This window comes from Mustela nigripes, chromosome 4 (genome assembly GCF_022355385.1).
Source record: "Mustela nigripes isolate SB6536 chromosome 4, MUSNIG.SB6536, whole genome shotgun sequence".
NCBI classification, from domain to species: Eukaryota; Metazoa; Chordata; class Mammalia; order Carnivora; family Mustelidae; genus Mustela; species Mustela nigripes.
The window spans coordinates 11758031-11902209 of record NC_081560.1 but is presented as its reverse complement, the minus strand read 5'-3'; the positions used below and the strand labels follow the sequence as shown (position 1 = coordinate 11902209).

Here is a 144179-nt window from a genome sequence, read left to right as displayed (position 1 = left end):
TAGAATTCCTTTTTCCCCTGAAATTGGTTAAACACAGAGAAAACACTTTTTGTTCAGCTGACTGAGAAGTCCCCTGACTGAAACCAGTTGTTTTTGTCAACTACAAAACTCCCCACTATAAACATGTTTATTTCTCCCTCTAGAAGTCTTAAGGCAAAACCATCCTGCTGAGACACTCTGATCTTTGGATCTGGGGTGTTCTTACTGCAATAGTCTGAATAAAATCATTCTTCTTTCTTGTTCAGTTTTTATCTTTGACATTTATTACTCTCCAATGTGCTACACTCCGGTTTTAAGTTAGCCTTATATGGGAACTTAACTACCTTCCACCCCTGCAGAGATATGAGACAAATAGTGGGTTCCATCAGAGACAGTTTTCTGTCTCTGATGCGTCCTTCCTTCTCTGGCTTTGGTATCAGACTCATGTTGGCTTCTTAAAATGAGTTTGGAAGTGTTCCCTCCTCTTCAACTTTTTGGAAGAGTCTGAGAAGGATGGGTGTTAATTTCTCTTTAAATGTTCACTGGAATTTGCCAGTGAGGGTTTTCTCTGTTGGGAGATTTTTGATTACTGAGTCAATCCCTACTCCTCACTGATCTGTTCAGATTTTCTAATTATAAAGTATTTACAACAGTGAGTTCTAATGGGAAATAAGAAATGCTATGTAATGCTTATTAAATGAAATGACTATGACTTTAGTATCTCCACATTTTCCAGGCTTCTGGGGATGCCTTTCTTTCCCAATGTCCAAATATTTCTGTGAAGTCCTATATAGTGGTGAAGAGCATGGACTCTGGGGTCTAGCTTCTAGGATTTGATTCCTGGCAGCAAGACTCATGGCTGTCTTACTTTGAAGAAAACTGTTGACCTCCTAAGCTTCATGTAAGGAGGAATATTCATGCCTATTTCTTGGATAGTTGTGAGGTTTGAATATTACTTGAAAGTATGTAGACATATTGAAAAAACTTAATAAGTACTGGTCGTGATGATATTGATGATTGTATTTTTCACCTCTGCCACAAGGAGGAATGAATCCTGAATACTAAGAAGGACTAAACATTCAGTATGTCTCTGGTTCACAGAATTGGGATTTTGACTCAGCCCTATCCTGGGCATGCTGCTCCTAAAGTCAGAGATTTGAGGCTGTTGAGCACCATGAGGGCATCTGGAGCACAGGTGTCCACAGTCTACTATAGCTCTCTCCCCCAAAATAAATTACTTTGCCCTCTCATTGTAACTGTGTTTGGCTCGTGACACACGGTGACGAATGTGAGACTCTGAACAGATGTGGGAGGATGAGGGTGGAGCCGGTCCATAATCCCAGCCTGTCCTGCACTGCACTCATTCTCAACTGGCTTCCTTCTCAGACATGAATGTGGGTGATGGGACTTTTGTAAGGTGGTAAGGGCTACGACTAAGTTTTGTGAAGTAAACAGCCTGGGAATTTCACTGAAAACAAACAATATATCTGTTCTGTAAAATCTATTATATGTTTATTGATAAAAATATAGGGGAAAAAACAGCAGAAATATGAAACAACAATAAAAACTCACTAATTATAACTCCACTTAGCGTTGTCCACTGTTAGCACAGCCAGCATTGCAATACTTTTGGCTCGACCCATTCTCTATAATTTTCACTCAACAAAAAATTGTCAATAATTTTTGACTTTTTAAAAAAAGAGCAAACAGTTTAAGGTTATCAGCACTATTGAGAGGAGGGTACAGAGATTTCCCATATACCCTGTAGCCTTCCCCATTTACCAACATCCCCACCAGAGTGGTACTCTTGTTACAAAGGATGAGGCTACACTGACACATTATTACCCATCAAAGTCCATAGTTTAGTATGACTTGTGTCATTAGAGTAGCATATAGAGTATTTTCACTCCCCTAAAAGTCCTCTAGGCTCTGCCTGTTTATGCTTTGCCTGACTTCTGACCCTTGGAAACTGCTATTCTTTTTATTGACATCATGATTGTGCCTTTCCCAAAATGTCTTATTGTTAGAATCATACAATATGTAACTCTTTCAGTTTGCTTCTGTCCCTTAGTGATATGTACTTAAGTTTCCTCCATGTCTTTTTGTTGCTTCATAGCTCATTTCTTTTTAGCATTGAATCATATTCCATTGGCTGGATGTCCCAGAGTTTATTTATCAATTCACCTACAGAAGAGCATCTTGGTTGCTTCCAAGTTTTGCCAATTACAAATAAATTTTCTATAAACATCCATATGTAGCTTTGTGTGTAGAGACAAGATTTTATCTCGATTGTTGGATCATATGATAAGACTATGGTTAGGCAGAGTCCATAGCTGAGATGGGGTACAGATAAATGATGATTAGACTGAGCTACTCAGAATACATGACTATCTCCAAGATTAAGTAAAGACTTGTATTTCTCTCTGTTAAATGAGACAGAACTTCTTAAGTGACCTTTAAAAGTACAACTAGAATAATACCAAGATAGTAAGAAAATACCTTTATTTTTTAAAGGCCTTTGAAAAGTTGGGGCTCCTGATGGCTCTGTTGGTAAAGCATCGGCCTTCAGCTCGGGTCATGATCCCAGGAACCTGGGACTGAACCCCAGGTCAGGCTCTTTGCTCAGTGGGGAGTTGCTTCTCCCTCTCCCTCTGCCTTCTTGTGCTCTCTCTGTCAAATACATAAACAAATACATACATATATACATAAATGAAATCTTTAAAAGTATAACTAAAGGCTTTTAAAGTTTTAGTTTGATACCAAAATCACTTGCTATAAAAGATGAGTGACGATAATAGTTTACCTTTAAATAATGAATTAAATAAGATTTCTAGGGTTAAAAAGGCTTCTATCTGTCTTATTAAAGCAAATTTTCTCCAATGAATTCATCTTGAGCATGTGCTGAAGTTCTTTGCTTGTTAATGGAAAAACCAACAAGTGGCTTATGGTGTGTACCAATACGAAGTAAAATTCCACAAGCCTATCTATCCTATATGGGAAAAAATATTTATGGAACGCTATCTATCCTATATGGAAAAAAAAAAATACTCAAGGAGCTGCACTTCTATGTGCAGATATTGCTTTATTTTACATAGCTACAAAAGGTCATAACCATGAGGCTGACAGTTGAAAGCCATCTCAGAGTTCTCAGGAGAAAGTGATAGGTAACTGAACTTGTCTGTACTATGATTAGACATAGCAAGGAAAAAAAACACTTTTGACTTTAGGTAGTTGTTTCTAATATCAGATTGTTACCTCTTTATATATTTCCTTAGTTTTGCCCCAAAGATACCATGTCTTTCCTGGATCTTATGGAATTATGAATTAAGGATTTATTTGTAGTAAATATATGTTGGTTAGAGATATCTCTTCTGACTCTGTAAAGTGGCTTATTTCAAATTACAGTATGTTTTCATAAGTCTTTAAAAAAACAAGATCTAGTTATTTATTTTAGAGCAAGAGAGACAGAGCATGAGATGGGGCAGAGACAGAATTAAAGGGAAAGGGACAATCCTCAAAAAGATGCCCCACTAAGCCAGATGCGGGGCTCGATCCCAGGACCCTGAGTTCATGACCTAAGCCAAAAAAACAAGTCAGCTGCTTTTCCACCCGAGCCACCTGGGAGCCCGTGTTTTCATAGGTCTTTTTATGTGTTTCTCTGATTACAATGTTCACCCTTAAACAACATGAGCTTGAACTGCATGGGTTCACTTATTTGTGGACTTGTTACAGTACAGAACTGCAAGTAAATTTTCTCTTCCTTATGATTTTCCTTAAAAAACAAAAAAGCTTTATTTATTCACTTGACAGAGAAAGGGTAAGAGAGTACAAGCAGAGGAGAAGCAGTGGAGAGGGAGGTGCAGACTCCCTGCCTAGCAGGGAACCCCAACGTGGGACTCGATTGCAGGACCTACGGATCATGACCTGAGCCAAAAGCAGACGCTGAAATGACTGAGCAACCCAGGAGTCCCTCCTTATGATTTTCTTAAAATACTTTATCTCAAATTTACTGTAAGAGTATAGTATATACTCCATATAACATACCAAATATGTGTTAATCAAACGCTTATGTTATCAGTAAGGCTTCTGGCCAACAGTAGGCTATTAGTAGAAAAGCTTTGCAGAAGTCATAAGTTACACAAGAATTTCTGACTATGCAGGATGTTGATGCCCCAACCCTCATACTGTTCAAACATCCACTGGAATTTAGAAGCAGGTCTGTGCCTTCCAGTCAGCCTCCCCTTTATCCAGTTTCTCTTCCTGCAGCATTTGCATGGAACAGCAATCTATTCAGTCTTATTTATTTGTTTTCTGTTTACCCAATGAGAATACATACACTGTGAAGGTATTTTCTCCTGTTGTATCTTTAGTGCATTTTTAAAAGTGTTGGCCCATGGTAGGTTTTCAGTAAGTATTTGTTAAGTGGTTGAATAAATCAACAGAATAGTTACATTGTTTCTACTGAGGGATGTGCCAGGTTTATTTACTCAGACCTTTGTTAAATGGATATTTGAGTTGTTTCTGGGTTTTCAGGATTTCACAGACGATATATCGACAAGTACCCTAGATTACTCTCGTGGAGATTGTGGTCTCCTCCTTTCCATCCACTCCCTCTCCTCCTGGTGACTAGTACTACAACTACTCAGTTAACCAAACACACACCATGTAGGCCTAGATTCTTGCAGCATGAAAAGCCCACCCCTTGCTCTGATGCCATGCCAGGTCACTTCCTTGTGAATTAATTAGCATAATCCCATTTGATTATTGGCTCAGGGTTGTGCAAATGACCAGATTCAGATAAAGACATACAATATGATGATCTGGGAAAGACGGTTTCTAGATCTGGTGGGAGCAATTTTGTTTATCTCTTTCCCTGAATACAGAGAAGGGAGATTAGGGCCCTGAGGGCTTTTTGATCACAAGGCTTAATCCCTAGGATAAAGTGACAGAAATGGCAGTAAATGAGAGTAGTGCACAGGGCAGAGCCGGGAGTAAATTGGGTGCTTGACATTTTCGCACTGCTGAATCACAACATCGCTGAAGCCTTCCTCATTTCTAAGAGTCCATTAATGCAAGACCTAATGAGCTGGATATTCTAGTCCTTGCAACCCAATGACTTCTAAATGCTACCCTCCCATGTATGCTTTGTTTTGTTTTTACATGCATGTTTTATTAGGATAGAGTTCTAGAAGTGAAGCTTCTGGGTCAGAGAGTGCACAGATTTTACAGTTTGATGTAAATATACAAATTACAGAGGGTTAGATTTTAAAAAGAGACAGAAAGTGACAAGAGAAGCTAAAAAGGGACTACAGAATGGTATTAAGAAGTGGGATTTTTTTTTTTTTTTTTCCGTACTTCTCTTCAGGCCTGCCCTGATCTCTCACCGTTTATCTCTCTCACTTAGCCGGCCAGGTCTCTGAATCTGCCCTCTACTTGGGCAGAGGTGGGTAGGCCTATACTGATGGTGGCGATGGAGTGGAATAGAAAGCATTTCAGAGGAAACAGGAGAAACGTTCAGCTCATTTGTTTCTGCACAGAGGCCTTGGGTGTTTAGCTAAGGTAGATCTATAGCTACCTATTTTAACAAAGAGGAGTCATGTATGAAATTAATTTAGACTCTATGCAAACATAAAAGCAATTCAATGAGAACTATGGAAATAAGACAGGACAGCTTAGTTATGATCAAAGAAGACTTTAATGTAAAAAAAAAAAAAAAAAAAAAGGAATTTGGGCTCCATCCTGATGGCACTGACCAGGCAATATTAAGGGCTCAGGACTGCTCCCTATGAACACGCCATCCAGAGTTACAGAGGAATAGAGATTTGGTAGTGAGGTGTGTACCTTACCATACTCTCCTCTTCCAAGATACCCAGTATGGACTGCATGACTGTGTCCCTCCACCAAATGTATGTGCTCAAACCCTAATCCACAGTGGGATGGTATTAGGGGGCAGGGCCTTTGCAAGCTTTAGATGAGATCATAAAGGTGGAGCCCCTGTGATGGGATTAGTGTCCTCATAAGGAGAAACTAGAGCCCTCTCTCTGCCCTGTGAGGACCCAGTGAGAAGGCCACTGTCTACATGCCAGAAGTGGGCCCCCACTATTTCAATGGCACCTTGATCTTGGACTTCCCAGCCTCCAGAACCATGAGAAATTAGTTGTGGTTTAAGCCACTTCATCTATGGCATTTTTGTTGTAACAGTCTAACCTGACTAAGATAAGATCCCTCCTTCACCTTATCAAGGAGGCTTGGAACACTTCTCCCTTTCAAACCTCCTCCACCTGCTCCAGTGTTTCCATGCTCAGATCCCATGATATCTTTTTCCTGGATCCATACTGCATGTGCACAAGAATCCTGTGCTATGACTTGTACTCCAAGCCAACTCTGTAGCCAAATCTTCTATGAACTTGGTGTAATAGATCTATTTCCTGCAAATATACGTGCATTTGCACTTCCTTTTTCTTAGAGTTCAAAATACTACATTATTTGGCCTGAGATTTGGGAGGCTGGTGGTGGAAGAGGGGCACAGATTGCCTGCACACATCATGGCTATTATAGCAATAAAACCCCATTGGGAAAACAAGAAAGATCTTAGAGAACTGGAACACATAGGTCAGTAAAACCTAGGAGAATGCAGGAAATCAGTAATCTATAAAAATTTCTCCACCTGGTGGTTTCCCTCATCTAGTCTCATAGAATTTCAGATAGATTAGAGCACAAAAGAAGACTGTGGTGTCATAGCGTGGCAATGCATCAGCAATCAGAACAACTGGACCTAGTCTCCACCTGGCTATGAGTTTGCAGAAGGACTTGGGCAGTTGAATTTCACTTTCTGCACCTTGGTGTCATCCTCTGTTCAAAAATGTGATGGTAACAGTGACCTCTAAGCTTATCCATGCTTATACCTAGCAGATAGTAGGTGATTACTAAATTCATTCTGAGCAGGCATAATGAATCACGCTATAACCTCTCCAATTCATTCCTTGTGTAATTGTTCAATTCCATGTCCACCCTCTTAAGCAGCAGAGAGTTTGGAGAGAAAGTTCATAAATACAAAGCAAGGACAGTTCTTGGGCACATGTGATGTGGAATATACATTTTTATTTTAGATACAGTTTCAGGCATCGTTGGAAGTGAAATTGTCCAAGAGAATGGTGCATAGAGCAGTACACGTGCTTACATGCTTAGTTGGCAGCAATGGTCTCCTGAATCCAGCTCACGTAGTTGCAGACCTTGGTGTAGACACCAGGTTTGCCTTTTAGAGCACAGCCAATGCCCCAGGAGACAATGCCCTGGAGCTCTCCGTTGCAGACCACAGGGCCACCAGAGTCACCCTGTGCAAGAAGGAAGAGGCAGTAAGAACTCCCAACTATGCCAAAATGGGAAAAAGGCAAAATGCAATTTCTCCATTACCCTGGTTCTCTTTTCCCAGGTTGCTAATTCTCTAGGAAGCACCTTCCCTTCCCTTGGAAATCCAATTCTCAATCTCTGTCTGCATGCCTCTCCTTTCTTCTCCCTCCTCCTAGTTCTGCTCTTTTCTTAGTTGCAGGCATGCAGGACCAAGAAGAGGTGAGGACTGATGAATGCAATGCTGCCCAGCTACTTGTGCCTTTTTTCAGAAAGCTTCCTTCTACAATATTGCTCCTCAGCAGGGCTCCTAGATGTCCTGTTTGTACATCATCTTCTGTGTATCTTTTGACTCTTGGTCCTAGCCATTAATGTCTCAAAAAGAAAATTAATCTTGATCCCAAATCTGTCCAAGGTCCCTTATAAGCCATCCCTAACACAGCTTTTCAATCTGTGTTTTGGGGAGGGAAACTTTGTGGAATGGCATGATGTTTGACTGGAAGGTATGCAAAGAAACTGACCTGGCAAGCATCCTTTCTACCCTGCATGTAGCCCAGACAGATCATGTTGCTGCTGATCCTCCCAGGGAAGGCATCGCGGCAAGTGCTGTCAGAGAGGATGGGAGCTTGAAGACACTGCAGGTCATCAGGAAAATTTTCTGATGGGCATGAGAGCAAAAATGGAAAAGTATTTCCCACAGGAATTCTGGAAATTTTCTTTCAATCTCCCCCCCCCCCCCCCCCCCCCGTCCCTCCCCACCCTCGCTACTCTCTCAGATTGCCAGTATCTTCTATTTTGAAAGAACAACTGTTATCTGGAATGACTTCCAAACAGTTTTAATCAACAAGTTGTTCTCTCTGACGTTAGCATCAGTGACTACAGATCTTAAATCTAGAGACTCTTTCTCAAGCAGTTCTCTGCTTTAGGCTGTACCAAATCCCTTTGTTCTGCTTACCTCCTCAGTTTCTACTTCTTTGCAAATCACTAATCACACTTCAATTGAATATCTGCCATCTTTATCATGGCTCATTTTTGTTGTGTTTCCAGAAAAAGCATCTTCCTAAGATTCCATATATCTACAAACCATCCTCTGGGAAACTTGCCTTGAGTGACAATTTAGGCTAACTGAACCTCTATATGTCTTTCACTTCTAGGATTTCCAGACTTGGTGCTTTTGTTTCAGGTGACACTTACCCCCAAAACTCCAGGTATTCCCCCAGCCAGAGATGAGGCACTGGGTATCAACATCCGCACAGGATTTTGGCAGAGAGATAGTAGACACACGGGAGTTGAGGGTGGCAGGTGAGCTCAGTTTAATCAGCATGATGTCATTATCAAAGTTTTGTTCATTGTATCTGGGGTGGCGGATGACCTTGGCTGAATTGATGAATTGCTCATCACCCTCAACAATTGCGATGTTGTGGTCTCCCAGATGCACCTGGATTTGGCTGGATTAAAGGACATAAAGTTCTTTAAGGACAACTTGAGCTTTTCCCCTTTCCCAGTTCACTCCAGTCATGAACATCAGCATGAACACTATACTCTGCAAGCATTTCCACACATAGAAAATTGTGCATTAAGGCAGCTCTACCCGACATGGTGCAGGTGACGGTAACTCTTACATGGGTGTCCCGACCACTACAGACTCACAGGCCCACCCTCTTGTTAGAAAGTTAAATATGTTTAGTTCCCAAGACTAAGTGATGCCAATAATATGATGGCAGGTGGAACAGGAATTTGGAGGTGACTCCTCAGCACCTGCTACTCCTCCTCTGGTTGAGATTACATATATTATATATTGAGATTACGTATTATTCTGGGAAGATGCACCAGGAATCAGAGATATGACAAAAATTTAAGGGGGCAGAATGAACTGTTTTTATTTTTAATCTTATACCGGAAGCTTCATGTGGATTATTTCCTCCATATGCCTTTTTACCCCCCTGGTTGAGCTGTAATGATTAAGAATATTTATGGATTCATGTTCTTAAGCTAGTTCTAAGTATTCCTCATCACTCACTAGTTCCCCCCACCCCATGTCTTCAGTACCATCACTTGGAAGGACATCAGGGAACTCTAAGTTTACCTTTCCATGTAAAATTCCCTCCATGCATTTTTCAGTACCTGGGAGGAATGATTAGCCTCCTAGATCTGAATGCCTGACCCTCAAGCATAACTGTGTAGTTTGCCCTGAGTGTTCTTTGGCAGTGCTTGGGCATGAGTTGATCTGAAAGAACAGGGAGGTGAAGACTGGTTACTTACGGCCTGTAGCAGTGAGCTGCAGACACCACCCACTGGGGATTGATGAGGGAGCCACCACAGAAGAGGTAGCCCAAGTTCAGGAACACCTGGTAGGGAACAGAATTCTTCTGACAGGTGTAGCCCCCAACGATCTTGTCATCATCCTCAATGGGGACAGCAACTGACAAGGAAAAGTGGAAACTTTTAAAATCAGTTAAACAGATCAGATCTATCTTGTAGTTTCCACTTACCGCTAAGTTTTTGCAGATGAGCCAGAAAAGAGAAGATGTTTTCCGTCACACATAATCAGGAAATGGTGATAGCATAATTGTTACATTTTATTTTTTCAAAATCTCATTATTCTATTTTTATTTTTTTTTATTTTTTATTTTTTTAAACATTTTTTTAAAGATTTTATTTATTTATTTGACACAGAGAGATCACAAGTAGGCAGAGAGAGAGAGAGGAGGAAACAGGCTCCCTGCTGAGCAGAGAGCCCGATGCGGGACTCGATCCCAGGACCCTGAGATCATGACCTGAGCCGAAGGCAGCGGCTCACCCCACTGAGCCACCCAGGCGCCCTCATTATTCTATTTTTAAAACATACCCAACATATACTATTATAAGTATCTAATTTTTAAATTTATGCTTTAAATTTGATAAACATACTTTTTTTAAAAAATGTATACACTACACCCTCACACACACAAAAACACACCTGGATCAGAGACTCTTGATGTAATAAATGCCCTGAACATTACTAAGGGTATAAAGAATACTTTTCAAACAAAACTTTGCTCAGCAGCCACACAAATAGATTCAATAAATTTTGCAGTAACCACGCTTAAGTTTATTTATGATAGTTTGTATAGAGTAGATAACCCCATGACATAGCACAAAGGAACCTTTTAGAAGCCATCTAAGAATGTTCCAGCCTAGAAGGAATTGGGAGTTTTGTACTCTTGTTCCCCCAGTTTTTCTTTTGGTTCTTGCCTCAAATTTTCATGACATGATTTAACAGAATATTATATTGTTTCCTTTCCAACATTTCCCCTTATCTCCATTTTCTTTCTAACATTTTAAAATTTATCCAGCATTCTAAAGTCTGCCCACTGAATTATTAAGATTTGTATGGCTCCCAAAGTCAATGCTTGTATTATACATACCCTATTGTTGAAGTATTTTAAAGTAATTTTGGGGAAGATATTTCCATATGTATAGACTAATGCATTGAATTTATACTCATCCAATTCAGGAAAGTTTCACTGTAAGATTTGTATAAAATTCAGTAGTATGAAAAGCCAGAAATAGACATTTTTCTTTCTTCTGATGATTAAATGATATGTTATTTTTCACCAGAGAGATTTCATTAGTGAGGAAATTGTAAAACCCAGCCCCTAGCTTTCATTCATGAGAAATGAAGTAGCTTCACTTGTCAAGATCCCTGTGAAGATGTCTGTTGGTGTAGAGGAGACTCTGGCTTTGACTTTCATAGCCTCTTCAGTGAGCCCAAGACTAGTCACTAGTCCCAATTTTATCTCCCAGTGATTAACTTCAAATGCTTAGAAAGGTCAAACCAACATCTCCTTAATGTTAACTATCCTTTCCTCTTCTCTCTTTCTCCATAGATTTTACCTTGAAATTCAGGGCAATTTCTGTCTCTTTATACTTTCTGCACTAAGTACTCTTGCTCACTATCATCTTTCCCCCACAAGGGAGATTGAATTATGTATAAACTTTTGTAGAACTGTAGTCCCTCCCCTTATGCTGGTGTTGGTTATTCTTGGTTAACCAGAGTCAGGAAGCAGATGATCCATTTTCTGATGTATCTTCTGAAGGTCATTACTCACCTAAAACCACATCACAATTCCTGTAACATTTACCCCACTTCATCAGGATAGGTAGGCATTTTATCATCTCACATGAGATGAGAAAGATGAGTACTAATGATGTACTGTGTGGTCACTAACATAACACAATAATTTAAAAAAAGGTGAATACAGTACAATAAGATATTTGAGAGAGACAGAAAAACATTGTCATATATCTTTTATTATAGTACATTGTTATAATTGTTCTAAGCTATTATTAGTTTTGTTGTTAATTCCTTCCTGTGCCCAGTTTGTAAATTAACTTTTAACATCGGTATGTATATGTGGTGAAAAAAACATAGTATATATAGAGTTCAGTACTATCTGTGGCTTAAGGCACCTACTGGGAGTGGAGGTCGGGACCACAGAATATAAGGGACTACTATATACACTGTCATTTCAATATTTTAAGCTTCTTGAGTACAAGAGTTTCTATTCCACATTCATTGTTGTCGTTCAGAGTACAAACTGCAAACAAAAATATCAGGGACACACACAGAATTACTTCTTATTATAGACTCACCAGCGGCTCCCAGCAGGGCAAGGAAGATGAAGGTCTTCATGGCTGCTCCCTAGAACTGGACTGGGGAGTGTGACGAACATCTCTCATCCATAGCTATTTATACCTCCTGGTCTGACATCAACACCCATGGCCATGGGTGCCAGAAAACTGATTTTGTTGGAAACTCACTGATCCAAGTTTAGAATTGAATTCTGTGAAAAACTGAAGATAATTCAGTATCAGATTTAAACATTAGCTTTTGTCTACTTTTCCAGAAGGTTATGGGAATGGAAGTTATAAACCCACCTGGTATGATTTGTTCCCCATAACAGAGAAATAAGTTGGAGTAAGTTCACAGAAGGGGGCTACGGGTGTCCTGTATACCAGACAAAATTCTTAGATACTTGGTTGTCTCAATTGTGAACTTTTATCTTGAGGACCAACTTGAACACTATTCTCTCAATGTTTAATTAATATTGGCTCTTTAACAATTATATAATTTTTCTGTGGTATCTCTGGTCTTGGATATCCATGTTACCTTTTCATTATTAATAGGGACACCTTGTTTCCTTGAGAAAAAAAATTATTCTGAATTGAAGCTATGATTGGTCTAGACAGAAGAGTGAAAGAATCACTTACATTTATTAGAACTTATTGTATATTTTACATATATAAAACATTGCATATATTAATTTAGTAATTCTTATTACAGCCCTAGAAGATACCTATTACTATCCCCACTTTACATGTGGAAAAACTGAGGCATACAAAATTGCAAGGACTTGACCAAAACCACATAGCAAGTATACAGTGGGGTCAGGATTCCAACCCAGGAAATCTAGCTTCAGAATCTCTTTTTAACTGCTGTACAGCACTTCTTTATTAAGTTTGCCACTTTCATCTGGACAGCATGATAATGCAGAAATCTTGTCCAATGATAATGGAATTCAAATTTATGGAGTACTTCTTATGTGTCAGGCATTGTGAATCGGATTTATATACATCATTTCTTTCAATCCGTAATAAATGTTCTAATTTTTACCATTTTATAGATGGGGAGGATGAAGCGTAGAGAAATTACATGTTTTGCTCAAAGTTTTATATACTTTAGTGATCAACACAACATTCAAACTAAAGCAGCCTCATTTCTGAGGCCATGGCCTTCTGCGTGATTGATGCCATAATCATATTTAAGGAGAACAATCGGAACTTGATCAAATTAAAGGATGCCTCTAGTGAGCAGATAGAATTCTTAGAAAAATCTAAGAAATGTGTTCCTGGAGCAGGAGTTGTCCTAATTAATGAGGCATGGCAGAAACTTCCAGAATAAGTGAATCTCAGGAAGAACTAACCTCTAGCTGCATAGAACCAGATTCTCCTCCTACATATCATAATGACCTACCAGGATGTTATGTCTGTTTTATCAAATCCTCCCTCCTGAGTAGATTGTTTCTTTTACATTTGAAATGTTGCTGATAAAAAGATGACTAACTAGAAGGCAGGACTGCATTTGGGACCAGGTAATTCTATGTTGTGGGGAACTGCCCTGCACTCTATAGGATATTTATCAGCATCTCTTGCCTTAATTACAAGTACCACTAGCCCTTCCTCCCAGTTGTGATAACCAAAATATCTCCAGACACTGGTAAATGTTCCCTCAGGGTCAAAATCATCCCCAGCTGGAAACAACTGATCTAAGGAGAAAAGATGGGCAAAGCAACTCCTAAGGCCATAGTCATGGGAATGTGCCTCAAATGTTAGGACAAGGTAGGCTCTCATTAACTACTAAATGAATGGCACATAAGGCAGGGAGTCACCCTTTTCTTATCCCAAATATCTCAGAAATCCTGATGTATCTGCTGACATTTTCCTCCCCTCTCTGTGACATGGCCTTTCTTTGTTGTCCCATCCTCCCTCTGTGACTATGCCCCCCAGACATCACTTGCCAATCTCCCTGCTTCTATATTTTTAAATTTAATTTAATTTTTTCATTTTTCCAAGATTCATTGTTTGTGCATCACACCCAGTGCTCCATGCAATACGGGCCCTCCTTGATACCCACTACCAGACTCACCCAACCCTCACCCTCCTCCCCTCCAAAACCCTCAGTGTGTTTCTCAGAGTCCACAGTTTCTCATGGTTTGTCTCCCCTCTGATTTCCCCCAACTCACTTCTCCTCTATAACTCCCAATATCTTCTGTATTATTCTTTATGCTCCACAAGTAAGTGAAACCATATGATAATTGACTCTCTCTGCTTGACTTATTTCACTCAGCATAATCTCTTCCAGTTCCATCCATGTTCATACAGAGGTTGGGGATTCATCTTTTCTGATGGAGACATAATATTCCATTGTATATATAGACACTATCTTCTTTATCCATTCATCTGTTGAAGGACATCTTGGTTCTTTCCACAGTTTGGTGACTGCGGCCATTGCTGCTATGAACATTGGGGTACAGATGGCCCTTCTTTTCACTACATCTGTATCTTTGGGGTAAATATCCAGAAGTGCAATTGCAGGGTCATAGGGTAGCTATATTTTTAATTTCTCAAGGAATCGCCATACTGTTTTCCAAAGTGGCTGCACCAACTTGCATTCCCACAAACAGTGAAGGGGGTTCCCCTTTCTCCACATCCTCTCCAACACATGTTGTTTACTGTCTTCTTAATTTTGGGCATTCTAACTGGTGTAAGGTAGTATCTTAATGAGGTTTTGATTTGAATCTCCCTGATGGCTAATGATGATGAACATTTATTTATGTGTCTGTTAGCCAGTTGTATGTCTTCTTTGGAGAAGTGTTTGTTCATATCTTCTGCCCATTTTTTGACATGATTATCTGTTTTGTGTGTGTTGAGTTTGAGAAGTTCTTTATAGATCTTGGATATCAGCCCTTTGTCTGTAGTGTCATTTGTGACTATCTTCTCCCATTCTGTGGGTTGCCTCTTTGTTTTGTTGACTGTTTCCTTTGCTGTGCAGAAGCATTTGATCTTCATGAGGTCTCAAAAGTTCATTTGCACTTTTTTTCCTTTGCCTTTGGAGAAATTTGATTGTTGTTGTTGTTTTGGAGACATGTTTTGAAAGAAGTTGCTGTGGCCGGTGTCCAAGAGGTTACTGCCTATGCTCTCCTCTAGGATTTTGATACCTGGGAATAAACCTAACCAAAGAAGTAAGGGATTTGTACTCGAGGAACTACAGAACACTCATGAAAGAAACTGAAGAAGACAAAAAAAGATGGGAAAGCATCCCATGCTCATGGATTGAAAGAAAAAAACATTGTCAAAATATCTATACTGCCTAGAGCAATCTATCATTTCAATGCCATCCCAATCAAAATTCCACGGCATTTTTCAAAGAGCTGGAACAAACAATACTAAAATTTGTATGGAGCCAGAAGAGAGCATGAATTGCTAAGGAAATGCTGAAGAAAAAAAACTAAGTGGGGGGCATCATGTTGTCTAATTTCAAGCTTACTACAAAGCCATGATCACCAAGACAGCATGGTACTGGCACAAAAACAGACACATAGAGCAGTGGAACAGAGTAGAGAGCCCAGCAATGGACCCCCAACTTGTGGTCAACTAGTCTTCCACAAAGCAGGAAAAAATATCCAGCGGAAATTTCAGTAAATGGTGCTGGGAAAATTGGACAGCTATATGTAAAAGAATGAAACTCAACCATTCTCCTTCCACCATACACAAAGATAAACCTGAAATGGATAAAAGACCTCAATGTGCGGCAGGGATCTATTTTAAACTTATTAAGGAATCTCCACACTGTTTTCCAAAGTGGCTGCACCAACTTGCATTCCCACCAACATTGTAAGAGTGTTCCCCTTTCTCCAAATCCTCTCCAACAAACATTGTTTCCTGTCCTATTCATTTTGGCCATTCTAACTGGTGTAAGGTGGTATCTCAATGAGATTTTGATTTGAATTTCCCTGATGGCTAATGATGATGAACACTTTTTCATGTTTCTATTAGCCATTTGTATGTCTTCTTTGGAGAAGTGTCTGTTCATATCTTCTGCCCATTTTTTGACATGATTATCTGTTTTTTGGGTGTTGAGTCTGAGGAGTTCTTTATATATCCTGGTTATCAGCCTTTTGTCTGTAGTGTCATTTGTGAATATCTTCTCCCATTCCATGGGTTGCCGCTTTGTTTTGTTGACTGTTTCCATTGCTGTGCAGAAGGTTTTGATCTTGATGAAGTCCCAAAAATTCATTTTTGCTTTTGTTTCCTTTGTCTTTGGAGACATGTCCTGGAAGAAGTTGCTGTAGCCAATGTCAAAGAGGTTACCGCTTATGTTTTTCTCTAGGATTTTGATTCTAAAGTGTCCCTCTGACATTCTTAGAGACTCACCAAACATCCAGATATGAAATGAATTTAATAAATCATCCCTTGCTCCCCATGTTCATGATGAGGAAGCTGTGATCCTCATAGAAGTTTCTGGCAAAGTCAGGACTCAGATTGAATCTCTGGATTTCCTCTGACATGTTGAACTTGATCTGAGCCCTGTGCTCCCATAAACAGTGACTGTTAAAAATACTCAGAATTTTGGGTTTGGGGAAATGGCTTACCACAAAGAACTACCCTTCCACACAGGAGTTACTAGAGACTTTGCCACTCTTTCTTGTGACTCCCATAAAACTCAGGATGACTCTCTTATTTACCTGTGACAAAACTAAACACAGATCTTTCCCTGCTTTACTTGAACCTGCTGAAGTGGCCAGAACTGACCCTCCCAACTCCCCATTCTTTGTCTCATGAGTGATTAGCTAAGCTTACAATTCCCTTTTCCCCTGAAACAGGTTAAACACAGAGAAAACAATTTTTGTTCAGCTGACTGAGAAGTCCTCTGACTGAAAACAACTATTTTTCTCAACGACAAATCTCCCCACCTGTAACACATTTATTTCTCCCTCTAGAAGTCTTAAGGCAAAACCATCCTGCTGAGACACTCTGATCTTTAGATCTGGGTGTTCTTACTGCAATAGTCTGAATAAAATCAATCCTCTTACTGTTCAGTTTTTGTCTTTGACATTTATGACTCTTCAGTGCCCTACACTCTTGTTTTAAGTTAGCCTTATAAGAGAACTTCTTAACTAAACCCCCTCTACAAAAATATGAAACAAATAGTGGGTTCTGTCAGGGATATTGGTCTACAATTTTCTTGTAATGTCCTACCTTCTCTGGCTTTGCTATTAGACTCACACTGGCTTCTTACAATGAGTTTGGAAGTGTTCCCTCCTCTTCAACTTTTTGGAAGAGTCTGAGAAGGATGGTATTAATTTCTCTTTAAATGTTCACTAGAATTTGCCAGTGAAAATGTCTGGTCCTGGGATTTTCTGTAGTGGGAGGTTTTTGATTACTGAGTCACTTTCTACTCCTCACCGATCTGTTCAGATTTTCTAATAATAAAGTGCTTACAACAGGGAGTTCTAATGGGAAATAGGAAATGTTACATAAATGCTTATTAAATGAAATGACTGTGACTTTAGTATCTCCATATTTTCCAGGCTTCTGGGGATGCCTTTCTTCCCCAATGTCCAAATATTTTTGTGAAGTCCTATATAGTGGTGAAGAGCAAGGACTCTGGGGTCTAGCTTCTAGGATTTGATTCCTGGCAGCAGGAATTACTAGCTGTCTTACATTGGAAAAATACAATTGACCTCCTAAGCTTCATGTAAGGAGGAATATTAATGCCTGTTTCATAATATAGTTGTGAGGCTTGAATATTACTTGAAAGTATGTAAGAAAGGTGTGACATGTTGAAAAAACTTAATAAGTACTGGTTGTGATGATATTGATGATGATTGTGTTTTTCACCCTGAATACTAAGAAGGAATAAACCTTCTGTGTATCTCTGGTTCACAGAATTGTGCATTTTGGCTCAGCCCTATCCTGGGGCATGCTGCTCCTAAAGTCAGCGATTCGAGGCTATTGAGCACCATCGGGACATCTGGAGCACCAGATGTCTGCAGCCTAATAATATAGCTCTCCCCGGAAATAAATTACTCTGCCCTCTCTTTGTAACTGTGTTTCATTTGTAACACACAGTGATGAATGTGAGACTCTGAACAGATGTGGGAGGATGAGGGTGGAGCTGATCCGTAATCCCAGCCTGCCCTGCACTGCACTCATTCTCAGCTGGCTTCCTTCCCAGACATGAATGTGGGTGATGGACTTTTGTAAGGTGGTAAGGGCTACGACTAAGTTTTGTGAAGTAAACAGCCTGGGAATTTTACTAAAAATGAACAATATATCTGCTCTGCAAAATGTACTACATTCTTTTTTTTTTTTCTAGTGTTCCAAGATTCATTGTTTATGCACCACACCCAGTGCTCCATGCAGTACATGCCCTCCTTAATACTCACCACCAGGCTCACCCATTCCCCCAACACCCTTTCCCTCTAAAACCCTCAGTTTGTTTCTCAGAGTTCACAGTCTCTCATGGTTCATGTAAATCTATTACATGTTTATTGAGAAAAATATAGGGAAAAAAACCAGCAGAAATATGTAACAACAATAAAAACCTCACTAATTATAACTCCACTTAATATTGCCCCCTATAGCACAATCAGCATTGCAATACTTCTGGCTCTGCCCATTCTCTATAATTTTCACTCAACAAAAAAAAGAGTTAATATTTTTTTTAAGAGCAAGCATTTAAGGCTATCAACAATATTGAGAGGAGGGTACAGAGATTTCCCATATACCCCATGGCCTCACCAGTGCATACCCTGTCCCATTTCCAACATCCCCACCAGAATGGTCCACTTACTACAAAGGATGAGCCTACACTGACACATTATTACCACTCAAAGTCCATAGTTTACCACAGTATTCACTCTTCTTGCTGTTGTATAGTCTATGGGTTTGAACAGATTTATAATGAATGAGATGTGTCCTTAGAGTAGCATACAGAGTATTTTCACTGCCCTAAAAGTCCTCTGACTTCTGACACTTGGAAACTGCTATTCTTTTTATTGACATCATGACTGTGCCTTTTCCAAAATGTCTTATTGTTAGAATCATACAATATGTAGCTCTTTCAGTTTGCTTCTGTCCCTTAGTGATATGTACTTAAGTTTCCTCCATGTCTTTTTGTTGCTTCATAGCTCATTTCTTTTTAGCATTGAATCATATTCCATTGGCTGGATGTCCCAGAGTTTATTTATCAATACACCTACAGAAGAGCATCTTGGTTGTTTCCAAGTTTTGCCAATTACAAATAAATTTTCTATAAATATCCATATGTAGCTTTGTGTGTAGAGACAAGATTTTATCTCAATTGTTGGATCATATGATAAGACTATGGTTAGGCAGAGTCCATAGCTGAGATGGGGTACAGATAAACAATGATCAGACTGAACTACTCAGAATGCATGACTATCTCCAAGATTAAGTAAAGACTTGTATTTCTCTCCATTAAATGAGACAGAACTTCTTAATTGACTTTTAAAGTACAACCAAAATAATACTAAATTAGTAAGTAAATGTTATTATTTTTAAAGGCCTTTGAACATTTTATTTCAATACCAAAATCACTTGCCATAAAAATTGAATGATGAGAATACTGACATTAAATAATGAATTAAATATTTTGGGGGGGGTAAAAGAAGCTTCTATTCATCTTATTAAACCAACTTTCCTCAGATGAATTCATCATGAGCATATGCTGAAATTTTTTGGTTATTAGTGGAAAAACTAACAAGTGGATTATGGTGTGTACCAGTCTGAAATAAACTTCCACATCTATCTCCAATATCTATACTATGTGAGAAAAAGATAGAAGCCTAGCTCCTTACACAAGGAGCTAGGCTTCCATGTGCAGGTATTGCTTTATTTTACATTGCTGTGAGAGCTCATAACCATGAGGATGACAGCGGAGAGCCATCTTAGAGTTTTCAGAACAAGTAGTAAGTAAAGTACTATGATTAGACACAGCAAGACAAAACCACTTTTGACTTTAGGAAGTTGTTCCTAATCTCAGATTATTACCTCTTTATATATTTCCTTATTTTTGCCCCAAAGATCCCATGTCTTCCTGGATCTTAATGAATTCTGAACTAGATGTTTATTTGAAGTAAATACATATTGTTGAGAGATACCTCTTCCAGCTCTACAAAGTGGCTTCCTTACTTGTTAATTTTAGCCATTCTGACTAGTGTGAGGTGGTATCCCACTGTGGTTTTGATTTGTATTTCCCTGATGCCGAGTGATGTTGAGCACTTTTTCATGTGTCTATTGACCATTTGGATGTCTTCTTTGCAGAAATGTCTGTTCATGTCTTCTGCCCATTTCTGGATTGGATTCTTTATTCTTTGGGTGTTGAGTTTGATAAGTTCTTTATAGATTTTAGATACTAGTCCTTTATCTGATATGTCATTTGCAAATATCTTCTCCCATTCTGTCAGTAGTCTTTTGGTTTTGTTAACTGTTTCCCTTGTTGTACAAAAGCTTTTTATCTTGATGAAGTCCCAGTAGTTCATTTTTGCCCTTGCTTCCCTTGCCTTTGGCGATGTTTCTAGGAAGAAGTTGCTGTGACTGAGGTCGAAGAGGTTGCTGCCTGTGTTTTCCTCCAAGATTTTGATGAATTCCTGTCTCACATTGAAGTCATTTCAACCATTTTGAGTCTATTTTTGTGTGTGGTGTAAAGAAATGGTCCAGTTTCATTCCTCTGCATGTGGCTGTCCAATTTTCTCAACACCACTTGTTGAAGAGACTGCCTTTTTTCCATTGGCCATTCCTTCCTGCTTTGCCAAAGATTAGTTGACCATAGATTTGAGGCTCCATTTCTGGGGTCTGTATTCTGTTCCATTGATCAATGTGTCTGTTTTTGTGCCAGTACCATACTCTCTTGATGATGACAGCTTAGTAATAGAGCCTGAAGTCTGGAATTGTGATGGCACTAGCTTAGGTTTTCTTTTTTTAACATTCCTCTGGCTATTTGGAGTCTTTTCTGGTGCTATATAAATTTTAGGATTATTTGTTACATTTCTTTGAAAAAAGTTGGTGGTATTTTGATAGGGATTGCATTAAATACATAGATTGCTCTAGGTAGCATAGACATTTTCACAATATTCATTGTTCCAATCCATGGGCATGAAACATTTTTCCATTTCTTTGTGTATTCCTCCATTTCTTTCATGAATATTCTATAGTTTTCTGAGTACAGATTGTTTGCCTCTTTGGTTAGGTTTATTCCTAGATATCTTATGGTTTGGGGTGCAATTTTAAATGGAATCAACTCCTTAATTTCTTTTTCGTTTGTCTTGTTGTTGGTTTAATAGAAATGCAACTGACTTCTGTGCATTGATTTTATATCCTGACACTTTACTGAATTCCTGTATGAGTTCTAGCAGATTTGGAGTGTAGTCTTTTGGGTTTTCCACATAAAGTATCATACCATCTTCAGAGTGATAGTTTGACTTCTTCTTTGCTGGTTCAGATGCCTTTAATTTCTTTTTGTGGTCTGATTGCTGAGGCTAGGACTTCTAGTACTATGTTGAATAGCAGTGGTGATAATGGACATCCCTACTGTGTTCCTGACCTTAGCAGAAAAGCTCTCGGTTTTTCTCCATTGAGAATGATATTCACTGTGGAATTTTCATAGATGGCTTTGATGATATTAAGGTATGTAATCTCTATCTCTACACTTTGAAGAGTTTTGATCAAGAAAGGATGCTGTACTTTGTCAAATGCTTTTTCAGCATCTCTTGAGAGTATCATGTGGCTTGTGTTCTTTCTTTTATTAATGTATTTTATTACATTGATTGATTTGTGGATGTTGAACCAACCTTGCAGTCCTGCGATGAATCCTACTTGGTCATGGTGGATAATCCTTTTAATGTACTGTTGGATCCTATTGGCTAGTATTTTGGTGAGAATTTTCACATCTATGTTCATCAAGGATATTGGTCTATGATTCTCTCTCTCTCTTTTTTTTTTAGAAGATTTTATTTATTTATTTGACAGAGATCACAGTAGGTAGAGAGGCAGGCAGAGAGAGAGAAGGAAACTGGATCCTCACTGAGCAGAGAGCCCAATGCAGGGTTCCATCCCAGGACCCTGAGATCATGACCTGAGCCAAAGACTGAGGCTTAAACCCACTGAGCCACCCAGGTGCCCCTGTAATTCTCTTTTTGATGGGGTCTTTGTCTGGTTTGGGGATTAAGGTAATGCTGCCTCATAAAATGAGTTTGAAAGATTTCCTTCAATTTCTATTTTTTGGAACAGTTTCAGGAGAATAGGAATTAATTATTCTTTAAATGTTTGGTAGAATTCCCCTGGGAAGCCATCTGGACCTGGGCTCTTATTTTTGGGAGATTTTTGATGACTGCTTCAATCTCCTTACTGGTTATGGGTCTGTTCGGGTTTTCTATTTCTTCCTGGTTCAGTTGTGGTAGTTTATATGTCTCTAGAAATGCATCCATTTCTTCCAGATTGTCAAATTTGCTGGCATAGAGTTGCTCATAATATTTTCTTATAATTGTTTGTATTTCTTTGGTTTTGGTTGTGATCTCTCCTCTTTCATTCATGATTTTATTTATTTGGGTCATTTCTCTTTTCTTTTTGATAAATCTGGCCAGGGGTTTATCAATATTATTAATTCTTTCAAAGAACCAGCTCCTAGTTTTGTTGATTTGTTCTACTCTTTTTGTTTGTTTGTTTCTATTTCATTTATTTCTGCTCTGATCTTTATTATTTCTCTTCTCCTGCTGGATTTAGGAGAAGAAGAGCTGTTCTTTCTCTAGCTCCTTTAGATGTAGGGTTAGGTTGTGTATTTGAGAACTTTCTTGTTTCTTGAGAAAGGCTTGTATCACTATATACTTTCCTCTCAAGACCACCTTTGCTGCATCCCAAAGATTTTGAACAGTTGTGTTTTCAATTTCATTTGTTTCCATGAATTTTTTCAACTCTTTTTTAATTTCCTGGTTGACCCATTCATTCTTTAGTAGGATGCTCTTTAGCCTCCATGTATTTGAGTTCTTTCTAACTTTCCTCTTGTGGTTGAGTTCTAGTTTCAAAGCATTGTGGTCTGAATATATTCAGGGCATGTTCCCAATCTTTTGGTAGCAGCTGAGACCTGATTTGTGACCCAGGATGTGATCTGTTCTGGGGAATGTTCCATGTGCACTAGAGAAGACTGTGTATGTCCCAACATGTTGCTTTGGGATGGAATGTTCTGAATATATCTGTGATGTCCATCTGGTCTCGTGTGTCATTTAAAGTATTTATTTTCTTGTTGATCTTTTTCTTAGATAGATAGATATCTATTTCAGTGAGGGGGGATGTTAAAGTCCCCTACTCTTACTGTATTACTGTCAATGTGTTTCCTTGATTTTGTTATTAATTGGTTTATGTAGTTGGCTGCTCCCATGTTAGGGGCATAGATATTTAAAATTGTTAGATCTTCTTGTTGGACAGACCCTTTAAGTATGATATAGTGTCTTTTCTCATCTCTTATTATAGTGTTTGGCTTAAAATATATTTTTTCTTATATAAGGATTGCCACACAGCTTTCTTTTGATGCCATTAGAATGGTAAATTGTTTTCCATCCCCTCACTTTAAATCTGGAGGTGTGTTTGGGTCTAAAATTAGTTTATGTATCAATGGGTCTTGTTTTGTTTTTTAAATCCATTCTGATGCCCTGTGTCTTTTGAGTGGGGGCATTTATCCCATTTACATTCAGGGTAACTGTTGAAAGATAGGAATTTAGTGCCATTGTATTGCCTGTAGGTGACTATGGTCACATATATATATATATATGTGTGTGTGTGTGTGTGTCTGTGTGTGTGTCTGTGTGTGTGTGTGTGTGTTTCTGTCCTTAAAATTTGGGGAGGCAGTTTCTTCTAATAGACCAAAACACACCAAAATTCTGGTGTGTGGTTCTGTTCTATTCACCAGCCTGATTATATATTTTTTTCCTTTCTTTTTCTCCTGGCTTTCGGTCTCTTCTGATTTGTTTAGTGTATATTTTTCTAGTGTCATTGTTACTCTTTAAGCATTTTTGTTCTCTCATTCATCTATTCTTTGGATAAAATGACAAGGAGGAAAAACTCACTTCAGAAAAAAGAACAGGAGGCAGTACTGACATTTAGGGACCTAATCAATATGGACATTAGTAAGATGTTGGAACTAGAGTTCAGAATGATGTTTATAAAGATACTAGCTGGTCTTGAAAAAAGCATATAAGATACTAGAGAATCCCTTTCTGGAGAAGTAAAAGAACTAAAAGCTAACCAAGTTGAAATTTTAAAAAGTTATTAATGAGGTGCAATTAAAAATGGAGCCTCTTACTGCTAGGATAAATGAGGCAGAAGAGAGAATTAGTGATCTAGAACATCAAATTATGGAGAATAAAGAATTTGACAAAAATAGAGATAAACAACTACTGGATTATGAGGGGAGAATTCCAGAGATAAGTAATACCCTAAGATGAAACAATATTAGAGTAATTGGGATCCCAGAAGAAGAAAGAGAGAGAGGGGCAGAAGGTATATTGGAGCAAATTATAGCAGAGAACTTCCCGAATTTTGGGAAAGGAAAGAGGCATCAAAATCCAGGAGGTCCAGAGAATCCCCCTCAAAATCAATAAAAATAAGTCAACACCCTATCATCTAATAGTAATACTGGCAAGTCTCAGAGACAAAGAGAAAATCCTGAAAGCATCTTGGAACAAGGAGTTTATAAACTACAAAGGTAGAAATATTATATTGTGATGAGACCTATCCATAGAGATCTGGCAGTCCAGAAAGGACTGGCATGATGCAGTCAGAACACTAAATGAGAAAAGTATGTAGCCAAGAATAGTAAATCCAGCTAGGCTGTCATTGAAAATAGAAGGATAAATAAAAAGCTTCCAGGACAAACAAAAACTGAAAGAATTTGCAAACACCAAACCAGCCTTACAGAAAATATTGAAAGGGGTTCTCTCAGCAAAGAGAGATGGTACATACACAATGAATCTAGGAACACTGAAAAAACAAAATCAAATAAATAAATAAATAAATAAATAAATAAATAAATAGGTATGGATAAGATAAAATGTTGGTTAAAATAGAAAAAAGGAAAAATTTTTAAAAAATGGAAAAAGAAAAAAAGAAAATTTTTTAAATTTAACTTTGAAAGACTCAAGAATCATGGGAAAAAGCCATTGATTCTATGTGCTGTATTCCCCTAGTGCTGTTGTCTTGCAGTTCTCCTTGACTGGTTCACTTGGTCTTGGATGAATGTTCTTTTTAATCTTCTGGGTGCGGGGCCTGTTGCAGCAAATGTCTTTGCCCAAGGCATAATTGCAGCACCCTTGCTAGGGGCCAGGCGAAGTAATCTGCTTGGGTTTGTTCTCAGTAACTTTTGTTTCTTGAAAGTTTCCCATACAGTTTTGGAATATGAGAATGAAAATGGCGGCCTCCCAATCTCTGGCCCTGGAGGAGCTTTATTCATAGAATTGCTGCTATTCTTTTCTTTGATCTCCTGTTGAGTTTGTAGGTGTTTGTAATGGTTTGATAACTATCTAGCTGAACTCCTGGGACCTGATGATATTGGTTCCTTTCCTGTAGGTCTTTTTTTAAAGAAAAAATGACTTATTTATTTATTTTAGAGTGAGAGAGAGCATGATGGGGAAGATTAAAGGGAGAGAGAATCCTCTAACAGATTCCCCACTAAGCCAGATGCAGGGCTCCATCCCAGCACCCTGAGATCATGACCTGAGCCAAAATCAAGTCAGCCACTTAACCAACTGAGCCATCTGGGGGTCCTCATTTTCATAGGTCTTCTTATGTGTTTCTGATTACACAGTTGACCCTTAAACAATATGGAGTTTGAACTGCATGGGTCCACTGATTTGTGACTTCTTACAGTACAACTGTAAGTGAATTTTCTCTTCCTTATGATTTTCTTAATAGCATTTTTTCTCTACTTTATTGTAAGAATATAGTTTGTAGGACATATATGAAACATGTTAATCAACTGTTTATGTTATCAGTAAGGCTTCTGGCCAATAGTAGGCTATTAGTAGTTAAGTTTGGGGGAAGTCATAGGTTACAGAAGGATTTTTTACTATGCAGGGTGTAGGTTCCCCAACCCTCACATTTCAAATATCCACTATACTTCTTGGCAGGTCTATACATTCCAGTCAGCTACACCTTTATCCAGTTTGATTTCCCTGTAGCATTTGCATGGATCAGCACTACATTCTTTTCATTTGTTTTCTATTTATCGAGTGAGAATACATATATCATGAAGGCAGGGTTTTGACTGTTTTCTTCTGCTGTACCTTAAGTTCATAAAACAGGACCGGTATATTGTAGTTGTTCAATAAATATTTTGGGTAAGTGCTTGAATAAATGAGTAGAATAGTTACATTGTCTCCACTGAGGGACATGTCAGGTTTATTTAAACAATATTCTATTAAATGAATATTTGAGATGTTCCTGGGTTTTCAGTATTTCATAGACAATATATTGATAAGCACCCTAGATTATTCTGGTGGAGACTGTGTCCTCTTCCTTTATATCCACTCCTCCTTCTCTTGGTGACTAGCCTTATAACTACTCAGTTAACCAAGCATATACCATGTAAGCCATATTTCTCACAGAATGTAAAGTCCACCCTTTGCTCTGATGCCACGCCGTATCGCTTTATTGTAAATTAATCAGCATAATCCCATTTAATTATTGGCTCAGCGTTGTACAAATGACTGAATTTAGTGAGACACACAATATGATGACTGCCAGGGGCATCTGGGAAAAAAAGCTCTCCAAAAATGTTGGGAGCAACTTTGTTTAACTCTTTCCCTGGATACAGACAAGGGAGAGTAGGCCCCTGAGGGCTTTTTGATCACAAGGCTTTATCCCTAGGATAAAGTGACAGAAATGACAGTAGTGCACAGGACAGAGCCGGGAGTAAATTGGGTCCTTGACATTTTTGCACTGCTGAATCACAGCATCCCTGAAGCCTTCCCCATTTCTAAGCTTCCATAAATGCAAGACCTAATGAGCTGGATATTCTATTCCTTGCAAACAAATGACTTCTAAATGCTACCCTCTCATGTATACTTTGTTTTGTTTTTATATGCATGTTTTAACAGGATAGAGTTTGAGAATTGAATTTTCTGGGTCAAAGAGTGTACAGATTTAACATTTTAATATACATTTGCAAATTACAAAGGGTTAGATTTTAAAAAGACAAGAGACAGAAAGTGACAAGAGAAGCTGAAAAGAGACTATAGAATGGTATCAAGAAATGGGATTTGTTTATTTGGGCTGGCCCTGATCTCTCACCTTTTATCTATCTCACTTAGCCTGCCAGGGTCTCTGAATCTGCCCTCTACTTGGGCTGAAGTTGGTAGGCGTATATTGATGGTGGGGATGGAGTGGACTTATAGAAAGCATTGAAATGGAAATAAGACAGGACAGCTTAGTTATGATCAAATAGTTAGCCTCAAATACAATGAAAAGGAATTTGGGCTCCACCCTGGTGACATTGACAAGGCAATATTAAGGGCTCAGGACTGCTCCCTATGAACACGCCATCCAGAGTTACAGAGGAATAGAGATTTGGTAGTGAGGTGTGTACCTTCCCATACTTTCCTCTTCCAAGATACCCAGTATGGACTGCATGACTGTGTCCCTCCACCAAATGTATGTGCTCAAACCCTAATCCACAGTGGGATGGTATTAGGGGGCAGGGCCTTTGCAAGCTTTAGATGAGATCATAAAGGTGGAGCCCCTGGAATGGGATTAGTGTCCTTATAAGGAGAGACTAGAGCCCTCTCTCTGCCCTGTGAGGACCCAGTGAGAAGGCCACTGTCTACATGCCAGAAGTGGGCCCCCACTATTTCAATGGCACCTTGATCTTGGACTTCCCAGCCTCCAGAACCATGAGAAATTAGTTTGTGGTTTAAGCCACCTAGTCTATGGCATTTTTGCTGTAACTGTCTAAACTGACTAAGATAATATCCCTCCTTCACCTTATCAAGGAGGCTTGGAACATTTCTCCCTTTCAAACCTCCTCCACCTGCTCCAGTGTTTCCATACTCAGATCCCATGATATCTTTTTCCTGGATCCATACTGCAAATGCACAAGAATCCTGTGCTACGACTTGTACTCCAAGCCAACTCTGTAGCCAAATCTTCTATGAACTTGGCGTAATAGATCTATTTCCTACAAACGTACATGCATTTGCACTTCCTTTTTCTTAGAGTTCAAAATACTACATTATTTGGCCTGAGATTTAGGGGACTGGTGGTGGAGAAGGGGCGCAGATTGCTTGCTAACGTCATGGCTGCTATAACAATAAAACCCCATTAGGAAACAAGAAAGATCTTAGAGAACTGGAACTCATAGGTTAGTAGAACCTTGCAGAATTCAGGAAATTGGTGATTTGTAAAAATTTCTCCACCTAGTGGTTTCCCTCATCTAGTCTCACAGAGTTTCAGATGGATTAGAGCACAGAAGGAGACCATGGTGTCACGGCAATGGCAATGCATTAGCAATCAGGATAGCTGGAGCTTGGTCTCTGCCTGACTACTATGAGCTTACCAAAGGACTTTGGGCCATTGAATTTCACTTTCTGCACCTTGGTGTCATTCTCTGTTCAAAATGTGACAATAACAATGACCTCTAGGCTTAGGGGACCACACAAAGCCTAGCAGATAGTAGGTGATTAATAAATTCATTTTGAGCAGGCAGAATGAATCACAATGTATCCCTTCCAATTCATTCCTCCTATAATTGTTCAGTTCTATGCCCACCTACTTACACAGCAGTAAGTTTGAAGAGAAAGTTAATAAATCAAAGTAAGGACAGTTCATGGACACACAGGATGTGGAGCAAAATGTTTTTATTTAGATACTGTTTTCAGGCATAGTTGGAAGTTGAAATTGACCAAGAGGATAGTACATAGAGTATGACACATGCTTACATGCTTAGTTGGCAGCAATGGTCTCCTGAATCCAGCTCACGTAGTTGCAGACCTTGGTGTAGACACCAGGTTTGCCTTTTTGAGCACAGCCAATACCCCAGGAGACAATGCCCTGGAGCTCTCCGTTGCAGACCACAGGGCCACCAGAGTCATCCTGTGCAAGAGGGAAGAGACAGTAAGAACTCCCAACTATGCCAAGATGGGAGCAAGATTCAGCGTTGTTTCTCCATGACCCTGGGTCTGTTTTCCCACGTTGCTGATTCTCTAGGAAGCATCTTCCCTTTCCCTGGATATCCAATTCTTAATCTCTGATGGTATACCTCTCCTTTCTCCTCCCTCCTTCTAGCTCCTGCTCTTTTCTTAGTTGCAGGCACACAGGGCCAAAAGAGGAAGGACTTATGAGTGCAATGCTACTCAAGTAACCCTATTTTTTTTTTTTTTTCAGAAAGATTTCTTCTACAATATCACTCCTAAATAGGGCACCTGGATGTCCTCTTTCCACGCCATCTTCTGTGTATCTTTTTACCCTTATCCCTAGCTCTTTATATATCAAAAAGAAAATTTATTACTGATCACAAATCTATCCATGGTCCCTTATAATCCATCACAGAGATAGCTTTTCAGCCTGTGTTTTGGGAAAGGGAATTATTGTGGAAGTGCATGTAGAAAAAGAAACTAACCTGACAAGAATCCTTTCCACCCTGCAGGTAACCCAGACAGATCATATTGCTGGTGATTTTGCCAGGGTAGGCATTGTGGCAAGTGCTGTCAGAGAGGATGGGAGCTTGAAGACACTGCAGGACATCAGGAAACTTTTCTGTGGGGCAGGAGAGTAAAAATGGAAGAATATTACCTATAGGATTCCTGGAGATTTCTTTGCCTATCTCCCTTTACCTTCCCTACTGTTTCAGATTGCCAGTATCTTCTGTTTTGGAAGAACAGTTATCTGGAATGACTTCTAAACAGTTTTCATCAACAAGTTGTTCTCTCTGACATTAGCATCAGTGACTACAGATCTCAAATCTAGAGACTCTTTCTCAAGCAGGTCTCTACTTTAGACTGTACCAAATCTCTCTGTTGTGCTTACCTCCTCAGTTTCTATTTCTTTGCAAATCACTAATCACACTTCAATTAAATATCTGCCATCTTTATCATGGCTCATTTTTGCTGTGTTTCCCAGCAAAAGCATCTTCCTAAGATTCCATTTATCTACAAACGATCCTCTGGGAAACTTGCCTTGAGTGACAATTCAGACTAACTGAGCCTCTGCATGTCCTTCACTTCTAGGATTTCCAGACCTGGTGCTTTTGCTCCAGGTGACACTTACGCCCAGTACTCAGGGTGTTCCCCCAGCCAGAGATGAGGCACTGGGTACCAGCAGCTGCACAGGATTTTGGCAGAGAGATAGAAGACACTCGAGAGTTGAGGGTGGCGGGAGAGCTCAGTTTAATCAGCATGATGTCATTATCTATAGTGTTTTGGTTGTATCTGGGGTGGCGGATGACCTTGGCTGAATTGATGAATTGCTCACCACCCTCAGAGACTGCGATGTTGTGTTCTCCCAGACGCACCTGGATTCGGCTGGATCAAAGAATGCAAAGCTTTTAAGGACCAAGTTGAGCTTTTCCCTTTTCCCAGTTCACCTGTCATGAGCATTGGCACGAACACCATCCCCCATAAGCATTTCCACACACAGAAAATTGTGCATTAAGATAGCCCTATCAGACATGGTGCAGGGGACCATGACTTTAAGGTGGGTGTCCCTACCAGTACAGACTCACAGCCCACCATCTTGTTAGAAGGTTAGTTCCCATGACTAGTGATGCCAATAAAACGATGTTAGGTGAAGCAGGAATTGGTGATGACTTCTCAGCACCTGCCACTTCTCCTCTGGTTCAGATTATGTATTATTCTGGGGAGATGTGGCAGGAATCAGAAACATGACAGAAATTTAAGGAGGCAGAATGAACTATGTTCATTTTCAATATTGTACTGCAGGCTTCATGTGGATTATTTCCTCCATATTGAGCTATAATGATTAAGAATATTTATTGATTCATGCTCTTGAGCTAGTTCAGAGTATTCTTCATCACTCACTAGTTCCCCTCTCCCCATGTCTTTGGTACCATCACTTGGAAGGACATCAGGGAACTCTAAGTTTACCTTTCCATGTAAAATTCCCTCCATATATCATTGAGTGCCTGGGGGGAAAGATTAGCCTCCTAGAAATGAACGCTCCCCCCCCTCAAGCATAACTGTGTAGTTTGCCCTGAGTGTTCTTTGGCTTTGCTGGGGCATGAGTGTTCTGAGAGAACAGGGAGGTGAGGACTGGTTACTTACGACTTGTAGCAGTGAGCTGCAGACACCACCCACTGGGGATTGATGAGGGAGCCACCACAGAAGTGATAGCCCGAGTTCAGGGACACCTGGTAGGGAATGGAATTCTTCTGACAGGTGTAGCCGCCAACGATCTTGTCATCATCATCAATGGGGAAAGCAGGTGGCCAGGAAAAGTTGGAAACAATCTGTTAAACAGATCCATCTTGGAATTTCTACCTACCGCCAAGTTTTGGGGCATTAATTATAAAAGAGAAGATCATTTTTTCCTGTTCACACATAATCAGGAAATGGCGATATCATAATTTTTTCATGATTTTTCCAAATCTTATTATTCAATACTTTTAATACCTACTGTACCTATTAGAAATATATAATTTTTTAATTTATGCTTTAAATTTGATAAATATATTGTTTTTTTTAATTTTTATTAACATATAATGTATTATTAGCCCCAGGGGTCCAGGTCTGTCAATCACCAGGTTTATGCACTTCACAGCACTCACCATAGCACATACCCTCCCCAATGTCTGTAACCCAACCCCCCTCTCCCTCCCCTCCTCCCCCCAGCAATCCTCAGTTTATTTTGTGAGATTAAGAATCACTTATGGTTTGTCTCCCTCCTGATCCCATCTTGTTTCATTTTTATCCTTCCCTACTCCCCAAGTCCCCCTCATTGCCTCTCAAATTCTTCATATCAGAGAGATCATATGATAATTGTCTTTCTCTGATTGACTTATTTCACTCAGCATAATACCCTCTAGTTCCATCCACATCGATGCAAAAGGCAGTATATTGTTTTTTAATGCATGTCTTTTAATACACATACACACACATATACCCATCTGTCAGAGACTCCTTATGTAATAAATGTCCTGAACATTACTCTCTATGGGTATAAAGAATACATTTTATATAAAACTTTGCTCAGCAGACCTGCAAAGGTTTCAATAAAGCTTTTCAGTAACCACACTTATGTTTACTTATGGTAGTTGGTAGTTGGAAGCTTTTAGAAGCCCATAAGAATGTTCCAGCCTTGAAGGAATAGAGAGTTTTGTACTCTTGTTCCCACAGTTTCTCTTTTGGTTCTTGCCTCAAATTTTCATGACATAATTTAACAGAATATGATATGGTTTTCTTTCCAACATTTCCCCTTATCTCCATTTTCTTTCTAACATTTTAAAATTTACTCAGCATTCTAAAGTCTGCCCATCAAATTATTACGATTTCTGTGGCTCCCAGAATTGATGATTGTATTATACATACCCTATTGTTCAAGTATTTTAAAGTAACTTTGGGAAAGACAGTTCCAGATCTATAGACAGATGTACTGAATTTATACCCACCCAATTCAGGAAAATTTAATCATAAGATTTCGATAAAATTTAGTAGTATAAAAAAGCAGAAATAGACATTTTTCTTTCTTCTGATGATTAAATGATATTTTTCACCAGAGAGATTTTGTTAGCGAGCATGTTGTAAAACTCAGCCCCTAGCTTTTATTCATGAGAAATGAAGTACGGTCACCTGTCAGGATCCCTGTGAAGATATCTGTTGGTGTAGAGGAGACTCAGGCTTTGACCTTCATAGCCTCTTCAGTGAGCCCAAGACTAGTCACTAGTCCCAATTTTATCTCCCAGTGATTAACTCCAAATGCTTAGAAAGGTCAAACCAACATCTCCTTAATGTTAACTATCCTTTCCTCTTCTCTCTTTCTCCATAGATTTTACCTTGAAATTCAGGGCAATTTCTGTCTCTTTATACTTTCTGCGCTAAGTACTCTTGCTCACTATCATCTTTCCCCCTCAAGGCAGACTGAATTATGTGTAGACATTTGTAGAACTGTAGTCCCTCCCTTTATGGTGGTTTTGGTTACCCTTGGTTCACCAGACTCAGGAAGCGAATGACCTGTTTTCTGATGATTCTTCCAAAGGTCATCACTAATCTAATCACAATGCCTACGTCATTCACCCCACTTCATCTTATCACATAGGCATTTTATCATTTCACATGATCACAAGAAAGGTGAGTACAGTACAATAAGATATTTTGAGAGAGACAAACAGAAGAGTATAGTCACATAACTTTTATTACACTATGTTGTTATAATTGTTCTATGCTTTTAGTAGCTTTGTTGTTAATCCCTTACTGTTCTTAATTTGTAAAATAACTTTATCATGGGTATGTATATGTGGGGAAAAATCATAGTATGATAGGATTCATTACTATCTGTGGCTTCAGGCATCTACTGGGGGTGAATGTAGCTGCCACAGAAAATAAGGGACCACTATATACACTGTCATTTCAATATTTATATTATGTTTTTTGAGTATAGAGATTCTATTCCGTATTCATTGTTGTCTTTCAGAGTACAAACTGCAAACAAATACATCAGGGACACACACTGAATCATTATTGTAGACTCACCAGCGGCTCCCAGCAGGGCAAGGAAGATGAAGGTCTTCATGGTTGCTCCCTGGATCTGGACTGGGGAGGGCAATGAATGTCTGTCATCCACAGATGACATTTTATGTCCTATGTACTATTTATACCTCCAGGTTTGACATCGACAACCAAGGTTATGGGTGCCAGAAAAGTAATTTTAATGGAAGCTCACAAATCCAAATTTAGAATTAATTTCTGTGCCAAATTGAAGATAATTCAGCATCTAATGTAAACATGATCTTTTGTCTACTTTTCCAGAAGGTTATGGGAATGGAAGTAATAAACCCATCTGGTGTGATGTGTTCCCCATAATAGAAAAGTAAGTTGGAACAAGGTCATGGAATAGGGTTATGGGTGTCCTGTGTCCCAGGCAAAATCTTAGGTACTTGCTTATCTCAATTGTGAACTTTTATCCTGAGGACTATCTTGAACATTACTCCCTTGATGTTTAATTAACATTGACTCACAAGTATATAATTTTTCCATGATATCTCTGGCCTTGGATAACCATGTTAACTTTTCATCATTAATAAGGACAACTTGTTTCCTTGAGAAAAGAAAAATGTTCTGAATTGAAGCTATGAGTCGTCTGGATGGCGTCTAGATGGAAGAGTGAACAAATCACATTTACTAGAATTTACTATATATTTTACATATATATAAACATTTCATATGTTTATTTAGTAATTCTTATTACAACCCTAGAAGGTATCTATTACTATCCCACTTTACATATGGGAAAACTAAGGCACACAAAATTGCAGGAACTTGACCAAAACCACATTGCAGATATACAATAGGGTCAGGATTATAACCCAGGAAAACTGGCTTCAGAGTCTCTGCTTAACTGCTGTACAGCACTTCTCCAATAAGTTCACCACATTCTGGACAGCATGATAAAGCAAAAATCTTGGCCAATGATAATAGAATTGAAATGTATGAAGGGCTTCCTATGGGTCAGGCACTGTGGATGGGATTTATAGACATCAATTCATTCAGTCTTTACCAACTGCTTTATAACTGTTTTTAGTTTTTTCATTTAAACATGGGGAGTGTGAAACTTAGAGAAACTACATGTTCTGCTCAAAGTTTTATGCTCTTCAGTGGTCAACACGAGGTTCAAACTGAAGCAACCTCTTTTTTGAGGCCATGGCCTCTACTGCGATGTGATAAACATAATTAAGGAGAACAAGCTGAACCCTACCAAATTAAAGGATGACTCTCGGGAGCAGTTACAATTTTTAAAATATTATTAACATATAATATATTATTTGCTTCAGGGGTACAGGTCTGTGATTCATCAGTCTTGCACCATTCACAGCACTCACCGTAGCACATACCCTCCCCAATGTCTACCCCAGCCATCTCATCCCTCTTACCCTCCTCCCCTCCAGCAACCCTCAGTTTGTTTCCTGAGATTAAGAGTCTCTTATGGCTTATAACCCTCTCTGGTTTTGCTTGTTTCATTTTTGCTCCCTTCCCCTATGATCCTCTGTCTTGTTTCTCAAATTCCTCATATCAGTGAGATCATATAATAATTGCCTTTCTCTGATCAACTTATTTTTCTTAGCATAATAACCTCTAGCTCCAACCATGTCATTGCAAATGGCAAGATTTCATCTTTTGATGACTGCATAATATTCCATCACATATATATCACATCTTCTTCATATATATATGTATATATGTATACATATATCTATATCACATCTTTATCCATTCATCTGTTAATGGATATCTAGGCTCTTTCCATAGTTTGGTTATTTTGGACATTGCTGCTATAAATGTTGGGGTGCATGAGCCCCTTCAGATCACCACATTTGTATCTTTAGGGTAAATACCCAGTAGTGCAATTGCTGGATCATAGGGCAGTTCTAATTTCAACTTTTTGAGGATCTTCCATACTCTTTTCCAGGGTGACTGTACCAGCTTGCATTTACACCAGCAATGTAGGAGGGCTCCCCTGGCTTGTTAATTTGAGCCATTCTGACTAGTGTGAGGTGGTATCCCACTGTGGTTTTGATTTGTGTTACCCTGATGCCGAGTGATGTTGAGCACTTTTTCACGTGTCTGTTGGCCATCTGGATGGATGTCTTCTTTGCAGAAATGTCTGTTCATGTCCTCTGCCCATTTTTTGGTTGGCCTCTTTATTATTTGGGTGTTGAGTTTGGTAAGTTTTTTATAGGTTTTGGATACTAGCACTTTATCTGGTACATCATTTGCAAATATCTTCCCCCATTCTGTCAGTTGTCTTTTGGTTTTGTCAACTTTTTCCTTTGTTTACAAAAGCTTTTTATCTTGATGAAATCCCAGTAGCTCATTTTTCCCTTGCTTCCCTTGTCTTTGGTGATGTTTCTAGGAAGAAGTTAATGTGGCTGAGGTCAAAGAGGTTGCTGCCTGTGTTATCCTCAAGGATTTGATGGATTCCTCTTTCACACTCAGGTCTCTCATCCATCTTGAGTACATTAAAAGGATTTTGGCTATTGTTGTATCCCATTGGCTTAGTATCATATTGGCTAGTATTTTGGTGAGCATTTTTGCATCCGTGTTCATCAGCAATATTGGTCTGTAATTCTCCTTTTTGATGGGGTTGTTGTCTGGTTTTGGGATCAAGGTATTGCTGGCCTCATAAAATGAGTTTGGAAGTTTTCCTTCCATTTCTATTTTTTTTTTTGAAGTTTCAGGAGAATAGATATTAATTCTTTTTTTAAAAAATTAAATACATTTAATTTTAATATAAATTATAAAATTTAAATTTTCATTTAAAATTAAAGTACATTTATTTTTTTAATTAATTAATTAATTTTCAGAAAAACAGTATTCATTATTCTTTCACTACACCCAGTGCTCCATGCAATCCGTGCCCTCTATAATACCTACCACCTGATACCCCAACCTCCCACCCCCCCGCAACTTCAAACCCCTCAGATTGTTTTTCAGAGTCCATAGTCTCTCATGATTCACCTCCCCTTCCAATTTACCCCAACTCCCTTCTCCTCTCTAACACCCCTTGTCCTCCATGATATTTGTTATGCTCCACAAATAAGTGAAACCATATGATAATTGACTCTCTCTGCTTGACTTATTTCACTCAGCATAATCTCTTCCAGTCCCGTCCATGTTGCTACAAAAGTGGGTATTCATCCTTTCTGATGGAGGCATAATACTCCATAGTGTATATGGACCACATCTTCCTTATCCATTCATCCGTTGAAGTGCATGTTGGTTCTTTCCATAGTTTGGCGACCGTGGCCATTGCTGCTATAAACATTGGGGTACAGATGGCCCTTCTTTTCACTACATCTGTATCTTTGGGGTAAATACCCAGGAGTGCAATTGCAGGGTCATAGGGAAGTTCTATTTTTAATTTCTTGAGGAATCTCCACACTGTTCTCCAAAGAGGCTGCACTAACTTGCATTCCCACCAACAGTGTAAGAGGGTTCCGCTTTCTCCACATCCTCTCCAACACATGTTGTTTCCTGTTTTGTTAATTTTGACCATTCTAACTGGTGTAAGGTGATATCTCAATGTGGTTTTAGAATTCCCCTGGGAAGCCATCTGGACCTGGGCTCTTGTTTTTGGGAGATTTTTGATGACTGCTTCAATATTCTTACCAATTATGGGTCTGTTCAGGTTTTTTATTTCTTCCTGGTACAGTTTTGGTAATTTATATGTCTCTAGGAATGCATCCATTTCTTCCAGATTGTCAAATTTGCTGGCATAGGGTTGCTCATAATATTTTCTTATAATTGTTTGTATTTCTTTGATGTTGGCTGTGATCTCTCCTCTTTCATTCATGATTTTATTTATTTGGGTCCTTTCTCTTTTCTTTCTGATATGTCTGGCCAGGGGTTTTCAATCTTATTAATTCTTTCAAAGAACCAGCTCCTAGTTTTGTTGATTTGTTCTACTGTTCTTTTGGTTTCTATTTCATTGCTTTTTTCTCTTATCTTTATTATTTCTCTTCTCCTACTGGGTTTAGGAGGAGAAGAGCTGTTCTTTCTCTAGCTCCTTTAGATGTAGGGTTAGGTTGTGTATTTGAGAACTTTCTTGTTTCTTGAGAAAGGCTTGTATCACTATATACTTTCCTCTCAAGACCACCTTTGCTGCATCCCAAAGATTTTGAACAGCTATGTTTTCAATTTCATTTGTTTCCATGAATTTTTTCAATTCTTCTTTAATTTCCTGGTTGACCCATTCATTCTTTAGTAGAATGCTCTTTAGCCTCCATGTATTTGAGTTCTTTCTAACTTTCCTCTTGTGGTTGAGTTCTAGTTTCAAAGCATTGTGGTCTGAAGATATGCAGGGCATGATCCCAATCTTTTGATACCATCTGAGACCTGATTTGTGACCCAGGATGTGATCTGTTCTGAGGAATGTTCCATGTGCACTAGAGAAGACTGTGTATTCCGTTGCTTTGAGATGGAATGTTCTGAATATATCTGTGATGTCCATCTGGTCTAGTGTGTCATTCAAAGTACTTATTTTCTTGTTGATCTTTTGCTTAGATAGATAGATATCTATTTCAGTGAGAGGGGGTGTAAAGTCCCCTACTCTTACTGTATTACTGTCAATGTGTTTCCTTGATTTTGTTACTAATTGGTTTATATAATTGGTTAGGGAGCAGATAATTTTTTTTTTTTAAGTCCAGAAAATGTGTTCCTGGAACAGGAGTTGTCAAAATTAATGAGGCAAAGTAGAAACTTTCAGAATAAGTGAATCTCTAGCTACATATGACCAAATTCTCCTCTTGCACATCTGAATGCCCTACCAGGATGTTATGCCTACCAGGATTTTATGTCCACTTTAACAAATCCTCCCTCCTGAAGCAGTTTGTTTCTTTTACACTTGAAATGTTGCTGATAAAAAGATGACTAACTAGAAGGCAGGATTGCCAGGTAATTCTGTGCTCTGGGGAATTGCCCTGCACTCTATAGTATACTTAGTTACAAGTACCACTAGCCCCTCTTCCCAGTTCTGAAAGCAAAATGTCTCCAGACATTGATAAATGTTCCCTTGGGGTCAAAATAACCTCCTGCTAGGAACAATTGATCTAAGGGGAAAAGATGGGCAAAGTGGCTTCTAAGGCCATAGCCATGGGAAAGTGCATCAAATGTTAGGTCAATGTAGTTTATCATTAACTACTGAATGAGTGGAACATAAGGCAGGGAGTCACCCTCTTCTGATCCCAATATCTCAGAAATTCTGATATATCTCCTGACATTTTTTCCTCCCCTCTCTGTGACATGGCCTTTCTTTTTTGTCCCCCCTACCTTTGTGACTGTGCCCCTCTGCCCTCAGTTTCCATCTCTCTCTTTCTAAAGGGTCCCTCTGCCATATTTAAAGACTCATCAAACATTGAGATATGAAATAAATTTAATAAATCATCCCTCACCTCCCATTTTCATGATGAGGAAGCTGTGGTCTTCACAGAAGTTATTGGCAAAGTCAGGACTCAGACTGAATTTCTGGATTTCCTCTGACATGTTAAACTTGATCTGAACCCTGTGCTCCCAGAACAATGAATTAGAATCCTTAGAATTTTGTGGGGCACCTGGGTGGCTCAGTGGGTTAAAGCCTCTGACTTTGGCTCAGGTCATGATCCCAGGGTCCTGGGATCGAGCCCCACGTCGGGCTCTCTGCTCTGCAGGGAACCTGCTTTCTCCCCTCTCTCTCTCTGCCTGCCTCTCTGCCTACTTGTGATTTCTCTCAATCTTTAAAAAAAAAAAATCCTTAGAATTTTGTGTTCAGGGAAATGGCTTACCACAAGGAACTACCCTTCTATGCAGAAGTTACTAGAGACTTTGCCACTCTTTCTTATGACTCCTGTAAAACTCGGGATGACTCCCTTGTTTACCTGTGGCAAAATTAAACACAGACCTTTCCCCCATCTACTTGCATCTGCTGAGGTGGTGGGTGGTGACCCTCCCAACTCCCTGTTCTTTGTCTCATGAATGATTAGTTAATGTTAGAATTCCTTTTTCCCCTGAAACTGGCTAAACACAGAGAAAACTTTTTTTTTTTTTTTGTTCAGCTGACTGAGAAGCCCTCTGACTGCAAAACAGTTGCTTTTCTCAACTACAACTCTCCCCACCTGTAACTTCTTTATTTCTCCCTATAGAAGTCTTTAGGCAAAACCGTCCTGCTGAGACACTCTGATCTTTGGATCTGGGGTGTTTTTACTACAATAGTCTGAATAAAATCATTCTTCTTACTTGTTCAGTTTTTGTCTTTGACATTCATTACTCTCCAATGTGCTACACTCTTGTTTATAAGTTAGCATTGCATTGTAGCTTCTTCTTGACTATCCCCACCCCATGCCGTCCTGCAGAGGGATGAACATCGCAAATAATGGGTTCCATCAGGGATATTGGTTTACAGTTTTCTTGCAGTGTTCTTCCTTCTCTGGCTTTGGTATCAGACTCATATTGGCTTCTTACAATGAATTTGGAAGTTTTCCCTCCTCATCAACTTTTTGGAAGAGTCTGAGAAGGATACATGTTAATTTCTCTTTAAAGGTTCACTAGAATTTGCCAATGAGGGTGTCTAGCCTGGGAGTTTTCTGTATTGGGAGGTTTTTGATTACTAAGTCAATCTCTACTCCTCACTGATCTGTTCAGTTTTTCTAATTATAAAGTGTTTACAACAGTGAGTTCTAATGGGAAATAGGAAATGCTATGTAAATGCTTGAATGAAATGACTGTGACTTTCTTATCTCCATATTTTCCAGGCTTCTGGGGATGCTTTTCTTCCCTAATGTACAAATATTTTTGTGAAGTCCTATATAGTGGTGAAGAGCATGGACTCTGGGGTCTAGCTTCTAGGATTTGATTCCTGACAGCAAGACTCATGGCTGTCATACATTGAAGAAAACTGTTGACCTCCTAAGCTTCATGTAAGGAGGAATATTTGTGCCTATTTCTTGGATAGTTGTGAGGTTTGAATATTACTTGAAAGTATGTAGACATATTGAAAAAACTTAATAAGTACTGGTCGTGATGATATTGATGATGATTGTATTTTTCTCCTCTGCCACAAGGAGGAATGAATCCTGAATACTAAGAAGGAATAAACCTTCACTGTGTCTCTGGTTCACAGAATTGGGATTTTTGGCTCAGCCCTATCCTGGGCATGCTGCTCCTAAAGTCAGCTATTTGAGGCTGTTGAGCACCATGAGGGCATCTGGAGCACAGGTGTCCACAGTCTATTATAGCTCTCTCCCCTGAAATAAATTATTCTGCCTCTCATTGTAACTGTGCTTAGCTTGTGACACACGGTGATGAATGTGAGACTCTGAACAGATGTGGGAGGATGAGGGTGGAGCCGGTCCGTAATCCCAGCCTGCCCTGCACCGCACGCATTCTCAGCTGGCTTCCTTCTCAGACATGAATGTGGGTGCTGGGACTTTTGTAAGGTGGTAAGGGCTATGACTAAGTTTTGTGAAGTAAACAGCCGGGGAATTTTACTAAAAACAAACAATATATCTGCTCTGTAAAATCTACTACATGTTTATTGAGAAAAATATAGGGGAAAAAAACCAACAGAAGTATGAGACAACAATAAAAACTCACTAATTATAACTCCACTTAGCATTGTCCACTATGAGCATGTCCTGCATTGTATTACTTTTTGCTCTGCCCATTCTCTATAATTTTCACTCAATAAAAAATAGTTAATAATTTTTAAATTTTTTTTTAAGAGCAAGCAGTTTAAGGCTCTCAGCAATATTGAGAGGAGGGTGCAGAGATTTCCCATATACCCCATGGTCTCACCAGTGCATACCTTGTCCCATTTCCAACATCCCCACCAGAATGGTCCACTTGCTACAAAGGATGAGACTACACTGATACATTATTACCCCTCAAAGTCCATAGTTTACCACAGCAGTCACTCTTCTTGTCATTGTATAGTCCATAGGTCTGGACAAATGTATAATGAATGACATGTGTTATAAGAGTATCATACAGAGTATTTTCACTGCCCTAAAAGTCCTCTGGGTCTGCCTGTTCATCTCTTCCCTGACTTTTGGCCCTTAGAAATTACTGTTTTTTTATTGATGACATGATTGTGTCTTTTCCAATGTCCCATCATTGGAATCATACAATATGTAGCCTTTTCAGTTTACTCTGTCCCTTAGTCACATGCACTAAGTTTCCTCCATACCTTTTTGTTGCTTAGTAGATCATTTCTTTTTAGCACTGAATCATGTGGCTGGATGTCCTACAGTTAATTTATCAATGCACCTATGGAAGAATATCTTGGTTGCTTCCAAGTTTTGATAGTTACAAATAAAGTTGCTATAAATATCCATATGTAGCTTTGTGTGTAGAGATATATTTTTTCTCTATTATTGGATCATATGGTAAGAGGATGATTAAGCAGATCCCATAGTCAAGATAGGGTACAAATAGACAACAATTAGACTGAGCTACTCAGAATAAATGAATACTTAAGGCTAAATAAAGACTTCTGTATTTTTATCCATTAAATGAGACAGAACTTCTTAATTGACTTTTCTTTTCTTTTCTTTTTCTTTTTTTAAATTGTATTATGTTAGTCACCATACAATATATCATTAGTTTTTGATATAGGGTTCCAAGATTCTTTGTTTCTGTATAGCACCCAGTGCTCCATGCCACACGTGCCCTCCTTAATATCCATAACCAAGCTCACCCATCTCTTTTTTTTTTTTTTTTTTAAGATTTTATTTATTTATTTGACAGACAGAGATCACAAGTAGGCAGAGAGGCAGGCAGAGAGAGAGAGGGGGGAAGCAGGCTCCCTGCTGAGCCGAGAGCCCGATGCAGGGCTCCATCCCAGGACCCTGAGATCATGACCTGAGCCGAAGGCAGCGGCTTAACCCACTGAGCCACCCAGGCGCCCCTCACCCATCTCTTCACCCCCTTCCCTCTAAAACCCTCAGTTTGTTTCTCAGAGTCCACTGTCTTTTGTGGTTCATCTCCCTCTCCAATTTCCCACTTTCACTTTTCCTTTCCTTCTCCTAATGTCCTCCATGCTATTCCTTATGCTCCACAAGTAAGTGAAACCATATGATCATTGACTTTCTCTGCTGACTTATTTCACTCAGCATAATCTCCTCCAGTTCCATCCTTGTTGATACAAAAGTTGGGTATTCATCCTTTCTGATGTCTAAGTAATAGTCCATTGCATATATGGACCGCATCTTTTTTATCCATTCATCCATTAGTAGTAGGTACTACTAAAATAATACTAAGATAGTAAGTAGGTATCTTTACTTTTTAAAGGCCTTTGAATATTTTATTTCAATACCAAAATCACTTGCCATAAAAGTTAAATGGTTAGAATAGCACATTTAAATGATAATTAAATATGATTTCTAGACTAAAAGAGGCTTCTATTTGTCTTGTTAAGGCAAATTTTCTCAGATGATTTTATCTTGAGCAGAAGGTGAAATTCTTTGTCTGTAAATGGAAAAACTAACAAGTGGATTATGGTATGTACCAATATGAAGTAAACTTCCACTAAGCCTATATATACTGCATGAACAAAATTTACATAAGGAGCTAAGCATCTATGTGCAGATACTGCTTTATTTTACATTCCTATGAAAGGTCATAACCATGAGGTTGACAGTTGAGAGCTATCTTATGGTTTTCAGAGCAAGGGATAAGTAAGTAAATTCAATTGTTATTCAGATTAGACACAGCAAGGAAAAAACACTTTTGTCTCTAGACAATTGTGTTCCTAATCTCAGATGGTTACCTCTTTATATATTTCCTTATTCTTGCCCTAAATAAACCATCTCTTTCTGGATCTGAATTGGGTATTTATTTATAGTAAATATAAATATAGTAAATATATGTTGTTGAGAGATATCACATCTCACTCTACAAGGTGGCTTTTTATTTTAACTTGTAGTATGTATTCATAGGTCTTTTTAAAAAGAAAAAAAAATTATTAATTTTAGAGTGAAAGAGAGAGAGCATGAGAGGTGGGAGGGGCAGAGGGAAAGAGAGGGAGGGAATGCTCAAGCAGAATCCCCACCAAGCCCCATGCAGGGCTCCATCCCAGGACCTTGAGATCATGACCTGAGGTAAAATCAAGTCAGCTGCTTAACCAACTGAGCCGCCTGAGGTCCCTATTTTCATAGGTCTTTTTATGTGTTTCTCTGATTCATGAACAACATGAATTTGAACTACATAGTTCATATATTTGTGGACTTCTTACAGTACAGAACTGCAAATGAATTTCTCTTCCTTATGATTTTCTTAATAACAGTTTTTTCTCTATCGTAAGAACAAGTATGTAGTACTTGTACATACCAAATACAAACTAGATTGTATTCAAACAAGTACTACTTACAAGTATGCATACATACTTATATACATACTTGTACTACATATAACTACTACATACTTGTATACATACCAATATGTAGTACTTGTACATACTGTAACATACCAAATATGTGTTAACCAAACGTTTATGTTATCAGTAAGGCTTCTGGCCAACAGTAGGCTATTAGTAGATAAGCTTTGCAGAAGTCATAAGTTACACAAGGATTTCTGACTATGCAGGATATTGGTGCCCCAACCCTCATACTGTTCAAACATCCACTGGCGTTTAGAAGCAGGTCTGTGCCTTCCTGTCAGCCTCCCCTTTATCCAGTTTCTCTTCCTGCAGCATTTGCATGGAACAGCAATGTAGTCTACAGTGTTATTCATTTGTTTTCTGTTTACTCAGTGAGAATACATATACCATGAAGGTAGGGTTTTGCCTGAATTTTCTACTTACATCTTTAGTGCATTTTTAAAAGTGTTGGCCTATGGTAGGTTTTTCAGTAAGTATTTGAGTAAGTGGTTGAATAAATGAGCAGAATAGTTCCATTGTTTCCACTGAGGGATGTGCCAGGTTTATATACTCAGTCCTCTGTTAAATGGATATTTGAGTTGTTTCTGGGTTTTCAGGATTTCACAGACGATATATCGACAAGCACCCTAGATTACTCTCGTGGAGATTGTGGTCTCCTCCTTTCCATCCACTCCCTCTCCTCCTGGTGACTAGTCTTACAACTACTCAGTTAACCAAACACACACCATGTAGGCCTAGATTCTTGCAGCATGAAAAGCCCACCCCTTGCTCTGATGCCATGCCAGGTCACTTCCTTGTGAATTAATTAGCATAATCCCATTTGATTATTGGCTCAGGGTTGTGCAAATGACCAGATTCAGATAAAGACATACAATATGATGACGTCTGCTGGGGCTATCTGGGAAAGACGGTTTCTAGATCTGGTGGGAGCAATTTTGTTTATTATCTCTTTCCCTGAATACAGAGAAGGGAGATTAGGGCCCTGAGGGCTTTTTGATCACAAGGCTTAATCCCTAGGATAAAGTGACAGAAATGGCAGTAAATGAGAGTAGTGCACAGGGCAGAGCCGGGAGTAAATTGGGTGCTTGACATTTTCGCACTGCTGAATCACAGCATCGCTGAAGCCTTCCTCATTTCCAAGAGTCCATTAATGCAAGACCTAATGAGCTGGATATTCTAGTCCTTGCAACCCAATGACTTCTAAATGCTACCCTCCCATGTATGCTTTGTTTTGTTTTTACATGCATGTTTTATTAGGATAGAGTTCTAGAAGTGAAGCTGCTGGGTCAGAGAGTACACAGATTTTACAGTTTAATGTAAATATACAAATTACAGAGGGTTAGATTTTAAAAAGAGAGACAGAAAGTGACAAGAGAAGCTAAAAAGGGACTACAGAATGGTATTAAGAAGTGGGTTTTTTTTTTTTTTTCCTGTACTTCTCTTCAGGCCTGCCCTGATCTCTCACCGTTTATCGCTCTCACTTAGCCAGCCAGGTCTCTGAATCTGCCCTCTACTTGGGCAGAGGTGGGTAGGCCTATACTGATGGTGGCGATGGAGTGGAATAGAAAGCATTTCAGAGGAAACAGGAGAAACGTTCAGCTCATTTGTTTCTGCACAGAGGCCTTGGGTGTTTAGCTAAGGTAGATCTATAGCTACCTATTTTAACAAAGAGGAGTCATGTATAAAATTAATTTAAGCTCTACACAAACATAAAAGCAATTCAATGAGAACTATGGAAATAAGACAGGACAGCTTAGTTATGATCAAATAGTTAGAAGACTTTAATGCAAAAAAAAAAAAAAAAAAAAAAGGAATTTGGGCTCCATCCTGGTGGCACTGACCAGGCAATATTAAGGGCTCAAGACTGCTCCCTATGAACACGCCATCCAGAGTTACAGAGGAATAGAGATTTGGTGATGGGGTGTGTACCTTCCCCTACTTTCCTCTTCCAAGATACCCAGTATGGACTGCATGACTGTGTCTCCCCACCAAATGTATGTGCTCAAACCCTAATCCACAGTGGGATGGTATTAGGGGACAGGGCCTTTGCAAGGTTTAGATGAGATCATAAAGATGGAACCTCTGTGATGGGATTAGTGTCCTAATAAGGAGAGACTAGAGCCCTCTCTTGACCCTGTGAGGACCCAGTGAGAAGGCCACTGTCTACATGCCAGAAGTGGGCCCCCACTTTTCTTTTTTTTTTCTTTTCAGTGTAACAGAATTCATTGTTTATGCGCCACACCCAGTGCTCCATGCAATACGTGCCCTCCATAATACCCACCACCTGGCTCCCCCGACCTCCCACCCCCCACCTCTTCAAAATCCTCAGATTGTTTTTCATAGTCCATAGTCTCTCATGGTTCATCTCCCCTTCCAGTTTCCCTCAACTACCTTCTCCTCTCCATCTCATTGAGATACCACCTTACACCAGTAAGAATGGCCAAAATTAGCAAGACAGGAAACAATGTGTGTTGGAGACGATGTAGAGAAAGGGGAACCTTCTTACACTCTTGGTGGGAATGCAAATTGGTGCAGCTACTTTGGAGAACAGTGTGGAGATTCCTTAAGAAATTAAAAATAGAGCTTCTCTATGACCCTGCAATTGAACTACTGGGTATTTACCCCAAAGATACAGATGTAGTGAAAAGAAGGGCCATCTTTACCCCAATGTTTATAGCAGCAATGGCCACGGTCGCCAAACTGTGGAAAGAACCAAGATGCCCTTCAATGGACGAATGGATAAGGAAGATGTGGTCCATATACACTATGGAGTATTACGCCTCCATCAGAAAGGATGAATACCCAACTTTTGTATCAACATGGACAGGACTGGAAGAGATTATGCTGAGTGAAATAAGTCAAGCAGAGAGAGTCAATTATAATATGGTTTCACTTATTTGTGGGGCCCCCACTATTTCAATGGCACCTTGATCTTGGACTTCCCAGCCTCCAGAACCATGAGAAATTAATTTATGGTTTAAGCCACCTAGTCTATGGCATTTTTGTTGTAACTGTCTAAACTGACTAAGATAAGATCCCTCCTTCACCTTATTAAGGAAGCTGGGAACATTTCTCCCTTTCAAACCTCCTCCACCTCCTCCAGTGTTTCCATGCTCAGATCCCATGATGTCTTTTTCCTGGATCCAGACCTCATATGCAGAAGAATCCTGTGTTGAGACTTGTACTCCAAGCCAACTCGGTAGCCAAATCTATGAACTTGGTGTATTAGATCTATTTTCTGCAAACATACTTGCATTTGCACTTCCTTTTTCTTATAGTTCAAAACACTACATTATTTGGCCTGAGATTTGGGGGACTGGTGGTGGAAGAGGGGCACAGATTGCCTGCAGACATCATCACTGCTATAGCAATAAAACCCCATAGGGAAAACAAGAAAGATCTTAGAGAATTGGAACACATACGTCAATAAAACCTTGGAGAATGCAGGAAATCAGTGATTTGTAAAAATTTCTTCACATGGTGGTTTTCGTCATCTAGCCTCACAGAGTTTCAGATAGATTAGAGCACAGAAGGTGACCATGGTGTCATGGCAATGGCAATGCATCAGCAATCAGGATAGCTGGAGCTTGGTCTCTGCCTGACTATGAGCTTGCCAAAGGACTTTGGCCAGTTGAATTTCACTTTCTGCACCTTGGTGTCATCCTCTGTTCAAAATGTGACAGTAACAATGACCTCTAGGCTTATCCATGCTTATACCCACAATAGATCACACAGAGCCAAGCAGATAGTAGGTGATCACTAAATTCACTTTGAGCAGGTGTAATGAATCATTCACTTTGAGCAGGTGTAATGAATCATAACCTAACCTCTCCATTTTATGCTCATGTAATAGTTCAATCCTATGTCCACCTTCTTACTAAGCAGCTGGTTTGAAGGGAAAGTTCATAAATACTAAGTCAGAACAGTTCATGGGCACAGGTGATGTGGAATAAACGTTTTTATTTAGATACTGTTTTAGGCATGGTTGGAAGTGAAATTGACCAAAAGAATGGTGCATAGAGCAATACACATCCTTACATGCTTAGTTGGCAGAAATGGTTTGCCGAATCCAGCTCACGTAGTTGCAGACCTTGGTGTAGACACCAGGTTTGCCCTTTTGAGCACAGCCAATACCCCAGGAGACAATGCCCTGGAGCTCTCTGTTGCAGACCACAGGGCCACCAGAGTCACCCTGTGCAAGAAGGAAGAGGCAGTAAGAACTCCCAACTATGCCAAGATGAGAGCAAAACTCAACATTGTTTCTCCATGACCCTGGGTCTGTTTTCCCACGTTGCTGATTCTCTAGGAAGCACCTTCCCTTCCCCGGGAAATCCAATTGTCAATCTCTGAATACATGGCTCTCTTTTCTCCTCCCATCTCTTAGCTCCTGCTTTTTTCTTAATGGCAGGCATGCAGGACCAAGAAGAAGTATAGGACTGGTGAGTGCAACGCTACCCAGCTAACCCTGCCTTTTTTCAGAAAGTTTCCTTCTGCAATATTGCTCCTCAGAAGGGCACCAGGATGTTCTGCTTCCACGCCATCTTCTGTGTATTTTTGGCCCTTAGCACTAGTTATTAATGTTTGAAAAAGATAATTTATCACTGATCCCAAATCTCTGTAGTCCCTTATAATCCATTACAGAGATAACTTTTCAGCCTGTGTTTTGGGAAAGGGAACTGTGGTGGAAGTGCATGAAGCTCAGCTGGAAGGAGTATAAAGAAACTGACCTGGCAAGAGTCCTTTCCACCCTGCATGTAGCCCAGACAGATCATGTTGCTGCTGATCTGACCAGGATAGGCATTGCGGCAAGTGCTGTCAGAGAGGATGGGAGCTTGAAGACACTGCAGGACATCAGGATACCTTTCTGTAGGGCAGGAGAGTAAAAATGGAAGACTATTACCTATAGGATTCCTGGAGATTTCTTTCCCTATCTCCCTTCACCTTCGCTATTCTCTCAGATTGCCAGTATCTTCTTCTTTAGAAGAGCAGTTGTTATCTGGAATGACTTCCAGTTTTAATCAACAAGTTGTTCTCTCTGATGTTAGCAGCAGTGACTACAGATCTCAAATCTAGAGACTTTCTCAAGCAGGTCTCTACTTTAGGCTGTACCAAATCCCTCTGTTCTGCTTACCTCCTCAGTTTGTACTTCTTTGCAAATCACTAATCACATTTCAGTTGAATATCTGCCATCTTTATCATGGCTCATTTTTGCTGTGTTTCCCAACAAAAGCATCTTCCTAAGATTCCATATCTACAAACAATCCTCTGGGGAAATTGGCCTAACAATTCAGACTAACTGAACCTCTGCATGTCCTTCACTTCTAGGATTTCCAGACCTGGTGCTTTTGCTCCAGGTGACACTTACGCCCAGTACTCAGGGTGTTCCCCCAGCCAGAGATGAGGCACTGGGTACCAGCAGCTGCACAGGATTTTGGCAGAGAGATAGAAGACACTCGAGAGTTGAGGGTGGCGGGAGAGCTCAGTTTAATCAGCATGATGTCATTATCCATAGTGTTTTGGTTGTATCTGGGGTGGCGGATGATCTTGGCTGAATTGATGAATTGCTCACCACCCTCAGAGACTGCGATGTTGTGTTCTCCCAGACGCACCTGGATTCGGCTGGATCAAAGAATGCAAAGCTTTTAAGGACCAAGTTGAGCTTTTCCCTTTTCCCAGTTCACCTGTCATGAGCATTGGCACGAACACCATCCCCCATAAGCATTTCCACACACAGAAAATTGTGCATTAAGATAGCCCTATCAGACATGGTGCAGGGGACCATGACTTTAAGGTGGGTGTCCCTACCAGTACAGACTCACAGCCCACCATCTTGTTAGAAGGTTAGTTCCCATGACTAGTGATGCCAATAAAACGATGTTAGGTGAAGCAGGAATTGGTGATGACTTCTCAGCACCTGCCACTTCTCCTCTGGTTCAGATTATGTATTATTCTGGGGAGATGTGGCAGGAATCAGAAACATGACAGAAATTTAAGGAGGCAGAATGAACTATGTTCATTTTCAATATTGTACTGCAGGCTTCATGTGGATTATTTCCTCCATATTGAGCTATAATGATTAAGAATATTTATTGATTCATGCTCTTGAGCTAGTTCAGAGTATTCTTCATCACTCACTAGTTCCCCTCTCCCCATGTCTTTGGTACCATCACTTGGAAGGACATCAGGGAACTCTAAGTTTACCTTTCCATGTAAAATTCCCTCCATATATCATTGAGTGCCTGGGGGGAAAGATTAGCCTTCTAGAAATGAACGCTCCCCCCCCTCAAGCATAACTGTGTAGTTTACCCTGATTGTTCTTTGGCTTTGCTGGGGCATGAGTTGTTCTGAGAAAACAGGGAGGTGAGGACTGGTTACTTACGACTTGTAGCAGTGAGCTGCAGACACCACCCACTGGGAATTGATGAGGGATCCACCACAGAAGTGATAGCCCGAGTTCAGGGACACCTGGTAGGGAACAGAATTCCTCTGACAGGTGTAGCCCCCAACGATCTTGTCATCGTCATCAATGGGGAAAGCAGCTGACCAGGAAAAGTTGGAAAGAATCCGTTAAACAGATCCATCTTGGAATTTCTACTTACCGCCAAGTTTTGGGGCATTGATTATAAAAGAGAAGATCATTTTTTCCTGTCACACATAATCAGGAAATGGCGATAGCATAATTACTATATGATATTTTCCAAAATCTTATTATTCAATACCCTTAACACATACCCTATTTATACTTTTATAACTATCTAATTTTTTAAATTTATGTTTTAAATTTGATAAATATACTGTTTTCTACATATGCAACACACACACATGCACATACACACACATAAATAGTCTCTTCCTCAGAGACTATTTATGTAAAAAATGCCGTGAACATTACTATCTAAGTAAAGAATACTTTTTGTACAAAACTTTGCTCAGCAGAAATGCAAATAGGTGTTCAATAATGTTTTGCAGTAACCATACTTAAGTTTATATATAATAGTTGGTATAGGGTAGATATCCTCATGAAGTAACAGAAAGGAACGTTTTAGAAGACTCCTAAGAATGTTTTAGCCTAGAAGGAATTGGGAGTTTTGTACTCTTGCTCCCCCAATTTCTATCTGGGTTCTTGTCTAAAATTTTCATGACATAATTTCATGGAACATTTTATGGTTTCCCTTTCCAGCCTTTCCCCTTATGTCAATTACCCTTATAACATTTTAAAATCCATTCAGCATTCTAAAATCTGCCCACCACTTTATTAAGATTTCTGTGGCTCCTAAAGTCAATGATTGTGTTATACATACTCTATTGTTCAAGTATTTAAAAGTAATTTTGGGAAAGATATTTCCACATGTATAGACTAATGTATTGAATTTATAATCTTCCAATTCAGGAAAGTTTCATTGTAAGATTTGTATAAAATTTGTTAGTATGAAAAGCCAGAAATAAACATTTTTCTTTCTTCTGATGATTAAATGATATGTTATTTTTCACCAGAGAGATTTCATTAGCAAGGATGTTGTAAAACCTAGCCCCTAGCTTTTATTCATAAGAAATGAAGTACCTTCACTTGTCAAGATCTCTGTGAAGATGTCTGTTGGTGTAGAGGAGACTTGGGCTTTGACCTACATAGCCTCTTCAATGAGCCCAAGACTAGTCACTAGTCCCAATTTTATCTCCCAATGATTAACTTCAAATGCTCAGAAAGGTCAAAACAACATTTCCTTAATGTGGAAATATCTTTTCTGTTTCTCTCTTTCTCCATAGATTTTACCTTGAAGTTCAGGGCAATTTCTTCCTCTTTATACTTTCTACGCTAAGTACTCTTGCTCACTATCATCTTTCCCCCCACTAGGGAGATTAAATTATGTATAGACATTGTAGAACTCTAGTCCCTCCCTTTATGGTGGTTTTGGTTACCCTTGGTTCACCAGAGTCAAGAAGCAGATGATCCATTTTCTGATGTATCCTCTGAAAGTCATTAGTAGCCTAACACTAGGTCACAATTCCTATGTCATTTACCCCACCTCTCCCTACATGCCCATCATGTAGGCATTTTATCATCTCACATCATCAGAAGAAAATTGAGTACAGTACATTAAGATATTTTGAGAGAGAGAGAGACAGAAGAGCATAGTCATATAACTTTTATAACACCATATTGTTATAATTTTCTATGATATACTAAATTTGTTGTTAATCCCTTACTGTTCCCAACTTGTAAATTAAACTTTATCATGGGTATGTATATGTGGGGAAAGGAAACGTAGTCTAATAGGGTTCAGTATAATCTGTGGCTTCAGGCATCTAGTGGGGGTGGATGTAGCTGCCACAGAGAAAAGGGTACTACTATATACACTGTCCTTTCAATATTTTAAGCTTCCTAAGTACAGAGACGCTATTCCACATTCATCGTTGTCTTCCAGAGTACAAACTGCAAACAAATACATCAAGGGCATACACAGAATCATTTATTATTATAGACTCACCAGCAGCTCCCAGCAGGGCAAGGAAGATGAAGGTCTTCATGGTTGCTCCCTGGAATTTGACTGAGGAATGTGATGAACATCTCTCATCTACAGCTATTTATACCTCCAGGTCTGACATCAACACCCATGGCCATGGGTGCCAGAAAACTGATTTTATTGGAAACTTGTTAATCTGAATTTATAATTCAATTTTGTGCCAAATCAAAGATAATTCAGTATCAGATTTAAACATTATCTTTTGTCTACTTTTCCAGAAGGTTATGGGAATGGAAGTAATAAACCCATCTGGTATGTTGTGTTCCCCATAATACAGAAGTAAGTTGGAGCAAGGCCATGGAATGAGGCTCATTCCTGGGTGTCCTCAGTTCCAGGCAAAGGTCTTAGGTATTTGGTTGTCTCAACTATGAACTTTTATCTTGAGGACCATCTTGAACACTACTCCCTTGATGTTTAATTAACATTGACTCTTTCACAATTATATAATTTTTCTGTGATATCTCTGGTCTTGGATATCCATGTTAACTTTTCATTATTAATAGGGACACCTTGTTTCCTTGAGAAAAGAAAAATGTTCTGAATTGAAGCTATGATCGGTCTAGATGGAAGAGTGAAAGAATCAGATTTACTGGAACTTACTATATATTTTACATATATAAAAACATTGCATATATTAATTTAGTAATTCTCATTACAACTCTAGGAACTACCTATTACTACCCCATTTTACATATGGGAAAACAGAGGCACACGAAATTGCAGGAACTTGACCGAAACCACATAGCAAGTATACAGTGGGGTCAGGATTCCAACCCAGGAAATCTGGCTTCGGAGTCTCTGTGCTTAACTGCTGTATAGCACTTCATTAAGTTTGCCACATTCTGGATAGTGTGATAATGCAGAAATCTTGGCCAACAATAAGAGAATCCATATTTATGGAGTGCTTCTTATGTGTCAGGCACTGTGAATGGGATTTATATCCATCAATTCATTCGATCCTTACCAACTGCTTTATAAGTGTTCTATTTTTTACCATTTTATAGATGGGGAGGTTGAAGCTTAGAGAAATTACATGTTTTGCTCAAAGTTTTATATACTTTAGTGATCAACACAGGGTTCAAACTCAAGCAGCTTCATTTCTGAGGCCGTGGCCTCCACTGTAATGCCATAAATGTAATAAACATAATAAATCTAACTCTACCAAATTAAAATGACTCTAGGGACCAGATGAAATTCTTGGAAATATCTAAGAAATGTGTTCCTGGAGCAGGAGTTCTCATAATTATTATTATTATTATTATTATTATTATTATTATTTTTAAAAGATCCTATTTACTTGACAGAAAGAGAGAACTCACAAGTAGGCAGAGAGGCAGGCAGAGAGGCAGGCAGAGAGAGGGGAGAAAGCAGGCTCCCCGCAGAGCAGAGAGCCCGACATGGGGCTTGATCCCAGGACCCTGGGATCCGAGCTGAAGGCAGAGGCTTTAACCCACCGAGCCACCCAGGTGCCCCAGGAGTTGTCATAATTAATGAGGCATGGCAGAAACTTCCAGAATAAGTGAATCTCAGGAAGAACTAAACTCTAGCTGCATATAACCAGATTCTCCTCCTACACATCATAATGACCTACCAGGATGTTACATCTACTTTAGCAAATCCTCCTTCACGAGTAGTTTATTTCCTTTACCTTTGAAATGTTGCTGATAAAAAGATGACTAACTAGAAGGCAGGATTGCATTTGGGACCAGGTAATTCTGTGTTGTGGGGAACTGCTCTGCACTCTATAGGATATTTGTAAGCATCTCTTGCCTTAGTTATAAGTACCATCAGCCCCTCCTCCCAATTATGATAACCAAAATGTCTCCAGACATTGTTAAATGTTCCCTTGGGATCAAAATCATCCCCAGCTGGGAACAACTGATCTAAGGAAAATAGACAGGCAAAGTAGCTTCTAAGGCCATAGCCATGAGAAAGTGCCTTGAACATTAGGACAAAGTAGGCACTCGTTAACTACTGCATGAACAACACATAAGGCAGACGGTTGCCACTGATCCCTAAAAACCAGGGAAACTATGGAAAGGTCCAGGCTCACAATGAAGAAGAGAGAGCTTTCTCATCTTGTCCAATTATCTTCCATTTTGACACCTCCATGTTGAGGTGTTAGAAGATGTATAATCCTGTATCAACCCAAGAACTTCCCCTGAACCTCATCAGAGATCTTAGTCCATATGGAAAACACAATGTCTTAGAGCAGTTTCCACAATAATTGGCTCGTGAGCTGCTACATTTCAGGGAGTTCTCTCTGGTGCATTGGGCTTTATCACTAGGACCCTTCTTCCTGGAAAGGGAACTGTGAGGGTTGCTAAAGAAGGGGAATTATTTAGGATCAATTACAAATTCCCAAATAAACATGGACCCTTCTGGGGGCAGTGTGATGATTCTTCAGTCATCCAAAGCAGGAGCAGGGATGTGGGGGAAAACAGCACGTGATTGTTTCTGGGCTTTAAGTTATTCCCAAATAACTCCCACATGTTGCATGGAAACCACTGAACACAATCCCTGTAATGTAAATGACGTTTTGAGTTTTAAATAAACTTTTTTCCTGAACCTCATCTCAAGAAAAGATGTTGATATGTCATGGGTTGGTGAATTTTTATCTAATGTATGTATGTTAAAAGTAACCTATGCTATTTAATAATACAGCTCTTTAAATAATAGTGGTTGTTTGTGTGCTGCTTGATACCAGGTTGAAGATTGGTCATTTTAGTATGTGTTTCCAAAGAAAGTACATGATGAAGATGTTTGGAGATGCACATTGCCTAGTGCATTATTACATATTAGGTAGAGGGCTGGCTGGACAAAATGAGAATGGAAATCCTCAAGGATCATTGATGGTGGTGGCTGTGCCAGCTGCTGGGGATAGAAGGCCTATGGAGCTGAGCAGATCTGGAGATTAAAGAAAAAAAGAAAAGCACAGCAAGTGGAAAAGACTAGGAGAACACTCAGTGCTGGAGGCCAGGAGAATACGAGTCTGTATGAGGTATCTCTGTACATAAGCATCATGTCGTCATTTAAATGGGTGAACAAACCCGAAGATAACCCTTGCACCATTGTGTGGGAGCTCAGACCTACAGGACATATTTTGCTTCTGAAATACTGTGAATCATTCTGTGAAATTGGGGCCTGGAGAACTGGGTTGAAATTTCCCAGATTCAAGAGACATACATACACTTTATGTGTGCAAAACATCTATCCTCAATAACATCGATGAATTCTTATTTACAGTCAACAATAGACATGCCACAGTGTGTGTATGTGTGTGTGGGGGGTCTCCTTCTTCAGTCACATCCATGAAAAGAGCCACGTGCTGTGTGTGGGAATGCCCACATTCCTTTGGCTCAGCAGGACATGTTGGTACCTATACTTTTTTCCTAACTTCAAACACATGGTGTCCCAGAGGCATGTGTTTGTATTTAATGAATCTGTATTTGTCACCTTTTTTTCCCATGGACATGGCTTAGTGGCCTTGAAGGACTATTTAAACTTGTGCCTGAATGGGGGGCTGGCTGCGCTTCTGCTAATATATTCACATTTATATTGGCAAAAGCAAGGGTGTCTGGCCTCTGAAAGCAATTTTAAGATCTTTTCCTTAATGGATCTTTTCTTTTTTCTTTTTTTTTGACATAGTAATACATTTTATTTTTTTAAAATTTTTTTCATTGATTTTTTTTAACTTTCTTTTCAGTGTAACAGTATTCATTGTTTTTATACCACACCCAGTGCTCCATGCAATACGTGTCCTCTCCAATACCCACCACCTGGTGCCCCCAACCTCCCACCCCCTTCCCCTTCAAAACCCTCAGGTTGTTTTTCAGTGTCCATAGTCTTTCATGGTTCTCCTCCCCTTCCAATTTCCCTCAACTCCCTTCTCTCTATCTCCCAATGTCCTCCATGCTATTTGTTATGCTCCACAAATAAGTGAAACCATATGATAATTGATTCTCTCTGCTTGACCTATTTCACTCAGCATAATCTTTTCTGTCCCATCTATGTTGCTACAAAAGTTGGGTATTCATCCTTTCTGATGGAGGCATAATACTCCATAGTGTATATGGACCACATCTTCCTTATCCATTCATCCGTTGAAGGGCATCTTGGTTCTTTCCACAGTTTGGCGACCGTGGCCATTGCTGCTGTAAACATTGGGGTACAGATGGCCCTTCTTTTCACTACGTCTGTATTTTGGGGGTAAATACCCAGTAGTGCAATTGCAGGGTCATAGGGAAGCTCTATTTTTAATTTCTTGAGGAATATCCACACTGTTCTCCAAAGTGGCTGCACCAACTTACATTCCCACCAACAGTGGGAAAGGGTTCCCCTTTCCCCATATCCTTTCCAACACAGGTTGTTCCCTGTCTTGCTAATTTTGGCCATTCTAACTGATGTAAGGTGATATCTCAAGGTGGTTTTAATTTGAATCTCCCTAATGGCTAGTGATGATGAACATTTTTTCATGTGTCTGATAGCCATTTGTATGTCTTCATTGGAGAAGTGTCTGTTCATATCTTCTGCCCATTTTTTGATATGATTATCAGTTTTGTATGTGTTGATTTTGAGGAGTTCTTTATAGATACTGGATATCAACCTTTTGTCTGTACTGTCATTTGCAAATATCTTCTCCCATTCCATGAGTTGCCTCTTTGTTTTGTTGACTATTTCCTTTGCTGTGCAGAAGCTTTTGATCTTGATGAAGTCCCAAAAGTTCATTTTCGCTTTTGTTTCCTTTGCCTTTGGAGACATATCTTGAAAGAAGTTGCTGTGGCTGATATCAAAGAGGTTACTGCCTATGTTGTCATCTAGGATTCCAATGGATTCCTGTCACACATTGAGGTCTTTTATCCATTTTGAGTTTATCTTTGTGTACAGTGTAAGAGAATGGTCGAGTTTCATTCTTCTACATATAGCTGTCCAATTTTTCCAGCACGATTTTTTTCTTTAGATTTTATTTATTTATCAGAGAGAGAGGGCGAGAGAGCAAGCACAGGCAGACAGAATGGCAGGCAGAGGCAGAGGGAGAAGCAGGCTCCCTGCCGAGCAAGGAGCCTGATGCAGGACTCGATCCCAGAACGCTGGGATCATGACTTGAGCCGAAGGCAGCCACTTAACCAACTGAGCCACCCAGGCGTCCCCCCAGCACGATTTATTGAAGAGACTGTCTTTTTACCACTGTATATTTTTTCCTGCTTTGCTGAAGATTATTTGACCATAGAGTTGAGGGTCCATATCTGGACTCTCTAATCTGTTCCACTGGTCGGATGTTTCTGTTTTTATGCCAGTACCATGCTGTCTTGGTGATCACAGCTTTGTAATAAAGCTTGAAATCAGGTAACATGATGCCGCCAGTTTTTTTTTTTTTTCAACATTTCCTTAGTGATTCGGGATCTCTTCTGATTCCATACAAATTTTAGGATTATTTGCTCCAGCTCTTTGAAAAATACCAGTGGAATTTTGATCGGAATGGCATTAAAAGTACAGATTGCTCTCGGCAGTATAGACATTTTAAGAATGTTTATTCTTCTAATCCGAGAGCATGGAAGGGACATCATAGATATATACAGAACATTCCACCCTAAAACAACAGAATACTCATTCTTTTCAAGTATACATGGAACCTTCTCCAGAATAGACCACACACTGGGTCACAAATCAGGACTCAACTGATACCAAAAGACTGAGATTATTCACTGCATATTCTCAGATCACAATGCTTTAAAACTGGAGCTCAATCACAAGGAAAAGTTTGGAAGGAACTCAAGCACCTGGAAGCTAAAGACCACCTTGCTTAAGAATGCTTGGATCAACCAGGAGATCAAATAAGAATTTAAACAATTCATGGATACCAATGAGAATGAAGACACTTCGGTTCAAAACCTATGGGATACAGCAAAGGCGGTCCTAAGGGGGAAATACATAGCCATCCAAACCTCCCTCAAAAAAATTGAAAAATCCAGGGCGCCTGGGTGGCTCAGTGGTTTAAGCCTCTGCCTTCAGCTCAGGTCATGATCTCAGGGTCCTGGGATCGAGTCCCACATCGGGCTCTCTGCTCAGCGGGGAGCCTGCTTCCTCCTCTCCCTCTCTGCCTGCCTCTCTGCCTACTTGTGATCTCTGTCTGTCAAATAAATAAATAAAATCTTAAAAAAAAAAAAATTGAAAAATCCAGAATACACCAGCTGTCTCTACACCTTAAAGACCTGGAGAATCAACAACAAATCAAACCAACTCCACACATAAGAAGGGAAGTAATCAAGATTAGAGCAGAGATCAATGAGGTAGAAACTAGAGATACAGTAGAACGTATCAATGAAACTAGAAACTGGTTCTTTAAATGAATCAATAAGATCGATACACCATTGGCCACACTAATCCAAAAGAAAAGAAAGAAAGCTCAAATTAATAAAATTATGAATTAAAAGGAGTGATCACAACTAACACCAAGGAAGTAGAAACACTCATCAGAAGTTATTATCAACAGTTATATGCCAATAAGCTAAGCAACCTAGATGAAATGGATGCATTCATGGAAAACTATAAACTCCCAAAATTGAACCAAGAAGAAATTGACAACCTGAATAGACTGACAATCTAGTAACGAGATTGAAGCAGTGATCAAAAACCTCCCAAAAAACAAGAGCCCAGGACCTGATGAATTCCCTGAGGAATTCTACCAAACTTTCAAAGAAGAAATAACACCTATTCTCCTGAAGCTGTTTCAAAAAATTGAAGCAGAAGGAAAACTTCCATACTCTTTTTATGAAGCCAGCATTACTCTGAACCCCAAACCAGGCAAAGACCCCACTAAAAAAGGAGAATTTCAGATGAATATCCCTGATGAATATGGATGCTAAGATTCTCAACAAGATCCTAGCAAACAGGATCCAACAGCACATTAAAAAGATTATCCACCATGACCAGGTGGGATTCATCCCTGAGTTACAAGGATGGTTCAACATTCGCAAATCAATCAATGTGATAAAACAAATCAATAAGAGAAGAGAGAAGAACCACATGGTCCTCTCAATTGATGCAGAAAAAGCATTTGACAAAATCCAGCATCCATTCCTGATTAAAACGCTTCAGAGTATAGGGATAGAGGGAACATTCCTGAACTTGATAAATTCTATCTATGAAAGACCCACAGCAAATATCATCCTCAATGGGAAAAAGCTTGCAACCTTTCCACTGAGATCAGGAACACAAGGATGCCCACTCTCACCACTCTTGTTCAACATAGTATTAGAAGTCCTAGCAACAGCAATCAAACAACAAAGAGAAATAAAAGGTATCCAAATTGGCAATGAAGAAGTCAAACTCTCTCTCTTCGCAGATGACATGATTCTTTATATGGAAAACCCCAAAGACTCCACCCCCAAACTACTAGAACTCATGCAGCAATTCAGTAACGTGGCAGGATACAAAGTCAATAATCAGTGGCTTTCTTATACACTAACTTTGAAAATACAGAAAAGGAAATTAGAGAATCCATTCCATTTACTATAGCACCAAGACCCATAAGATACCTGCGAATAAATCTAACCAAAGAGGTAAAGGATCTGTACTCAAGGAACTACAGAACACTCATGAAAGAAATTGAAGAAGAAATAATGGATCTTTTCTTTAATGGAGTCTGTTTTTCTTTTTCCTTACCTCTTCCAGCCACTTTCCTGGCTAATACAATGTGAGTGCCTGAGGCCATTACTGGCTCTTTACCACTCCAACAGGAAGGGAAATTTTTAAAGAAGGATTCTGATCCCCAGAAAGAGATAGACTAAGTTACTGAAAAACTGAAATAAGCAATCAGGGCAACAAGACTATAAAAAGGAACAAGTTACAAAGCATGTGCTTGTGTCATAAACTTGATGTTAACCGGGCAGTCTATGCGAAGCTGAATTTCTAATCATTGCCATTAGGCAGAAAATCAGTGGTGGCAAAGAGAATGGAATTTCTTGGTAAAGTGAACCCTGGACCCAGACAGGTTTCCTTGAGAACACTGCTCAAAAATGCAATTGGCTTGAGGAGATTTCTATTCTAGCTCCAAGGGATTCTCTCCAGAAAACTGCAGGCAGGGCTTAGCAAGTTTTGGGTTGTTTTTTTTGTTTATTTGTTTGTTTGTTTGTTTTTTGTAAAGAGCCCAACAGTAAATGGTTTAGGGACTACAGGCAATGCATTCTCTGCCACGACTGCCCTCAATTTGCTGCATGAAAGCAGGGTGTGCACGGGTGGGGACAGCTAAGTTCCAGGAAACCTATTTGCTAAAACATGCTGCAGTCCAATTTGTCCCTGGGTTGTTGACCTGTTTGTTGACCCTGCTCTAGAATATAAGGAGAGAACCATTTATTTTTTTTAAAGATTTTATTTATTTATTTGACACAGAGAGAGTGATCACAAGTAGGCAGAGAGGCAGACAGAGAGAGGGAAGCAGGCTCCTCGCTGAGCAGAAAGCCCAGTGCGGGGGCTCAGTCCCAGGACCTGAGATCATGACCTAAGCCAAAGACAGAGGCTTAACCCACGGAGCCACCCAGGTGCCCCAAGAAAGGAACCATTTAAATGTCCTATATCTTGACTTAAAATTGAATGGTGGTTCAGTTTCAATGATCAGGTGGCTTGAAATAAAACTAGTAATCTTAAGAGACCTAGCTCCTGCGGCCTTTACTTCAAGAAAAGCTTTAAGGAGAAAGTAAGAAGTGGGAGACTGGGGATTTAGGGCTGGGCTATCAGAGTGACACAGAACAAGGCAGAACAAAGAAGAGAATCATGGAGGCAGAAACTTGTACCGAAGTATGAGACACAATAAAATTCTGGGAAAGAACGTTTTTATCTGGCCACCAGAGTTCAGGCTTTCATTCTGTTGCTAGCTTCTCTTTGGGGGGTCTTTGCACATTAATATCCTCATGTATAAAATGAACACCCACATAAAACCATGAGGAAATAAGAGTGAAAGACCCGCGGATCCCCTTACCCAAGAATCCAACACTGCCACTGGATGCAAACAGCAAGACGTTTATTGTCACGCAGGTACCGGCGGGTGGTCGGCAGCTCCAGCTAACCGAGCACACCGACCGGAGTGAAGCGGGGTCTTTTATAGGAAGGTACAAGCAAGTTTTGGGTGGGGTGCAACTGATTGGTGGACAGTTTGAACTTTTGAAAAAGGCATACTTGGTGTTCGTGGATTGGCCCTGGAAGACCCCCCTCGCGCGAAGAGAAAAGCGGGAAGGGGAAACAAAGAGGGGAAGTTTGACCTTATTACTGGGCAGAAAGGCATCCTGTCTACGTGACCTATGTGACCATGCAGCCCCCTTGCCTACGTGACCTACGGGACCATGCCCCGGCTATTAGGAGAGGGTATCTTGTTCAAACAGGAGTCGAGTGTCATGCCCTAAAAGCCAAGCTGTTACAGAAAGGCAAAAGAGCAGTTACATTGAATTCAACCCTGGGGGAAGGGTCTTTTCATTGCAAGAGGAGGAGGGGTACTTTTACACAACAAAAGAGCAGTTAATTAGTTAACGACGGGGGGTGGGGGTCTTTCAAAGAGAAGTTAACACAACCTTTGATTCACATAGAAGAGTTTTGATGAAGTGTTAAACAAACTAAATTATGTCGCTGTCAGAATTCACTTCGTGCTCCTCTCTTTCCCTTTGCAGCCAGATCCCAACAGAGTCAGCGGAGCAGCACACCTTATAAAAGAAAAAGTAAGTTGTATCACAGAAGCAGACAGGTGTGTATACCAGCCACATTATGGGTCTTCCTTCAGTCTCTTCATTGCATGGTGCAGACCCTTGTGGCCTTTCCCATCCATTCCCACCTCCTTGCCAAACATACTGTACATTCCAGTCTTGAGCCCTTCAGAAGACTCATATTCCCACTTGTGTCCTGATCTCTTTCCCCCATCAGTTGGTTTACAATGATTTAAGATTGTCTTTCTCTTTTGTTAGTATACTGCCCATGCCAAAGGGTTAGTCCAGCCCTCACTAATGCCCACCACGTTCTGAGCCATCTCCCTGCTGCTGTGTGGGGTCATTTACCTCCATCCTCCTTCCCCCACCAGTGCCCCCACCTCCCTGACTTTGTGCTAGGCTGGTCTAGGCTTGCAGTAGCTCTGCTGTTTTCTCAACCTCTTTCAATCTATTTCACATTATTTGCTCTTTTCATTATCTCTTAAGTTATTGGAATAAAGAAAACACACACACACACACAAGGATCACAAAACTGTCAAGAGAAAGACCAAGAAAATTTTCTCTCAACTCCCATATATTCCTATTATATCAAGAAGGATTAGTGGAGTGGAATAATTTTAAGAACCATTTGCATGAAAGAAAGGAAGAGAGAGTGCTCGCTTCAGCAGCACATGTATTAAAATTAGAACGATACAGAGGTTATTAGCATGGCCCCTGTACAAGGATGAGAAACCATCACCGCAATCAAGATAATCAACATAGCATTAAAAAAAAAAAAAAAGATAGTCAAAAGGAAGAAGAAGAAGAAGGGGAGAGAGAGAAGTTTCTAGATCTGAGGTCTGGCAGTGGTTTTATCAAAAATAAGATTTTTTATATAAAGCAATATTCCTAGATGATTTGTGCTAGGTGAACAGAGAGGAGCACTTTGGTTCCCTCAAGAAGCTAACAGCACAGGGAAGGGTATGACTTGGGTAGAATATTTGGCTAGCCCTTCGACAGACCTTGCCAAGCCCCAAGAAGGCCTCAAATGCATGTAGTCTCTTCAACGCTAATTTTCCTACTACAACAAGAGAGTCTAAAACTGACATGTCTTGGGGCTCCTATCCAGGTCTGAAGCCAAGAATCCAGAGGAGACAAAGCTGAGTGGGGTTGGATGAAAGACAATAATGGGAGCACTTCTGTTAAACACACTCTGCCTCCAGATCCCGAGTCTTTAGGTTCTGGTTTATGTACACTGCCCTGATGCAGTTACTAACTGTGCCACTTTCCATGTTTAAAAATGTCCCAGTTTTTTAAAAAAAGGTCCCAGTTTGGTCAATAAATTAGGCAGCTACCTGGTTACATAGCAAGGTCTCATGTGACAAACAGAGCAAGAATTTGAGTCTGTGCTTGACTGCGTGTGTCCCTTCCAGACTCTGTCATTCTTTACCATTCCTCACCTTGTTCCAGGTAAGGCAGAAACCTACATACTTGCTGCAGGGCTTCTGACCTACCCAGAAGACCCAGAACGTGGAAATTTAGTCTCTAACACTGTCTTCCTTCAATACTGAAGAGAAAAAAAAAAAAAAAAAAAAAAAAAAAAAAAAAGCACAGCTAACCAGCAACCTCTAGGAACATGGAAAAGATGTTGGTCTTCATGGTGGTTCTCCAAATGCACTTGTTTTGATGGGAAGAATGAGGGGATCATCCCTCTTCACCCCAAACCAACCAATCTTATTTCTAGTCCAAGGTCTCTGGGCAATGGGTAGAGAGTGATAGGAGATACACAGGTATCAATCTGGAAGGACCTCCATTTCTCAAGCTGGAAAACAGTGTTCCTAGGGTTAATCATAAACATGAGCAAAAAGGGGAGTATGGAATTTCCAAAGGAGATTCCATATAGCTAAGAATCACTCATGGTCTTCTTGATTTGAAAAGGGTTTTCCCCAGTAATGACACAAAAAGTACTATATAATGGAACTCTGCACCAGTTGAAGAATAAAATACATCTAAGAGAAGCAATTTATATGTTTTTCTTCTCTATATATACATTCCACCTCTTTGATATTTTATAAACTAATTTCTTATGATTCACAATCTATCTTTCTAATACCAGCTTCCTTCCTAGGCTTCTCTGAGTTCCAACTGCTACCTGAACATATCTGCTCAAGTGTCCTCAAGCAGCTCAGGCCAGCTTATCTAGAGCTGAGTCCATCATACCTTTTTATTTTTTTAATCCTTGCTTTATTTTTTTTAAATTTAAGATCAATTAATTAACACAGAGTGAATTATAAGTTTCAGAGATACAGTTTAATGATTCATCAGTGGCATATAATAGTTCTCATTATGTCGAGTGCCCTCCTTAATGTCCATCACCCAGCTACCTCATTCCCCTACCCACGTCCCCTTCAGCAACCCTCAGTTTGTTTCTAGAGTTAAGAGTCTCTTATGGTTTGTCTCCCTGATGTTGTCTTATTTGATTTTTTGTTCCCTTCCCCTATGTTCATCTGTTTTGTTTCTTAAATTCCACATTTGAGTGAGATCATATGGTATTTGTCTTTGTCTGACTGACTTATTTCTCTTAGAATAATACTTTCTATTTCCATCCATGTCATTGCAAATGGTAAGATTTCATTCCTTTTGATGGAAGTAATATTCCATTGTGTGTATATGTGTGTGTGTGTATACATATATATATAATGTATGCATATATGTATATGTATAAGTATTGTATATACATATATATAGAGAGAGAGACATGGTATGTATGTATCTATACACCACACCTTCTTTATGCATTCATATGTCAATGGACATCTGGGCTCTTATTTTGGCTACTGTGAACACTGCTGCTATAAACACTGGGGTGCACATCATAGTTTCTTCTTCCTATTTTTCCCAAATCGGTGCAATGGAGCTTCATCTACCTGGTTAATCAAACTTGAAACATGGAAGTCACTCTTAACTTCTCCATCCACTTTACTCACCACCTATATTCAAATGTCCAGTCTTAAAATCTGTGCCCATCTGAAAAATCCTTGGCGTGTCTTTGAAGATCCTTGACTTACCTTTCAAGTGAACCACTTGTGCCTTTGTCAGGACCACAGTCTATAAGCACTATAGTACTTTCTTGTTTCTGGATTTACTTTCCTGCAACTTATCCTCCATACCACTTCCCAGAGTGGTCTTGCTAAAATGTGAATGGGCCCTGTCATTTTCCTGCTTAAGACCCTTTCAACAGGGGCACCTGGGTGGCTCAGTGGGTTAAAACCTCTGCCTTCAGCTCAGGTCATGATCCCTGGGATCAAGCCCCACATCAGGCTCTCTGCTCCGCAGGGGGTCTGCAAAAAAAAAAAAAAAAAAAAAAGACCCTTTCAACAGCTCTATGTTGATGTCAGGATACACTAGATTCCTAGGCATGGCATTGACGCCTGTGTGCCTGGACACCCCATGCTGATCATGCCTCTGTGCCTTCCCCATACTCTCACCTGCTAACATCCCAATCATTCTCCTGATCTCTGATCAGGGAGAATACTGAAACTTGCTTTCACTCTCCAGCTCCAGTCAGGCCTTCTTGAGTTTTCTTGTTGGCATTTATGTATCTTTTATTACACTTACTTCCAATTATATATTAATTGTGTGAGTATCTGTGTAGTGTTGATTGTTCCAGGTAATTTAAAATTCCTGAGGGCACAGCTAATGTCTGATTTGCTTACTCTTCTGCCTCAAAGCCAACATGTATCTGACACATAATAATTGTTCAGTATACAAATCAAAACCACAATGAGATACCACCTCACACCAGCCAGAATGGCTAAAATTAGCAAGTCAGGAAATGACAGATGCTGATGAGGATGCGGAGAAAGGGGATCCCTCCTATGCTATTGGTGGGAATGCAAGCTGGTGCAACCACTCTGGAAAACAGCCTGGAGGTTCCTCATAAAGTTGAAAGTAGAGCTATCCTATGACCCAGCAATTGCACTACTGGGTATTTACCCTAAAGATTACAAATGTAGTGATCCGAAGGGGCACATGCACCCGAATGCTTATAGCAGCAATGTCTGCAATAGCCAAACTATGGAAAGAACCTAAATGTTCATCAACAGATGAATGGATAAAGAAGATGTGGTAATTATATACAATGAAATACAATGCAGCCATTAAAAGAAATGAAATCTTGCCATTTGCAACAACCAGGATAGAACTAGAGGGTATTATGCTTAGCGAAATAAGTCAATCAGAGAAAGAAAACTATCATATGATCTCCCTGATACGAGGAAGTTGAGATGCAACGTGGGAGGTTTGGGGGGCAGGAAAAGAATAAATGAAACAAGATGGGATCAGGAGGGAGAAAAACCATAAGAGACTCTTAATCTCACAAAACAAACTGAGGGTTGCTGGGGGGAAGTGGTTACGGAGAGGGTGGTGGGGTTATGGACATTGGGGAAGGTATGTGCTATGGTGAGTGCTGCGAAGTGTGTAAACCTGGTGATTCACAGACCTGTACCCCTGGGGCTAATAATACCTTATATGTTAATAAAAAAATTTTAAAAAAATAAATAATAATTATTCAGTAAGTAATTGCTGAAAGGGGCTACCTCCTCCACTTCTTTGCTAGTGAACTCTGATTAATTCATTAAAATTTACCTTGGGCATCATCTCTCCTTAGAATTAACCTCTGACATTTATCTGTGCCCATCCCTAACTCCACCGTATGCAGCCTTTGATTTGCTAGGTAGCTCTCTGTTACCTTCCTGAAACCTTTTTAAAGCTCTGTATATATTGCTATTAAGACTTCTGAATTCTTTTGCAAGTTTTTATTTTCTTGTCTGTTCCTTCAACTAGATTGTGAGTTCCCAAAACAAATATTTTATATTTAAATTCTTTACATCTATAGCTCTGTCTCTGGCATACAGTAAATGCTCAAGTTCCTCTTTGCCCCATCAGACATTTGGGCCCCATCTACAACATCTCACAAATGGTCTTCTGGCCTTTATTGCAGAAAGGAGATCACAGTACCTTCTCAACCATCCAGTTGGAAAGTTTGTTCTTGTGTTGAGCCAGAAAACTGTTTAAAGCTTTCAACCATTTGTTCTTAGTCTTGTCCCTTGGTGATACAGGATCAAGAGAGTCATAATTAAGAGGTAAGTGGTCAGAGGTCAGAGGCAGCAGAAAATTATGGGTTCTAGAATAGTGAACAGGAGAAGCAAGAAAAGCCAAGCTTCCAGGCCAACAGAGTCTCCACTGTCCCTTTATGTAACAAGAGCAAATCTCAAAAGGCAACCCCAAAAGTTGCCTCATGTTACTTGAAAAATAACATCCCAATAAAGGAGTTGAAGCTAGATGCTAACCTCTTCTTAGATGATGTAATGTAACTAGTTCTTAGGAAAAAAGAAACTGGTACAGGACTAGGTTGCTTAAAGATTTGGCTTAAACTCCCCTCCTTCAAAATGTCTTCTCCATCCATGGAAATCACCCAATGATAAACATTTTTCTACACATCCTTCAGTGCTGATGAGTACAGCTTGTACCCTATTATTTTATGATCATTAATATTTTTAGTTGTATCATCTCAATATTGGCTGTCTTACCATCTAGAATATTCACACACAAAAACCCAGAGATATATACCCTATGGTTTTTATTTTTTATTATTTTATTTCCCCTGTCCACACAGAACCCATTGCAATCAGGGCTCTTCTTTAGGGTCATAGTCAATGGCTGTTCGGTGACCAGAACATAGCAGGAGGTCAGTGTTTGAGGCGAGCAGGCTGGTCTAGGCCACTGAAGCTCCAGCAGGCTGAGAATATTATCCATATGGGCAGGGTATGAGCCATGTCGCACATCAGAAACTGGACTGAGCTGAGTAGGATTCCGACATGGAGAGGAATCCCGGGCACAGGGTGTCAGATCCCAAGCAGGGCGAGGCGGGTGTGTGCAAAGGAGAGAAAGTTGCCATTGCAGTGGACAGGTGGGCACATGTGAAGAGATGGATCAAATATGTACATCTATTAAGGACAACAGGACCCAGGTTTCTTAGTATTGGGTAAGGGAATTGCAAACATGGAAAGGGAGAATGCTAGAACCCTAGAATGAACCTTATCATATTGGAATTGGAACTGAAATTAGTGGTATAAACTTGTGGTTTTCTCAGTATGTGTAGATAGATATAGAATTAAAGATACATGCTAAGATATATGCATTTATGTGGTAACATACACATGTGTGTATTTCCTAGGCTCCATCCATTAATGACCTATGAGTGGTAGCATCCCCAAAACCCAGATCTAGTGCCCATCTCTCATTTTCTAGAGACCATTAACCACTAAAAGGAACTAGGGCTCTTTGGAGAAATAGCTGATGTCACAATGAGCAGGGAAAGCACAAGACCAGCCTAGAATATATTCTTGTGCTATATTGTAAGGAAATACTCAAATACTCATCCTAATGGGGGCCCCGAAAACAAGGATGGTTTAAGAACCGAAACGATTTTTCGACTTCTGAATCTCCTTTGAATGATGCTTGATACACCCTGGAAAATTATTATACCTATCTTTTGTGGTTTTTTTAGTACTTTTCCAAGTGTTTATTAGTTATTTCTTCTTCTTTTTTTTTTATTGTGTCATGTTAGTCACCATGTGGTACATCATTAGTTTTTGATGTAGTGTTCCATGACTCATTGTTTGCGTATAACCCGCAGTGCTCCATGCAATCTGTGCCCTCCTCAATACCCATCACAGGGCTCACCCATGCCCCCAGCCCCATGCTGGGGTCCATAGTCTCTCATGGTTCATCTCCCCCGCTGATTCTCCCCTTTCATTTTTCCCTTCCTTCTTCTAATGTCCTCCATGCTCTTTCTTATGTTCCACAAATAAGTGAAACCATATGATAATAGACTTTCTCTGTTTGACTTACCTATCCTTTAAAATACAAATTAGTACCAAAAGCTCCTTCATGCCAAGCAAATTAATTCTTTATCATTCTCATTTCTGTCTCAAATCCTGATACCAGGCCCTCAATTTCCATAAGCCACCAGTACAAATATGCCAGGTGCCGACCATACCACATTTGGAAACGGCTTTTTAATGGTTAGACTCATGTGCGGTCTCTTACTATTTTCTATTGGGTTCATATATTCCTTCATTCGACAAGTATGCATTAAGTACCTACAAAGTGTTACGTACGTATTGTTAAGGCCGGGAGGGGCAGGGAGACAGGAATGTCCTAGCCCAGCAATCCAGTAAACATCTGGGTAGAAAATTACCCCAAAAAGGCTCATGCTGTTTTAGAGTTGAACAGAGGGCTGGAGATCGGTATTTCAGAATATCCCTTGGTCCAGGTTTTGGGGATGAGGAAGTGAGAAGGTGAGTAGATTAAATGATTTAGCCAAATAAAAACCAATTATATTTTAACCTCCCTAAAACATACACTAAAACTCTCCAAACTAGATGTTATCTAAAAACATATCCTATCGGTCCTATGAGTCTAGGAGCATTTCAAGGATAAGAACCTCGCCTTACTCACAAATGCTTGTTGAATAAACTAGCATAGCCCTCCTTCTCCAAGCTCCCCTCCAAGCCCTCCAGAGGATGGAAGGCAGAGGACACAGAGGAGGTTAATGTGCTCCTCTAACCTCTAGGAGGAGCTGTGACTTCACTGAGATCCCTGAGGCAGGCCTGGGAAAAGAAGAGAGGGAAATGGGGGGAGGAAGAGAATGCTCAGGCGTCAGGGTTTGCTCTTGGGTCAGCTTGGGAGATGGTATGTGGACAACCTGGACACTAAAATCCAGTCCATGTTGTGTTTCTCCAGCCGCTTTGGCAATGTCAGCTGTCCCTACGGCTCACGGCCCGTAGGACCTTGTGTTACTCTCCTGTGCTTCCTCTGTGTGTGTCCTTTCCATGTCCAGGCTCAGCTCCCCAGAAAGGGGAGATACTCTCTGGGCGGACCAGTTGCAGCAGATTTCTCTTGTCACCTCGTCAGCACCCTCTGAGGGTGCTTCCTACCCAGTGAGCATTAATTCCTGTGTCTTAAAGTGATGCCCAGCTGGCACCAGGGGAAGGCTCTGAAAGCCAAGCAAGGTGGCCTCTCTGTGTTACATCAGGATGAGGCTTAAGTGGGATCGTCCTGGCTCCATGAGAGGCAACGTGGGGGGAATGTGCCCAAAGGGAAGGAATGCGTGTCTGAGCGGAGGAGGCACTGTCAAGTTGAAACAGAAAGAATTATTCATGCAGGTGGGAGAGGAAGCTACTAGATGGGGAAAAAAAAAAAAAAAAGTGTCTGAGAAACTCCTTGAGGCAGCTTGGGGATGGACCTATTCCTCCGCAGCTGCCCCTGTACATTCAGTCCTGCCACTCCAAGACTCAAATCCAGCTCTGGTGGTGCTGGTGTCAGGTGTAAGGGGGAAGAGGGAATGTGAGCTCTAGAAGAATTAACAGGGGCAGTGGCCTCACCAGCAAATCCTCTGTCAGGGCATGAGGACAAGAATCTAATCAGAGAGACACCGAGCCCCTTCTGGTCAAGCACTGCCATGGGCTGCAGGCTCCTGTGCTGGGTGGTCCTCTGTATGCTGTGGGCAGGTGAGTCCTGGGAACAGGTGGGATATCTCTGTCTGCAGACTTCTAGCTTTTTTCATGGAATGGCTTCCTAAGACTTTCTAAATTTGGTTTCTTGCTCCCAGTCTCCACGGGCAATGGAGTTACCCAGACACCAAAACATCTGGTAAGCGGGACAGGAAGGAGCGTGACCCGAAAGTGCAAGCAGCATCTGGGACATAATGCTATGTACTGGTATAAGCAGAGTGTTCAGAAGCCGCCAAAGCTCATGCTTGCCTACAGTTATAAGGATCTCCTTCAAAATGAGACTGCTTCCAGTCGGTTCTTACCTGATCGCTCAAACAACTCCCAGCTGGACCTTCAGATAAAAGCCCTGGAGCCCGAGGACTCCGCCCTGTATCTCTGTGCCAGCAGCAAGGACACAGCCCTGCACCTTCAACTTCTCCCTGTGCACAAACCTCCGGGCTCCAAACCAGGAAGCTGTGGGGGCCACCAACGCTCAGCTCAACATTTCCTAGAGGACCCCAGAGATCCCAGAGCCTCCTGCTGCCTGTAGGTTCAGTGGATGCTGAGTCCACAGCACAGACTCCCACAGCCTGGGTCCTGGTTCTGCCTGGGTCCAATCTGCCCGAGCTGAACACAGGCCAGAGAGGGCCCAGCCTCAAGCTTCTGAGCAGTGTCCAGTCAGCACATAGCCCTGGGGAGTCTTCCATGGGCAACTATTCACTCTGGCCACAGCACAGCTGACCCATCCCCCGCCAACAGGTACCTTCCTTGGCTTTTCCATCCAAACACGTGAGACTCTGGATCTCAGCCCCAGCTCCAAATCTCAGTCCCAGCTCCAAACAGGCTCAGCCCTAATGGGTACTAATGTCTCAACCAAATTAAAAACCATGGCAGCTCAGAAGTCTCTTCCTGCTTCTGATGACCAGAGGCCTGAGCTAGCAGAGGACTCATTCATGCCCTGACCCTGCTATGGATTTCTGGCTCCTGTGTGGGGTGATTTTTATTCTCTTGGAAGCACATGATTCCTGGGAATTTCTCATCTTGGATTCACCCAAGGCTCTTCTAAGGCATTTCCTTATTCAATCTCTGGCTTCTTTAACCTCCCACAGGACACACAGAACCTGAATGCAGGCAGACTCCCAGCCACCAGGTCACAGAAAGGGGCACGAGAGTACCCCTGAAGTGAACCCCACCTCTGGTCACTTATCCCTGCACTGGTACAGACGGATCCTGGAGCAGAAACTAGAGTTTCTCGTTTTATTCTAGAAGAGTACTCTCTTGGAGAAGTCTGAAACATTCAAGGATCGATTCTCAGCTAGAAGGACTGATGGATCATTCTCCACTCTGCAGATCCAGCCCACAGAGCTGGGAGACTCAGCCACGTACCTCTGTGCCAGCAGCACAGACACAGCCTTGCAAAGAGCCCTCCAGCCTGTGCACAAATCTTCATGTTTCTGCCTCTTTTCGAGCTCCCAGCATCCCTTTCCCGTTGGACTTGCCTATTCAGCTGTCTCCAAATACACAAAAAATCTGAAATTAAATTACCAAAGTGGGATATCTTTGGCAGAAGTGGTCAGGGGACATTTTTTGCAGAATCTTTATGGATACTGTAGAGCATGTCTTTGGGCTCCAGTAATGGGAGAGTCGTGCCCGGGAAGTGACCATCAAATGACTTGTGTTTTCTCTTTACCTCCTTTTGCATCATGGGTTTTGTTTTGTTTTGTTTTGTTTTGTCTTGTTTTAGAGGCTTCAAAAAAAAGCCATTTTAACTCACAAGTTGGAGAAATGACTAGCAAGGAAGGGCTATGGTATTTGCCTGAGAGTAGAGAGGATTTCCAACCCCACATCTTCAGAAGGACATGCAAGTCAGCACAAGGTCCTGAATTGTCCATGAATCTTTCCAATAAGTGCCTAATGCAATAACCCATGTAAGAATGAATTAAGAGAACGGTAATGATTGAGTGTAACATTGGAATGCCACTTCAAGGCCAACAGCGGTCTAGACCAACAAGAGAATCACCAGAATCAAGCTGGGATGGCAGGATCAGAATTCAACAGCAAAAACCAAGCAGCAGCTAGAAGCCAAACAGGGATGAACTTATCACCATGACCTTGACTTGGGGCAGCCCCATTAACTGTCTGGGTTTTGCATAAGCGTTCTCCTACAGTTCTTCAACAGTTGGGGCAGGAAAGTTAGAGTGAAAACTTTAAAACAAAGGAATGCATTTCCTCCTAATAAGTCAGGATGAGCTCAAGTAATGAATAGGAGGGGGGGAAAGTGTGAGCAGATCCTTCATGAAATACTCATTGACTCAGTTACAACCATGGCAGCTCCACTATCCTCAGGGTTGGAGAATGACTGTCTTGGTGATGTGAGTTCCCACACAAACTTGGAGACAAAAGGATCCCATTTGATACCTAAGGAAATTAAATCATGGGTATATAACTATGGGATCCAATTTTTGTTTGCATATGGTATCTCTCAGAAGCATCTGACCTTATGGAATGAAGAAAGGACCTAGTAAAGGTTTCGCTAAGGGGCTAGCTCAGCTAGAACACCTGTCGAGCTGGGGTGCTAATCACTAGGATGTGGTATGATTTGAACAAATGGGGGAAAATTGGGACTATGTATTGAATCCATGAATCCAGAAGCCATAGGGTGGGGTTAGGATGGGTATGGCTCTCATCATCTCTTGCAGTGATCCAGTGGTAAATTCATATTCCTTTCCCCTGTATTTTTAGGGTCTTCTAGATAAGAAGTTCTGATTCCTGAAGAGAGGGGAGGAGGAGGGATAGATGCTTTCACCACAGGACATAGTAACAATCCCAGTGTACTGCGATTATGACTCTACCTAGTCATTTTGAGCTCATCTTGCTGGGATGGATGGAGAAGTCAGGATGGAGGTACTGATCGTGATTTTCATGAGGTGACAGAGTTACTGCTACACAGTGGAGACAGGGAAAGGTTGACCTGGGACTCAGGGAACTAATCAAAGCATCTCTCAGTGCCTCCATTCCTGGTGATAATGACAATTGTGAATTATAGTCATCTTGGCCTGACAAAGCAAAGGCACCGAAGGGGCTCCAAACCCTCAGAGATGAATGTCTAGGTCAACCCGTCAGGCAAACAACTTAGACCACTGAAGCACCAAACAAAGTTGGAGAAACTCTTAAAATGGTGATGAAGGGAGATAATTAACACCCGTTTGGGATTTGAGTATCATAATAGCAGCGAATCCTATACACCTAACCCTGTGTTTGTACAGATTGCAGCTGGCCACCACCTTGAAGACCTTATTTGGACTAGAAGCAAAGCAAGGGGTAAACTGTATCAAACGCCTCCCTTATATCACTGCCTGTCTTCTAGGACCCACCCCCAATTCCTGCCACACCTATTTCAGGCAAGGACTCCAAGCAGACATTGACCCATTTCCTATGCACTGAACCTCCTCTTCAATGTGGACCACGTAGGGATGCCTGGGTGGATTAGTAGGTAAAGTGTCTGCCTTTGGCTCAGGTCATGATCACAGGATCCTGAGATTGAATCCCACATTGAGCCCCACATTGAGCCCCGTGTCCAGCCCCGCATGGAGTCCCACATTGGGCTCCCTGCTCAGGAGGGAGTCTAGTTCTCCTTCTGCTTCTGTCCCTCCCCTTGCTTATCCTCTGTCCCTCTGTCCCTCTCTCCAATCAATTAAGAGACCTAAAAAAAAATGAACCATATATCTAGCTTTCTTCCTAAAATACTCTGTGGCCAAGATGAGACCCATGAATGGCCTATTTGAAACTTACGTAGGCACCACCCAGAAGTGTCAGGGAATTAATGCTCTGTGGGACCCTCTGCAATCAGTGGAGGGTGAGAACTAATGAATAAAGCTTTATAATTATTTCAGACTCCCTCGAATGTTCTCGATTGATGAACACCTACTTATCTAAAAGGATGGCTCAATTCATATATATATTTTTCAGATTTTCCATCCTTTTAGTTTCTGTACTTGATTTGGCCCAGATATTTGCATCTGACTTATCTTCCACTTTACGTATACTTTTCAGCTGTATTGGTTCTGCTTTTAAAGCCATATATTGAAATCCTAATCAAAATGATTTTGTATATTTCAGCTCTACAATCTCCACTAAATTATTTACTATGGTTTCCAGTAGTCAACAAAATTCTCCATTTTGTCATCTACTTTGTTGAATATATTGATGATTATTTTCATGTCAGTGTCTGAAAACTCCATCTGAATAATTTTGGGTTTATTTCTTCTGCCTGATTTTTCTTCTTGGTTTTGACCACATGAACCTCTTTCTTCATACAACAGATAGTATGTGTTTGAATGCCAGATATTGTATATGAGAAATTGTAGAGATCTGGTGAAGTCCTGGATGATGTATTTTCTTATAGAGATGATTCCTTCTTCTTGCTTACACCAAGATATCTTGGTCAGGGCAGGACTTCTTAATCTGGTGGATAATTGAGCTGGATTGAAGCAAAACTTCAGTTGTTGGATGGCTGCTCACTTTGCTCCTCGTATGTGATCATTTGGGTTCCCAAAATAATGTCTGGAGTATTTTTACTTTTCTGAAGCATAATTTGCACAACATAATATTTACTTTTTTCAAGGGTAACACTCTGTGAGTTCAAATATATTAATGTACTGTGCAACTATCACCACGATCCAGTTCTTAAACACTTCTACTCCCTCCCCAAATTCCTTTGTGTTCATTTTCAGTCAATCACCACTCCTACTTTGGGCCCCAAGCCTTGGCTCTTTACCGGGACCCTCTCCAGGTCAGCAGTCCATGAACACAGACACTGTTCCCCAGACCAGTGAGATCATGTGACGTCCTCCAAGCTTCTCCCCCCTCAGTCTTCCTTTTCTTCTTGGCTTCCTAGCTACTGGTAATAAATGGGCAGTGATTCTCAGGGTAAAGTGTCTTCCCAGATATACCCTTTGTCTTTGGAGTATGAGATCATCCCCTTCCTCCCTGCTTCCCTTTGGGTGCAAAGCTTCATGTATAAGCTGCAGGGTGCAATGAGGTAGGTACTTGGGAACTGGATGCATTAGCCCACTCACCCAGCAAACATCTAAGGGAGCCTCTGGTAATATCATACAATGTTAAACCTGGGCAGACACTGGAAATTATTTATCTCAGCCTGTTATTTTATACATGAGGAAATGGAAAGTCATACAAAGGATAGTTTTGACCGTCCCTACTGATTATTTCCTGACTTCCACGTGGAAGTCCATTTAATATGTCTAGAGTAGTCAGTGCATTTCTTTTGGTTCTGATCAGAATATAAGCATCAAGAGAGTGAGAATATTGTCTTACGTGTGATTTGCACCACGACTATGAACAAGTTCAGCTTGCTAAGTGTTCCAGGAAGGATGGTGGATGTTTCTATTTGGTTTTCTAAGGTTTCCCTAGTGCTTGCTCTGTGTTTACTTTAAAGAAATAGAAATAAAGGAAACACCTGTCATTGGAGAAGTTTAACCGGCAGTTGACAGTTAGTGTTGCCACACAGTTTGTGTGTGTGTGCGTGTGTCCCTCCCTGTGGCACTCCTAGGTTCTTGCTCTCCTGCCTAGCTCTTACTGACTTGGGTTTATCAACTGCTCTACCTGGCCCAGGAGGCCACTGAGACCTGAGAAGTGTGCCTTGACCACTAGGAGGAGCTGTGGCTCTTCCAGACCCTGAAAGTGGGGGAATTGTGGGAATGAACAAAGGCCACAGGGGTTTTCAACAGGAATAATTGGGGGATGTGGGAGATACTTTATTGTCCCAGCTGGGGGTAGGGAGCCCTACAGGCATGTAGTGGATAGAGGGATAGAGACCAGGGATGCTCCCAGCAGCCCCCACAACACAGAATTATCCAGTCCAATACGGCAATGTCTCTGAGGTTGAGAAACCTTCTGCTGAGCATTTGGTTATAAATTTTGTACTAAAAGAGAAGGTGACCTTAGACAGCTCAAGGACAGCAAAATCATCCTGCCCTGATTTCCCCCCCAACTTCCATGCTGTCATTCACCTCTCCAGCTGCTTTGTTCCTGTGCCATAACGACTTCTCACTCCCGAGCCACCAACTGCTCCCCACATGGCTCTGGCCCTCAGACAGAGAGGCCCTCACAGGGATCAGTCTGCAGTCTGTTCCCTGTCAAGGCGGCGAATCAACAGAGCACGCTCCCAACATTCATTCCTGTATTCTAAATGGTCTCCCATTGCTGCTTGCGGCAGACCCCACAGGGGGTCTCTTGCCCACAACTGAAGTAGTCAGGGGGGCTGATGAGCATACATCAGACATTCCAGGGAGCCAAAGCCTAGCGGGACCATCATCTGTTACTGTGAAGAAGACGCAGAAGATCCACAGAAGAGAAACTAGCTCAACTTGGAGAGTGGAGTCAGAACGGGGAGACAGGGTAGAGGTGGCCTGATCGGGGAAAATGCAGGGAGGGAGAGATACACACTTGAGGCAACATGCTGTCCCATCAAACTATCCCCAGAAATTCCAAACTCCTTTAAAAGGGGGAGAAAGTAAAATGTATGGAAAGGGACAAGTGTGGGCAATGAAATACACAGAGAGCCCAAGCATGGGGAAGTCATTCTAGGCTATGACGTCACAGGCAGAGCACCTGTCAGGGCGGGGAGAACCACAGCCTAGTTCTTACCACTGAGGATGAGAATGCTTGGCTAGGACTGTGTCTGTCTCCACCATGGGCTCCACGCTCTTCTGCTGTATGGTCCTCTGCCTCCTGGGAGCAGGTGAGTCCTCGGTCCAGGTGGCAAGATGCCCCGTTGGGTCTCTAAGCCTGCTCAGCATGTGTCCAGCCACTGTCTCTCTCCTGGGACTTGTCTGAATTCCGCTCCTTTCCTTCTCAGCCCCCCCTGGACACGGCAGTTTCCCAGACTCCAAAACACCTCATCGCACAGACGGGAAATAAGAAGTTCCTAAAATGTGAACAAAAGCTGGGCCACGATACCATGTACTGGTATAAGCAGGACTCCCAGAAATTGCTGAAGGTCATGTTTATCTACAACAATAAGGATCTCATTCTAAATGAAACAGTTCCAAGATGCTTCTTACCTGAATCCCCTGACAAAACTCGTTTAAACCTTCACATCAACTTCCTGGAGACAGGTGACACTGCTGTGTATTTCTGTGCCAGCAGCCTAGACATAGCCCTGCAAAGTCTTTACCTCCCTGTGCATAAACCCCCTGCCCAGCCAGGAAGCTGTGGGGGACACAGGTTCACTAGACCCTGAGGCTCCATTCTCCCCTGTTAGAACCCCTGACTGCAGATCCCAGTCTGGTACAGGCTGCCAATATACCTGATGGGGCGGGTCGTCAGTTAGGCTCACACAAGCCTGACAGAATTCTACTTACCAGCTGCAGCAATAAATTCCCTGAAGTGCTCAGGATTTCGGAAACAAGAGAGGACCTAGTGTCTCTCATCCTAAGTGGGTCTGAAAGCGAGTGTCTTCTGAACTCTGCTCAGTGGTGCAGCCTACTAGAACCTGCCCTTTGCTCAGCTTTCTGCACTTCCACGCTGTGCATGCAGGTCGGTAAGAAACAAGAGGAAAGAGGATTTCCTTACACTCACTCTTCGGGTTCCTTTTCACTCTTTGCTCCACATCCAAGCTGTCTTGGGATCTGCAGGCATCATTTGCTACAACTCTCTTATAGAGACAATGCATATCTGAATTTCTGTACATGTTTACCCTTCTGTCTCCTCGCTGTTTCTTCTCTGTGGTTTAGATTGTCTTTCCATCATTTTCCTTCTTCAGGCACATCCCTAATTCGGATGACTTAAACTCGCCTTTCACCCAGACCTTCTTTGGGAAAACCGTATGTTAGCTACGTTAGCAGGACAACTGAGCCTTTTGTTTCCACTTGTTCAGGATTTCAGTTGAAAGTATAATGTTTTTTGTAATCCTTGGTCTTTTACTGATCGGGAGCTAAATAACTCAATAACATTTTATTTATTCATGTTTTTGCTTTTTCATTGGGGAAGGGCTATTCCCTGTCTTCTTGCTACAGTGCGTGTGCAGCAGTATAAATATAATAGTCACCATGCTAGCCTTTCCACTAAGGTTAAGTTTAGGTTCTTGTCTACGAAAGCGATATCTCCAACTGTGGTGAATCAGAAGACCGTGATATACGTAACCTGGACAGGAGAAGAATATCCAACTCCTTTGCTTAAATTCTAACCCCTTGACCCTTACATTTTTTTGTTTATGGGCCACACTGAAAGTCCGATAAACTTTATTATGTTAGAAGCAGGAGTAGAGATTGAATGTCCTAGTGTGGATGAACGGCACTCTTGCCAACTCTTTTTGCTGTTTCACTTCCTTCTTTGCTCTTCACAGGGGTCTGACTCCTGTACCCATCAAGCGTGGACCCGCCTCCCCTCCTCTCTGGTGGGTGAGGGATAAGCATCCTCTGCACTGCTGCTTCTGAGCTGGTTAGAAGCCTGCCATCCGGGAAATGTGCCCATGGGCCACAAGGGGGCGCTGTGGCTCTATTGCCTACTCAGAGGCTGGATGGGGGATGAAAGTGATTTGCAGGAAGGGGTGAGGGGGGAGCAGGACATGGGGCTCCATCCTTATGTCAGTTGGGAGCACCAGATGCTGGTACCTCTGAGATCTAAAACCATGCTCAAATGAATTTCCCTTTTTCCTACTTGGGATGCCTTGTGTGGTTCTTGAGCATCCTGTTTGCTCTAAGCCCAGCCAAGCACTGTACCCTCAGGACTGGGGCTGAGGATGCCTGGCCCCTTGTCCCTTCAGCTCCCCCTCCCAGTGCCTGGATCCTGGCTGGCATCACAGTCCTGCCTTTGTAATGGTGGGCACTGGCGCCACAGCCTCCAATTTCTCTCCTCTACAGAGCTGAGCAAAAGTGCTCCATGGAGCTTAGACACGGAGGGAAACACCTTTTGGGAGATGTCTGCAGGCCTGAGCTGGTAGGGAAGGAGATCCCCAAGGCAGAAATGCTCTGCTGCTGAGAGGGGTCTTGGAAGGATGGGGATAGAGAGAGAGTTTACATAATGAGGACTGTCGCTAATACACGAGATCACCTGTCCAAGGATTAGCTCGGCCCACCCAATGCAAATCCACGCTCTACCAGAATCTATACAAGTTGTGAAAGGGGGAGGAAGACACATACCCTGTGTTTGGGGAAACCTACAGAGACAGTGACATCACAGGCCAACCACCAACCAAAGCCCAGGACACCAGAGCCCTCCAGCACCGGCACCAGCACCCTCCCCAGGACACCCTAATTAGAGGATGCCCACCTGGGCCCTGACTCCACCATGGGCTGCAGGCTACCTTACTGGGTGGCTCTCTGTCTCTTGGGAGCAGGTACGTCTCGGGTTCCGTTGTGCTCTCCCTGCACCCCAAGCCGAGTCCCTCTTCCTACCACCACCCTTCTGTCTGGGCTTTGTTTGAATTTTGTCCTGTTCTTTCAACAGTCTCCATGGATCCTGGAGTTATCCAGACTCCAAAACATCTGGTAAGCGGGACAACAAGGAGCGTGACCCTAAAGTGCAAGCAGCATCTGGGACATAATGCTATGTACTGGTATAAGCAGAGTGTTCAGAAGCCGCCAAAGCTCATGCTTGCCTACAATTACAAGGATCTCTTTGAAAATGCGACTGCCTCCAGTCGGTTCTTACCTGATCGCCCAGACAACTCCCAGCTGGACCTTCAGATAAAAGCCCTGGAGCCCGAGGACTCCGCCCTGTATCTCTGTGCCAGCAGCAAGGACACAGCCCTGCACCTTCAACTTCTCCCTGTGCACAAACCTCCGGGCTCCAAACCAGGAAGCTGTGGGGGCCACCAACGCTCAGCTCAACATTTCCTAGAGGACCCCAGAGATCCCAGAGCCTCCTGCTGCCTGTAGGTTCAGTGGATGCTGAGTCCACAGCACAGACTCCCACAGCCTGGGTCCTGGTTCTGCCTGGGTCCAATCTGCCCGAGCTGAACACAGGCCAGAGAGGGCCCAGCCTCAAGCTTCTGAGCAGTGTCCAGGCAGCACATGGCCCTGGGGAGTCCTTCTTGGGACACTTTTCACTCTGGCCACAGCACAGCTGACCCTTCCATGCATGTGAGACCCTGGATCTCAGCCCCGGTCCCAGCTCCAAACAGGTTCAGCCCTTTTCCAGAACACCTCCCTCCCTCAGCACGTGGCTCCACCAGTCCTGCCGATGAGGTGGATCATCCTTCATCAGGTGTGGATCCGTGTTCTCCTGGTCACCATGGGCTGCACCTGGGTATACTCAGATCCACACAGCCTTCCCTTCCGTGCAGCCTTTGACACTTTCAGGCCTGACTCCTTTTCCTTCTGGGGCTTTAATCTGCATTCCTCAGGTCTTCACATCTTGCATTTTCAGCCATGGAGTCCCCTGCCCCTGGATAGTTTCTTACCACGGGCAGTCAGAAGGGACGTTCCCTGCCATTACAGAGCAGGGTTGTATCCTTGGGGCTGCCTGTTCTGAACCACATATTTTCTGGCTTTGCCCCTTGTAAAGGCCCTCTGTCCTGCCCAGGTCATCAGACCCCAAGGGCTGAGTGTCCTGGGGAGTCACATGCCTGCCTTGTCACTAAGGCTCCCTCCTCTCTCCTCAAAGGGGCACTCCAGGGACTGTGGGGAGCCCTGAGCAAAGTTTCAGACCATGATACCATCTGCCAATGCAGTTCATGTGGCTACTCTCCCATCTAGGCCCATCTTCAGAGTTTGAGGTGCCTCTTACTCGTGTGTGACTCTTCTCTGACACCTGGTTGAACGATAAACACATCTTGATTTAGTACCGTTTTTATGTCTCTTCTTCATGAAATAAAGGTAGCCTGCTATACATAGGGTCGTTTGGCTTAAGGTTTCACAGGGACCCTCCGAACAAACACGGGTTCCCCACAAGTCACACCCCACAATCTCATCCCTACAGGGGACCAGAGGAAAGTGCGGGGCCCTCCAAGGAGGTGTGTGGCTCCCAACTCTGCAGATCTGTGGTTTCTGAGCCTCTCTCCTCCGGAACCAAGGAGCCCCTGCCATAGGCCTGTTGCCACACCAGGTCAGCTCTGAGCTTTGGGGAATCAGGAAAGGGACTTCCAGGCAAGGCCCCAGGACCCAAGCCAGCGGCAAAGGACAGTAGTAGACCCCGTCTTTGGGAAATGGATTTGAGACAGATGTGTGTGTGTGTCTTCACCTGTTCTTCTCTTCCATAACCCAGCTCTCTTTCTTCGATTTCTCTTTTTCCTATTCAAGGCCAACCCTCAAGCCCTAGTCCAGATCCAAGATCCAAATCTGCAAACAGCTGCTCTAAGCCACACAGGCAGCAAACAGGCCTCTCATTCCACCTGCTCGGAGCCTGGGTTGGGTACTTATATTTCCATCCACCTTCCTTCCCTTGCACTGGAATGTCCAGCCACATATCAGGTCTCCATCCTCACGAGGCCTCCTCTCCACACTGACATTTGTAGGGTGACTTCTTCCTTTGTTCCCTTTAGTCCCAGGGTCAAATCATCAGGCTCAGAACTCTGGGTCACAGAGTCAGTGCCTCTGGACTGTAGCTCTGCTGTGCTGTTGGGGAGGAACATGGGTCCTGCCAGTCTGCTTAAGTCTTCATCTCCCGCCTTCCTGGTCTGAAGATCTTCTCCAAGGGTCCTTCTGCAGTCGCAGAATTTTGCTTGGGGCCTGGGGGTCTGCCTGCTCCAGTGCATACAGGGGGCTGAACCTGGGAGCATCTTGTGTCTATGGCGGGACTAAGGCCTCCTGCTCCCTCCTGTGGGGGTGCTCCTGAATCCGGGGGTGCTGCCCAAGACGGTGACATCAGAGGGTCTCCTCCCTGGACTACTACACTCAGATGCCCCATGTGGAGAGGCCTCCCCTCCCCTGCCATGGACTGCTGGGTGACCTCTTCTGGTCTCCTGGGAACAGATGAGCCCTGAGAGTGTGGGGACTTTCCTAATCTATCCACTTTATATAAGGCCAGCTTGGAACTTCGGCCTTTTTCTCTTCCTGGCCTCTGTCTCCTCCCAGAGGACACGTGGACCCTGGAATCAGCCAAAGCCCTAGCCACTACCTCCCAACAATGAGAGAGTGTGGCTCTGAGGTGTGACCCCATTTCTGGTCATTTGTATTTCTTCTGGAACCGACAATCCCCAGAAAGGGAAGTGGACTTACTGATTCCCATCCATAACAAGGTTCCCTCAGAGAAGGCAGATATTTTTGGAGATTCCATTCTCAGCTGAAATGCTTGCCTCACAGACCGTACTCGCTTTGAAGCCCCAGGCTGCCCAGATGGGGGACTGAGCCACACCCTTGCACAAATTGGAGGCTCCTCTGCTCCCAGGTTTTCAGCAGCCCTTTCTGCCGGAGGGAATGTTTCTGCAGCAGCTTCCCAGGAACAGAGGTCAGAAGTTAACTTTTTTTTTTTTTTTTTTTTTTTTTTAAGTAGGATCCACTCTCAATATGGAGCCCAACACAGGTCTTGAACTCACAACCGTGAGAACAAGACCTGAGCTGAGGGAGCCAAGGTGGCCCAGACCAACTCTTGATTCGGCTCAGATCATGCTCTCGGGTTGTGAAATCAAACCCCACGTTGGGCTCCTCACACATTGAGGAGTCTGCTTGCTTGAGATCCTCTCTCTGCCTCTCTCTTAAATAAATAAATATAATCTTTAAGAAACAAAAAACAAAAAACACAAAGACCTGAGCTGAGATCAAGAGTCTGGTGCTCAACCAACAGAGCCACCCAGGTGTGCCCCAGAAGTTAACTTTAATTTGCAGAACAGGAAATGTTGCACAGAGATGCCTGGAACTGTGGTCTTGAGGATACATTGTCAGACACCACGGAATGTGGCTGTGGCCCCTAAGGATGGGACAAGTATGGCCAAGTGAGTGACCGGACAAGGCTATAGAGGAACTTGTAAAGAACTGACTTTTCAGGAGCTAAGACCCAAGAGTTCTTGAAAATTAAGCTGAAGAGATGATGTAGGAAGCCCTTTATGAGGGAGATACTATACTTTCAGGTAGACTTCAAGTGTTCAACTAGAAAGATAAGTTAGTATCAGTGTTTGAGACTAGTTGAGTATATCATATTGGTTATACACCTACTTATTCATCCATTTACTAGTTCACTCATTTATTCTTTGAACAGACGATTTCCTACCTCAAGATATGGAAAGTATGGTTAGTGCACCGCGGGGACCCCATGGGTGTCAGAGGAAGAATCCATCCCAGGGTCAGCTTGCCCTGGTTGGGAGTCAGCCTGCTATAATCTGAGAATTCTCCAGAAAGTGGCTGAGCCCTATGGAAAGGGAGTGCTGGGGCTGCTGAGACAGAAACACGATGCAGAGAACATGCAAAATGCAAATAAGATGTACATTCTCCTGTTTTTAAGGGGACCATGATTTATCACCAAAAGGGGAGCCCTTCGGGAGTGAAGGAGTGCTATTATTACACTTGAACAACAGACATAAAGTGGGCTTATGTTCACCCAGCCTGTGTCTCGTCTCTGGGTCTCATCTCAGAGGGCTGAGCAGGAAGAGGATTCCATCTGGGCAAAGAGCTATAGAAGGGGAACAAAAGAAATGGTGCTGGGAGCAGTGGTCATGGTGGCCCAGGTGGGGGTTTGCTGGAGGGTCTCCCTGCAAGGACGGCCTGAGAACACTGTCCCTTAGTCCCCAAGGGACCACTAAGGGCTGAGCACACCAGTGTTGGTAAACATGCCCTGCCCTGGGGGGTGCAGAAGCAGAGAACAGGACACCGGAAGGTATGTTGTGGCAAGCAGCTCTTCGCTCCCCCAATCCTGACCCCTGGAAACAACATACAAAGCCCACTTTCTTGGTGGCTGGGAGGAAATACAGGTCCCTGGTGCAACTCAGCAAATGGGAATCTCCAGGAGTCTACCTTTGTTGGGTTCAGTCTGAGGTGGAGGATGATTCCGGAACCATAGACAACCCTGGGTCTTCCTAGGGACATGTAGGGAATGAGGCCATGGCATAAGGCTGCACTTCACTGTTCCTATGTTAGGGCTCAGAATGAGTGCCTTTTGGATATCCACAAATATTCGATCTTCTTTTGTAAGGTCAATTTAGGGAACTCTGTGAATATCTGATAACATGTATAGTTCATAAGTAATTTTAGAAGAATTCTGTCTGGACAGATACTAAAATATTAATGGTTGTTGACTGGATAGTGGGATACATTTTTTTTATTGCATGAAGTGAAATGCATAATAATAAATGTAAATTACATACATTCTGTCAAATGGGAAAACCAGCAACACCAGCCCAGTCAAGACACACGTCATCACCTCTTGCTGTTAAGTCCCCTTCTAGTCAGTATCCATCCCTCTGGCAATCAATGCTCTGATGTCAATCATCAGAGATTAGATTTGCTTGTTCTTGAATTCCAGGTAAATGAAACCATACACTTTTTTTTTAATTTTTTATTTTTTATAAACATATATATATTTTTTTAATTTTTTATTTTTGATAAACATATATTTTTATCCCCAGGGGTACAGGTCTGTGAATCAACAGGTTTACACACTTCACAGCACTCACCAAATCACATACCCTCCCCAATGTCCATAATCCCACCCCCTTCTCCCAAACCCCCTCCCCCCGGCAACCCTCAGTTTGTTTTGTGAGATTAAGAGTCACTTATGGTTTGTCTCCCTCCCAATCCCATCTTGTTTCATTTATTCTTCTTCTACCCACTTAAGCCTCCATGTTGTATCACCACTTCCTCATATCAGGGAGATCATATGATAGTTGTCTTTCTCTGCTTGACTTATTTCGCTAAGCATGATACGCTCTAGTTCCATCCACGTTGTTGCAAATGGCAAGATTTCATTTCTTTTGATGGCTGCATAGTATTCCATTGTGTATATATACCACATCTTCTTGATCCATTCATCTGTTTATAAACATATATTTTTATCCCCAGGGGTACAGGTCTCTGAATCACCAGGTTTACACACTTCACAGCACTCACCAAAGCGAAACCATACATTTTTTAATGACCCACATCTTTCACCTAACATATACTTCTGTTATCTTTATTATTATGTGTATTGATAATTTGCTCTTTTTTCAAAGATGTTCTTTATTTATTTGACAGACAGAGATCACAAGTAGGCAGAGAGGCAGGCAGAGAGAGAGGAGGAAGCAGGCTCCCTGCTGAGCCGAGAGCCCGATAAGGGGCTGGATCCCAGGACCCTGGGATCATGACCTGAGCCAAAGGCAGAGGCTTTCAGCCACTGAGCTGCCCAGGTGCCCCAATAATTTGCTCTTTTTTTATTGGTTGTATTTTGGGGGGAGGGGTGACTCTACCACATTTTGCATATCTATTTACATGTTGATGGACACTTGGGTTGTTTCTAGATTTGGGCTCTTAGGAATAGATCTGCCAGAAGCAGCATTCTGGTACAAGTCTTTGGTGTGGACATACACTTTTAATTCTCTTAGGTAAATAGTATTGCGATTGCCGGGTTTGATGGTAAATGCTCATTTCACTTTATAAAGAGTGTCACACTGTTTTCCCACATAGTGACACCCTTTAGCTTTCTCATACGAAATGTGAGTTCCAGTTGCTTTACTTGTTTGCACTGGGAAAAAAAAAAGCAGAAGGTGCGGAAGGGAAGTCAATATGGTTGTTCAGAGAAGTTGGGGTCAGTACTGCACTCAGCTGGGAGCACCGCATAGGAACAATGGAGGGGTCCAGGGACAATGAGGGTTAGGTTATCAGGGAATTTCCGGAAACTTTCTCCTAACAGCTGGCAATGTAAACATTTATTAAGAGGAGGTACTGTGGTTCCAGTGAGACACAGACGCTGCAGGAAGGGGGAGAAAGAGCTGAGGGTTACAAGGAGACTGGGTTAGAAAAGCTTTGTAATTGCAGCAGGCAGATTGGTTACTGATCTTCAGGTCACTACAAGAATACTAGTGTTAAAAAACCAAAATCAGCCAAGTGAATTGGAAGATCGAATTGGCTTTATTAAGCAATTCATGAATGGTGCAACACCACATCCAGCAAGTAGAGAGGTGCTCCAAGGAGTTGTGCAAAATGTAAAGTTGTCACAGAAGGAAGCATGAGGCAAGGAAGTTGCCAGGAAAAGAAAGCAAGGCAGTATCTGCTCAGGACACCTTTTTAAAAAAATAATTTTAATTCCAGTGTAGTTAACATGGTGTTATATTCGTTTCAGGTGCACAATATAGTGATTCAACAGTTCGATCCACTTCTCAGTGCTCATCAAGATAAGTAGACTCCTAATCCCTCCACCGATTTCCCCTTCCCCGGAACACCCACCTCCCTTCCAGTAACTATTTGTTCTCTGTAGTTAAGAATTGGTTTCTTGGGGCACCTGGGTGGCTCAGTGGGTTAAGCACCTGCCTTCAGCTCAGGTTGTGATCCCAGGGTCCCTGGATCGAGTCCTGCGTATGGGGCTCCCTGCGTATGGGGCTCCCTGCTAAGCAGGGAGCCTGCTTCTCCCTCTGCCTGCCACTCCTTCTGCTTGTGTTCTCTATCTCTGACAAATAAGTAAAATCTTTAAAAATAAATGAAGTGGAAACATTTTTTTAAAAGAGTCCATTTCTTGCTTTGTCTTTCTCTCTCTCTCTCTTTTCTCCCTTTGCTCATCCGTTTTGTTTCTCAAATTCCACATGGAGTGAGGTCATATGGTATTTGCCTTTCTCTGACTTGGTTAGCATCATACTCTCTAGATCCGTCCCTGTTGTTGCAAATGGCAAGATTTTATTCTGTTTTATGGCTGAGTGTGATATTGCATTGTATACATACCACATCTTCTTTACCCATTCATCTGTCGATGGCTACTTGGGCTGCTTCTATGGTTTTGCTATTGTAAATAATGCTGCGATAGTCACGGGGGGCATGTATCTCCTTGAATTAATGTCAGTGTTCTGCACAGCAAAGGAAACAACCAACATAACTAAAAGGCAGCCTACTGAAGAAAAGAAGATATTTGCAAATGACGTACCTGATAAAGGGTTTAGTATCCAAATAAAGAACTTATACAACTCAACACCAAGAAACCAAATAATCTAATTAAAACATGGGCAGAAGACAGGACACTTTCTTTGGAAGTCAAGGGAAGGCAGGGTTTTTATCATACAGATGACCTCCCTCTTGGGGACCAGGACATTTTCAGAGACTGTTAATGGGCACTTTCCTGGGAGACACTGAAACTTTAGTTAAGTCTTGGTTTGCTATTCAGGGATAAATGACTCCATTTTGGGCCTGTTTCTCTTTTTTAACACTAATATGGCTTTCTGTAGGAGGTGGGAAGTTCCTCAAAGCTGGAAAGAAAAGTAGACAGTGATCAAGTTTGAAGGAGCCTGTTGGATTCCCAGGGGAAGTATATAGAGGAGTATTACCCTCAAAGAAAGATCAGAGAAACTAGGGTGTGAGCCTATTCCCTGGACCCGTTCCACCAAGCAATGCCTTGTTGTAGAAAAAAGAAGGAAAGGAAGAATGACTGATGTTGAGACAAATAAGAAGGGATCCTGGGCTTTAAAAACTTGTAGGAAGATTGGCCTCCCAGGAGGACCTGGCTATTGGCTGGCACAGAGGCTCAGATTACCAGCTCTTCCCTAAGAACATCAGAATATTGAGCTGGGGGATACTCCCTCACTCCCTGGCCTGCCATGGCTACCAGCTTTCTCGGTTTTGTGGCCTTTTGTCTCTTGGGAGCAGGTAAGTCCAGGAAACAGAAGGAAACTCCTGATATGGGCCTTTCAATTCCAGGTCCTGAGCATTCCTTCATCTGACATGGAGTTGTCATTAAGACAACTCTTGTTTCCCTCTATCTACTTTTGCTTATATAGCTTTCTCTGACGGAACCCACAGATGCTCAGATACCTATCACAGAAATGGAAAAGAAGCTGAGCTTTGAATGTTCTTAGAAAACAAATCATTTTGCAAAGTACTGCTATCAACAAGACCATGGACTGAACTCCAAGTCTGATTCATTAGTCAGATAGTGCTGAAGTTAAAGCCAGAAGAGATGTGCTTGAAGTGTACACATCTCAAAAACATATAGAGAATTTCCCCTTGACTCTGAAGTGGACCAGCACCAACCAGACCTCTTTGTCCTTCTCTGCCAGTCTGTGAGTCCACAAGACTACATGCCCATAGCCGCTCAGCTCAGAAAGCAGAGGTGGCCCCTTGCTCATGAGGTCCCTGCTCCAACCGGAAGGAAGCCCAGGATCCCTTTCTGGTTCCTTCTCACCCACCAGCTGTGAATTTGAAACAAGCCCCTTGTTGAATTTCAGTTGGCGCTCTTTACCTCTTGTGGAACCACTCTCCAGGTGAGCTGTGAGATTATCAGGGGTTAGCGCATACCCTGTGCTCACTTCCTAAAGACTTGTCTCCCGGGCATGATCTGACTCACCTGATCCTTACTTAACAGCCTCTAGTGATGCCAAGGCTAGAATGTTGTTTTTCTAATGTCCCATCTGTGTGAGGAAAGACTGTCTTGTCTTCAAGGAGAGTGGTTCCTCAATGAGTACATTTTATAGATGAAGACTACCTGCCCCAAATTTGGAGACCGATGTTGACTTGAGACTGGAGATTAGAAAAACAGTGCTCTTAAAATAGCAGCACCAGTAAATTCCCACTCATTTAAAAAATTCAAGAACATCGTACCCAGTAGCATGAATAACACTGAAGGGAAGAAAAGCAAGTGTTGAGGAGGTGGTAAAGATATGGGACCCCTTTTGCACTATTGATGGGAATATAAGATAGCATGACCACTGTGGAAAATAGTACAGCAGGTAGGGGGTGGTTCCTGGGCTGGGGTGAGGAAGGGGTGGGAGTTAGTGTTTCGTGGATATAGAGTTTCAGATGCGGAAGATGAAGCGTTCCAGAGAAGGATGGCCGTGATGACAACTCCAGAATGTGAATGTAGTTAATGCCATTGCACCGTAGACTTGAAAATGGTGTTTTATGTCATACACATTTAATCATAACAATAAAAGTAAAGGAGAGTGTAAATGAAAACTTGGAAAAGTCTATCTTTGAATGAAGATGAGTTCCGCTCAAGAAATAAGGATGAAGGGGCGCCTGGGTGGTTCATTGGGTTAAGCCTCTGCCTTCCACTCAGGCTGAGGTCATGATCTCAGGGTCCTTGATCAAGCCCCGCATAAAGCCCCGCATCAGCTCTCTGCTCAGCGGGGAAGCCTCTGCCTGCCTCTCTGCCTACTTGTAATCTCTCTCTCTCTGTCAAGTAAGTAAATAAAATCTTAAAAAAAAAAAAAAAGAAGAATTAGTTAACCATAATTTTGAATGGAGGAAAACCGGGATTTTAGTGTCTTAATAGCTTCCACCCCATTTCTTAGGGAAGAGAAAATTGTTGATGGGAATATTTTGATGTAACTGCTGGAGATGGAAGGAAAAATGGAAATGGCATTGTTCTATATAATGAAGGCAGAAGAACTTGAGACCCTGGAAAGTCTGGGAAGGCGCCATCATGATTAAGGTTGGGAGAGAAAGAGTAAAGATCTGCCTTCTGTACCATAGGACTCCTTTGTAGGCTATCCCAAATCTTCAGGAAATTCTACTAAACTCTCCAATTACTGATGCAGATGATTTGGTTGAAGGAATAAAAAAAGATTCATGGCCAGGTGAGGTGGCAATTTTAGAGAAGACTAGAAGAAAACAATTGTCCTTGGGGGTGGTCAGAAATCTCAGGAAGGGCTTCGGATTTCCACAATTTTGAAAACTCTAAGAAATTCCACCTAGTTTTTGCAGAAGAGACAATTTCCCAGATCTTATCTGGATTGTATATTTATTAGCTAAAGTCTTGCTTTTTTGAAAATAAGTGGGGGGGAAGCTCCTGAGAAAAAGTCAGTATTTTAGGAAACTAATAATTATTTAAGCTCCTACTGGACAAAAATTCTTAGCATTTATATGAGGCGTTGGCTTCTTTTATCTTATCTCATTTATCTTATCTTCAGGTGACTTGAACATTCTTTCCCATAATAAAAGTTGGAAATGTCAATGCAAAATATGTTAGGTATGTTACTGTTAAGATCTTCAGTAAGTTGGTCCCATGCATTCTTACCTGCTAGACATCTTCTTCCTTCTTGTTTATATAGCAGATTGTCATTATCTGTCATTCTTGTTTTAAATTCTTGGTTCATAAGGTTTAATAACTCACATTCTGGGGATATAGATTGTCCAGTTGGTTATTTTTCTTTTGAAATCCAGCCGCCAAAGGCTTTAGTCCTTCTAGAATATTCTCTTGTTTTTTGGTTAGTCTCTAGTATTCATATTTGCTCCTTGCCTCATAAGGTTCCTCTGGGGAAAAAGACAGGAAATGATGCTAGTTTGCAATGCTAGTAGTATCCAGAAGCCAGTTTTTATAATATCAGCTGGGCTCCTCTTGTCTGAAATAGAATGGCTGTTTATCATTGGGTCTCAGGCGCCTCTAAAACAATCTTCCATATTTGTAAGATTTATATTTATATTTATAATTAAAAATTGATTGGCAATCCAGAAATTCTATCTAACTGAATTTTTTAAAAATGCCAGGCATCGCTTAAAGCATAGAAATATACTTTCTTAGTGTAACATATGCTGATAGTGTGTGTTTCTATGTGTTTGTGTAGAAGTTTCTCCTTATCTATCATCAGAAACCCCGTAAGACACATCAGCTGCTGTTATAAAAGGTTTTAATGAGTTACATATGTACAGAATTCATAAAAAGTGTTCAGTTAAAGAACTCGGCCATCTGGGCTTGAGATAATTTTATCTGATTTATATCCATGGAGATTTGCTCTGGGTAGAATTTTCCTCCTCGGGTTGCATCTTCAATGGGGGTCACTGATTCTAGCATTCTGGCAGTGGTATTTGATGTGGTTGTTTGCCTTCAGATTTAGAAAGTCAAGAAATAGATGATACTAGAATATCTATATTTACTCTATGAAATTGCACTATTTGGAATTTAATAAAACTTAAGTCAAATGTAAATATTTGAAGAAATTTACACTGAAAGTAAATGAAGTCAGAAGTAGCAACTGGGTGGGAAGTTGATGGGTTTAAGCATTAAAATCCTTCTCCGAGTCTGTTTTCCCAAACTCCTCTGTTTATTTATTTATTTTTTTTACCTGGCATTAATCCAGACTAGCTTCTCCTTCCTAGCATTCTGCAGAGAGTGTTAGAATATTTTATTTCCTACATGGACATTGAAGAAAGCGTAGAGAAGTTTAATCATATACACACACGCCCTCCTATATGGGGAACGGGCATTAAAGGTTTCTAAAAGAGGCATAAAGGTTTCTAAAAGAGTAAGGTTAGAAGAGAAAGAAACAAATTCTTTAGGGGTGCCTGGCTGGCTCAGTCGGTGGAGGAAGAGACTCTTGATCTTGGGGTTGTGGGTTCCAGCCCCGCCGTGGGGGGAGAGATTGCTTAAAAATAAAATCTTAAAAAAAAAAAAAGAAAGAAAGAAATTCTCTAGCAGGAGGGTAACAGTATTATTTTCCTTATTGGGGTGAGCTGATTAGCAGGCTCCTTGCAAATAGGCCTGTCTGGACAGTCTGCCCTGAGCAAGCGTCTGGGGTCCTCCGAGCGAAAACAACTTCAGTTAATTATTAGTCATCCAAAATGCCTTGGGAGTCCATCCGCAGTAAGAAAGACAGTCTGTCTCTCTCTGTAATCTCCGCAGTTCCTCCTTAAGCAAGGCAACCTGACCTAGGCTAAGCTGACTCAATTTTTTCCAAAACAAAACATTTCCTCCAGTCACCTTTATTTTTATTACCATGTAGCTTGGGCTATCTTTTGTCTTTTGTTTGTTTGTTTGTTTGTTTGTTTGTTTGTTTGGTCTGCCGGGGCTGGGAGTGGGGAGAGAAAAAAAAAAATAGTGCAACAGGCAAACAGTGAAAGAGTCCCTCATTTAAACACACCCCAGGATTCTGGCATCAGGGCAAAGGCAAAATCTTGATTATGCCCCGATGGGCCACAGGGGGGCACTGTGGAACTGCGGAGCTCCCGAAGAGGCTGAAGCAGAGCTAAGGGGATCCGGCCAGCTACCTGGGACCTGGAGGGTTAAGGAACAACCTTGTTTGGTGCTTTTATCCACTTAGAGGCTTGATGCTGTAAACATTAATTTGTGATGGTGCTGTCCCATCAGGGTGCCAGAACTTGAGCTCCGCAGTGGTTAGGGAGTGTCTCTGAGCTTTGCAAGGGGAAATGAGGGGAGTGCTGGGAGGGGGCGGACAGCGTGTCCTTGGCAGGGAGAGGTAAAGGAACACCTGCCTCCAAGGAAAAACAAAGGCGCTTTGGGAAAGGGCATGTAGCCTAAACCCAGCTGGTCTAGACCATCCCGCGCCACCTGGATCAGGCTAGCCAGGAGGCTGACAAGGATGGCCAGGATCATGGGAACCAGGAAAGACAGTGACATCGGAGCAGTGGCATGATTGCCTAAACTCCAGAAAAGGGATGCCTGAATCTTCAGCTCTCGGAGGACCAGAACTCTGAGCAGGAAGAAACCTGTCCAGTTCTGCCGCACCTGCCATGGGCTGCGGGCTCCTCTGCTGTGTGGACCTTTGTCTCCTGGGAGCAAGTATGTCCTTGAAACAGGGGGGACATCTCTGTTCTAAGCCTGACAGCACCTGAATCTGTGGCATCATCGGGCTCCCTCTCGTGTTCTTTCCCCAGCCCCTGTGTCCTTCCCTCCCAGTCCCAGTGGATTCTGGAATCAGCCAAACACCGAGACATCCGATCAAAGCAGGAGGGCAGCAAGCGACACTTCCCCTATCTCTGGGCAGCCCAGTGTACGTTGAGTCCAACAGGCTCTGGGTCAGGGCCCCCAGCTCTTGGCATATTAGGATGAGTTAGAGCAAAAGGACACTTCCTGGGATTAATTCTCCATGTGGCAGTTGAGCGACTGTCTCTCTGAGCTGCATGTGAATTTCTCGGAGGCTGGGACGTGGCCGTAGATCTCCGTGCCAACCCCTGGTGCAGCCAGGGTCACCAGCATTCTGTGCACAAACCTCCCGGTCCCAGCGTGGAGCAGGGTCAGAGCTGACGGATCCACGAGAACTAGGGACTCAGGGGAAAAGGAAATGGTTTGGGGCCCTGCCAAGGATGGCCTCTGGCTCTTCAGCCACTCAGGGCAGGGACAACAGGACAACAAGCTCTGTTCAGAGGGTGGTGCCGCATCCAGTAGGTGACACCAAAGTCACCGTCCCTGCCTGGCACCAGCTGCTGCAAGCTTAAACGAACGACTTACAGACTCACAGCTGACACCCTTTTTTCGGGAGGGAGAGTTCATCCAGGGCTCAAAATTGTTTGATGAATTTGATGAATTGGTAGCTGGAAGGTAGACTCACAGAGCTGTGTTTTATAGAATACGTGGACAAAATTTTGAGATTTTAGGAAAGTCTAGAAGAGAAAATATGATTAAAGATGGTTGAGAATATAGAGCTATAAGCTTATTAAAAACTATGGGATTTGTCATGTAATCTCTTTTCTCAATCTGCTCCAAGTCTTTAATACCCAGAAAATACAAAGCGAGGCCTAACGGCGGCCGCATTGTCCCATGCAGGTCCCGGTGAGGACAGGCTCACGGCTAAGAACCTGGAGCTGATTCTGACCTCTCCCTTCTGGACTTCTCATCCCAGGCTTGCCTCCCCTGAGCACAAATAGGCAAAGGCTCTCCAGTTTCCCCCAAGAGCAGTTCTGCTTCCCCAGAATAGCTTCTCACGCATCATGGCCCAGATGCTGTCAGCTTCCGAGGGTGGCTTCGTGGCGGTCTTCTGGATTTGCATCGCACTCTGTGACCTAACCGCTCTTCTCAACATGGCCCCAGACACCAGAGCCTTTTAAATCCTCTACATCTCCCCCCCCCACCCTGCCATGTCGTTCGTGGAGGGCGGGCGGCGCTCCGCTGCTCAGCGCCGACGTCTCGACACCCCTGTCACGTTTTCCCGGCCCGCGATTTCCACGTTCACTCAGGGGGATGGTTGGGGTGAGGGTGAAGTGGACGAGGAGGACGGGTGCGACCAAGTGGCCCGTGATCTGCGGGCGGAGTTCTCGGCCGGGGCGTCGTCGGAGCCTAGAAAGGGCTCTCTATTCCGGCGGGACGGGGACGGGTCTCCGGTTCTGCCCGATAAGCGCAATGGCATTTTCTCGGCGGTTGCGGACGACGGAGCCCAGGCTCGGCGGTGGCCGGTCCAGATCCTCTCAATTCTTTGTTCGCTGCTGTTCGCCATCCTCCTCGCCTTCCTCCTCGCCATCGCCTACCTGATCGTAAAAGAGTTGCATGCTGAGAATTTAAAGACTGAAGAGGACATAGACACTGGGCTACTAGGATTCTGGACTCTACTTATAATATCTCTATCTGCTGGATTCTCCTGCTGTAGCTTTTCTTGGACCGTGACTTATTTTGATTCTTTTGAACCAGGAATGTTTCCTCCTACTCCTCTTTCACCAGCCAAGTTCAAGAAACTGACTGGACATTCTTTCCACATGGGCTATAGCATGGCAATTTTGAATGGCGTTGTTGCTGCTCTTACTGTAGCATGGTGCCTCATGTAAATCTACACCGAAGCAATATTTTTGGTAAAACTTAGTCATGGTTGCTTTATAATAACAGGGAAGAACATCATTTCATCATTTGTCTACTTAGAAGACCAAGAAACCTGCTGTCTGTCGTTCAGATATGTCATATCATCACCATTATGGAGGACCGTTTTGTTTTGTTTTTTAAATGGAGGACCTTTGTAAGCACCATTCTAGAACTTAGGCATTGAGAATATCTGAGTATTAATTTTCAAGTAATTACTTAAAAATGTAAGGTGTTTACCTCGTCTTTTTACTTTTGTGTGCATTGTCCTTATAAATTATAGAAAACATTTTAGTGGAATTCAAACATGAAAACTTGAATATGGGATAATGCTATGTATAATACTACATTTTTGCTAAGAAATACTAGTGGACTGTTTAAATGAGATAGAAATACTTATTTATTCATGATATTAGAAAAGCAAACAATGCCTACTACTTTGACATTTTATAGAAGCTACTTTGAAATCAGAATAGTTTTCAATAGTGATAATCAACAGAAGGTGCATTTATATTTTTTAATGGGGTATAATTCCTTATGTGTTTTTTTAATATATTTTCTTACTACATATTGAATTTGTATGTTTTTAAAATTGCTACATCTAAACAAATGTATATGTTATTTTTTAGCTGAGGGAAGCCTAATACCTACCATTTTAAGTAAGTATTTTTTTTTGTTGTTTTAAAAAAAAAAAAAAAAAACCCACAAAAAACAAACACATTGATCTGAGTTTAAAATTAAGTAAACCTGTTTTAGCAAAAAAAAAATCTGATAAAAAGTAAATTAATTAAACCACTAAGATATTGAGAAAGTTGAAGTTGTTCACTATTTCTGTTTCCACAGTTGCAAATATTTTTCTTGGTGTGTATATGATTATTCCAACAGAACTGATATTATTTTGTTTTTAATAAATATAAATCTAAAATCTTTAAATCCTCTACATCTGCTCTGGCTCTTCTCATGGTCTAGAAGGCCTTTCCCTGCCGCCCGAACATGGCCAGATACCAGTCATCTCGCAGGGACGGGCTCAGACAATGCTTCTCGCCCAGGCTGTTCCACTGGTCTGCTCACAATGCTCTAACAACGTGCCACACACTGGGCCGCTCGAACAATAGACATTTATTTTCTCACAGGTCTTCAGGTTGGCAAGTCCAAGATCGAGGAGGACCCATGGGGTTAGCTTCTGGGGAGTGCTCTATTCCTGGCTCACGGACAATCGCCTTCTCGCTGTGTGCTTGCGTGAGGACTGAGAAAGAGCTCTCTGGTGTCTCTGCTTCTCAAAGGACGTCAATCCTCTTGGCTTAGGGTCCCACTCTTGTTACCTCATTTAACCCAACTTCCCCCCTAAAGACCCTGTCTCCAGATACACTCATACTGGGGGTTACAAACATTCAGCAGATGGAATTAAGGGGGAGGGGGGACATGATCAGTTCACAACAACAATATTGCTCTCTCTACTTTCATAGGAAAAGCCAAAACACTTGATACTCTTTGACACTTGGGAAATGAATGAATTAATGGCCACTTATGAGAGCCATGGAATATCACCGACTGTTTTCCTTAACAGAGATCTCTTCCCTGGAATGTAATAGGTAATCCTGGCTCTCCCTCCAACTTCTGCAGTACTCTGAACAATCTTGTGCTCACAGCCAGGATGGATGACCAGCACTGCGAAGTAGCCTCATTGAATCTAGAGCTGAAATACGCTGATGTTCTTTTGGAACGGAGAAAATTGTGTTAGGGTCGCCTGTATCTGGCGCCTGCCAAGAGTTTTCCTTCACTAGCCACCACTCCGTCTGCAGAAACATCTCGTGCTTTGGGAAATGAATCTGAAAAACAGATAAAGAAAAACTGCTGTGCTTGGTTATAAAACCTTGACATCTTTGCCAGTTAAAGGGTAATTGTGTCCGTGTGTGTGTGTGTGTGTGTGTGTGTGCACGCGCCTATGCATGTGTGTGCATGTGAGTGCAGGTTTTTTTGGGGGAGATGCACAAAATGGACATAGCTTCTCCCCGGATGGAATGTATTAAGAGGCATCGGGTCACAGCGTGGGACACAGGTAGTTCTGGGTAATGATCGTAAATGTCGCGCCCAACTGTTTCTACCTTGACTAGAGCTAACAGGGTTTATTTACAGGTTTATACATTCAAAAATAAATGGTAAAATAGAGAGACCCTCTTTATAAAATGCACTATTTAAAATTTGGTGATTATTAATTTATCTACACAATCTGGAAGTTCCTGGATCAGATTAACCTGCAGGGGGGTGGGATGTAGTGTTTCCAGGCTGGATCCACACGCGATCATCAGAGCGTTCCTGTTTATGGCTCGTAGCATTCTGACTTTCTCTGTCACTATCGCATCCCAGTTACAACGGTGTAGCAATTATTTCCTTCATAATCAGAATGTTCAGATCATCTTTCGCCTCCACAGGCTAAGGGTAGATCTGAAGATTACCCCTAAATCAGCCGGGCTGGGAAAGCAGAAGAAAGGGTGTGGTGGGGGTGGTTACAGCAGTGGGAGGTGGGGGGAATTTCAGTCCTTGATTTAGATAGAAGGTGTCCACCTGTGAGACAGGGAGCCATCGCCACACAGAGGGACTGTGCCCCCACAGTCAGCCAAGGTGCCCCAGGAGGGTTTGAAAGAGTGAAAGAGTGGCCCAGGAGAGGATAGGTTAAGGGAACTCTTGGCTACCTCCTTCATCAGATGGTTTGTAGTTTGTTTTTTGTTTTTTTTTTTAAAGATTTTATTTATTTATTTGACAGACAGATCACAAGGAGGCAGAGAGACAGGCAGAGAGAGAGGAAGAAGCAGGTTCCCTGCAGAGCAGAGAGCCCGATTCGGGGCTCGATCCCAGGACCCTGGGATCATGACCTGAGCCAAAGGCAGAGGCTTTAACCCACTGAGCCACCCAGCGCCCCTGGTTTGAGATTCTTGAGCGAGTCCTGGGACACATGGGGCTAACACAGGCTCCTCACTGCCCAAGCAGAGGAGATGTGCCTTGAACCTCAGAATGCACCAAGGAGGTAGTCCCTGCTCCTGGATGGGAAGTGGAAAGCGAAGGGGTTGGAGCCCCACAGCCTGCGGAATTAGTGTCGGGCCGGGGCAGGTGAAGGAAATCAATTGTGTTGGGGGCATAATAGGACATGATCACCTCATACCCACCCCTTGCGGAGGCACTGGTGGGACAAGCAATGCACCTGGAGTAGCTGATCCTGAGTCCTACCGAAGTGCCCTTTGGTATCAGACCAGAAGGCGACCAGCAGCGAGAGTAACACCAGAGCAACAATGTCACGGCGGTGACATCATGAGCAGACACGCCTATCAGGGAAATGGGAGGTTCAAAACTCTAGGCTGCTTCCTCCAGGAGACCCCATCCCTGGTTGGGGTGCTCTCTTGGGTTCCCGATGCGCCATGGGCTCTAGGCTTCTCTGCTGTGTGGCACTTTGTCTCCTGGGAGCAGGTGAGTTCTAGGCACAGTGTGCACTCCTCTGATGTGTTTTGCCAGCCTGTGATACAGGCTTGCTGATGACGGCTGCAGCAGGAGGCCTCCCTCTATGCTCTATGCTCAGTTTCTTTCTGTTTCCTCCCCAACAGGCCCTGTGGCATCTGGGGTCACCCAAACTCCAAGACACCTGATCAAAACAAGAGGACAGAAAGTGACACTGAGATGTTCCTTTGTCTCTGGACATCTATCTGTGTACTGGTACCAACAGGTTCTGGGCCAGGGCCCCCGGTTTCTCATTGAGTATTACGATAGGAAAGAGAGAGACAAAGGAGACATGCCGGAACGGTTCTCAGCTCGACAGTTCAGTAACTCCAGCTCCCAGCTTGACCTGGACTTGCTGGAGTTGGAAGACTCAGCCCTGTATCTCTGTGCCAGCAGTGAACACAGCCCTACGCGATCAGCAGCCTACTGTACAAAAATCCTCCCACAACCCCCAGGTCAGGAAGTGATGGCAAGGGTGGCGGTGCCAGCCACAGTGGCCCGGGGCCCTGGGAAAGCAGACGGGCCTCTCCCCAACGCTCATTCTGCTGCTTATGTGTGTGGCATGTCTTAGAGCTCACAGAAATCATGCAAGATACGTATCATGTTACCTGCTTACATATATGAGGGGAAGTAGCTTTCCTGGGTCTTCTATTTCAGGACTGGCAGAGCGAGGAACAGTTCTGTTCCTTGACACCTGGGCTCCCTGCCCCCTAATGGGATTGTTCCCTCCCCGGGCTTCCCTTCCCAGGTCCAGGTGAGCAGGGTGGGAAAGACCACCCGCCACAGGTGATGATTCAAGGAATGGGACTTCAAGGCGAAGAATCGCCATTGATCCTTCCCTGTAACAACAACAACAAAATAAAAATAACAAAAAGAGAGAGCGAAAGGGGGCAGTGTTCTGCAGGGCATGGACCTAGGTCATGTCATGTCTCCAGTAGAAGCTGTGTGAGTCGGAAGGTTTCTAGATGTGCTCGTCCAGCTGCACAGCAGAAGGAATGGCATGTGTACAAGGAAAAGCTTGGTGTTCCCATGCACGCTGCAATCTACCATGAGGGAAAGGACCGTGGATACTCATTATTTATTCCTCACTTACTTTCACTCCACAGTGTGAGGTCCCCTACTTTGTGTAAAGTACTGTATCACTTAAAATAGAAAATCCAGGGTGCCTGGGTGGCTCAGTGGGTTAAGCCACTCCTTCGGTTCGGGTCATGATCTCAGGGTCCTGGGATCGAGTCCCGGGTCGGGCTCTCTGCTCAGCAGGGAGCCTGCTTCCTCCTCTCTCTCTGCCTCTCTTCCTACTTGTGATCTCTCTCTCTGTCAAGTAAATAATTAAAAAAAAAAATAGAAAATGCAGCTTAGTATGTTCTTTTTAGTTTAGTATGTTTCTTGCCTTTGAGAGTTTTAAGGTCTGCAGTATCAATGTGTAATATTTATCTTAAATATTTGGTGATTTCTATTGGGTCCCCCTGTCCCATGAGAGCAAGTGACTCACAAAACTCCAAGGGCCCCATATACGCATGCCCAGACACAGTTCAGCTCTGCAGCAGGTGGAGACTCCCAAAAGAAAATAGCACTGTCATGTATTGACAATTTACTACATGCCAAATAAAAGTCCTTTATCTGCAAAATTTCCATGAATTATCAGAAGAAGAAAAAAAGCCTATAGACAAATGCAATTTCTGTTCCCATTTGAAAGATGAGGGGAGTTGTGCTTAAGTTAAAGAACTTGAGCAAATCAAAGAGCTGGAGGCCGAAGTGGGGCTCAAAGTGGGGCTCAAACCCCGTCTGATGGATTCTTGAGTGATGTGCTGGGTTTACAGCTCTATGCTGTCATGCATGTTCACAGAGACACCTGCCCTCAGAGCCAGAACTTTCCTCCATGTCCTTTTCAGCCTGGCTGGCTCTGATGAAATCATTGACAGAGATCAGTTTCCCAGGATAAAGGCGTGTGGAGAAAGACATCCAACTAGGAGCCCCATACACCCAGCTCTAGGTTCCAGCTCCAGCACAACCTGCTAGTCAAGACCCGAGGCCAGTTTCTTGACATGCTGGTCTGAGAATTTTCACGGATAAAATGAGAGTAGTAATATCTATCAGTATCACTCAGAGTACTCCAGAGAAACAGAGCACACACACACACACACACACACACACACACGTATGTGTATAATTTAGGTATTACAGAGAATCCGCTCATATAGTTGTAGAGGCTGATAAGTCCAACATCTGTAAGTTGGGCCGGTGGTGCTACAGACCCAGGGAGAGCAGAGATTCAAGTTCAGAGGTTAAGCAGGAAGAGCTGATTCTCCAGTCTGAAGGCCATCAGCTGGACAATTCTCTCTTACCTGGGGCAGAATCCATCTTTTTGTTCTATTCAGGTCTTCAACTGATTGGATGAGGCTCACCTACATTATAGATGGCAATCTGGTTTACTCTGTTGATTAAAAGGTTATTCTCACCTAATGTTAAAATCTACCTATTTACAAAAGAAACAAAATCTTGCCATTTGCAACGATGTGGATGGAACTAGAGGGTATTGTGCTAAGCAAAATAAGTCAATCAGAGAAAGACAATTATCATATGACCTCCCTGATATGAGGAATTTGAGAGGCAGGGCGGGAGGTCATGGGGGGTTAGGGAGGAAGAAATGAAACAAGATGGGACTGGAGAGGGAGACAAACCATAAGAGACTCTTAATCTCGGGAAAGAAACTGAGGGCTGCTGCGGGGTGGGGCTTGGGATAGGGTAGTTTGGTTATCGACATTGGGGAGGGTATGTGTTATGGTGAGTGCTATGAAATGTGTAAGACTGATGATTCACAGACCTGAACCCCTGGGGCAAATCATATATTATATGTAAATTAAAAAAAAAAAAAAGAAAGAAACAGAGCGCTGGGGTCTTGCTTTCAGAGGCACTGTGGTCAGATGATCAAGTCTCCTCAATTAAAAAAAAAAAAAAAAGATTGAATGAAGAAGTGAGGGACTACATAAAAGCGGGGATGGACTGAAACAGACCCACATTTTTTTTTTTAATCATGGACCATCTTCTCCATATCTTTCCATTTATTCTATGTATATGGATTTATAAATATGTTTTTCAAATTATTAAATTAGAAAATTATTCCTACCAACATCCCACCAAAAAAAATCTACCTGTTTAGAAATTAATTGTATCTCTCAGGAACACCCAGAACAGTACTTATCCACATATCTCTGTACCCTACAGCCCAGTCAGGTTAACACATAAAACTAGCCATTGCACCAACTTCCAGGGCTACATAAACATTTAATAAGCATAAAATACCTACCAAGCACATAGTAAGAATCTGGATATCTTGATTCCTTTTGCTAATCTCTGAAAGCTTTTTCCACTGTTTCTTTTGTACAAAGGTGAGTATGGACACATTTTACCTAGAACTCCTCTAGCTGGCACAGAAATGGAAATATTTATGCCTGATGATTCATTATGAAATTAACTAGAGCACATGACATCCTTCCCAAACATTTTGACATCAACTTTATTGACAAATGAATTATATACAATAAGCATTACACACTTTAAATGATCAGATCAATGTTTTTTTTTTGGCGATTTATATGTATATACCCATGTAACAACAACCACACTAAGCTATAGAACATTTTTTATCACCCAGAAATTTCCCTCACGCCCCTTTGCAACTCCTGCCTCCAACCCTGACAAACTAATGATTGCAATAGATTACTTTTGCTCAGGCATCTTTTTAATGGATATTTAAAGTCTCTACCTAGGGGCGCCTGGGTGGCTCAGTCAGTTAGGTATCTGCTTCAGCTCAGGTTGTGCTCCTGGAGACCTGGGATCAAGCCCCATGCTGGGCTCCCTGCTTCTCCCTTTCCTTCTGCTCTCCCCCCCAACCTTGTGCTCTCTCTTTCTCAAGTAAATAAATAAAATCTGGGGAAAAAAAAATAAGGTCTCTACCCATTAAAACAATTCCTCTTTAGTACACAGCTAAATATATTTAAGAGAGGGAGGTGCTTTTGCCAAGTTCTATGGTTAAGAAATGCTTGAAATCATGTGTGATACAGGATCCGTGTTCAGGACAATTCTGTCTGCAGATAGATGGTTTGATAAAATGATCATCGAAAGCTCTTCCTAGCTGCTTGAAGCTGTTTTTATAAAATTTATTTACTCATTTTAATTCATTTCTTCTCTCCTGAACCCATTCATTCCAATTATTTTATAATGAAGTTTTGACCAAAAGTCTTCCTCTCCAAGGAAATTATGTTGTGTTCCTATCAGATGCATATGTAGCTGGGCTTCCTGTTCACACACGGCATCTTGGGGCTGAGCAGGCCACAGGCAAGGGCGACATCATTGAGAAATCATTCCGTCTTGGCAGAAGGGTTCCCTTTGCCTGGACCCAGTGTCGAACCCTCAGAACACGAGCCTTGACCTGGAAAAATCCCCCTTTCTCTTCTGGCCTCTCCTGCCACCGTTGTCATGCATCGTGTGTTCTTCTGTCTCTCAGACCAGAAAAGTCCCAGGCACAGATGTGAAACCCACTCCTGGGCCTGCCAGGTCCCAATTCAAGGCTTGACATTATGGTTATAACATCAGGCTTCCCTTCAGTTCCAGTTTTAGTTTCTGTGTCCTCTCCCAGCCCCCAGAGATGCGGATTCACTGAGCCCCCAGATGTGTGATTGTGCTAGAATGAAACCGGCACGGCAGAAGACACAGAATCGTGCCCAGCTCTGGCTATGGGATTTGCAAGCCTGTGGTTCAAATATTATTAAGAATTTGAAGATCAAAACAACAGAGCGCTGAAGACGGTATGGGGTCCTTCTAAGCGTGGGACTGTGGGCAATGGGATACAGTTTCTGAGTTTTGTTTCCTTTATTACTTAATTAATGGAAGCTATTGCTCACAAGAAGGTGTTCCCCATGGGATGGATGTCTCAGAACATTTTGACATTTTGACATTTGACACTGAAATATCACCAGGATATGAACCACAACTCCATGTACTGGTATCAACAAGACCATAGACATGGGCTGAGGCTGATCCATTACTCAGTCGGTCCCGGCACCTCTCCAAGTGGAGAAGTCCCGGAGACTTACCCTGGAGACTGTCCTCTCTCCACAGTCCCTCACACATCTGAATGCCTTTGTGCCTGTGTGTCCTCTGCACCGCTGAGTGGACCTCATCTTCCACAGAGAAAGGTCAATCCCAGGCTTGAGGTGTTTCTGCTTACCGCTGTCTCACCCCAAACATGGGAAGTAAGAGCCCTGCTGAGCACAAAGGTGCTCGGCCGCATTTGGTAGGTCTCCCGTTAGTGAACTGATAAGAAACAGAGCAAAACAGCTCCTCAAGAGTTGATGAGGAAACAGATACTAAAAGGAGTATCTGGGACACACGAGTCATAAAAGGTATCAGGAAGCCCTAAGGAATTTTCCTCAATTCAAAACTACAGAGATGGGCTTTACATGCAGACGTGAAACCCGTGCACTGATGAGAGATTAGGTCACAGGAATAGAATGTACATAAGGTTACATATTGTTTCACAAAAAGGTGCAGATTGGCTTGTAAGACCTGTGTCAATTCAGACAAGTCCTTTCTTCCCATCCGAGGCTGTTTCCTTGTACTCTGATGTTTCTCTTTGACCCTCTGCAGAAGGGGTGTGGCCCCTTCCGAGGGTTGGCTCTGGGGCCCAGGCAGGAAGAGTGACATCTCAGAATGACTCCCTGGAGACCCCCCTCCCAGGCTCAGCAGCCCACAGACCCAGAGGACCCCTCCATCAGCCCTGCCCCTGCCATGAGCGTCAGTCGCCTGTGCTGTGTGGTGTTTTGTCTTCTACAGGCAGGCAAGTCCTGGGTCTCTTTCCTGGGTGAAAATCTCAAGGTCCCAGCCCTAAGCCTTTCCGTTGTGTCTGTGACATCAGCTTTATCTCCTTCCCCACAGGGTCGCTGAATGCTGGTATCACTCAGACCCCCAAATTCCAGGTCTTGGGGACAGGACAGAACATGACACTGAAATGTCACCAGAATATGAACCACAACTCCATGTACTGGTATCGACAAGACCATGGACATGGGCTGAGGCTGATCCATTACTCAGTCGGTACCCGCGCCTCTGCAAGTGGAGAAGTCCCGGATGGATACAGTGCCTCTAGGCCAAATGTAATAATCTTCCTTCTCAAGCTGCTGTCCACAGCCCCCTCCCAGACATCTGTGTACTTCTGTGCCAGCAGTGTTCCCACAGCATTGCCCAGCTGCCTCCTCTCTGCACAAAAAAAGGAAGGGGGAGGTCCCGTGCCCCGGGACTCAGCAGAACCCTCTGCACACTCCCAGGAGCCCAGAAGCCCTGGAAGCTGCAGTGGTCTGTGCATACAGGGTGAACCTCAGTGTGTGCTGAGACCCAACTCCAGGGCACTCTCAGCCTGGCCTGGACCAGCCCCAGCTGTCAGGTGGCTCTGTCTCCACCTTTGCTCTCTCTGTGCTCAGCAGGTGTTTGAATAAACAATACAATGTATTATTAACAATATAGTGTTAAATCAGATATATCTAGACCCTCTTGTCCCTCCCTGGCACCTCAGCAGCATCTCTCTCTAATGCCCTGGTATAGACTCTGCTCCTGCCAGCCTTTACCATCGGGGCAGTGCCCCCACAAGTCCCTGCCAGGTCTGTAGTCTCCCCACCTCTGGGCCTATATTCCACAGCTCTCTGGCCCTCTCTGTTCCCACCACACTGCTTGGCTCTCGTCTCTGCCACATCCATTCCCATCTCAGAGAACTCCAACTCTATTTCCTTGCACTGGGCATGGACTCTTCCTTTTTGTGACCTCCGACTCCCACTCATGCTCATGTTCAAGGTCCCTGTGAGTGGCTGGCCACTTCTGGGCACACCCATTTCCCAGATGAACGGTGGACACAATTAACATGTCTCTCTGTTCTAGATCTTCTGGGTCCTGACTGCAGACTTTTCTTGCAATCAGTTTTTAAGGGCTGGTATCACAGAGACCACATTTTCTGATAATAATACATTGAAGATGAAAATAAAAAACAAAAAGTAGCCTTTATTTAAAAAAAAAAAAAGCCAAACAACTCATATTAGAAGTTTAAAAACATTATCTTAAATAAATCCTGAGATTTTTCCCAGAAGTCTAAATAGGAATTTTTAATGTTTAGAAATAAGAGATACCGAGAATACGAAGGTCGTACTTAGAGGAAAATTTATAGACACAAAGGACTTAAGAGTTCCAAAAGTAATCATGTAAATATCAAGTTAAGGACATAGGACAAGACCAGAAGAACTTAACCCCAAAGTAGAAGAAGCAAAATCATAAAGATAAAGAACAAAAATAGGTGAAACAAAAAAACAAAATATATTCATGAAACGCAACAATGACAGACACTGCTTTGGAAATGAGCACTGTAAGCAGGACTGACGAGGAAAGAAGAGTGGTAAAAATAACATTAAACATCAAAAAGAAAGGATAGCTAAAAATAGAACAGAGCTCAAACTGCGAAAGAACACTATGAAAATCGCCATTAAATTAGAAAGAAATGAGGATGTATGAAATAATAATGAAACCTAATCAATAGCTAATGCCTACGCATCTCCCGAAACACCAGGCATGGATACTTTTACAGTCCAATTTTGCAAATTGGCCAACTCATGGGTAATTTCAGTTTTGTACAACATATTCTAGAGAATAGAAAAGGGAGCTCTCCGACACATTGTGTGAGCTATGGTGAACTGGAGCAGCGTTCCATGTCCTAGGACCAGAGCCCTCGTCAGGGAAGTAGAGATGCCCAGTGCTGGCCTCTCCCTACCATGGGCTCCATGATGTTCTATACACTTGTTCTTTGTATCTTGGAAGCAATTCCAGGCACATGGAAAGAATTTTTATCCCTGAGTCCACTTCGCTTAGACTAGTCATTTCCCAAGTAGATCTGTAGGACTGTCTCCTTCACCTGCTGGCTCCACGGATGGGTCACCCAGACCCTCTAACACCCATTCACAAGAAAGAGATGAGCAGTAACTCTTGAGTGAGAATAGCGAAACCGTAAAGCAGAGCCTTTTGACAACGTTCCAACAAGTCAACCAAACATTTTTACTGCGTGCATTTGAGTGGCCTTCCCAATTAGGGGGCACTCGGCTGTGTTTTCTTGGGCAAGCAGCGGAGACACAGAGCCACAGTCATCCTCCCCTGACCCCAGCACCTTGCTCCCTCCCACCCATCCAGTCCTCTCTGCTCTCATTCTCTCTCTGAAGGAAAGGATGCTTGGAACTCCAGTGAACCCACTGATAAAAGTGGGCAGACGTTAATGGCTAGAAATGAGAAGTTCTGCTCACAGTCAAAAGGAGAATTAAATTAACTATAACACAGCTTCTTAGGTTTCTTACCATGATATTATTCCATGTTATATACCAGTGTTGAAGGTCAATGAGGTTGAGTCTTCTTCCACAAATAAGCTAGAAGGAACCTAATTTGTAATATCTGGTGACTTATTATGGCATGAGGCTCTGCTGTGGGCTGGGGGACGTAATATTACACAAAGACTCGTGAAGGCAGGGAGAACAACAGTCTTTGACCTGCAGAATGAAGAGGAGCTGCCAGCTCAGGTAGCTTCCCAGGGCATCTCTTCATCCCTGTATCTCCCAATAAGTCAGTGCATTCAAGAGACTTCTAAGGTGAAATTGAGACCCACCCCCCACCCCAGTGCCCATTCTTGCCCACAAAATGGATAATGTTGAGTGTGTGTCGCTGAGAGAATGGAAGGGATGTTGACAGAATAGTTGAGGTCCTGACTTGCAGATGAGACAATGAATTCCCCTTTAGTTCCTTGTATTAAAGGTGCTGTTGACACATCTCAGTGATGATGCCCAGCAGACAGAGGGGTGGTGGGTGAAGGAGAAGATAACACAGTGTGAGGCCGCTGCCTCCAGACAGCACTGGAACTGAAAAGGACTACCCATGCATTGACTTTGTTAAGAAAGGAGCTTCTAAATACTTAAATTAGTCATCCACATATGCTATAACATAAATCGTGTCCCCTGAGGCTGGGGGAATTGATAGAGGTAGTGATGTCACTGTGAGAACTGCCTTGTGCAGACAAGGGACCTCCCTCCTTCTCAGCTCATGCTCACGAGAACCTCTATCTGGGGAACCGCCCAGCCCAGCCCTGACTCCACCATGGACCCCAGGCTCCGCTGCTGGGTGACCCTCTGTCTCCTGGGGCAAGGTGAGTCCTCAGAACACCAAGCGGTTTCAGCGAATGCTTGTGTGTGAGTGTGAGCGATGATTACGTGCCAGGAGGACAACACATTTCTCCTAACTGTGCCCGACTTCTGTCTCCCCAGGTCACGCAGGACCCGGAGTCTCCCAGTTCCCCAGACACAGGGTCACAGAGAGGGGCCAAAATGTAACTCTCGGGTGTGATCCCATTTCTGGTCATGCTGTCCTTTATTGGTACCGACAGACCATAGGGAAAGGCCCAGAGTTTTTGGTTTACTTCCAAAACGCGGATGCATTGGACAAATCAGGGATGACCAATGATCGGTTATCGGCCAAGAGGTCTGAGGGGACCAACTCCACTCTGCAGATCCAGCGTGCAGAGCAGGGGGACTCGGCTGTGCACCTCTGTGCCAGCAGTCCCACCACAGTGGGGCACCGTCCCCTCCTTGCTCCTCATAAACCTCAGACTTCTCTCCTCTTGCTGCAGCTGGAGCCCCTAAACTGTCTGCCCTTTGTTCTTCATTTCCTGATGGACAAGAAGTAGATTTGAACATCAGCTGTCCTTTGCGTAGGAAGAGACTCTAGATAAATCCCGAAATGCATATAAATGTTGGTGGATGAAACCATTCTGACTCCTTGGGTTCCAGGAGTCCCAGAGCCAGAGTACAGCTACAAGCCCGGGACTGATGGTCGGGGACACAAGGGGTCTGCTACAGAACTGAGGCTTCTGTTAGCGGACACACCTCCTCGTCTGCACAGATCTGTGGCTGGGCATGTGGAAAGTTCCTGACCACCTTCTTGGGCACATTCTTTCCTCTAAAGCCTCTTCTGTCCCTGAAACATTGGAAGCCTTCAGCAACAGAGTAGCAGCCTGTCTTCATGTTTGAAGTACAAGTCTTCACTGCTTTTGTGGTGGTGGAGGACCAGCCCCATAACAACGAGAAGACCTCACTTCCTCTGCCCAGTTTGGGAGGCTCCCTGTCTCTGCTTGTTGTCACTTTTCCAGCACTGTGGGTCCTGGCAGTGAGCGCACAGCACTTGAACGGGCTTCCCCAGCCTCACCTACCCTGATGCCCTGAGTTACTCTGAGATTCCTAGAGATGGTGTTGAAATTATTTCTGAGTTGAAATTATTTCCTCGAATTCTTTGATGTGAGAAGACAGGATATTTTCTTTATAATAGTGCCCCTATTCCTTTTTACTTGTTTTATTTGCTGCATTATATATTGTTATATTGTTACCTGTTATAAATATAAATAATTATGCAGTAATAACATCTTCCACTGCAGTGCCTGAAGCTGTGGATTGGGTCTATGGAATCTAAAGCCATGCTCTGGGTTCATAGGATCACGGATCATGGGTTTCTGGGTGTCCTGAGGAGATAGCCCAGGACTCCTAGACTGGGACAGAATGTCACAGACTCAGCAATGACGGAGGTGTCCTGAGCCTTGCATAGCTGGCAAGGGGGTTATGGTCACCCCAAATCTACTCAGAATTGTGGTAGCTCAGGATACCAAATATCTTTCTCCAGAGAATGAGTGTCCTTGGAAGGGAGTCCAAGGAAGTGTCCAAGGAAGGAAAACTCCTTATTTTTTCCCCTATTTATTTGTTTATTTATTTATTTTTAGAGTGGGAGAGAGAGAATCTTAAGCAAGCTCCACTCCTAGCATGGAGCCCGAAGCAGGGCTTGATCCCAGGACCTGAGATCATGACCTGAGCCAAAGTAAAGATGCTTAACCGACTGAGCCACCCAGGTACCCCTGGTCTTATTTTAATTGTGGTATCAGCAAAGCACTGTTTGCTCTGCTGCCCTGTGTCTGTGGGAATGAGAAAGTCTAGGGCACAGTTAGGAGTTCCTTATCCTTGGAATGGCATTCTGGGGACTTCCTCCCTGGACCCTGTCTCCAATTTGCGGCCTTTCTCCACACAACCCTGGCAGATTCAGCTTCCTTATAATACTCTCTTCACTCCCTGCTGCCTAAATGAGCAGATGTAATCTGTACAAACTATCCGTTTAGTGTAGATGATCCTTTGCTTATTTTAATTCCATCCATCTTTATTTTTCCCATTAGATATTGCATCCGCCTTGATTCCATATTATCTTATAAGATGTCTTGTATTTTTCTTATATTCCGATTTTACTTTTTATTGACACACACTGGACCCCATCTTGAAGGTAATCTCATTGTATCCCCAGTCTTCTGTGGATCTGTATTTTGAAGGGGCCCTTTGGTGGTGGAAGGGACATTTTTGTTTATTTCTAGTAACAGAGATAAAACAACCTCCTTACACTTCAATCTTCTGTATTTTCCTTCCTATTTTAGACTAAATACTATTTTCTTCCATACCTCCCATTCTGTCCCTCTCCTGACTTTCATGAGAGAGCTTTGAAGGAGATTTCATTTAGGCTTAACTGCCAGATATGTGATAGCTGTTTAGTAAGAGGGTAGGAGATTAAGCACGGTTGCTCAAAGGAATAGAGTCAGGATTAGGCGTTGGTATTCGGAGTAGGGTTTCAGGAAACTGAGCATAAAATTTGCAGGATGCTACTTCTGGGATAGTCTCCCTGCTGACTCTGCAGCACTTCCCAGCATCCCTTGGGCCATGGCGGAAGAGGCGAAGGTGAAACTGCAGTCATTGGCCACAAGATGGCACTGTGACGCCACTGACATCAAAGGGGGCTCTGAGGTCCGGCTGGGAGAGCAGCCAAGGAAAGGAAAGGGTTAACAAAAACTTGGGCCTGGATCCAATATCAGGCAGGTGTGGAAGAAGTTTTCAGTTATTGCTCAGCTACCTAGCTATGGAAGAGGTGGGAGGTCCCTCTAAACCCTAATGAGCTCCACAGTAGAAGCATTTGGGCAAGGCAGCCTTGACGCCAGGGGCAGGTACAGAGGAGCAACTGTCTCAGAGGAATACGGGGAAACCGAGGGGGTGTGGTCTATTCTAAACTCAGGGCACCACAGCCACACCCCATCTCCCCTGCAGGCCTTGCTAAAGAATGTTAGGAGAGGAGTAGCTGACCCTACTTGAGCTGAGTCAGAAGGGACCCTGGGCCAGACCATCTGCAGGGGCGGATGCAGTGACATCCCTCGGAGACTCATCTGTCCATTGGAGAAGGGCTTCCAAGCTCCCTTTCTCGGTCCTGTGGATGGAAGGATTTAGGTGGGACAGCCTTCCTCTAGTCCTGCCTCTGCCATGAACCTCAACCTCTTTTGTGTGACTCTTTGGCTGCTGGGAGCAGGTGAGTTCTGGACCCAGCTGGAAATCAGTGCCAAGGTTTTGCAAAATCCCAGCTCCAAGCCCTTCCCTTTGTTTTGCAGATGCAGTTTACTCCTTAAGCCTCGCCTTCCCTTCTGTCTCCCTCTGCAACAGGTCCCATGGAGGCTGAGATCACCCAGACACCAAGATACAGCATTATACAAACAGGAACCAAGAAAACCCTGGAGTGTTCTCAGGATATGAACCATTTTGCAATGTTCTGGTATCGACAAGACCCCGGACAGGGGCTGAGGCTGATCTATTATTCAAGTGACAGCCCAAGCACTACCAAAGGGGATGTTGCCGAAGGGTACAGCGTCTCCCGAAAGGAGCAGAAGTTTTCCCCCCTGACCCTGGAGTCTGCCAGCACCAACCAGACCTCTGTGTACCTCTGTGCCAGCAGTGAATCCACAGCGCAGCTCAGCCAGCTGCTCTCTGCACAAAAAGCTCAGCCGCAAGCACGGAGACTCCTTCCTGAGTTCCCACCTCATGATGAGGAAAAAACTGCCCTTACTGAGGCTTTCACCCGATGCTGAGCAGGATGGCCCTCAGTGTGAACTGTGCTCCGTCATGTGCAGGGGGAGAGCTCCTAATGTTATTCCATGCAATCTGGAATATTCTGGTAATTGAGTAAAACAGAGGATCAAGTAGCATCTCATGTGAAATTAATATTTCACTTTCTTCTCAATGAACAGGAACAAAGCAGAAAGCAGCTGAGCAGTTTTAAACTCCCTGCATGGTCTGGGATTCTCCAGATCTAAAACTATTACAGAAAAGTTGCCTTGGAGTCAAAACCATTGCATACTCCGCAAAAATTCTCTGGAGGAAAACAAACAAACAAAAAAACTCTTAATAACTAGTTATAAAACACACAAGTAGGGGCACCTGGGTGGCTCAGTGGGTTAAAGCCTCTGCCTTCAGCTCAGGTCATGATCTCAGGGTCCTGGGATCGAGCCCCGCATTGGGCTCTCTGCTCATCGGGAAGCCCGCTTCCCCTCTCTCTCTCTGTCTGCCTCTCTGCCTACTTGTGATCTCTCTCTGTCAAATAAATAAATAAATAAAATCTTAAAAAAAAAAAAAAAACAATAACACACAAGTAAACAAGCCACTTAGGGAAATGTTAGTAGATGCATCAAACAACATCATTACAACCGAAGGGACTACAAACTAAGTCTCTACCTGTGGCTGTAGGGCAGTGGTTGAGTCTTCTGAGGCTCAGGGAGGGTAGCTTAAGGAAGGGACCGATTTCTCACCACCCCTTTGGCTTGGTGGGAGATTCATGAGCTCCCTGGGTTTTTCTTTGTAAAACATTACAAAAGTATATTGGGCAATAATTTTATTCTCTCCACAGCCCATTTTCCTCCTTAGCTCCTTACAGATAGAGTCAACCCAAAATCAACATTGCCTGGCTTGGGATCCATTAACTCCAAGACTGGGCTTCCATAGTTGGATTTTACAGGCAGTGCAAACACCATGAGCTGCACACCCCTGGTCACAGGCTCCCTTTGTAGACCCCTGCAAGGGTGCTGCAGGCTCACCCAGGACCTGCTTGCAGAGAGAGGTACAGGCGGCGTGCCTGGAAAAGTAATCAATCCACAGACTAGCCAAGCTAAGCTGCTGAAAGCCTAATGAGATGCTGAATGGTGAAACTGATAAATGACCAATTTTCTAAACCATGGAGTTTACAACAGTTCAGGATTCATAGAATAATCTCTAAAATACCGGAGGAATTATTATTTTTTTTTTTACATTTTTGACCCTCAAAAACTCAGCCATTGATCCTCAGCTACTTCTTAGCAAACTTATTAGTCTAGTTGATTTTGATGCCAAATTTGGGTGCTATATGTTTCAGTCTCCAGGAACACGTCACGTTTCTCAGTGTTTCATATATGTGAGTGTCCTTGTCTTCTCTTACTTGTGTGTGGTTCATCACGCAATTGGGCATGGGGAACGCAAGCATAAAATAATGTATATCTCCCATCTTTTAGGAAATTCGCTGACTTATGCTTAAGTAATAGCTTATTAAAGTATAATTAGTAGAGAGTAAAAAGACTCAAATTAATACATGTTACATGGATGGCTTGGTATTTTGATGAATGTCTACACTGGTGCAGCCACGACCAAAATCAAGATAAAGAACATTTCCATCACCCAAGAAAGTTTCCTTGAGTGCATTTCCAATCAATTTCTTTCCCAGAGCTGAGCACTTTTCTGATTTTTATCACCACATTTTGTTTATACTTGAACTTCTTGGGAAAGAATTTCAATCTAAAATGGAACCAGGAGGATATAAAATGGAAAATCTCATGCATGTGCCTTCAGAAAAACAAAACGTGAGGACTGAGAGATTGATTTCCCATAAATGCCCACATCATAGAAAACTGGCAATGTTGGAATTTTCTTAAATAATAGGGAGTTGATCCGGGGTTACCTCCGATCACTCTTGGGAAATTTTTGCTTATGATTTCCAGAGGCATAAACAAGAAATGACCCAGGTCATGTTGGTCTTGCAAAATAAGCTGAATTAAGCTTTGTATGTCTGACTAGATGAGTTTTGTCTGTGTTTTCAAAGCTCGTCTCCCTTTGTATTTGACCTAACTGGGTCAAATACAAAGACCTGAGACCTAACCGAGCTTTCTGCTGTCTCCATCATTTTGCCATGAGAACAGCCCACTGCAAACCCGCCATGGCCTCTCCTGGAGCATGATACAGTCTGTGCATCCTGAAATGGGCTTCCTCAACTATTTCCAAAAAACTTATCTTTTTGACAGTTCTGAGCTTGACATTCATATAAATGGAACCATATAGTCAATGCTCTTGTTCAGTTGATTTCTTTTTCTCAAAAATTAATATTTTTGAAATGTACTCATGTTGTTGGGTTTATCCATAGTTTATTCTTACTACTGTGTGGTATTCCACTGCGTTGATATACCGGGATTTGTTTATCCATTCACCTATGGATGGATATCTGGGTTGCACCAGGCTTCAACTATTATGGATAAAGCTCTTCTGAACACTCTTGTACAAGTAATTGTAGCTAAATGCATTTATTTCTTTCAGGTGTAGGCACAAAAGTGAAATTGCTGATTTGTAGGATAGATGCACGTTTGACTTCATAGAAACAGTTGAACAGGTTTTCAGACTGGCCAATTTACAATACTGAGGGAGGGAGGGTTCCCCTGCCTCCCCATTCTCACCAGCATTTGATGACCTCCGTCTTTTTGTTGTTGGCCATTCTATGGGGAGTGCCGTGGGATCTTGTTTGCATTTCACCAATGAGTGATGATGTTTGCTTTTTGGCCATTTCCGTCTTCCTGTTTTCTCTTGTAAAGTGCCTGCTTTTATGCTTGTTCATTTTTAAGGAAATGGGTTGTCTTTATACCATTGCTTCATAAGACATATTTTTATGTTCTAGGTAGGAGTCTTTGGACCATTAAATATGCAGAGTCTCTTTTCCCACGGTGGTTTGCCTATGAGCTTTCCTTACGTTGCCTTTGGATGAGCTGAAATTTAACATGTTTGTTACGTCTCATTTATCGGGGTGCCTGGGTGGCTCATGGGTTAAAGCCTCTGCCTTCGGCTCAGGTCATGATCTCAGGGTCCTGGGATCCAGCCCCTTATCGGGCTCTCGGCTCAGCAGGGAGCCTGCTTCCTCCTCTCTCTCTCTGCCTGCCTCTCTGCCTACTTGTGATCTCTCTCTGTCAAATAAATAAAAAAATCTTTAAAAAAAAGTCTCACTTATCATTTTTTTCTTTCACATTACGTGTCTTTTGCATCCTGTCTAAAGCATGTTTGCCCAACCCCAAGATGAGTCTTTCTTTTCTAGTTCTTGCTCTGCTCTTCTGTGTGGCTGCCCCATTCCTTGTTCTTGCTCATGAGCTGAAAATGCTCCCCCTCCAAAATCACAAATTAGTCATCCCACTATCTGCCCAAACCTTCCTATCCCCACCACCTGTTCCTTGACTCTACTCGGATCTCCTTTCCATTGGTAACCATTCTTTGTTCATATTCCACACTAAGGTCCTTCTACATTTCCATGAGCTCACACTAGGGTAGATTCCATGATTTTCCATTCTTTTTTTTTTTTTTTTTAAGATTTTATTTATCCATTTGACAGAGAGAAATCACAAGTAGACAGAGAGGCAGGAAGAGAGAGAGGGAAGCAGGTTCCCTCTGAGCAGAGAGCCTGATGCGGGACTTGATCCCAGGACCCTGAGATCATGACCTGAGCCGAAGGCAGCGGCTTAACCCACTGAGCCACCCAGGCGCCCTTCCATTCTTTTGACACAGCCTTACAAGCCATCTTCATTCTTTCACCATGACCTTAGGCTGCCCTTCTGCTGCAGACACCAAGCCGGAAGGAGTGCATTACATCTCTTGTTCCGGGCGATGCCCGTCCCAGTGAGCCACGTGCCTGCACCAGTTAGCACCACGATAAACTGATGGCTACTAACCCTACCTGCCTTTACATCCCTGCTTTGAGATTCCGGTGCTCTTGTTAGCTTTCAAACATGTAAACTATTTTAACGTTTAATTATCAAACATCTAAACTATTTCTAATATTTAAAACTTTTCTCACTCACCTTGAAATTTACCTGTTTCCCTTCTTGCTGCTGAAATCAAAGGAGATTGTTGCAGCCAAGGGCGGTGCACAGTGAGAGGCACAAACCCAGGGTGGGGGGTTCGGAGTGAGAGTCCCAAAGAGGGATCTGCGTGGAGCATCCTGTTGCCCACCATGGAGGTGAGGCGACTGCCCTGATGTGAACTTCGCTAGGTGACAGGAGGTAAGGAATATAGTCTTCCTACATCTTCTCTAGAGTCTTTGTCCCCAAGTCACACTGTTTATTTTCACATTCATATTTCTCTACACTTCTGCTGACTATCTCAGCAATGCTAATTGCAGACTGTTAGGGCTTTTGTTACTGCTAATTGCAGAACGTTAGAACTTCTGTTACTGCTAATTGCAGAATGTTTGGGCTTTTGTTCCTTTTTTAAAATCAAAATACAGTCTCCGAGGCTCATTTTCCCTTGCTATGTCTAGGAGTACACAGGTGTGGCAGGGAAAGGGAAGCCAGAAGGTGGGGAAGGGAAGAAGCCTTCTATGGCTGGCATGAGCGAGTGGCTCTTATAGCCCGAGACAACTGGCTTGGGAGGATGAGAAGTGTGGGTCCCTGCGCACTCGAGCCCTGTAGCTAAGGGACACTGCTGCCTTGAGCAGGGAAAAGTAGGGACTATGAAACATGACCTGGAGGAGGAAGCTGAGGGAACAGGTCTTGCAAACCAGGACAGCTGGTGACCCTGTCTCCTTGCCCCTGCCATTTCTCCCACGAGCTACACTCATCTGCAAGGTAACTGATATTAACTTTTAATATCATCCCAGTTAATATCATCCACAGAGGTTAGCCTCTCGGGAAAGGGCTCATCCAGAGGTCTGGACTTAAACTATCCAGAACATTATACCTGGTCTGCACTTGAGGGCGGGAAATCCTGAGTTGGTTAAGCTTGTGCTGTAAGCCGATAAAGTCTTGGAATGGTTTCTGGGGAATCTCTACTCCTAGTAATTCATAAGCAATCCAGGCCCCTTTGGATCTGATCAATGGACTGAATCTTGGTGATTCTGCAGCACCAGCCAGTCTGGACGGGTGTGTGCATGCTGCCCGGGGAAAGGAAAACATAATGACAAAGCTTGTTGTGAACCTGACATCGGAAAGGGGATTGGAGGACACGCAGGCAGAGTGGGAACAGGGTTTAGTCCCAGCCCGTCCCCCCAGCCAATGCACTGGTGGGCAGGAGAGCTCCAGCACAACTAGGGGTCGGGGGTGGGGGGGTGGGGGGGTGGGTGGGAGGTAAACAGGCATCCTAGTGGTGGGGGAGGGGCGGGGTGGCGGGCAGGTGCCACAGAGGAGGCTGGCCTCAGAGACCCATCTGGGCAGCTGCGTGGGCCTGGACCTTGCCAGAAGCCAGCCCTCCTGCCTGCAGACGGGAAGGGAGTCTGGGGTTCAGGGCAACACTCTCTGTGTTCTGGGATGGCAGTGCCTTCCCAGAATTACCTTCCAGCCAGGAAGAGCGAACCTGAGAGCTCAGCTCTTACCCAAGAGGACCAGAACCCTGAGAGGCACAGTGCTGCCCAGCTCCGCCGTGCCTTGGGCTCCAGGCTCCTCTGCTGGCTGAGGCTTTGTCACCCATGGGCAGGTCAGTCCAGCGGGCAAGGACAGCATTGATCTTTGGAGCTTGCTGACTCCTGAATTCTCTACTTTACTATCTGGGTAAGCCATCAGGCTCTCCCCTGCTCATTTTGTGTCTGCATTCCACAGGACCAGTGAAGGCTAGAGTCACTCAAACTCCAAGACACCTGCTCAAAGCAAAAGGACAGCTAGTGACTCTGAGATGTTCCCCTATCTCTGAGCAGCCCAGAGTATCTTGGTATCATGAGGCCCCAGGTCAGGGCCCCCCAGGTCCTCTTAGAGTTTTATGAAGGTATGCAAAGAACAAAAGGAAACTTCTCGGATCGATTCTCAGGGCAACTGTTCAGTGACTATGACTCTGAGCTGTGCATGAGCTCCTGGGGGCCGTTGTACTCGGCTGTGCCTCTCTGCACCAGCTGCTTGGCACACCAGCATTGTGTGGTCATCAGCATTCTGTCCACAAAACTACCAGCCTGGCTCTACCAGTGAGAGAGCAGGCAGGCTCCCACTGAGGTTTCTCTCCTAAAAGGGAGGTGTTCGGTCTTTTCAGACATTTCCTGTCCTCCTGAGCTTGGAGTACGGTCCACTAGCAGAAGCCAGGCTCACAGGCATGGCCTGGGTGTTTCCATGTCTGTCCCCACACTGAGTGTCTCCGCGTCTGTGCCCTCACCACCCGATGCCTGTCAAGTCCTGGGTGACACCAACATAGGAGTGGCTACTGAGCCCCCTGGGTGTGCTAGATTCTTTGTCGATATTGTATGTTTTAACACTTTGCAGAAGTCAGCCCAATCAAATAGTCCTATACCCTCTTTGTAGGTGAAAAAGCATAGGGACAGTTAGCCAATTCCTCAGGGTCTCGTGGTCTAGTAGAAGCAGAACCCGGAAGCAAATCATGTTTCCCAAGTCCAAGCTTCCCCCACGGGTCCTTCCCCCGTCAGTAGCTTGGGCAGCCGGGTTGGTCGGGGTCGGGGGGGGGGGGGGCTGGGACTCCCCAGACCATCCTGCAGTCCAGCTGGGTGGCAGTGGAAAGTTTGTAGAGCATTATGACCTCTTCCCTTGGCAACTGTGGGGAACATATAATTCCACACTGAATCGTCATCCTCTGCACACATCCCTCGCATCTTTTCCTAATCTGTGACTTACGTTTTCATTTTTACGGTGTGCTTTGCTGTACAAGTTTCATATAATGCAACTGAAATTGTGGTGTTCTTTGTGTCTCAACTAAACAAATCCCCCCTTAAATGAATATCTAAATGAATGCCTCCATTTATTTCAGCTAAATTAAAATTTTATTTTTTTGCAAGAAAGAGTAAATGTACCTGGGATATCTTTCCACGTGAGGAACGGAGTAGAGATCTAGGAATAAGAAGAAGGGGCCTATGTTTGGGGCAGAAGAGACGGCCTGTGAAAAAGATTTCCTGAGGAAAAGAACATGACGCATACAAGGAAATGAGGTGCAGGAGTGTGGCTGGGTCAGACAGAACTGGGGGGTCCTGTGCAGGGTGTCGATGGAGAGACAGGGGAGTGCAAACATTATAGGACCTTGCAGCGCTACTGCCTCACAGAGGAAAGGCAGCCTGGAGTAGAGACCATATCAGTGAAGGTCTAAGACCAGATGTGGAGGGTAGTGGAAGGTAGACAGTGAGATAAGGGGTGGGTGAAGGGGTCACTGTCTGACTTTACTCTGAGCCAGGTCTTACTTCCCCAACACCCAAACTAGAGAAATGTCCCCTGCTTCCTCTGTTCTGCCCTGACTCTGCATGGCCACCAGGCTCCTCTGCTGTGTGGTCCTTTGTCTCCTGGGGCAGGGGATCCCCCTCCCCCGCAAAGCCCTTTCCTGGGCACACTAAGCCCTATCCTCAGACTTTACTGTGTGTCTACCCTAGCAGGATCCCTCTTTGGCACTGACTCCAGCTCTGGTTTCTCTCAGTCAGAGACTGGATGCTGGAACTATCCAGACCCCAAGAGAACAAGAACAGGACAGAGGGGGACATTGAGATGCTCGTGACTGCTGTCCATGGCCAGGCATGTACAGACGTCAAGAGGACCCCAAGCCGTGCTAAGCCGATAGAATACCACTTGCACAAAGGAGAAATACCCCATGGGCCTGTGACTTTCTGTCATAGCCAAAGCTGCCGTCCTCTTGTCTGACAGTGTGTCCCTGACCTCTGAGTCCTCTCATTCCAGCCGGCACCCCAGAGTCCCCTCCCCTGCACAGACAGGCCAACAGAAGAAGGGCTGGCGACGGAGGACGCCGTCCCAGGGCATCCTCTCCTGGACTCACCAGCATGGGGACCCAGCCTCCTCTTCTGGAGCCCTTCTTCTGGAGCTTTCACAGAGCCCTTCTGTGGCTCTGCCATCCGAGCTGTCACAGCTCTGGACTTCAGAGCCATTCCGCTTACCCAGGTGCTTACAGAAAGGGAAGACCTTTTGAAATCCAATGTTCTTTTTTTTTTTTTTTTTCTCCTGAAAATTTTATATATTTATCTGAGAGAGAGAGAGAGACAGAGAGAGAGAGCATAAGCAAGGGGAAAGGCAGAGGGAGAAGCAGACTCCCTGGTGAGCAGGGAGCCCGCGTAGGGCTCTACCCCAAGACCCCGGGATCGTGACCTCAGCCAAAGGCTGAGCCTAACTGAGCCCCCCAGGTGCCCCTGAAATCCAACACCTGTGACACCACAGGTCTAGATTCCTGTTCTCACTAGCCTTGGATGGGTCCGTCTGCCCCAGGGCACTTTCGTCTCAGCCAGAGACTTTGTCCCCACCTGTCCACTCCTGGCTGTCCTCTGTACTGCCTTTGCTCTTTTTTCTGCCTCCACCACACCAGGCTCAGCTCCCGTCACTCCCCACAGGTGTCACCTTCCTCCCCAACAGAAGGCTGTTCTTCCTGCGTCCACACAGGTTTCTCATTCGGTTCCCCCTTGCCGCCGCTCTCCTGTTGGCGAGCGCCCCATCAAGGGAGCACTGCTCACGGGATGACTGGGTCGGTCTCGGTACCCCAGCTGCTCAAAGCCTCCAGTACTCAGCGATCATTGTACACGACCCCATTTACTGGAAAGCCTCTCCCTCTCTAAACCGTAAACCTCAGCTGTGCGGGGAGTGTGGATGTCTTTAACCCCTTGTTCTTCTCAGTGCCAACAGCAGAAGGAAGAACACCCAGGTACCTGCTGAGGCCACGCCAGAGGTTCCATTTTTAGAGAGAGTCTATGTATTAGTCCTTGAAGAATTTTAAGAGTCCTTCAGGGTGGCATTATCAAACAGACGCCGAGAATGGCCCAAGGACAGACTGAAACCCAGGTTTTGCCTGAATGATTCACATCAATGCTTTGAAGACTGATGCAGTTTCCTCTCCTGAGGCAGAGAAGACCAGAAATAGACGACTTATTTCAGGGTCCAACCTTACAAAGACTGGAGCCAGAACATCTTCCCTGGGGACAGCCGCTCTTCCCACTCGTTTGCAAAAACCTTATTTGAGGAGGCTGTGACCTGTTGACGAACCCTGGGATCACACCACAATCAGCGTTGTAATAATGTTGTTGGTCAAATTAGGAACAAGAAGACAGGTATCTCTAGCCCTGGAAACATGTACTTACTTTTGCTGAGTTTGGAAATACAGGCACTAGAGGGCGCTCATGCCCCTTCTTTTTCAAATAAGGGAATGATGCAAGCTTATTCTGTAATGAGGAGTCAGGCAAGACCTCCACTCCCCAGCAGCGGTGGTCCGTCCCTCAGAGAGAGAAACCGTGTTTATTCATAGCACCAGTTAAAGGCAACATCAGACCAGCCCACCTCACTGCTCACCCGCCCCGCCTTAGCAGTGAGAGGCCAGTCGTATGCACATATTCAAAAAAGTAAAAATAAAAAAGGGGGTGGCATTGCTAAGTGTTCCATGACCTGTGCCTTTCTGGACTTTGCCCATTTAGACACCACACATCCTGAAACCCCATCAAGGGTCTGAATGTCAAGTTGTCATGTGGTTAAGCTATGTTTTTGTAATTAAAAAAAAAAAATCAACAATGTACAAAGAAGATGTTAAGCATTAATAATCCTCTCCCCTCTCCAAACACACCTCCATCAGTCCCTGTCTTAGGTGTGTAGCCAATATTAACGTTCTGTTGTGTTTCCTACCAACTCTCTTCTCTGGGGTCCTGCAAACCTTTCCACTGAAATACACCTGCAAAAAGTGGGATGGCCTGTGCCCATTAGTTGCCCTATGCACACTTCTCCCCCTTATTCTACTTTGCATTTCATTTGTCCGGCTTGGTAGACACAGACCTAACTTGCTTCTATCTGATGCTTCATGCTGCACAAGGGAGTGACAGGTCCATGGACACTCGGTCATCTACTGCCTACCTTTCCTGACTGGTCTTAAGTAATGACGCTTCTTCAAGCTCCCACGTTCTCCAGACTCTGGCTCCTGGAGGATGAGTAGGGCTCTTCCATCACTCATAGGCTTGGAGGTCTGCGAGCTCCAGCCACATCCCCTTACATGACAAGACTGGGAGGAAGACAGGCGTGGGCACTTACTATACCCACCAAGGATATGCGTTACTCCTCATAAGACCTTGTGAAGTGGCCTTAATCCTGTGTAGAGGAGGCTCAGGCTTAGAAGGGTTGATGGCCTTTTGCATGGACCCAGAGGTGATAAATGGAACCAGATTACAGATGCCAGTCTGATGGTGTCTGTGTGGGAGGCGCAGCAACCACAGGGTCACAGGGAGGAAGGGGCTGTCCATCTTCAGACCACACACCAAGGCCAGGAGGGAGTGTGTGTGTCCCACAACCACTGGAGGAAAAGGCATCATTACACTGACCGTGGAGAGGTTCTAGAGGCAGCTGGTCTGGTCGGTGGCCAGGCCCCAGAGAGCTGAGCTTTGAGAAAATCATTCCTTCAGCCAGATAATGAGGGAAGGGAAATCTGTGAGAAGGGATTGTTAGAATGAGGGAAAGGGGAGAGGCAAGTAAGTGGTCCCTTCAAGCGTATAAGATGTACGGGAAAACGACGTTAATCAAAATCCAAGCTGATTCTGATCAGTTGGCCTGTTAAGTGATTAGAAAATAGGAAAATGTACATCGAAGGTGAAATTAACATCGCCACTAACGTTTTCCTTGTGAAGCCTGGCCGTGTGGTGTGAAAGCTGGAGGTAGGGCTGAAGGTCAGAGTGGAGGTTGGACGGGGCACCCTAATAAGCCCCTCAGTGGTGGAGGAGACTCCAGGGGCCAGAAGCAGGCCAGTTTCCCCACATCACAGCTCAGAGGCATCTTATCTTGTTTTGGGAGGACTTGGGTATCATTCCTTATTGGAGGCGGGGCACCGATAAGGTTTTGAAAGCTCTGTCAGGAATGCAAATGAGCGATCAAGTCACTAAGCAGACTTTTAAGGAGGCCAAGGATCAGTTTACCCACCCCCGCCCCCCATCTTCACCACATACCTCTCACCAGAATAAATGTGAAACCGTCTGACTCCTCGGGGGGGATGTTGGGAACACTTCTTTATTTTACTATTTTTTTAAATTTTTAAAGATTTATTTATTTGAGAGAGAGTAAGAGAGAGAGAGCACACATGACCGGGGGTGGGGCGGGCAGAGGGAGAGAATCTTCGAGCTGACTCTCCCCACCCCCACGCTGAGTGAGGAGCCCAACGCGGACTCCATCCCAAGACCCTGAGATCATGACCTGAGTTGCAATCTAGAGTCAGACACTCAACTGACTGAGCCACCCAGGTGCCCTTTATTTAGAAGTGACTTAGAAACACCAGAGTCACCATGATAAGTTGTTGAGGATAGAAAGAGCTATGGAGATGAATGAGTGGAGAGAAGGAATTCGGCTTTTCATCTCCAGAGTTAATAGAAGATCCCAACTTAGATCAGTACTTGCCAGCGGCATCATCCCACCCCCTTGTAGGTCTGAACAGTGAATTCAAAGTGCTTTCAGGACACAGGTGTGACTGCCCCTCCCCACACCTCCCGGTGCCTGTGCCCAAACCACAGATGTGACCAGGCAAACGCATGGTTGAGGTCGAAATAGGAACACGCAAGGGCAGTGATAGGTCAGCTTTCTATCCCTCAGGTTGGAAGTGCTGTTGACACACAAGCTGAGAAAGTCCCTAAGAGACAGGGGAATCGGCCAGGGGCTGAGTGTGGGGCAGCTGAGTGTCATGGTTCAGAGCGCTGACAGCCAGGACCTGACAGAATCCGTGATTACGTCAAGTTAATTTCCAATGACCAGTGTCCATTCATTCTAAGCTTCATGATGTTTTATATTTTAGCACTTCTGAGTATGAGTGACAATCACTTTTTTCTTCCTTAACAGTCCACAGCAGAATGGTGCATCTCAGAACGGCTGGCACCTTAGATTTAATCAAGTGATAGCAGCAATCCTGGGGCTCAGTGATGTCACTGTAGAACTGCCTTGTGCAGACAAGGGACCTCCCTCCTTCTCAAACCATGCTCACGAGAAAACCTCCATCTGGCGAACCGCCCAGCCCAGCCCTGACTCCACCATGGACCCCAGGCTCCTCTGCTGGGTGACCCTCTGTCTCCTGGGGCAAGGTGAGTCCTCAGAACACCAAGCGGTTTCAGCGAATGCTTGTGTGTGAGTGTGAGCGATGATTACGTGCTAAGAGGACAACCCATTTCTCCTGACTGTGCCCGATTTCTGTCTCCCCAGGTCACACAGGACCCGGAGTCTCCCAGTTCCCCAGGCACAGGGTCACAGAGAGGGGCCAAAATGTAACTCTCGGGTGTGATCCCATTTCTGGTCATGCTGTCCTTTATTGGTACCGACAGACCATAGGGAAAGGCCCAGAGTTTTTGGTTTACTTCCAAAACGCGGATGCATTGGACAAATCAGGGATGACCAATGATCGGTTGTCGGCCAAGAGGTCTGAGGGGACCAACTCCACTCTGCAGATCCAGCGTGCAGAGCAGGGGGACTCGGCTGTGTACCTCTGTGCCAGCAGTCCCACCACAGTGGGGCACCGTCCCCTCCTTGCTCTTCACAAACCTCGTGGGCTCACTCCTCCTCGCTCACAGGATCTCTGAACAGAGGAGGTGCCCTGTTCTTCCTCATCAGGGGTAATAAGAGCATTTGGGACTTCAGCTGTTCTTCTGATAGTAAAACGTCAGGAAATAACCTTCAAAATACCAGAACATCTTTTGGCTTATAATAATTTTGGCTTATGTGCTTTTTGGATTCCTTTATACAGTTCAAGATTTTATAATTGGGATGGAATATCAGAATTTAGTCTCAGGTATTGTGACAGTCTCTTGTAAAACTATGACGTTTCAGCACATTTATAATAAACTCTGGTTACTCCGTGTCCCTTATTCAGGCCATGCTATATGCCCAGGGATGGGCTCACCAATCTGGAACACTGCTAAGATCATGTGTGGCTACCAGCCATGAAGATAAGTAAATTAGGGTGCCTGGGTGGCTCAGTGGGTTAAGCCGCTGCCTTCGGCTCAGGTCATGATCTCAGGGTCCTGGGATCGAGTCCCGCATCGGGCTCTCTGCTCAGCAGGGAGCCTGCTTCCCTCTCTCTCTCTCTCTGGCTGCCTGTCTACTTGTGATTTCTCTCTGTCAAATTAATACATAAAATCTTTTAAAAAAAAAGATAAGTAAATTAGAATCCTTGGCAACAATTGTCACTGAGATCAATTAATCCAGAGCCACTGTCAGCCACCACCATGATACACATTAACCGAGGTTTATGTAAAATGGAACTCCAGTTGAGAATGGGCTAAAAGGAAGTGATTCAGAGGAGACCTGAATGATAGTTGTATCAGCCATTTGGGACTCTGACATTTTGAAGGTAGTTAGGCCAAATGACTGACATTCATACCAGAGGTGTAGGAGTGTTCCACTTGGTGTGCACACACACACACACACACGCACCCTTGTGCTCACACATGCACACACACATGCATACTCTGTGGGTCCCTCTTCCACTCTCTTAATGGTACCTTTCGATACACAGAAATTCTTAATCCAAAATCATTCCATTTTTTTCCCCCTTTTTGGTTTGCATTCTGTATTCTGGTATCTAGAAAATATTTGCCTACTTCGAAATGATCGTGTTTTCTTAGATTTCCCCTCTAACTTATTTATATTTTACCCCTTTTACATACAGGGGTCTGCAATCCAGGTGGAATTAATTTTTTGTATATGAAACGGGGAAGGAGTCAAGGGATGTTTTTGCAGATGGTTTTCCAACTGACCCAATACTCTTGGATGAAGAATACTTTCCTCGCCACTGTGTAATATCACTTGTCTGAAATCAGTCACTGTACATGTGTGGGTCTGTTTCCCTACATCTCTCATCTGATACGTTTGTGGGTCTTGTCAGTTCTTGCACGAATACCACAATGCCCTGTTTACTATAGCTTTATGGTAGTTCTCCACATCTGGCAGTCTAATTCCGGGCAGCTTCGTTCCTTTTTATTAGGAGTTCTTCACCACGCTGGACTCTTTGTACTTTTCATGTATGTTTAGAAACAGCTAGTCCAATTCTCCAGGAGAATATGCCCGCTAGGAATGTCTGCTTTTTGTTTCCAAGTAATGTAACCAAATCACAGAACAAAGCAAAGAATACAGTGGAAGTAACAGAAACACCGAGCACCTGAAAATGTAAAATACATAATGTTTGGCATCTAATCAAAGATTATAGGCATGCAAAGAGACAGGGAAAACGACCCATCATGGAGAGAAAAATCAGTGGACAGAAACAAATCCTAATTTGACAAATTGACAGATAAAAGTATGAAAACAGTTGCTATAACTGTATCCTACATGTTCAAAGTTAACTAGAAATCCAAATCAAACTTCTGGAGATAAAAATATATTTCTGTGATGAAAAACACAATGGGTAAAATTAATAGCAAATTAGACATGAAGGAAGAGAAGATGAATGATCTCAAAGGTGTAATAGTAAATGATTTCATAATGACACAGAGGGAGAAAGGGCAATGGTGAGCTCCGGGGGAACTTCAAGTAACCCAATGCTTAGTGACCCAAGTTTTTAAAAATGTAAATGTCTTTAAAGGACAGTTTGCTGTTTATGCCAAAATAATTCCACCATAGTGTGGGGTTTATAATATATGTTAAAGTAAAATGTATGACAGCAGTCACGTAAAGACAGGGAGAGGATAATGGACGAGTGTCATATCATTGGAAGGTTTTCATAGTCTATGCAAGCTGGTGTAACATCACTTGAAGGTAGAATGCAGTAAGGCAGAGCTATATGGCACAAACCATGGAGTCATAATTAAAATAATAAAACGCAGAGTTGTAGCTAATAAACCAACAAAAAGGATAAAAGGGAATTATTATTAAAATACCCAATTAATCTACAAGAAGATGTTTAACAAGAATAAAAAGACGAAGAAGAGACAGGACTAACAAAAAACCAATAGCAGCATGGTAGACATGAACGTAACCAGATCAATAACCACATCAAAGAGAGTCTAAATGCCCTAATTAAAAAACAGAGATTGTGATATTAAATAAACAAAACTATGTGCTACCTTCCAGAAATGCAGTACAAAGACTCAGAATGTAAAAGGTAAAAGGGTGGAAAAGGTGTACCGTGCTAATTACTCACCCAGAGAAAGCTGGAGAGCAGTATTAATATCGGACAAAGTAAACTTCAGGGCAGAGGATATCTTCTGGGATAAAGAAAGTCATAACCAAATGACAAAGGGGTCATCTCTTAAGAAGACATAATAATCATGAGTATTTATGCTTCTAAAAACAGAGCTTCAGGGCACCTGGGTGGCTCAGTTGGTTAAGCGACTGCCTTCGGCTCAGGTCATGATCCTGGAGTCCTGGAATCGAGTCCCACATGAGGCTCCCTGCTCGGCAGGGAACCTGCTTTTCCCTCTGACCTCTCTCCTCTCCTGCTCTCTCTCTCCCAAATAAATAAATAAAATCTAAAAACAGAGCTTCAAAACACTGAAGTAAAATGGGTTGTAATGCAAGGAAGACTAGACAAATCCACAATTAAAACCATTGTTTTAGTACTTCCCGGTAATGGACTGAACAAGTTAACATACACGCACAAGTCAGTAAGGCTGCAATAGGCATGAACAACGCTATTGATCAACGTGACCTAATTGACGTTAATAGAGTATTTCACACAACAGCAGCGGGATATGTGTTCTTTTCAGCTGCACGTGATTGTGTACCCAGATGGACTAGAGACTCTGGGCTTGAAATTAGAATTAAGACATTTAAAAGCATCTAAGTCATACATAGTATATTCTTGACCTTGGGACAAAGAATAAATCCAAAGGAAAATTACAAGGTGGTTTTAACAGCGTAAAAATGAAAATACATCAAAATTGATAGGATGCCACTAAAGTCATGGGGGGGGGAGAAAACTGAAGGCTAGGAAATCATCTCAAACTCATTCTGAGGCCAGCACAGCTACCACCAAAATCAGACAAAAGGGGATCCCTGGGTGGCTCAGTGGGTTAAGCCTCTGCCTTCACTCGGGTCATGATCTCAGGGTCCTGGGATCAAGCCCCATGTCGGGCTCTCTGCTCAGCGGGGAGCCTGCTTCCCCCTTCTCTCTATGTCTGTCTCTCTGCCTATCTATGATCTCTGCCTGTCAAATAAATAAATAAAATATTTTTTTAAAAAATCAGACAAAAGTACTGCACGAGAACTACAGACCAATATCCCCCGTGAACACAGATTCATAATCCTTTTAAATTTTAATATATGGAATGTAACATCTAAAAATGATAACATAGCATGACCAAGAGGAATTTATCTCAGTAATGTGCAGTCGCTTTAACATTTAAAAAACTATCCATGTAATTTACTATATCAAATACTAAAAAAAAAAAAAAAGAGGAAAATTATACAATCATCTCTATAGATTCTCAAAAAAAAAAAAAACAGTTGAAAAATCCAACACACCTGTTGCCAAGAAACACTCTTAGCAAATAAGAAGTAATTGGAAGTAACTTTCTTCCCCTAATAAAGGGCATGTATTAAAAAAAAAAACCTATAGTTAATAGACCATTTTGCAGCTAGACTATGACAAATTAAAGATGCATGTCATAATCTCTAGATTAAACACTAAAAGGAGCACAAAGAGAGGAAAATAGTGTTTCAACAAGTGGGGCTGGAAGAAATGTGTATCCACATGGAAAAAGAATGAATTTCAATCCTTGCATCTCAGGAGAGGGCAAACGAAGACCCACGGCTCAAACATGACCTCTGCCTGCTTTTATATGGCTAATCATGGTCTTTACATGGTTAGTGGTTGAAATAAAAAGAATGACATTTTGTGACATATGATAATTATATGAAACTCAGATTTCCGTATCCGAATGGAAAGTTTGGTAGGCCTATTGTCAGGCGCGTTCTTACTGCCTCTGGCAGCGTTTGCATTACAATGGCAGACGGAGTGGTGGACTCAGAGACTGCCTTGTGCTCAACACCTAAGCCAGGCACTATCTGGCCCCTTACAAAGTTTGCAGACCCTCGTCATAAAAAAATTATGACTTGGATCAACGTTCTCGATGATCTGTACAACTTCTGAACGATAAAGCTTCTGAAAGAAAACAGCAAATTCTCCTCCTCTCCCTTGAAGTGGGCAAAGATTTCTTGGGGACAAGGAATGTTCGCATCTTGAAAAAGTGTATTTTTCTTGATCAAAACATTAAAAATTCTGTTTGTCAAAAGATATTAAGATGGATAGATGGCGATCTGAAAGAGGGCAGGTATCCATCATGTAAAGAGGTCCTACGAATCAACAATAAAATAGAAAATTCAATTAAAAAGAGCAAGAGATGTGAACAAGTTATTACTACCTATGTATTATATATACATATATATGAATAGGGTTTTAATATATATTATATATACATACACATATGGTACATGTAGTTCCCTCTTCGTGAGAGTGATGGGCTTATTTCCCTAGCCGCTTACATTTTTGGGGGCGCTAAAACTCCACAGTCAGCCTCTTCCAGGAATTACCTTTGCTTACAGAGAACACTTTGCCCAGAGTCCTATCACTTCCCCAGGGCAGCTGGCATCTGATGACTGGCTGGTATCCCCTTTCCTAGAACACTAACTGTTGAGATTTAGAATATGCATTCTTTTCTTGGAAAAATGTTTGCTTCATGCTTCCTTCATGAACACGTGCAAAGGGTGAGCTAGACATAGCTGCGCGTCCAATCACCCAGAGCTGGGCCCCGCAGAATCCTGAGCCCAAACCTGTACCTGGCCTGCTTGGGCCACTTGAGGGCGCTGTGGCTCCACTGAGCGGGCCACTGACAGCAGGGTCTGGGAGAGGGAGGGTTAAGAAGAGGCTTGCCTTGGTCCAGGCAGCAAGGAGATTGCTGATCAATCAGAGTCAGTGCTGACACCTGAAGGGCCGATCACAGTCTTCTCACATTAACTGATGCTCAGGTGTGTTTGCCACAACAGGGAGCTACGAATTCCACCTTTCTTGGTGTGAAGGCCTCTCTTGGAGCCTACATTGGTGCAGAGTCTGATGAGGCTTCCGTGGGGCAGCCTGAATAACCCAAGTCAGGTGCAGAGAAAGGAGCAGAGAGGAAAACAGAGAAGCTGTGGGGGAGGGCCACCCAGCACAGCGCAGCCCGCCCCAGCCGCCCGGGAGGCAGCTGGCCAGGATGGAGGGGGACCTGCTGCAGCTGAGCCTGCCCGGAGGGTGCAGGGTGCAGGATGGCTGCAGGAGCCGACCAGGACAGTGACATCAGAATGGTGACGTCACAGGCAAGCCCTCTGAACAGAGCCAAGGGAAGAAGACCAGAGCCCTGAGTCAGAAGATGCGCCGTCCTGTCCTGCCTGACTCTGCCAGGGGCACCCAGCTGCTCTGCTGGGTGTCCCTCTGTCTCCTGGGGGCAGGTGAGTCCTAGCTCAGGTGGGACGTCACTTGAACTGCTGCTGGAATCTCAAATTCCTTCCTAGACCAGGTCATCAGCAGCTATCTCCTCCCTCTACAGGTCCGGCAGGTGCCGAAGTCATCCAGACGCCCAGACACCTCATCCAAGGCAGTGGGGGGACGGCCGTGCTGACATGCCAACCTGTCTCTGGGCACAACAGTGTGCGATGGTACCAGCAGACCCTGGGGCAGGGCCCCAAGTTCCTCATTGAGTATTTTGCACAGGCCCCGAGAGACAAAGGAGACATGCCAGAACGGTTCTCAGCTCAACAGTTCAGTAACTACAGCTCCCAGCTAAACCTGAGCTTGCTGGAGCCAGGAGACTCCGCCCTGTATCTCTGTGCCAGCAGCTAGACACAGCCCTGCAGTGTGACCGGCTTTCTGTACTCAAACTTTCCTGTCCCAGCTGAGGGTGTAAGAGGGAGAGGGAAGGGGACCTCAGCCAAGTTCCAGGGATGCTTCTAGGTTTTTTCCTAACACTCTGTCTTGCGGAGCTCAGTCAGAGCACTCCTGAACATTGGGGGCCCAGATTCACCGAATATTCTCGAAATTCCTGGCAAATGGCAGGAGCTCCTGCACTGTGCTAGGGTGCCGGCATGCAGGATGTATTTTAATGCAAGATAGACGTGAGTATGCCCATTTCACAGATGAGGAAGCTCTCAGTATGCCACATTATAGATACGAAATGGTATCTCATGGACTTTCAAAAATTTTCCTTTTTAAAGTCTCAGAGGCAGGAGTCAAATCTAGGGCACTAGGTCTCTGAAATCAACATTTCCCTAAAATTTTACGGCGTTTCACCAATTAGATATAGCAGACCACTGCGTCTTCCATCTCGGGACCGGCAGAGCTGTGGTGGGCAGGTCGCACATCATGGGGTGGGGTTACCACAGCTATTGCCTGCCCACTTCTAGAACCAGCTTCAAGCCAGAGAATATGTGTCTGTCCCACCAGGTTCCATTAGGGTGGGGCCAGGTATCCTCCAATACAGGAGCTAAGGGACCAGGGTCTTTCCAGTCTCTCAGAGGATTCAGCCAAGGAAACAGGAGCCCTCTGGGAATCTCAAGGAAATGGGAGTTAATACAGGAACTAGTGCTTCTAAACCATTGGACATTCTGGAGGAGGGAGGGTCTGAGGAGGCTGCAGCTCTCTCTTACTTCTAGCACTTTCCATCGGAAAAGCTGAAATAGCTGGGGTGCCTAGGTGGCTCAGGGGGTTAAGCCTCTGCCTTTGGCTCAGGTCATGATCCAGGGTCCCGGGATCGAACCCCGCATCGGGCTCTCTGCTTGGCAGGGAGTCTGTTTCCCCTTCTCTCTCTGCCTGCCTCTCTGCCTACTTGTGATCTCTCTCTGTGTCAAATAAATAAATAATCTTAAAAAAAGAGAAGAAAAGCTGAAATTGCTACTTCTGGCCAGGCCAGTAACTGCAGAAAACAGCAGAGAGCCCACAGCTAGTAAATGTGTGGCATAACCATTTTCAGGTGGCAGGTATAAGCTTATTAGCGAACATACAGAGTTTTAATTCTATTCCTTTTCTGTGAACTTATAGAAAATTCCCTTATGTATTGCTCATTTTCCTGGCGCTATATACTTAAGCACACTATTTCGATTAATTTTCTCCAGCCCCAGGTGGGCTAGAACAGCTTATCCACACTGCAAGTGAGAGGGCCAGTTGTTACAATGTAAGGGAGTGGCTGGGGAGGCACAGCTCACAGATATCAGACTGGAGCTCAGACCTAGGCCACGCCAACCTAACTGCTACCCCCATAATGCATTTGGGGAGAGGGAGACATCTTCACAATTGGAACACTGACCAAAAGCGCCTTCCAGAAATGCTGGCCCTGACACAGTCGTTTGCACAGGGAGGTGACCCGCTGAAGGAGACTTCCGAGATTTCATCTGTTTGTGCTCTGACCTGCCTTGGACTAGTGACCTGGAAAAATATTTGGCTGGGTTTTTCCACTTGTAAACTGAGGTCAATAATATGTGTCTTGCAGAGATTTTATGCAAGAAAAATAAAGCAAATTGCCTAACACAAGGAATCTTTAGTTCCCTTGTAACTCCAATAAATCTCTGGTCTAGCACAATTTTTTTACTGGGGGCAATTCTGGGATCAAAGGCAGGCACGGATTACTTGGGCCTGACTCACCTGTGTGCCAGACACGAAGTCATCTGAAATGTAAATACAGTCATCTGATAATGTATTATGTGAGATTAACTGCAAGCAGTTGCCTCTTATGGGAATGAGAAAATGAGACCTGTGACAGCACTCTCTGTTTGATATGAAGTCTGATATGCAAGAAGGTGTGGTGCTTCCAGAACATTGTGGTTTTGGTGTGGTTGGTGATCACACAAAAGATCTGATAAAGGAAAAGTACAGTTTTATTCAAAAGAGTCCTTCATGGTGGAGCTCTAGGACCTTCCGTCCTGCCTCTGATTGCACCCTCCAGTGCTGTGGATGCTATGTTCCTGCAAGTCTGCCTCCAGCGTGCCCCATATGCATGCCCGGATGCCCAGGCTTTCTGCCCCAGGGCCGTCTGTGACATCACAGGGCTAGCTGCAGGCGTGCTAATGCTCCCGGCAGGACAGGAGCCAAGAGAGGAAACCTCCAGTGTCTGCATTCAGGGGGACAATTCGAGGAGGCGTTTCATGGGCTTCTCAGAAGGTCCCAGTAGAGTCCGTCTCCTGATGCCTCGACATATCTTCAATATTGCTTCTTCATCCTGGTTCTCTTCTTCCCGGTTTCAGCCTCCCTGCTGATAGCAAGAAGGCCATTGGAAGACCCTTCCCTTAAGAAGAGACCACCTTTTTTTTTTTTTTTTCATTTATATCTCCATCCAACTTCCCAAAGTCTTATAATAACATATATGAATAAATCTTTTCCCAGTTCATTTTGGTTTATTTTGAATTCCCAGCAGGCTCACATGGGTCCCTGCTCCCTTAATGTTCCAAACCTATTTGTAATGGAACAGATTAGGGTTATGTTTACAGGAGTAGAGTCTGCCTGGGTTTTCCTCAATAATGCAATAATCACTTACTGAATACATGTGCAGAGCAGATCCAGGTTTTATGGAGCCTAAACCTTATAAATTTTACGGTGCTCTTTGAAAAAGACAGAAAAATTTTTTCTTTAAGTCTTGGAAAGGTCCTACGTGAATGAGAAGGGCTTGAAGTTATTCTTCATTGACTTTATGAAGTTCACTATGTTTAAGAAGTGTTCACTATGTGTAAGAAGTGTTCCAGGTGTTTGGGAAACATCAGTGCAAAAAAAGCAAAACAAAACAAAACAAAAAATAAAGCTTCAAGATGAGGTCTATCTTTCTAGCAAATTTTGTGACAAATTTGTGACTCAATAATTAATTTAAAAATAAATTTATAGAGAAATATTCCTGGTAAATGCTTATCTCTAAAAAAAAAAAAATTAAGCATCCTTGAGGATACTGGTCCTTTGGGTAGATCATACTTCATTATGAGAACAATCCTCAGACCTTTGAGATCCCATATACCCTACCCCAAAGAATATGAGTCCTTGCTGAAAAGCTCCCCCCTGTTTTTGCATCAACCCAGCCATGGGAAGTAGACTTCTTTGCTATGTGATTCTTAGTCTTTTGGAACTGAGTGAATCCTGGGCATAAGGGGAGAGTCCTTCCTGGGTTTGCCTAGGCCCCTGGGTTCACACAAGCCTTTTTGTGCAGCACTCCTTGTGTCTGATTTCTGATTCCGTGTCCTTTCTCACTGTTGTGTGATTGTAGGAATTACCCATGAAGAGTATGTCAAGAATGCAGCCACCGAAATAGAGAAGCCTCACACTGAGATATGACCTATATAGGAAATAACAATGTGTACCGATATTGATGAGCTGTAAGTTTGACACCAGAGCAAATGTATGGTTCAATCAATATTCACCCATCTGGTGGGTGCAAGACCTTCCGAATGGAGACAAAACAACCCCTTGTGGCCCTGGGGTCCTCAGACATGTGAACCTGTGGATGAATTTCTCATCTATGTCACTAATGAGCTTCCTCTTTTCTCGTGGAAAGCGGAGTCATAGAACAAATGTGGCCTGGTGTCTGTAGCCTCGTCTGAAGCAAAGGGAACGATCTGACTCATGGGAGCATGAAGACCTGAGTGCAGATGGCAGGGCTCCCATCACTCAGGGCATTGTGAGGCAACATAAAATAATTCTTCAAATTCCAATGACCTTGACCTTGAGACTTTGAAAACTTTCTGGACATGGTTATTTTAAACAAGAAAATCACTATGGGCTGAACATCCAATTATCCAGAGTTAAGGCAAAGAGAAAAACTAAAAAGTATTTGGAGGCAAATTTTGAACAGAAAAGTCACCAAAGAACCAGGACCATCATAATATTTCTTAGTCTACAGAAATACTATGAAAAAATTGTAACAGTATGCAAATAAAGAATTTTATCATAATTCATAGAGGAACAGGTTTTCTTGATACAAGGTAGAAGAGAAGTATATTTACCTATAAGTGTTCTTCAGAAAGCAAACTAACAAGTTCTCCCCCTTCTGAGACACTCAACTTTGTGTATATTAATGATTTGCTCCTGTGGGGAAGGGGTGTGGCAGGTTAGCTCTGCAGCTCAAGCATTCGTCAAGGAGAGTGATGTCACTGAGTGACTGGGTGCCCAAGTTCTATTTCCCCAAAACAAAACTAGAAGACATAAGATTCTGCCCTTCCCCGGACATGGTCACCAGGCTCTTCTGTGTGGCTCTTTGTCTCCTGTGGGTAGGTAAGTGCAGGCGGGCTTCCTTCCCTGGAATTCCCAAGACCACAACACAAACCTTCCTCCCAAGATGACAACATTAGTCTCTGTCACTCTCTGTTACAGGACACATGGATGCTGGGATCACCCAGAGTCCAAGAAACGAGATCGCGAGGACAGGAAAGAGGGTGACTCTGAGATGTCACCAGACAGAGAACTATGACTATATGTACTGGTATCGACAAGACCTGGGACATGGACTGAGGCTGATCTATTATTCCATCAATACTGGCAGCACTCAGAGAGGAGAAGTCTCCGATGGGTACAATATCTCCAGACCAAATACAAAGGAGTTCTACCTCATACTGCCTTCTGTTACCTCCTCCCAGACATCCGTGTACTTCTGTGCCAACAGTTACCCCACAGCGCTCCTCTTTGCACACAAATGTAGTTGGACTGATCACCCTGAACTGAGCCCCAAGAAGGCCCTGCCTCCAGAGGAGTCACTGCTCTTGCCAGCATGAGAGCCTTAGGACAGTTGGCAATACAACACTTGGGGTTGAAGTCCGTCTCTATGCCAGTCTCAACCCTGACTGGACATCACCCCAACATCCTTAGCCTGCCAGTTCTCTCTTCTGCTGGTCTCTCTTTCCACTCACAGAAAGGAAAATGCATCTTTAGTTGAGATACATGAAGAGTCCCTTGGTAATCTCAAAGCCCCCACATTCTTCTACTGCATCTGGGTTTCGGTGACTCCTTTAATCCTTTCCATGGCCTCTTCTACCCTTCACCTTGCAAGTCATAGACCTTCACTTGCATGGTCTCTACTCCCGGCTGCCTTTCTTCTATGAGGCAATAATACTGCAAGGTCCTGTCCACCCCCCTGTCTCTCCACCATCACCCTGCACAGCCTGCCCAGCTCTCCCTGTCCCAGCCACAGTCACACACATTCAGTTATTGCCTTGTATAACCCATGTTCTTTTCCTCCTTTGGAATCTTTTTTTTACAGGCTATTTCTTCACTAAACATATGCCCCTCCCTCTTACTTCTGGAACTCTACTTCATCCCTCATATGAAAATCTATTTCAGGACTACTTTTAATTGTGAAAAGTAAAACTTAAATTTTACTAGAAGAAATTAAGAGAACTATTCTTAGACGTTTATTTGAGGAAGGATTCTTTTTTTTTTTTTTTTTAAGTGGAGACCCAGAAGAACACAAACCACAAAGAAAACTATAATTTCGGTTGCATGAAACTCTTCTATATCAAAACACATCATAAAAGTGAAAAGGTAAGCCACAGACTGGGAAAAGACATGAGGGGTGCAAAGCCGTGATGAAGATTTGGTGTGAAACACACCATTCCTGCTCACCAAATCCCCATGGCTGCTCCGCGGTTCCCAGCCTCCCTTGCGGACCTATGACCCAAGTTCTGCACAATGGGAAGTGTGTAAAAATGATCTAAGTCAATTCCAAGCCTTGCCTTTTAGAATATCCTATGGCACCATGTTGGGCGTCCCCAAGTATACACCCACATTTGGAGATTCACTAAAAGGATTCCTGGGAGACACATCTAAATGTAGTCAGAGCCAAGAGGTGTCAGTGACCCAGTAATTCTTCAGTGGCGGATCACAAGGGGAAAAGGCACAGGTGGAGTCTGAAGGAATCCACAGGCAGATGACCTTATGCTCTCCTCCTCCTTGGAGGGGTCACACACAGCTCACATTCCCCCAGCGACCAAATGGCAGCAACATGAGTATGGTGTTTCTGTCACAGGAGCCTCTTAGCGACTTAATGGCCAAGTTTTTATTGGGGGCTTTTCATATGGGCACCCACTGCCCACCACATACTAAAAATGTAGTTTCCCAGAAGGGAATCTGGTGTTCAGCATAAACTATGCGTTTGCATGAACAGTCTAGGCAAAGTGAACCATCCTGCTTAGTTGGGAGAAGTTGGTATCGGCACAGATAACTTTACCAGCCAAGTCCCCAGATGGTAGCCAGTGGCCCATCTTGCAAGCAGTCTTTCTGAGCACAACATTCTCAGGCTGTGTTAACTGCTTTCTGTGCATATACCTTTTAACTCTCTTTCCTGTGCTGTGATAAACCGGGCATGCACAAGCTATAAATTGCTAAATTAGAATATGGGATCAGCCTGACTCACTGGATGGTAATTTGGTGGACAACCACTGAAGAAAACTGTTCATGCCACAGTATGCTCTGGGGTCCTGAGAATAGACCTCTATAGAGTTAAACTCCTGAGATTTTAGGATCTGTTTGGTATTCTGTAGCATAGCGGACATTGTCTAATGGTATCCAGAAGGAATAAAGAATTCTTATTACTTAATAAGAAAGAACACCCAATAAAAATAGCAATACTTAATCTAGGTAATTCACGTGAGAGTAAACACGAATTACCACTAGTTATGTGGATAGATTCTCAGCCTTACTTAGAATCGAAGTATTGTATACCGAAATAAGTTATGACTTCAAAATTACTAGGCTGAAACATTTTCACCTCTCCTATCATAAGGTTTTAGTAAGGTCTAATCTAGTTTTTGTCTGTACGAATTTGCCACGTAGAAACACCATATTCTTCCTTTTGTGTCTGGCTCTTTTTTTTTTTTTTTTCACTAAACATAAGACTTTCAAAGTCCATTCATATTGGGATGCCTGGGTGGCTCAGTTGGTTAAGCAGCTGCCTTCGGCTCAGGTCATGATGCCAGCGTCCTGGGATCGAGTCCCACATTGGGCTCCTTGCACAGCGGGGAGCCTGCTTCTCCCTCTGCCTCTGCCTGCCATTCTGTCTGCCTGTGCTTGCTCTCTCCCCCAATCTCTCTCTGATTAAAAAAAAAAAAAAAGTCCATTCATGTTGTAGCCTGGATCAGAACTTCATTCCTTGTTATGGCCAAATAATATTCCATCGTATAGGCAGATTGCATTTGTATATCCATTCATCAGTCAATGGACATCTGGAGTATTTCCACCTTTTGGCTCTTATGAATAATTCTGCAATGAACATTGGCCTACAAGTATCTGTTTGAGTTCCTGTTTTCTCTTCTTTGGGGCATATACCTAGAGGAGGAATTGCTGGGTCATATGGTAGTTCTATGTTTAACTTTTTGAGGAACTGTCAAGCTGTTTTTCTCAGGAGCTGCACTGTTTTACATCCTCATCTGCAATGGAGAAGGGTTCCGATTTCCCTACATCCTCACCAACACTTGCTTTTCTCCTCTTTTTCTCCGTTCCCCTCCTCCCCCCTCCTCCTCCTCCCTCTCCAGTCATCCTAGTTAACCAGGAAGTAGAACCTCACTGTCGTTTTGATTTGCATTTCCCTAATGACTAGTGGTGGTAAGTATCTTCTCAGGTGCTTATTGGCCATTTATAAATCTTCTTTGGAAGAATATTGTCTTTTTTGTCTGGTTGTCTTTCAGAGTTTCTCTCTGTCTTTATATTTAATCCTGTTACTGTGATAAGGCTCAGTGAGATTGAGGATGAAGTTTGCTTGGGAGATTTGTGGCTGGTAATGTCTTCAGTGCATGTTGTACTTCTGAAACATTTGTAATGTACTATAGAAGACACAAATGAGTAATTCACTGATACTATGGGGTACAAGGAGTCCTAGTAAGAGAAGAGAGGTATAATAATAATTTTTAAAAAGAAAAGATGAGAAAGGAATCTGTTCTGATTTGTATTGAAGGTATCAATATGATCTTATGATTTTAAAGATGATATAGTTCCTAATTCTATCCATGGAAGGGTCTAGGAAGCAATTCAAAAGCCAACTAGTTTTATTTTCCTTATAAGGTGTGCTTCCAGTACCAACGAGCAAATCCATTGCAGAGTATTTGATTTCTAAAGGTTATTTATTCCTCTATAGAAGGAACAGGGCAGAAATTGCTTCTTCCAGATCCGGGGCAGAGAAAATACTAGGAGCATCATCTACACATCCTCTATAAGATATTTAACTTATAATAATGCAAGAATTATGATTATGGGCCATTTAACCAGTCACCTGGCCTGACCTCTTCAAAAAATCAAAGTCATGAGAACCATTATAGATAAGTTGATGACAGAGATGCCTATTTTAAAAGTGACTGACAACCAAAGAGACCTGACAACCAAGTTGATCAACCACGAGCTTTGATTTTGTCCCAGAGAAAAAGTCGAAATCTATAAAGGACACTTTTAGGACAGCTGGAGGAAGCTGAATCTGAAATATATATTAGATAATAATATTGTTTTGATTGGAATGCTGACATTTGTGATTATGTAGGAGAATGTCCTCTTTTTAAGGAGAGATCAACTGAATTATCAAGGATAAAATGTTTCTGAAGTTAAAGGTAAAATGTATACGAAGAGATAAAGCAAATGTTACAAAATGTCAGCAATTGGGGGACAGATGTACAATTTGTTATTCTGTCCCATTTACTATTCTTTCAGCTTTCCCATAAGTGAAAAGTGGAAGGAAAAAGCTTAAGATCCCATAATGTTGACATTATTTCAGTGTGATGGTGGTATTTACTGTATTCATTTTAATCTCTGAGATATTCTATAGTTACCATGAGATATATGAAGAAGAGAAGATCTCTTGCAGCCCTATAGTATATTTTCCCCACAGGACACAGGCTAAGATTGAAAAGATGTTTCAAAAGACAAGACAGTTCAGAGTTTGAAGACAAAACAGCTCTGTATTTCTGAGATGAGCACAAAATTTAACTAGCAGTGAATGCCAAGAGACCTTTCAGTAAATGTATAGGAAAATTTTCTCTGTATCAAGAGAGTTGGAACATCCTGAAGGTTAGTAAAAAACTCACAAAGTGGCAAATTGATTTGACTATAAACAGAGGAAAACAAGTGTGTCCCCAAGTTTTGGTTGAGCAGCATACATCTGCCTCGTGAGAAGACAAGAGCATCAGATGAAGCTGGAAAGATCTACCCTCACAAACTCTGTCCCTCACAAACTCTGTCCCTCACAAACTCTGTCCCTTACAAGCTCTGTCCCTCACTAGCAGTGTCCCTCATGAAAACTGTCCCTCACTAGCAGTGTCCCTCATGAACACTGTCCGTCACAAGCACTGCCCCACCCTAAACACTGTCCTTCATGAGCACTGTGCTTATGAGCTCTGTCCAATACTAGCCTGTTTTTTTTTAATCCTCAATTCACTGATGATTCTAAATTCTTTTTTTTTTAAGATTTTATTTATTTATTTGACAGAGAGAGATCACAAGTAGGCAGAGAGACAGGCAGAGAGAGAGAGAGAAAAGGAAGCAGGTTCCCTGTGGAGCAGACAGCCTGATGTGGGGCTCGATCCCAGGACTCTGGGATCATGACCTGAGCTTTAACCCACTGAGCCACCCAGGTGCCCCTCAATTCACTGATGATTCTAATGAGGTGGTGTAGAAGTTACATGAGGCTCCCCGAGCCATGGATGAAGGGCTTCAGCCCAGTGACGCTGAACATTGGCCATCAGAATGCACAAGTGTTGAGGGGAGAAGCATATGCTTTTCAAGTGGGGCTTAGTGCTGCCTGAGAAATTAAGGAAAGAAAAATATAACTTCATCCAAAAGCTAGCTGGTTTGCAGATGGGAGTAGCCAGTGGCGTATGAGGTGTTTAAATAGACACCTTACTTCCTTCATCGGTACAGGTGTCTTCTACTCAGCAATGAAACCTGAACAGTAATAAATCACTGAGTAATAAATCACTACCAGGGTCAGGAGCCAGCCAGAATACTCAGAAACCCATGCAAATGGAGAATAGCTGCCTTGGGAGAGCATCAAAGAAGCTTTAGATATGCTCCTACGCCCCAAATCCACCCCAATCTAGTTGTGTGTCTCAGACACTGTATAGGTTGATATAAGGGGAATGTAGGACAAGAGAGTAGATAATTCCAGACCTTGTCTAGGCTTGTCTTAAGTTGCTGGCAGTTACACTGCAAGTATCTTTGACAAAGGTCAGATTTTCCAGAGCTCCAGCCTCCCCTCTTTGAGCAGCAAAATGCCTCACTTGGACCCTGATATGGCTTTTGTCATGGTCATAGATTTCATCAGCTGGGCTGCCCAGGAGGCAGGTGAGGTCTTTCCTGGAACTGGCAAGCCTCCATTTCAGGCACATTGTCTATATCCTGATAGGCCCTTCAGCACCTCCCCAGTCTCCAACCACATGAATGTTCTTGTCACTCAGCAGCTTTAACCCCTGGTCACGGGTCAGAATAAGTAGTGACATCTTGGTATGAAGAAACTTTCCATGTTGGAGTTATTAACTGGTGCCAACATAAGTTGGGCTCAGACCAACAGCTTTTTTACTCAATGAGAGAAAAATTTATGAGGGAAACAGGTGCTTCTGGTAATTGTCCATCTCTGGGTCTTCACTTGATAACCCTGACAGGTAAGCCCTAAGTTTTTGAGACTCAGCCCGAATATATCTGAGCACGTGGCTATACTGTTCCCACCTCTCTGGTCACAGGTTTTCTCATTTTGCTCCTTCGTGCCAAGTAGCAGGACATCCTGCAATCCTCAAGCCCTTCCTAGCTCACCAGGGAAGACCAGGGAAAGAAGTGTATTTGTAACGAATGTGGCTCCATTGAAAAGAAGAAGAAAGAAGAGAGGGAGAGGGAGAAGGAGAAGGAAGAAGAAGAAAAGAAGAAGGAGGAAGAGAACAATGAGGAGGAGGAGGGGGAAGAATGGGGAGGGGGAGGTGAGGGAGGGGGAGGAGGAGGAGGAGGAGGAGGAGGAGGAGAGGAATTCAGTTGTAAGTTAAGCTGGAAGGTTGTTGTTTTTTTGTAAGATTCCAGAAGTTCTGTTCTATTTTATATTTATTGTTATTGTATCCACTCTGGTATTTTCAGGAATTAGAGAGTTTTCCAGCTTCCCCGGATAAAATTTAAGATACTGCATTGATGAAAGAGATGTACAGGGAGTGCCATGAGGAAGACCTTGGTACATAAAGCAACGTGGAGATTGGGGCCAGCGAGGAGGACACTGGGCTTTGACCTTCAGATGGGATAAAAGCTCCCACCTTCATCTGCACTCAGGGTACCTTTATCCCTTTACCTTTGAGTGAGTCACTTGGTTCCATGTGCTTCCAGGATAACGCTGGAGCAATTTCCCTAGCCTTTGTCCTGTCTAAGCTCACGTGACAGAAAGGATGAAGAGCCTGGTGCAAGAAAACTATCCAGAGAGAAGAATGATTCCAGAAAATGCAAAGAGGTTATGATGTTATAGTTCACATGCGAGTTGTGTTTGATACATCCCAGTGGAAACATCTGGCAGAATTGGAAGGTGGTGGGAAATGTAGAGATTGGTCAATCCCGTTGCTCGGCCCCTGGAACAGAGTGTGAAGACACTCGGACGGACGTGTACACAGTCTACAGATATGACAAATAACCTTCTAGATGGGGTATAGTTTAGAACACTTGGTTTCTAAGTCTGCGGCCATTTGTGGAATCAGTCTTGTCACAACAGGAGCTGCTTCCTGGGGACAAAGGGACGCCATCCTCCTCTGCTCATGTTCACAAGGACCCTGACCTGGTAAACCTCCCATTCCTGTCCTGACCCTTCCCTGGGCACAGGCCTCCTGCACTGAGTTGCTTTCTGTCTTCTGAGAGGATGGTTGACTCCTTAGAACACTAAGATCTCTCTGCACTTTATCTCTCCAGTGATTAGTCCATTTTTTTTTTTTTTCCATTTTCAAATTCTGACTCCTCACAGACCTCGTAGAAGGTGGAGTCACTCAGTTTCCTGCACATAAGATCACAGAAAAAAACAGGCCGTGGCTTTGTGGTGTGATCCTATTTCTGTCCACAGAATCCTTCACTAGTACGGACAGATCTCGGACAGGGCCTGGAGCTTCTGATTCCGTTTGAGAACGAGGCCACATCAGATATTCACAGCTGGCTCAGAACCGATCTTCTGCAGAGAGACCCAAAGGAGCAGACGCTACTCTCAAGGTCTAGCCTGCTGAGTTGGGGATTCGGTTTTGTATGTCTGTGCCAGTCTGTGCCAGCAAGGAGCCTAGCCACAATGTCTCAGAGGCACCTCCTTTCTGCACACAAAACATCATGATTCTCCTTTCTATTCAGCTCACAGAACCTCTAAATGGAGGCCTTACCTTGTCCCTCATCATGCGAAGGCTAGAAGTGGGTTTGCAGAGATAAGCTGTGATTCATATAAAGGGGAGCCAGGGGTTATATCTGGAAACATGAGGACCAAAAATGTTATTTGAAAATAATTATGACTCGGGGTTTAGAAGCACTTTGTGATGATAATTCAAGGATCCCACACCGGCAGTGACTAGTCACACACTCAGGTCCCAGGGGCCAGCGGTGGCTGTTCCCCTATAAAATATGCAATCACAAAACATGTACAAAAAACTTTAATAATACAGACAGTGGTTCTTCAAGAGTAGCTAACAGCAGGCTCTCCCTCTGTGGTTCTTAACTCCGTCTAAATGATTCAACTGCTCTCCAGCTTCTCCTCTGCTTGTAGGAAGTTTTCTGCGTCAAAGTCTCAACACCATATGTGCTTGGGGAACATTTTTTCTGTTCTCCTGATGTTGTTAATGATGATGGTGATGATAATTTCAGCTGTTTTATTCAGCCCCTTTCCAACTTCAAAAGAATACACACTATGGATATCCTGGCATCCTGTCCCAAATCTTAGCTCAAAATGAATTCTTCCTCCAGAGCGATCTAACTCTTCAGAGTAAGGCACACAGTTCAGCCCTGCACCCCAGGCTTAAGCCCGAGTTCAGAGTCTTTGAGGGCATCTCCAGCAGGCTGCCTTAGCACATCAAAATAGCTCCCCTGGGCATTAAATATTCCTCAGTAAGTACTTCCAGAACAACCAGTTGCCCCCAATCCACTTATGACCTCCGATTAACTCTCCAATTAACACCCTTTGTGTTGAGATCTGTATCTTTCACTATACATTCTATCAGATTCTCTAAGACAATACTGGCCACTATTCTGAACCATTGGTTAGAACCGTTTAGAAAGCAGCCTACCAAGATTTTCCAGAAAACACTGTCACTGCCCCTC

At 43.0% G+C, this 144179-nt stretch overlaps 4 protein-coding genes, 1 non-coding gene and 5 gene segments (V, D, J or C); 7 read left to right on the top strand and 3 right to left on the bottom strand.

Annotated features, from left to right (window-relative positions):
* Positions 1-7163: 7163 nt before the first annotated feature.
* LOC132014890 (serine protease 1-like) lies at positions 7164-12001 on the bottom strand. The gene is made up of 5 exons (XM_059395587.1): positions 11962-12001; positions 9589-9748; positions 8521-8774; positions 7848-7984; positions 7164-7313 (listed from the first exon to the last, which is right to left on the bottom strand). Exons 1-5 carry the CDS (start codon positions 11999-12001, stop codon positions 7164-7166), a joined length of 741 nt encoding a protein of 246 aa, XP_059251570.1.
* A 16877-nt stretch (positions 12002-28878) lies between these two features.
* On the bottom strand, positions 28879-33678 carry LOC132014889 (serine protease 1-like). Of its 2 annotated transcripts, none has more exons than XM_059395586.1 (5): positions 33639-33678; positions 31215-31374; positions 30202-30455; positions 29555-29691; positions 28879-29028 (listed from the first exon to the last, which is right to left on the bottom strand). In XM_059395586.1, the coding sequence occupies exons 1-5, from the start codon at positions 33676-33678 to the stop codon at positions 28879-28881; spliced, it is 741 nt and encodes a 246-aa protein (XP_059251569.1). The 2 variants fall into 2 exon arrangements, with proteins under 2 accessions (XP_059251569.1, XP_059251568.1); XM_059395585.1 differs by having other exon boundaries at positions 31215-31399; positions 33643-33678.
* Positions 33679-48052: 14374 nt separating this feature from the next.
* Positions 48053-52536, bottom strand: LOC132014888 (serine protease 1). Its single transcript, XM_059395584.1, has 5 exons — positions 52497-52536; positions 50390-50549; positions 49372-49629; positions 48738-48870; positions 48053-48202 (listed from the first exon to the last, which is right to left on the bottom strand). The coding sequence occupies exons 1-5, from the start codon at positions 52534-52536 to the stop codon at positions 48053-48055; spliced, it is 741 nt and encodes a 246-aa protein (XP_059251567.1).
* A 10340-nt stretch (positions 52537-62876) lies between these two features.
* Positions 62877-62984, top strand: LOC132017037 (U6 spliceosomal RNA). The gene has a single exon (XR_009404121.1). It is a non-coding gene; the product is annotated as a U6 spliceosomal RNA (small nuclear RNA).
* Positions 62985-70529: 7545 nt separating this feature from the next.
* On the top strand, positions 70530-71311 carry LOC132015506 (T cell receptor beta variable 4-1-like). The segment is given in 2 exon segments: positions 70530-70779; positions 70881-71311. Coding segments are annotated over 2 exon segments (480 nt in total).
* An 8630-nt stretch (positions 71312-79941) lies between these two features.
* On the top strand, positions 79942-80660 carry LOC132015505 (T cell receptor beta variable 4-2-like). The segment is given in 2 exon segments: positions 79942-80119; positions 80230-80660. Coding segments are annotated over 2 exon segments (480 nt in total).
* A 13980-nt stretch (positions 80661-94640) lies between these two features.
* LOC132014887 (ADP-ribosylation factor-like protein 6-interacting protein 6) lies at positions 94641-96116 on the top strand. Its single transcript, XM_059395583.1, has one exon. The coding sequence runs from the start codon at positions 94641-94643 to the stop codon at positions 95319-95321; it is 681 nt and encodes a 226-aa protein (XP_059251566.1). The 3' UTR covers positions 95322-96116.
* A 14783-nt stretch (positions 96117-110899) lies between these two features.
* LOC132015504 (T cell receptor beta variable 27-like) lies at positions 110900-111847 on the top strand. The segment is given in 2 exon segments: positions 110900-111294; positions 111426-111847. Coding segments are annotated over 2 exon segments (468 nt in total).
* Positions 111848-129895: 18048 nt separating this feature from the next.
* Positions 129896-130792, top strand: LOC132015627 (T cell receptor beta variable 5-1-like). The segment is given in 2 exon segments: positions 129896-130378; positions 130477-130792. Coding segments are annotated over 2 exon segments (372 nt in total).
* Positions 130793-135124: 4332 nt separating this feature from the next.
* Positions 135125-144179, top strand: part of LOC132015626 (T cell receptor beta constant 1-like) — a 144084-nt gene continuing 135029 nt past the window's right edge. The window contains 2 exon segments of the C gene segment in view: positions 135125-135170; positions 135270-135557. Coding sequence covers positions 135125-135170; positions 135270-135557 — 334 coding nt within the window.

Bases quoted from the DNA above. Each gene is read 5' to 3' on its own strand.
- LOC132014890 (XM_059395587.1), bottom strand. From the start codon at position 12,001: ATGAAGACCTTCATCTTCCTTGCCCTGCTGGGAGCCGCTG. The intron at 8,775-9,588 runs GTAAGTAACCAG...CCTTTAATCCAG, and splicing joins GCAGCTCACTGCTACAGGCC to CCAAATCCAGGTGCATCTGG. The intron at 7,985-8,520 runs GTAAGTGTCACC...CATGCCCATCAG, and splicing joins GAATACCTGGAGTTTTGGGG to AAAATTTTCCTGATGACCTG.
- LOC132014889 (XM_059395585.1), bottom strand. From the start codon at position 33,678: ATGAAGACCTTCATCTTCCTTGCCCTGCTGGGAGCC. The intron at 29,692-30,201 runs GTAAGTGTCACC...CCTGCCCCACAG, and splicing joins GAACACCCTGAGTACTGGGC to AAAAGTTTCCTGATGTCCTG. The intron at 29,029-29,554 runs GTTAGTTTCTTT...CCTCTTGCACAG, and splicing joins GTGGAAAGGATTCTTGTCAG to GATGACTCTGGTGGCCCTGT.
- LOC132014888 (XM_059395584.1), bottom strand. From the start codon at position 52,536: ATGAAGACCTTCATCTTCCTTGCCCTGCTGGGAGCTGCTG. The intron at 49,630-50,389 runs GTAAGTAACCAG...TCTTTGATCCAG, and splicing joins GCAGCTCACTGCTACAAGTC to CCGAATCCAGGTGCGTCTGG. The intron at 48,203-48,737 runs GTCAGTTTCTTT...CTTCTTGCACAG, and splicing joins GTGGAAAGGACTCTTGCCAG to GGTGACTCTGGTGGCCCTGT.
- LOC132014887 (XM_059395583.1), top strand. From the start codon at position 94,641: ATGTCGTTCGTGGAGGGCGGGCGGCGCTCCGCTGCTCAGCGCCGACGT.